The sequence below is a fragment of the Adiantum capillus-veneris genome, chromosome 27, assembly GCF_014529385.1.
Source record: "Adiantum capillus-veneris isolate H3 chromosome 27, ASM1452938v2, whole genome shotgun sequence".
Taxonomy (NCBI): Eukaryota; Viridiplantae; Streptophyta; class Polypodiopsida; order Polypodiales; family Pteridaceae; genus Adiantum; species Adiantum capillus-veneris.
Genome location: NC_140957.1, coordinates 54,189,197 through 54,317,921, shown reverse-complemented (window position 1 = coordinate 54,317,921; position 128,725 = coordinate 54,189,197). Strand labels below are relative to the sequence as shown.

At 44.1% G+C, this 128,725-nt stretch overlaps 1 protein-coding gene and 1 pseudogene across 5 annotated transcripts; both read right to left on the bottom strand.

Moving 5' to 3' along the window:
- Positions 1 to 21,558: 21,558 nt before the first annotated feature.
- Positions 21,559 to 116,451, bottom strand: LOC147421998 (uncharacterized). 5 transcript variants are annotated; one of them, XR_015186717.1, is made up of 3 exons: positions 116,295 to 116,424; positions 95,118 to 95,236; positions 21,559 to 21,911 (listed from the first exon to the last, which is right to left on the bottom strand). XR_015186717.1 is itself a non-coding variant. In XM_086502374.1 (2 exons), the coding sequence occupies exons 1-2, from the start codon at positions 114,340 to 114,342 to the stop codon at positions 21,908 to 21,910; spliced, it is 285 nt and encodes a 94-aa protein (XP_086358500.1). In that variant the 5' UTR covers positions 114,343 to 116,405; the 3' UTR covers positions 21,559 to 21,907. The 5 variants fall into 5 exon arrangements, 2 of the variants coding, with proteins under 2 accessions (XP_086358500.1, XP_086358499.1); XR_015186718.1 differs by lacking the exon at positions 116,295 to 116,424 and adding an exon at positions 114,062 to 114,196; XR_015186716.1 differs by lacking the exon at positions 95,118 to 95,236 and having other exon boundaries at positions 116,295 to 116,451.
- On the bottom strand, positions 34,885 to 35,853 carry LOC147421999 (uncharacterized; annotated as a pseudogene).
- Positions 116,452 to 128,725: the final 12,274 nt, after the last annotated feature.

Sequence of the window (128,725 nt, the reverse complement as noted above, 5' to 3'; positions counted from 1 at the left end):
TTCAACATATCGAAGTTCTTCACAAGCGCTTGCAATAGAGATATTTAGCGAGTTCAACTGCATATGCAAAAATGAGCTCTATCAGATAGTCATTCTATCAGCACACCTTGAATGTAGCAAGAAGAAATATATTATTTTTAGATTGCACGCTAAAGTTTCTAGGATCGTCAGCTGCAATGCTTCCATCCAATTCTCTATTCATTAGTGTTATTGTGACTCGCTCAACCTTAGTCTCCTTCACAAGCTCACATTCATCTAGTCTAATCACAAACTTAAGAACACCATTGCATTCTTGGGGAGTAACTTCAAACAATTGTACAATGTATGTTTCCAGAGCGATCAAATCATAAAAAATATTTTATTTTATTTTGGCACATTAGAGGGCCCACATGGAGAGGTGCTTATCCCTTCAAATATTAGACATGTTACATGGTCAGGCAAGAGCATGCATAGGCATCATCATGGCCACCTAATTGATGCACCATGTACTGGGAACAATGGAGAGAACTCGTAGCAACTTCTAGGAACCTCCTCCTCTGGTGACCCCACCCCAGGAAGAGGATGCACTCGTGTCCAAGGGCAAGAGCCCTAACAACGTGAACATCAAGTGAGCACAAGGTGTCCCTCTAGAGTCTGACCCAACGGGGGATTTGAACCCACTACCCATAGGTTGAGAGGCCAAAGCCTTACCGTTGGACCAACTCTTTGGGGACAATAAAAAGTATTGTTGTACTTGTCATAAACCACATCCTCCGCTAATGGCGATCTATACGTTGATTGAATGTGGAAAGGCTCCCGAGCGTTTACAGTACCTCCTCGTTGACCTGCTATCTTGTCTTCTGAATGGAGAAAGGGTTTGGCAGCAGCGTGTGCTTCAAGTGAAACTTCTTAATTTGTTTTTACATGGACCTGTAAAGGTTAGAGTTCAGTAAGTCGATCCCCCTTATAGTGTGAGAGAGATGCGCATAACATTACATACCTAGAAATTGCAGAATATCCATTATTTAAAATACCAGCTTCATCCAAAATAGATTGAATATCTCGTGCAGGAAGCTGATTCTCTTTCAAAAAATTGTCAAGTTGTTTGGCGACAATCTTTCCATAGCCCTTATCATCCAACAACCCAATAACATTTTTTCAATTCAATATGAGGTTGTATGGAGTAGATGAAGTGGGTGTGTTATGCTCGACATCTTGATCGGGATGAATCAACGATCTAGGAAAGCAAGTCAAGAGTAAGATACAAGACAAAAAGCATATGGAATTAAATGAACTTACTTGATAGCCTAGACTCTTTTCTTAATTCCCCGAAAGCCAACCTTAAACCTTTAGTCGCTTGATGTCTCATAGTCTTCTTTCTCTTTGTCATGGACCCAATGCAGTTTCTTTTTCTTTAAGCTATTGCGTAAGCTTCGTGATGATGTCGTTGTTGCCTTTGAGTTGTTGAGCACAATTCTCTACAATTTCGTTGAAGCGCAAATTTTCTCTATATGCAATGTCTCTCTCAAGATGCAAAATATTATTCCGTGCAGCCAAGTGCCTGGTATAGCCGTACTACAGACCATTATGGCCATCTCCATATAGTTAACCAATAAAGTTATGTCCATGAAAGGTGGAGTTGATTTTCTGATGGGATGCTTAGGATACATTCTACCATTGATCCAAAAATCCACACTTTTCTTGCCTTGTGTCCTAAAATGCTCCTTTGAAGCTTCAGAAATGGTGTGTTGCTTGTTTTACTTGTTGAGGGGCTCATCTTCTCGTGGGAGCTATATATGCAAATGATACACGTCTCTCCAATTCCTGGTAGAACTTCTATGAGGAGACTCTAGCAGCATCAAAATGACTCGCAGAATGAGGAGAGGCCAAAGTAGGCAAGAGCGCGAATGAGGGAAACATGAAAGGGGTGGAGAAAAGGCATTCGATGTAGAACAATTAGTGGCAGGTATTATTTTTGAAAAAAAAAGCAAAAGATCAAGATATTCAGCCTTCAATTTTGAGCCGTCGTAGGTTATCATTGCCTAAACACCTTTTTCTCTCCATGCTTATATGGCATTTCTTACAAGGCCCAAAATTGAGTCCAAACATTTCCTAATGATCACCATGCATGAAGCTTGGTATGGCACTGAGTCCTTCTATTGTTCACTTTGGTTGTTTAGTCTATGCTTCAATGCTAGAGCAAAAATTTGAATGATAAGCTGTGAAATGAAATTTTTTTGGCTATAGTTTAGAGAGCAAAGGTTATAAGTTGTATCATCCACAATTAAAGCGTATTTTGATCAATCAAGATATAGCTTTTGTGAAAGATTTTCTGTAACCCTTTTTGTCATGTTGATGTGTATGATATATTGTTTCCTCTTTCAACAAGTGAGGATGAACAATCACAAATATAGGGTTTTGTGGTAAAAGTTTAGCTTATACAAGTTTCAAATGGTTTCATGAATCAAACTATTACTAATGCGGATATACATAAAGTACGTGGAAAAAAATAAGCATGCTAGATGTATGCCATAGATGCCATAACAACTAGTGAAAACTTTACATGATGGAAAATTGGAACCACCTATTTCTTGCTGCGCTCATTGGTGTTCTTATCATGCCTCTTTCGCACTTGATTTACTTTGGCTATTTCAAGTGTGTGTGATGAGAAGGACCTTGTTTCGTTGGATGATAAATAAATTTCCAAAATTTGGTTGATTGTATGCAAATTGATTATTATGCTATTATGAAGAGTGACATGTTTTTTTTTTTTTGGTTATTTGGCTTTTTGAAAATTGTCATCGTTACTGTGGGTTTTCAAGCTAGAATACAATAAGGACAGATGGTAGTGTTGATGACTAGAATACTAGACTTGTGTGGTAAAAGGTTATGCTCACAATACACACACGTGCATGCACATGCACGTGCACACACACACACACACACACACACACACACACACACACACACACACACACACACACACACACACACACACATGTATGTTTATGACTATGTTGTTATTTATCAGTAAATACAAATAACACAAAAAAACACCAAATAGTACTAATAGACCAATGAACAAAGAAAATGATAGTTAGTTACAAAACCGTTCAATAATATAAAGTCTTCTACAAATATAGGGTAGGAATGAAATCTCATTTAAAATAGAGGGAGTGAATTTGTATTTGTCTACCGGAAGAATTTGTGAGGAAACTACTCTTAGGTAAAAAAGAAGGCAGGATCCTCACTTGCACCCATACAATCAAACAAAACATTCTAGTAGGTTTGGAAGTGTATGATAGGTGTTAACCGAGCCCTCTCGTTGTTGTCAATATACCCCTCTAATTGTTATCAATATCACCTTTTGAATTGTGAGAGGAGAAGATGGATGTTAATTGATATAGTATGAAACGCATGCCAACCCACAAGCTCCTAGAGTAATTAGTTTTGCAGAGTAAGTTTGTCATAGACTAATGCAATCTTGTATTTTAAGAGTTATAGCAATGTCAATATGACATTATTAGAGGAGTAACTAATAAGTGAATCGGTACTTTGTGAAAATAGTATATACCCTAGTATTATAACTTTCCAAGGAAAGCCATTTACAAGCCACTAGAAGGGAAAGGTAGAAGATGATGAAAAAATGAGGAGACAAAAAATTAACCATCATAACATTGATTTTTATAATTATCCAGATATTATAGTCTACACAAGTAACCATCTTGGCAGACGGGGGGGGGGGGGGTACAATAATAAAATGCATGCCACATGGGTTCAACAGTAAGAATTATTTTATCCTATATTTTCTTACATGTTCACATGCAGAAGGGTGCTGAAAAGATGATGTTGAAAAAAAAAGTACAAATTGAATAGGAAAAGGGGCCCCTTTATTGATGAAAATTTTACAACTAAAGGGTTTATAAATAGTCCTTACATGCATGCAATAAAAAGGTTTTACAAATAGTGCTCCCTAGATGTAACAATCAACTAGCCATCTTGAATTATTCAAGAAGAAAAACTAGACCAGCTATTGTTGTTTCAACTAGGTAGAACCAATAACCCAGATTCTTAGTCACGTGTCTCTAACTCAATATTCAACTTTCTCAAGGTCAATAATACATGCAGCTTAAAACCACAAGTAGAACTAGTCGAGAATAGGGGTATTCATTATCCACCACCAATGGCTATACGTGTCATCCAAAGTGTTGTTTGATTGTTCTAGTCTGGTCCTCACCCCAAATTTTTCAGTAGTAGTGGCTTTCGTCTTCACACTTAGTTTGATGTACAAATGTAGTGTAAGCCTCAATTTTGTGTTATGCCTAAAGAGCCGTAATTCATGACAATCTTGGATCATCAACTTAAAGCAATACCATCTTTAATTTGTCTTACATTAGTGAAAATCATTTAATTCTATATGTAGAGAGCTATGTTATGTCTTCTTTTCTAGTTGATCTGGAAGGATCATGCATAAGCGATTAAGGAGGATATGACCAAGCTTCCAGTTCAAGAGAAAAAACTTGGAAGCACTACCGTAAATATAGCATGGAAGATATGTCATCTCAACAAGGAGACAACACTATGAAGATATTCTTTGAGTGCCAAAAGGGAGAAGTGCATGCAACAAGAAGATCATCACAGAACATGCACAAGCAAGAAAGGAGCCTCTCACAATGAATGCATTTTCTTGTTACTAGATGGTCCCAAAAGATTGCACGTTTATTATGTATTATAGAGGGCCTTAAGTTTGAGAAAGTTGTGTGTGTGTGTGTGTGTGTGTGTGTGTGTGTGTGTGTGTGTGTGTGTGTGTGTGTGTGTGTGTGTGTGTGTGTGTGTGTGTGTGAGTGAGAGAGAGAGAGAGAGAGAGAGAGAGAGAGCAAGCACTTGTCTCTTTGTTATTGAAAATTTAAATAAGAGGATCGTTCTTATAAAGACACTTAACATAGCCATAGGCATGCACACAATCAACGTCTTCCTCTTTCACAACTCTTTTTCCCTCTTGCTACCTCTTTAATAGTTGTTTTCATATAGGCTTCTAGGAACCTAAGAAAGTGAATTCTTCCATAGTCATACATGAAAGATTATCCACTATGCGTCCATATGGCACTCTTGTGTTTTTATGGTCTTGAGTCCTTTGAGAGAGCTACTATGGAGCATAGGTTTTTTTGGCCTTCACAATGCACACACTTCATGAAAGAGCTCCAAGAGATGTATGATTTTCATTTTGATATTACTAGTTTAATGAATTTGAAGGAGATGCCACATGAAAGATCATCCTCAATAGCTTGTCACTCTCTAAGTCTTATATGTTCTTTACTATGAACTTGGCTAGTTGCTATCATGGTTAACATGTATAATAAGCCATAATATTCAACCCTAGGGTAATCACCAAGGGCTACCATATAGTATCATTTGAGTGTACACTAGGGGGTTTTGTTAGGAAAAAAAATGAAGATTTTTACAAAAAAGAATAAGGTAGTTTTGGTGCACACAGGTGGCATCTCCCTAGTACTATTAGCGAATCCTCCGAGGAATTAGGAACTTATTACAAATGGTCCTTCAAAAATCTGATAGTTGTGACCTACTTCCTTCTCCTTTGCCTTTGCAACTCTCTCCTCTCCTGTATGGAAAAGGCTATAGCAAGTTGCTACACACATTCTTGGTTTCAAAAAGAGCTCTACTTAGGTATGCTTGCACTTTCAAAGAAAGAGAAGGAGATTAAGTGGTGTGTTGAGTCTAGCTAGTCAATCTTTTTGCAATATCTTTGTTCTCACCACGCTTTGTATGATCAAGGGCTTTTTGGAGAGGCTTGACCATAAAAAGCTACTCTAGTTATGTCTAAAGATAATATAATGAGGGTGGAGTTCCATGGTTGTTCAGTAACACACTGCTTAGCCTTACTTTAATTTGGAAGAGACCTCTTCAATATTAAATAGACAATATCATCTTTACCCTCTGTCACAAGCCTAAAGGTGGAGGCAAAACTTTGATAAGAATTTGGCAAAGCCTCAAGAATAGTATGCACAAGTGAGAAGAGTATTGTCAAGAATAATATCACTAATGGAAATTAATTTCTCATTGAGATCTTTGATCTCCTAAAGGAATGCATCCATATCATCCTTCTTGTACCTTAGACTCTAGCTCTTCATGTAGGCAACCAACCCATGGCAAATTTGTACCCACATACAAAGAAGTTAGCCTAACCCATGCATGTTTTGTTGTTTGTAAGGGATCAATGGAACACATAAACGTAAATCTCAATCAATGCATGAGCCTGCATATCTTTATCACCTCAACATGTGTGCTTAGCAGTAGGAAACAAAACTCTAGTAGAAGAACTACTCAAATCTACACCATCATCCACAAAACCTGGTCTTGCATCATAACACTACACAATGTTTTAAATGATCTTTGCAACAAGGACATGTTGCATAATGTATGTCCAAATTGGGTGATTGTCCCAATGTAGCCAGTCCTCAGTAGACAACAAGTAGAAAACATCATTGTTGTCAACCATGGCTAGTGACTACACCTGATGCAAGTTCAGGGGGACCACTATGTTGCTTCCTTATCTGTGCTCAAGAGATGAGAGTTATGTAGCTCCCTAGGGTGAAGCCTTTTGAAGCTACTCTTGCTTTGTTTGGTGGATTTCACCCCACCCCTTTGAGTATGTAAGAGATCAATCACGTGGTACCTCAATTTTTAAGAGATCAATCTCCACGCCTCTCTCACTCTTCAACTTAGCTTTGATATTTTTGGAAGGCCATTCGCCTTTCCGATGATGACGACAACGACCCCCTGACCTTCCCCACCCAACCCCCACCCCCAACCCCAACCCACCCAACTATATAGCCTTGGCCTAGGGAAGGCCCCTGTGCGGTCGTCTTGAACCATGCCCATTGGTCGATGACCCTTGTCTTGACATGAACATTTGCAGTGATACTTATACATGATCCTCATAGCATGCAAGCCACGATGACAGTGTACATAGGTGCACAAGGATAGGTCCTCTTCTTCACTAGTAAGATTTCGTGAAGCCAATGGAGAGGAAGTAAACTAGATGTTTGAAATCATGTGTGAGTAGTTACCCACTTTATGTTCAACATCACTTCCTTCACCAATCCTTAATCGAGGAGGAGGCTTACTCACTAGTCCCTCACTAGTTTAATTCCCTATACGACGTCTATACTATGTTGCATAACAATTTCAAAGGGTATTTTTGGCAAAGTGATCTTGATGCTTTGAATCAAAGAAACACCCAAGAATGCACATTCTCCATTGCTCGCCCAATGTACATCAAATGGGTCTACATTTCCATTTTCATGATAAAAGGCAATAAGTACAATTAGGGGTCCCCCAATCTTGCAAAATAAAAATCCTTTCAAAACATCTTAAATGCATAAGTGAAGGGTGAGTTTAGGAAATGAAAAGACACATGAAGGTGGAAAGTCAAAAGACTTTTTGAGTTCATATAAAGTGGTGGTAGAGTGCCCATTGGTACACTTGTGTTTCTCTTCTCTTTTATTTTCTCTACATTGTTTTCTTCTCTTTAGAGTGTCGGTGCATATATTTGTTTTGAATCTATTAGAAATACCTAGAAATGATTAGATTCAAAGAAATCTTCTCTTTAGAGTGTCCTTGCACTATGTAGGTAGTTTTTTTTTTTTTTTTTTAATCCATTAGAAGTACCTAAAAATGATTGGATTCAAAGAAATTTATTGAAGATAAGATCAAAGAGATAAGTCAATTTGGCAAAGTACGTGCATGAGAGCTCATCAATGGCATCATGTTCTTGTGGGAAATTTCAGTTGGCAAACATGAAGGCCAATTTTTATGCCATGCAATGTAGCTATAACATGAACAAAGTGCAACCCATAATTTTGCCACTTTGACTTGCATTCTTGTTGCCCTTTGCTCTAACATCAAGGAAAATATTTGAGACCTTGTTGCTTCTCTACAAAGCACTCTTAGCACTTGATTATTATGCCCAAGAATTTCTCTTGCCCCCTTTGCAAGGACTGGTTGCTTTTGTGAAACTCACAAGAGACCTAGCTATGGGTTTGGGTTTGAAAGATTTGGTAATTCAATGGCTTGGAAAAGGGGAGTGGTGCAAAAAAAACTTACTCAATATCTTGAGGAGGGATTACAAGAAATAACATATTGAATAATCCCCTTCCTTGCACAGATTCCATGAGTGAAGTGTGATTGGAAGTATGTGTAGGATCTTAGTCTCTACCTATATCTATATCTATATCGATGGCTTGTGCCACATGGCACAAGGAGAGGGAATAGAGTTGGTAGTGGAGGCCCAGGCAATGAAATGATGGGGAGGAGGGGGTAGTTAATGCCTTTACCTCTCTCTCTCTCTCTCTCTCTCTCTCTCTCTCTCTCTCTCTCTCTCTCTCTCTCTCTCTCTCTCTCTCCATCATCCTCTCTCCCCCTTTCTCTGTTGCCACCCACCATTGTTGACTTTCTCCCTCTCTTTGCATAGATCTCTCTAGACCCTCACTCCAAGTTCATCACCTGATCTCTCACCTGTGCTCACCCCTCACTCCTTTGCACGTGGTTTTGCTATTGTTGGTCAACAACCTAGTGCAATTGCCTGCTCATAGCATGGTCCACCTCCTTGGCACCTAGTGCTATTGATGTTGGTTGCCCACCTGTTGTTTAAGCCTCTGCTAAATCAAGACTTTGAAACGAAAAATAATGGATGTTGGCGTTGCCTTGTTTGTACCAAGGGAGAATGATGCATTGCAAGTCGCTATAGAGGGACACATGCAAGATTGTCATTAACAATGCCATGCTTGGCAATGCTTTGAGTTTGTTGTGTATAAGTTTGATGTGTAAATGATTGTTTACAAAATAGACCGTTGCCTGAAGGTAGGAAATTGAATATTTTGTATATAACTAGGGAGGGGAAAAACCTCTCATGCAAAGAGATTGTTAGTAGGGGCTCTTGGAAAGTTGTGCTGACCACCGTGCTCTATGAACAAAAGAAAAGCACGAAAAGTACTTGGCACAATTTTGATTGTTGTCTCTTGGAATGTATCAATTGTAGGATATGTCGTGCTTAGAGAATGTAATCTTGGACTATAATGGTAAGTGTGGGGTTGCTTATAGCCCCAACTACCAACTATACACTTCCATATGAATAAAAGAAGGTATAAGATTTGGACTTAACGAGATGTACATTCCTTAATAGAGTTGAAAATTACAATCCTTGAGCTCAAATAATGGTAGCTTTGTTAGGTAGGTGCTAACATTCTCCCCTCCTAGCTTAAGTCATCCGTGACACAACTATTTGATGGTGAGATAATGTTTGGGTTTTCTTGCTTTGAGCTATTTTTGTAGAGCTTTGAGTGCCTCTTGATACTTTATCCGCAACTTCTTTTCCCCTTCTATAAGAAACTGGTCATCGATATTATTCTTGAGCTCTATTGCTGAAAAACCAACATAGCCGACTCGTAGATTAGCTATCATGGGGCCAAATACCTTAGATCTAAATGTAAAGAATCATGTGTAGAGTTTTCTTTGAAAGTCTGCATATACTATGATGGTAGAAACATTAGTCGAGCATACAGGCCATAAAGGACTTTATCTGTAGGCTGGCTTGAGAGGTCATATAAGAGCCCTTGACTGCTTTTGAGGAAGGACATCCATGGGACATCCATTTGTTCAGCTTGGTGGAAAGTATGCATACATGTTAGAATCATCTTTGCAATTTTTATAAACATGATGCAAGCTTGAAATGGAATACTTTTGAAGAGACCAATTGCTTCTATCATCGTCTTGATTACGTAATCTTCTATTGGCTTCCCTGATGGTGGAGATAGTCCGAGATAGTTGAGCCATGTGGAGTGTTTCTTGAGGACTAACTTGTGGCTACCCTAACTTATGAATCGTGGCAAAGGGTAGAGAGTAAGATCCTTTCTGATTTTTGGTAGGGATTATGTATAGAGGATCACATACCTTGGATGTCTCCCCAAGTAAATTTTCCTCCACACTCGATCTGGCTCTACTCTGCTAGTTACTTGATCTTTTAGGATTCATTCTTTGACCTTTCATACTTTATGAGAGGATATGGCAATGATTGATGATGCCAATATCAATAATCTGCTTTGATGTGAGTTGAGCCACATTAACTGAATGCAGGATGTGGTCTTCCCACATCATAGCTTCCTTCTAGGTATCTTTGGTCTCCTATAAGATATTTGGTTGAAAGCATGGTGGTACAAAATTGGTTCTCCTTGACAATATCTTTGACAAATCTTTGCAATGCAATATATCAAAGTCCCAAAAGAAATCACTTATCATATTGTATATCATTGGATACATCTTGGAAAGAAGATGCAAATTTTGACACAAACTACAAAAAATTTACCGGTCCCCACTTTTTCATTAGTACCAATAAGGTGGATGAAAAATTGGTCCTTTTTTTGTACCACTAAACCCTGCTTTTAGCCATTTACCTATAAGGCTTTCTCCACTTCAACTGTGAGGCTGTCGAGCGGCCTTGTTGTATCCTCTCCATGCTCACTGGGAGCAATCTCTGGGAGGGAGGTAGTCCCCTGTGTTTCTTCAAGTCAATGTAGAATTTGCAATTCTTCATCGTCTTTTCGGCTCTGATCAAAGATTTCCTCTTCAATTTCTATTTGCTTGCCTTTGGTCAGATCTTGGAACCCGTTTTTCTTTCTTTCTCTATATCACAAGGTCCTTGGGCACCTTTAGCTGTGTCTTTTGTGTTAGGGTTTAGGCCAACTGGCGGGACACCCATCACATTGACAATACTAACCTTATCTATTCTTTTGATCATATAGAACAATAAGGAGTAGTGAGGCAATTCTGAATCCTCATTGAGAGATCCACCAACATGCTATGTTTGCTCTTCTTCTCGCTTGCACTCTGCACACACCATGCACTGGTATTAGAGCCAAAGGTTGCAGTGCTACTTCTATCCTGGTGTTTCCCTCTTCTCGGTGAGCTTCACATCTGCAAACAGATCAAAACTCAGAGCTTCCATGTCTATGGAGGCATTGCGAACTTGACACATAGAGTTCACACATCAAGGTGGCAAGGGTTTGAACTCCACAGGCCATAAGAGATGAGACATTGAGCTTTTTGTGAGCTCAAAGAGAGAGAAGCATGTTGCTCAGTTTAGGACATATTGACAGAGGTCACTATTTTTCTCATAACTTGAGCTACAAAACTTGTCAACTGGTTCCGAGTGCGAGCATGCCACAAATAAAAAACACAGAAGTAGTTTTCTCACAACAGGTTTTTCATTCGAGTTGATTAATACAGGAGAGAGAATGTAGAGAGAGAGAGAGAGAGAGAGACATAGCTTCATTTCAACTTCAACATTGAAGGCCTTAAATACTTACTCTCAACAAAGAAGAGAAGGGGATTTGATAGAAAGAGAGAGGGATTATGTGCATAGTACGACATACACTCCAATACTCGGCATCAACAACCCATTTTCTTGGCTTGCGGCATCGACAACTTCTCCTACGACATCGACATGCACGGGTGAGGTGTCTCTTCCATAGAGGTGTGTCACCCTTCCTAGCATGAGGAGTGACACTTTGCATTGGCATCGACTTTGGCAACATTGACTACAAGTTTTCACATGCTCTCTAGCACTGTAGAGAGCGCCACACAGACAATTTATCGACAGTGAGTGAGAAGCAGGTTAAAGATTGTTGTTATTGCCGTTAACATCAATTTTATGCATCTTTTGAGAGCAGATTTGGATTCCTATATGCATTTTTTGCATTGATGTATATTCTATGTGGTATTGCTTATACATAGCGTTGACAGCTTCTCAGAGATAACTCTTGAATACAGTTTTACACACACAAGGATAGTCACAGGTTCTATTGACACAGCAGATCTGCGAGTATCTTTGGTAGTGATAGACATTACCGTTTGAGTAGGAGTTTTGGATGCATATAGTTTATGTGTGACTAGCACTTGAGAGTGATTGTGATTGTGCTCTGTTGAGAGTGTTTTACTCTACACAGGGAGCTGGTTTTATGATTTTGCTTGCATACTCATAGGTGCTTGTTTGAGCACATGTCTTGAGGTTTTACAATGACAATCTCACGTTTTGGATATACACTATGTTACAAATACTACCATTGTACGACATTGTGGAGCCAATGTTGCCTGGTTTTGGTAGTCTTGACCATTTCCGAGCCTCCATCCGCAAGAGCCCTTTCTGAGATTGTGGCTACTCGTGTTTGCATAGCCTTTTGTGAGGGTCGTTGCATGAGGTCTTTTGAAGCTAAGCATTCGGGTCCAAGTTACCCAGTGTGAGGTGGATTAGGTTGCTGGAGATTCCTACTCATGGCCTCACCATGAGATATGTATAGACGGGTATACGTGCTTTGACACCAAGTTGGCAATCGTTCAATAGTTTCATTGGGTAGTTTATGCGATTTGATGCCCTGTCAACACCTATTTGTTGGTTTATGCATTGTTTTTTGCTCAAGTTTGCTTGAGATTTTGGTCTCAACACAGAGGAGACTATGTCAGATATTTCTTGTGAGTCCTCTAGGTTGCTTATAGCACTCTTTCGCATTGATCTTACAGTGATTTTGTTAAGTTTCTTGTTAAGATTTCAATCTCAAGATAGAGAGACTATGTCGAAAATCTTCTAAAAATTTCACCATAACTTTTTAGTCTCTCTCTTGCATTTACTATTGTCAGACATGGCTGGAACTTTTGAGAAAGAAGAGTATTATATCAAGAAATTTGACGACACAAACTTCACAATAATATAGAAGCAATGTATGCTCTATGTCTTGGTCAATCAGGGCCTTGCAATGCGTAAAGAGAGTGCTTACACTGATGATGAGTGGGAGGAGCTTGATGCTCATGATATGGCGACCATGCACATATACCTTGGTGAGTCCATTTTCTTTACAATTGTGGACAAGACTATTGCAAAGGAATTATGGAAGTCTTTATGCTTAGCTCGGGATGGTAAGAGTGCATCAAGCAAAGTGTTTTTTATGAAGAAGCGTATGTGCTTGAATATGAGAGGTTAATATTGCCAGTTTCATTTGAACAAGCTCGATAGTGTTTTCACACAGTTAACTTTTAAAGCCCTAAATTTCAATAATGAAATGAAAGACATTTTGTTGCTATTCTCTTTGTCTCCATCATGGGATGCATTTAACATTTCCATTAGTAACTCTGCCTCTCAAGACAAGCTTGTTTTCAGTGATGTTACTAGCACTTTGTTGACCAAAGAGATTTGACGTGAGTGGGCATGGGTATGTACATATGGAAAGTGTAAGTCACGAGAAATACAATCAAAGGTAGAGAGGTCGTAGGCACAGTCACGATCGTTCTCAAGATCGCACAAATGCACGTGGCAAGATTTATGGATGTGACACAAAGAACATTGAATGTTACCATTGTCGTACGAAAGGACACATGAAGAAGGACTTTCATTTATTGCAAAGAGAAAGGGTAAATCCAATTTCATAAGTCCTACACCTCCTAAGACCAGTGGAAAGATAGAGGAGCTCAATCTTGTCGAGTCTCCACATGTTGATGTTGATTTTGATGTGCCCTAGTCGTCTGATGTACTAGTCTTCACTTTTGATTTGAGTTCAAAGGCATCATTACCTCTTGAAGAATGCCATGCACATAATTGGATCATTGACTCAGGTGCTAGTTTTCATGTTACTCCTCACAAGGAGTGGTTCTCCAGTTATGCTTCTACACATGGTTCACTTAAGTTGGGTGATTCTCATCAGCTTGATATATGTGGCATCGAAGATTTAAAGTTGTGTATACGTAATGCTGTAGTAGGATCTAAAAATTCCATGATAAATGGTGTGGTTTCAGAGTAACTCTAAAAATATATTGTGGCTCTTTGCTGTAATTCAAGATGTTTTGATCTCTTAATTGGTCTATCAAAGGAACAATAGTCCTTGCATAGTTCTATGAGAGAGTATAATGTAATTCATCAAATGCCCAAATAGGGTTTACTACTCAAGTTTGGAAAGGTCACTTGAGACTAACTTTTACTAGTAGTGGATTGCATGGATATTTCATTTTAGGAAATAATATATCCAAGGTAATGTATTTCAATCTCAATGAAATCTCACTCATGCTCCTTAATACAAAGCTTATGCTTATGTAATCAAACAAGTTGTTTGGTAAGTGCTCGTTGCATAGGAGTCCAGAATTTTATTCATACCAAACTTGCCTTATGCATGGCTTCAAGACACGACTTATGATTTTCCTAAAGATAGTGAATACAAATAGTATCACCAAGAGTGCCCAAATCATGTTCAAAAAGGAAATCTCACACAAATTAATTCGTGAGCTAATCGAATAGCTCCATCTACCCTTTTCCTTCATTTTTGCACTAATGCAAGAACTCTGTGAGCTTGACTAGCACACATTCTTTCAATGTGTTTATAGGAGAGAAAAGAGTACAATGTTGATGAAAGTGCATTGTAAATAGAAATTTCACTATGCATGTTGTAATCATCATCCCATGATGCTCCACTTCATGAAACATAGTAAGATTTTTTGTGCTTTATAGTTGATTAAAATAGATGAAGATCTTTTGCGTAGTGCCTTGCTCTAGTCAATACTCTGATAGCCTTGCTCATGGTATGTTCTTATATCTCAAGGGGCCCAAGTAAACTAACAAAAAATAAGTATGAGCCATATACCAAGCAATAGGTGTGTATATGTATTAGAAAAGGTTGGTGTTGACTAAATGTAATTTTAAATAGACATAAAAGGGGTGGAGTCCAAAATAAGCAATTCCATGGATAGATTTGATGTCGCCAATGTTTGGTTGAATGAAGGACATGAATCAGGATCCCATTCCAGTGGTGGGTGACCAAGTAAAAGATTTTACCGAGTCCCCTTCAAACTTCCTTGTACATTCAATCCATGGGATGAAACCCATGACCCAGTCTCTGGACCCAACCTTGCATGCTTCTCACCATTTCTTTAGCTTTTCTTGGGAGAGCTATGACCTTACAATATTAGATCTTCAAGGGATTTGTAAGCCAACATTGGGTATGCTACACAATGTGGGCATGCATGATGTAAAACGGTGAACAGATGAAGGACGATCTTGTGATCTAAGGATCTCCACGGCATGGATCAATTAGGATTTTCTTAAAGGGTCTCCCTCCGACAACCATTGCACCAAAGGAGGAGTGGACAACCATTACAAACCGATGTCATGTTGACCAGCTAGGGGCCCACTTGGGCATGTTGGAAACTATGAATGTGGTAAAATATGCATGATGCTTGGATATCAAAAGGCATGACATACCTCCTTCATTCATTAGAGATGCGATTAGAAATTGTCAAGTATGTAAGGAGGATCACGTCCTCCAATCTTCTAAAACATAAGCGATTCAGATTGGAGGGAAGGGCAATGTCGATGAAAAAACTCCAAGTGAAAAAATTATTACAGTTAAGTTCCATGTGTGTGATGTGCTGGAGAGTATTATGATAAACCATAAAATCAAGCTTGTCAAGATAAGATCAGTCAAGGTAAGCGAAGGTAAGGTAGAGGAATATTATGTTTGCCATTGTGGTGGTTCACGAAGGAATCATTGAGAAAACAAGCACAAAGAAAGGAAAACAAAGAAGTGCGGTCGTCCTTTCAAGGCACATGTGAAATTCAACGAGGGAGTTCATGAGGTCACCATTTTGCTTTGTGCTACACATGAGGGCCATGTTCCTAGCTCTCAAGTTGACTTATATCATTTACCTGTTCATACAAGGGTGCTTTAGTGTTGCATGGAGGATTATTTTGACGTTATAACATTTTTCCATATTGCCAAAATGTCAGTTTCAAAAGAAAACTCACATGCAACGAGCATCCCTGTTAGGTCGCACAAATTTTTTATTCTCCATGATGTCAAAGGAGATCCAACAATTGGCATACAATCTACGGCATGTAGGTAGTAAGGTAATTTTTCTTTTCCTATCACCCCTTTAATTTCTTAACCATTTTGTTTTCCACTAGGACGTGCATCTGGGAATGATTGATCTGCAATGTACATGGAGGCTCTGAAGTTACAAGTTGGAAGGAAGGTAGTTTGGAGTGCCATACCTTCATTTTTGTGCTTTTAGATGCTTGTTGCTCTTGAAAAGTCACATATGTGCAACCATACAGTCCAAATACTTTGCAAGACATCGACAAGCCATTTGTGATTCAAGATGATTAGATGCTTGATATGTATATTCAATTTTCACAACATAATGTCGGGGCCATGGACATCACATTCAAGACAAACGTTTATGGACTGCCATTGTATGCAATTGTTTTGCCAAATAAAAATGGAATCGGGATTGCCCTGTGGTTGATGATGTGCCAAAGTGACACTGGGACATATCAGGAGAGCATTGCCCTTGAATTGACCATCCGGATGATATTCTCAAGAATGGGTAGCATTCAACCGAATGCAATTGCGATAGACAAATGCCCCCAAGGAATTGAATGCCATCTTGAGAACCATCAAAGATGATCCTCCATGTTGAGCTCAACACAATGAAGGACAACGAGTCCAAGTAGCATGGCACATCCTCCTTTGTTGGTTTCAACCAAAAACGCTTCGGTGGAGAGCCTTTTGCCGCAAGTGCCAAGACACATGCAAGATCATGTTTATTCTTCAATGTGTAACTTGATGCACTCCAGTTCCGAGGATGACTTTGAAGCTCGCTTTCGATACCTCTTCCTGGACTACTCCAATCATGCAAATATTCAGCGTCATGTTTCCAATGGGTGGTGCTCGAAAACATGTGTATGGCGTGAACGCTAGCCAAAGTTTGGACATCTTTTTTCCCATGGCAAAGTGGACCCAACAAATTTGGTGGAGAGATTATGGCGATATGTCAAGTATACTCTATTGAATGCAAGGATAAATAGGTCAACCTTGGATCTATTGCATGGACTCGTTGGCGATGCAAGGAGTGGAAGTTAGATGGCAGGAACTCTCTTGGAGTTCTTCAAGCAAAAGCAAGAACTGGGTGAGCTCTTGTCCCACTCCTTGGACTTTCTCGCTGATCTCTCTCTTAGTAAACAAGTTCATGGCATTTATATTGACAACAGATTCTGGACAATTTTTTGTGTATGGTTCAAGCAAGAGTGCAACAAAGGCACTAGCTGCTAGGGAGAAGCTATGTCAATGATACAAGACTAATCCTGATACTCTTCAGGTGGCGAACAAATCTACATTACTCTTCAAGATTCAAAGCATGACATCGGACTCTTGGTACCATGTGAGCATGCAATCCTCGTATTGTGATTTGCCCAAATTAGTCCTCCCAATGCAAGTATCTTCATGGGCTTCGATTAATACTTCAAAGCTAATTTCCAATGCTTCATGCAATTTTACCTATTGTGGATAGCATGCAATGGTTGACCTTGCAATAAGTGATGGAATGCAATGATGTGCCCAAGGCTTGCAAACAAGAAGAGGATGTGATGACCGAGCATTGTTTTCTAGTATGAATTGCATTGGGCTAGACATGCATCGAATTGACATGGAGATAGCCACTTGTTTTGACAAATATAGAGAGTTGTTGCTACAAGTGGCTGATGTATTACAATTTCCCACAGTGGACATTGCAAAAAATGGAGGTTGCTCTTAAGCAATTAAAGATCTCTATGGAAAACTTGTAGAATCTCCATGAGCCGGAGGATGAGCTTGCCAAGACAGGGTAGCATCAAACCAATCCAGGTAAGAGTCATACAAACGCAGCTTGGGTATGGCAAACTATCATGTATCATTGATCGCATAGGTGAGTGCTTGAAGGTTGCCCCGAACCAAGGAAAAAAACAAGAAACACACGTTCCTTGAAACGTAAGCACCATGAGGGCGAAATTGAGTGCGCTTTCGAAAATGACAACGTGTTAATTGTCGACATTGTTGTAGTAAACCCCTTCTTGTTGATGACTCAAATTTATTGTGTTGCCATATATGCCATGCTTTGCTCTCTCCTATCTCAGAAGGACTTGTTTGCAAATTCAACTTCCCATATCATGAACCACTGGTACAGTTATGGGATGGTGAGAACCCAGCCAATTGTTCTACCAGAGCATGTGACCACGAGGTGTCACATAATGATTGTGAACGGCATCTCACTGTGAAGCTTGATGATGAGAAGATCTATGAGAAGATCCATGCAGCATAGATGCAAATTTCTTTTATGTGACATGCGTGTGGTTTATGATCATCCTCATATGTCATGCCTCATTGGAACTTGACAAGCTATGTATGTTTTGTGAACATCACTCAGACGATTGCAACAAATGTGTTTTTGCAACAATAAGATTGATATGATGTGTTCTTCATATAGCAGCTAGCTAAACTTGTTTTTAGCTATCCTAAAGCTCAATTGGGTTGTCTTAATTTGGTTGTTTGTTCTTAGCACGAATTGTGCTTCGCCTCAAAGAAACAAAATCTCACTGTTGCATGGAGTTTTTTGAGGGCTTGTATTGAGGAGATATAACTTGGAACATTGATGTTCAAAACCTGGTGCAACACTCCATACACATACCATCACAAACCTGGACAAGCATGACTTAGATGGCCTATGTGCAACCATGTATTTGAAGAGTGTTGTAGATTACCTAGATTACCTCTCTTGCAGGCCATCTGGCTTGCAAGTATACCTAATGCAAGATTTAGATAGCCTATTTGCAATCATGTACTTACACATCTTGTTTGTAATATTACGACATTGGCGATATGGTGTCTTTGATGTAAGTGCACATCAATCATGTGGGATTTTTGTATGCCCCCCATTGAGGAGAGATGGCTTATGCATAGATCTATGCATATATGCGTGGCTGGCGAGGGTGTTTCTACCAAGCGGGCTTACATACGTGAGAAATACACCCAAGCTGATTAGGAAGCCACATGATGCTCTTTTTGAGGCATAGGCAAATGAGGTCCATGCTCGCTTTATGCAAGGGGATACCTTTTGCAAGTTAGCTAGTTCTACTCGCAATGTGCCAATTATATGGGATTTTGCCAAGTGGTTGAGAGCGAGCTCATGGGCCACCTTGAGATATATATATGCATCACTTATGGACTAATCTTGACGGCAATTTTGGTAGGTATAGGATGCGTGGAGATCAACCAAGTACATATACTTTTACCGTGGAGATCAACCAAGTACATATACTTTACCAACTCTGGAATGCTTTAATGTTGGTTCCCATAGGCCTCTCTCTCTCTCTCCATCTCCTGGCTGATCTAGAAGATGCAAGACCTCGCAAAAGCGAGAGTAAAACCAGAATCCAGAATTGATAAAAGCATATGTACTTGGCTGATCTGCATGCATCCAAAACCTACTGAATTCACCATCAAGATCAGCCCATAAGTGATGCATATATATATCTCAAGTTGGCTTGGATGCGAGCCCATGGAACACAATTGAAACAAATGCATGACTGACCCTTTCAGGCTCAACTTGCAACCATAAATACGTGTTGTAAGGACCATTTTGTGGCTGATTTGGAAGATGCAATAGCTAGAGAAAAATCAGCCCATGAGCTTGCTCTCAACCACCTGGAAAAACCCTTATGTTGATGCGTTATGGTTCCTTTTTGCCTTATGAGATCAGAGAGACAACACTTCATTGTGAAGGCTTAACAGTGATAAAAGAGAGATGTAGAGGGCCAGAATGGTCCTTACAATTGTCATACACAATGGGACCTTGCCTTAATCTCGGACATGACCATAAACTTGCCAAAAGCTTCGCATAAACCGGACCTCGCTATAAGCGTCACGACCAACATGACCGTAAAGTTAACTTCACCATAAACACACACCCAACATGACACTAAAGATCAACCTCCCTATAGCACCATAAACTTGGAGTCGCCATAAACACAACCGGACCTTGCCATAAATTCAAAAATGACAACAAACTATGCAAAAGCCAACTTCTTGACCTTGCTATAAACGTCACGACCAACCTAACCATAAAGTTGATTTCACCATAAACACACACCCAACATAACAATAAAAATCAACCTCGCCATGACACCATAAACCTGGAGTCGCCATAAGCACAACCGGACCTTGCCATAAACCCAAAGTGAACATAAATTGGGCCTCGCCCATAAACTCCGCAAAAGCCAACAACTTGACCTCACTATAAACGTACGACCAACTTGACCATAAAGTTGAGTTTGCCATAAACACACACCAAGCATGACAATAAAAATCAACTTGGAGTCGCCATAAACACAAGCAGACCTTGCCATAAACCCGAAAATGACTATACAAGACCTACCATAAACTCAACAGAAAGCAATAATCGGACCTTGCTATAAACATCGCAAGCAACATGACCAAAAAAAATGATCTCACCATAAACACAACCAACATGACGATAAAAAATAAATTTCACCATAAAAATCATAAATACAGACTACCATAAACCTGGACACACACGCATCAACCATGGGAGCACATATAGCCATGAGACCTCTTTTTGTGAGCTAACCATTTGTGTGACATGATTAGCTATAGGAGACACAAAATGATGAGGAACCTTATTAAACCTGGACCCAAACTCGAAACCAAAAGAGTAAACCTAGACTGCCAGCAAATAGCCATAAACTCGGTGATACTTTGACATAAACAAACATGGCCACTAACCATACATCTAACTAAACCTGGACATAGCCATGAACCTGCAAACAACCATAAACTCGGCAATACTGTCATAAATAAACATGGCCACAAACCATACATCCAACTAAATCCGGACATATGTCATAGCCATAAACCTGCAAACAGCCATAAACTCGGCGCCACTGATCATACATCTAACTAAACCCGGACATAGCGATAAACCTGCAAATATTCATAAACTCGGTGATACTGTCATAATTAAACATGGCCACTGACAATACATCTAACTAAACTCGGACATAGCCATAAAGCCAAGAACCTGATACCTTGTCATAAATAAATATGGCCACTGACCATACATCTAACTAAACCCAGACACGCCCATAAATTTGCAAACGTGGCCGTATACTACCCAAACTCGGACATAGCCATAAACCCGAACGAAACATGATCACTGACCATACATCTACGTGAACCCGGACACAGCCATAAACCTGCAAACTCGGGCCATGTATATCAACCTAAACCCGGACATACCCCATAAACTCGAACAATGAATGGTCACTGACTATGCATACATCTAAGTGAACCCGGTCAGACATAGCCAAACACCCGAAATAGGGTGACTAACCATACATAAGTAGACCCGGGCATAGCCCTAAATTTGTAAGTAGCCATAACCCCGAACCTTGTACAAGCTACCTAAATCTGGACGTAGCCATAAACTTGGAAATGGCCCTAGATCCCTATACTCGGACACAACCATAACCATGGACATAGACATAAGCGTGTAACATTGCGCCAAAAACTTGCCATAAATACTTTAGCCAACACAAACCTGAGGACAAAGACCATAAACGTGGAACATTGCACCGAAAACTTGCCATAAATACTTCAGCCAACACAGAACCGGACATTGCACCAAAAACTGGGAACATTGCACTAAATACTTGTCAAACTACTTTAGCCAAAATCATCCCATTGTACGTGGGGCCAAAACCATAACTTGAGCAGTAACACCATAACCTGACCATAATCTAGTCACAAACCTGATAAAAAACCTCGCCATAAACCCGGTCACACATAAAAGGTTGTTACAAAACTGGGCCATAGAGTTGGCTCCCTGTAAGGTAAAATGCAATGCATAAAACGAGTAAAATGCCAATGCATAAAACAACACCAAAAAAAACATCCATCATCTCATTCCTCCCCCACTACATCTAAGCACCAGCTATGGAGGCTTTGCTTCAATGCCAACACATCATCGTGTATGAACCATGTCTTCTTCACCTGCACAACATCGACAAACACAAGAGGATTGAAGCAAGTTAGAAAGGAGATGACTATCTAGATGCAGATGGTGCTAAGCCAGCATGAGAAACACACTAGCATACCCAACTTTTGCTCTTCTCTTGCAAGCAAGATCGGATTATGTAGCGAAAGACAGCCATGACATAAAACCCACAGTCAATCACATTTGGTTGAATTGGGCATGTGGCATCAAACTAATAACATGACTATGTAACAAACTTGGACACCTCAAGTCAAGATTCTACCGCGACACAACAGAGATTCACTTTAAAACAGTTCACAAAAGACGACATGACCCGGTGTAGTTCTGTGCCAAGCGGTATTGGCCCCAAAGACTGGCGCCCCTTTCAGTATTTCTTTTTATATTAATCTGTGTGCAAAGTACAAGAGAGTCCGCGGAAAATCACACTCAGACTCTGCATCCAGATGCTCTGAGTAATGAGGCCCAAAACACTTATTTATTCTTACAAGGGATGCCCAAAAGCAAAGCCCCAAAAGTTTAAACTCAAAAGCTGCCAAATCAGCCAACGTAATTTCCGAAAATCCATACGCACTGTCACGTCAGCAAGTCAACAGAATTTCCGAGGGTCGTATAGTTTGCAACGTCAACCTGTCGGTGCATTTCACAAGCTACTGCCACATCGGCAAAGTGTGTGTGTCCGGGGACCTGCTATGTCACCAATTATGTGACATACCCCCTCTTGAAAGAATTGTAATCGCCCTCGATTACGCCTGCAAAACAGACAAAGGCCATAAATTGTCTTAGTAGACACTGACTGTTAGTACCGATGCACTAGACACGACACATCTAGCACTTGTACAAGACGATAATCACATCACCGCACATCACTTGACATCACACGACATCACATGACAAATCACAGACAAATTCATTCCAAATCTCAGACCATGATCAATCGGCAACGTATTTAGTAATCACATCTAGATCCAGTCGGGACCTCCCGGATGCCTGATTAACTAATCCTTATTGCAATCATGTCTATAAAGATTTATGAGACCAAAATGTTGCAGTCATTTCGTCTTTCAGTTCTTGCACTCAAACAAGTCAAAGTAAAGTCGATTGACGCGCGCTCGCTGCTGCTGCCCGCCCCCCCCCCCCCCCCCCCCCCCAACCCACCCCTCTCAATGCCCTCGCGCTGCTCTTCCCCCTGCGCGCAGCCCTCCCTGCCCGCAGCCCTTTGCGCATCCCCCACCCGCCTGCCCACTGCACACACCCCACCCCCCCCCCCCCCCCCCGCCCGCTGCACTCCTTCCCGCTGCCCACTACACCCCCGCCCCATTACATTTCCCCCGCCTGCTGCCCACTGCACATTCCGCCCATTGCCCTCCCATTGCCCGCCCGCTTCCTGCCCGGTGCCCGGCCATCTCCCGCCGCTTCCCTGTCGGCCCGCCAACCTAGCCTCTTCTGCTTGATAGGCCTCGCCAGCACCTTCGACGTGCTTGGTCCAGCGGGAGTTTCCCCCCTCGTCGACGCTTCTCCGTCTCTCTTACACAGCAGTAGACACAGATGGAGGCTCAAGCTCCGCCACAGAGGAACTCCAATGAAGTCCCCTCGCCCGACCCCGTTGAGCCCACCATTCGACTTGCTCTTTCACCGACAGAGCAAGCGAGCCTAGCCGCAGAGGTGGAACGCCTGTAAGGCGACCTCCGTCATCTGCAAGATTCTCGGCACCAAACCCAGCAAAGGAGAGCTGCGTGATCTCCTCCAGGCCCACCTTCTCGCAGAGGTGGGCAAGATCTTGGACGTTCAGTTCCTCGGACGCGGCTACTACCAGATAGAGTTTGAGACCTCCGAGATGGCGTCCAAGGTCATCGCGATGAGCCCTTTGACCATTCGAGCAGTTCGAGCCCACTTTCGACAGTGGAGGCATGGCTTTGCCCTAGCTTCAGATGTTCTAGTAGAGGAGGCAGACCTCCCCATCTCCGTCTGCTTTCCTGGTTTGAGGAGGGAGTACTTACCACTTTTGTCCAAGATAGGCTCAACGATTGGGATTGTCTTGGAGACACCTCGCACGACAGCCTTAGTAGCTGCCAAGGCAGACGGCATTCCCTCAGTTCGCGTTCTGGTTAGGGACACTCACACTCTTTCGAAGGTCATCCTACTTCCTCGGGTGAGTGGGGTTGGTTTAGACAGAGCGTGGAGTATTTGGGCCTCCCGAATCAGTGCTTCATTTGTCGACAATTGGGCCATCTTGCGAAGGCCTGTCTATGGAGGAGGCCCTGACCTACACCACAGGCCCAGCCCCAGCCTTCAAGGGTTGGCCAGCAACCACAGGCAGAGACACAGAAGAGCACACAGGCAGAGCCACCCTCCGAGTCTGGGGCTCCAGCGGAGGAGGGATGGCAGCGGGTTCGTGGTCGATGACGGCAGGATCCACAGCGACAACCTGGCACTCAGAGTGGTCCTAGGGTGCCTGCCTAGCAGGACAAGGTCCCTCCTCCAGCCTCCACCTCAACTTCACCCTCGACAGCCCCCCCTCCCCCCGAGTTCCCCCCCTCATCCTCAGCCCCCCCCCCCCCCCCCCCGCCTCCTGCTCCCACCATCTCTCCTCCTTGCCCCTCTATCTTTGCCGATCCCCCTCGCTCTTCTTCTCCCCCACCTCCCCTTGCTCCTACACCCCTTTCCCTCCCGCTCCAGTCCCACAATCGACCTAGGGGGCAGGGCCATCCCCAGCTACTAGGAGATCTCTTGGCAGCGCCTTTGCCACGAGTCGCTTGGCGAGAGAGGGACAGCCTTTCTTGCGACCCCCTCTTCTGGTAAAGACGTCTCAATTTGCAACAGTCCCTCGTGGTTTGACGAGCTTCGACATTCGGCGCCGATGTGACTTCTTTGCCTACGACTTTACACGTTTTCCCAGCGACTCCTCATCAGACCTTGAGGCAACCTGCTTCAGAGTTCATGTTCTGTTCCTTGCAGCTATGGGGATAGAGGCCTTGGACTCAACGGTTGCCTTCTCTTTTCTCCTTTGCAGCAGGGACCAGACTGAGTGGACTCTCCACTCAGTGTTGGAGTGGCTACAGACACGGGCCCTAGAGTTCTCTCACCACATGGGAGACCTAGGAGTTGCAGACATGCTTCAGACTCTCTGGCTATTGGCAAAGTTTGTTGTGACCCCTCCAGATGCAGCAGGATGTAGACACATTGTGGTTCACTTCTTTGCTGACACACAGTGCCAGCGATGCTATGTACACATTCATGAGGACTACTGGACAAAGGAGGTTGCTTTTGATCTACTTGGACTTGGGCCAGGCACTCTTAGCAGTCACGCCTATCTAGAGGACACTCGAATGCGAATTACTCCCCATCCAAGCCAGCCTCGAAGATAGCACATTTAGCTACTGCGGTAGCATGTGTTCTCTCTTGCTCCCCATGAGGATTGTCTCATGGAACGTGCAGGTATTAGGTGGGCCCCAGTTTCAACGTCAGAGGGGCCGTCTGCGTCAGGAGCTTCAACGATGCCTTGTGGGAGGAGAGATTGACCTCCTTATGCTACAGGAGCATCATCTGTGTGAGAGCCGCATTAGACAATGTGGTCAGCTTTTGCGTGAACGATATGATACTTTTTGGTCAGCTGCTTTTGGACTTGGAGGCATCCAGGGCAGGGTATGTATGACTATTGCGAATTCTTTGCAGCAGGCCATTGTGGACAGAGGGATTATTGTGCCAGCCAGGGCTCAGTGGATCACTATGCAGGTTCAAGGTTGCCTTGTGGACTTCCTGAACATCTATGCGCCCAATGTGGCGAGTGCACGAGCAGAGTTTTGGTCACAGATTGTTGAGTCTCTGCCGCAGGCAGAGCAATGGTGAATAGGGGGTGATTTCAACATGTTGGAGGACCCCTCTGACAGAATTGGTGGTAGCCATGCTACTGTGCATGGAGTTGAGCTGCAGCTTGGGAGAGGTTTTGTATGACTCTTGAGGGTTTCGGATGTGTGGCAGTACTCTAGCTTTGTGAGGCCCCCAGACAGCCTGGCCTTCTCTCATTCGGGCCGCAGAGTGGGAGGAGTGAATCTATCGCGGATAGATCGCTTCTACACTAGTGAGTCGTGACCATTTCTGTGACTTCGGTGGGATAGTTGGCATTCTGGCAGTGACTTCCTTCTCGGACCATGCACCAGTGATCCTCACAGTGGAAGATAGACAGAGGAGGGGGAGCACGATGCTTCGCATCCCTGAGAGGGTCTTGCTGGACTCTACACTCAGAGAGCGAGTGGAGGCTCTTTGGACAGAAAGCTTAGACATGCAGGATTCTCCTGCTGATAGAGTGGCCTCAGGACTAGCTCAGCTTAGTCGTTCCTTTCTCCAGGAGTCCTTGGCTCGCCTGGCTGCAGCGAGAGAGGAGCAGCAGCCTGCAGCGTCTCCAATGGGGCGTTGCTTCCTTGCAGAGGATGCAGGAGCAACATCCAGACAGTCCATGGTTGGAGGAGCAGTTACAACACGCTCGCCAGGAGCTTGTTAGCACAGAGGAGCGGTGCCATGAGTTTGCTTTCCATCGACAGGCATCTCAATGGACGCAGGTGGGTGACAGAGTGACTGGTGCTTTCTTTGAGGTAGTGGGACCTCGACATACGCATGCCAACGTCAGTCGGTTGAGGAGGCCCGACGGGTCGGTTGCTTCTGAGGCTGAGGACATGCGTGCAGTTGCTACTGTCTTTTACCGTGAGTTACTGTTTGCAACGCCTCAGTCAGAGCGTCAGGATGCATGCAGGGAGCAGATGTGGGCACAGATGCCTTGTCTTGTGACTGAGAAGATGCGTCAGAGGCTTGAGCTGCCACTTCAGCTTCAGGAGTTGCACACGGCTCTTAGTGCACTCCCCCGTGGTAGCTGTCCAGGTGAGGATGGCTTGACTCCCAGTTTTTTCTTGGAGTACTGGAACTTGCTTGGCCCAAATCTCTGTAGTGCTTTTCAATACATCTTGCACACAGGAGAGATGCCTGACAGCATGAGTGAGGGCCTGATCTACCTCATTCCCAAGCAGGGTGGCTCCTTGGATGAGATTCGATAGTGGCGCCCCATCACCATCCTCAACTCAACCTACTAAATTCTTGCCAAGGGTGTGAGTTTGAGGATTCAGCCACTTCTAAAGAGCCTTATACACGAGACTAAGACGCGTTTTGTCAAGGAGCGTAGTATCCTTAACAACATCTTTACTTTTTGGGAGGCTTTTGCCCTAGCGCGACTCCGTGGTGAGAATCTCGTGATACTTCTTCTCGATTTTGAGAAGGCCTACGACAAAGTTGACTGGGACTTTCTGGAGGGCACTCTACGTAGGATGGGCTTCTCAGATGCTTGGATCATAAGGGTGTTAGCTTTGTACAAACGCCGGACGGGCACACAGTCGGGTACTTTTGTCAGGAGGTAGAGGTGATCGTTTCATGCTCACACGTTCGGTTAGACAGGGCTGTCCTCTTGCCCCCTTCCTCTTTCTGTCCCATGCTGAGGCGATGAGCAGGTTTTTGGTGTCACAGCAGGTTGGTTTACGAGGCTTAGCACTTCCTATTCTGGGAGATAAGCAATAGACGCTCAGTTTGTAGACGACTCAACCTTGTGCTTGGATGGCCAGGAGGCCAACCTTCACAGGTGTGAGCAGGCTCTAGAGACCTTCTGTTGTGCATCTCGCGCACTGATCAACTGGAGAAATACAGTGGCTTTCTCGGTTGGTAGTGCTCCTATGCCGGATTGGATGCCAGGTGAGGGTTTCACGTGGATTCCCCCACGGACTACAGTTCGGTACTTGGGTTGTCAAGTTGGACTGGACTTGTCTCCCGAGCAGCAGATTGCTCCCCTCCTTCTGTCCATCAGGAGGAAGTTGTTGCATTGGAGCTCCGAACAACTTTCTCTGGCAAACAGAGTTGTAGTGGCCAACCAGGTGTTGTTGGCTACTATGTGGTACATCACTTCTTGTTGGATCTTCTCGAGTTCTTGTATCAACCAGGTAGAGAGGTTGATCAAGAACTTCCTTTGGTCAGGGCGTGACACTCAAATAGCCCGGGCCAAAGTGGCATGGCAGGTCATCACTCTTCCTTGTTCTCAAGGAGGGCTTGGGATCATAGACCCAGCACAGCAGAGCAGAGCCCTTCTTGGGAAGTTCATCGTCAGAGGACTTCTTCCAGGTGAGAAGCCCTGGAAGGAGTTCCTGTTACAGCGGCTTCGTGCTAGGGTGCCTCAGGCTGGAGGCCCCTGGCGACCTTCGACTAGATGGATCTTCACAGAGATGCGCAGAGTTGGCTTGAGCAGGAGACTGGTGGACCACTTCGCTGTGAGTCTGCTTCGATCTTGGGAGCATTTGCGGCAAGGCCTGGAGCAGCGTCAGCCTACTTGCACGGAGGAGCGCCTAAGACAGCCCCTTGTTTGGAACCCCATGGTTAGCACTCAGAGAGGCCACTTGGTCGGTACTCGGCCTCATGTTTCCTGGGGTCCCATGGCAGCGGGTCCAACACGCTCTTTAGGTGGCTGATTACAGTTTTCAAGATTGTCAGAGGAGTTGCAGGGTTTTCAGCTCTACAGGGCATGAGAGGGGTGCAAAGCATGTGCCAAGACATTTCAGAGGTAGAACCAACTGAGTGGCTTACACCTCTCGAGCCAGCAGCGCCCAGATGGATGGGAGCCTTCATGCGACTGGAGGTTCTCATCTCAGTTCGGGCTTGCTCAGAGACTGTACCTCCCTGTTTTTCGAGTTACAGGGTGTGGGACGCTTACGGCGAGTTGCAGTAGAGGCCCCGTAGGTGGCAGTGTTGTTTTCAGAGGATCCGAGTGGTGGGCATCTGTGGGAGGACTTGTGTCATTGATCCTGACCCAGCAGCTCTTGAGACTGGTCACTGGAGACTGTGGGCTTGGAAGAGTTGTCCCCTGACACGAGTACAGTGGGATCTTGGAGAGTGGCTTTGGAGGGACCCTTTCTCTTCTACAGATCACCCAGGTGTCCCTTTCTTTCACTGCACTGTTCGACTGGGACGTCACATACTAGCAGCACAGAGAGAGGCTCGCCCTGCTACATCACCTCATTGGCAAAAGGAGGGTCTCACAGTTGAGTTCTTGGCAGCTTTTTGGGAGAGGTTGTGGGACTCCAGACAGCCAAGGCGAGTCACTTTGTTTCAGTGGCTGGTCCCACACAAAGCTACAGCAGTTCGGAGCTGGCTTGTACATAGTGGTCTCTCCGCCGCATGTGCAGCTTGCGACCATCTTGTGGAGAGCCGGCGTCACTGTCTTTGGGACTGTCCTTTGGCACGGCAGGTGTGGCTTCGTGATCTTCGGTTGATGCCTACTCTTTCCACGGCTCGGCAGTACACTTGGGGGGCAGCTGCTTGGTCCACTCTCACCGGCCCGGCACTTCAGTTTGAGCTATCTTCCACCAGCAGAATGATAGTGATGCAGGGGGGGCGACCTACACTCCAGCCTGCTCTAGAGCTTACTCCACAGGAGTGGTGCACAGAGAGAGAGAGGAGTGCTGGGAGCTCATCAGTGGCCTGACACTCTGGTTCATCTGGCAGGCCTGCTGCTTCCGCATCTTTGAGGCTCGCCCTGTAGCACCAGCAGAGACTGTTCGCGATCTGTGGCTAGAGCTGATCCATACTCTCAGAGGACAGCTCGAGAGACTCCAGGGCAGCTCTGACCGCATGTGGGAGCGCCAAGAGGCTTTCCTTTAACTCTGGCGTCCTGGGCCTTTTTTCACCATGGTCCAGGGTGTACTCAGATGGCACTACCGTCCATCCGCGTGGCTTTTCCCTCCTCCCATTTCTTGATTTAGCCTCATTGTACATATGGTGTTTTTTCGTTGGGAGAGTCTCCCCATCATGGTTGTTGTAGCCCTCTCTTAAAGAGGTGGTTATAGCCCTATGGGCAATTTCATTAACTAATAGAAGAATCTTTTTCTCGGAAAAAAAAAAGTCAAGTACAAATCAATCATTTTCATTTTCGGGAATTCTTGTCATAAAGTCATTCAACAGAATACTGGTCAACCCATTAGTATCCCTGAAACCCAAAGAGTACATCAGTGACTTTATTCAAAATCGGGGTAATCCGTTGACAAAGGAGCAGAGTGACTCCCCTCTTGTGCAAACCCGCTACACTAAATTCATTCCTTTTCTTCCGCACTCGGTTGCTGTTCTGTAACACTCTGGCCTGTCTTCAATAATCTGTTCTTGCTATGCCTTTTTGGGGAACATGGGCACATCAATTTACGGTGTAGTAAATTGCCACCAAATCCATTGTTTACTACAAAAATTCTTGAACTCTGTGGAGACATACTCTCCATCATTGTCCATACAAAAACATTTTAGCCTTCTACCAGATTGATTCTCAAACATGGCTCAGAAATTCTAGAATGTGGCAAAAACACTTTGTCTTTCCCCTTCAAGAGGTAGACCCACACCTTCCGAGTAGAGTCATCTATAAACGTCAAGAAAAATAATGCCCCCCCTTGAGATTTTTGTGGCATAGGCCCACATAAATTGCTATAAACCAAATCTAGAGGATTTTCCAACTTTCGGTGTAATGGTGCGGAAGTTTGCCTAGTTTACTTGTCATAGATACAATGCTCAGATAAATTGAAATCAAAATAGTTTAGCACAGGTAAGTAGCCCAAACTTTGCAGGATTTTCATTCCTTTTTGGCTCACAAGGCCTAGTCGGCTATGCCACAACTCAATAGAAGGTTGCTCCGCTACATGAATAGAGCTCTCTTTGACTGAAGAGACATATAAAGAGTACAATGATCTGGATTTATGACCCCTTATAAACACAAAATCTGCCTGGCGTACCATCCAAGCACCATTGCCAAAAAAAGTAGTATATCCTAGAGCATCAAGCTGACCAACTAGCACCAAACTCTTAGTCAATTTAGGAACATTTCCGACTCCATGAAGCATAAATTCAGCGCCATTCATTATGCATAACTTGACATCTCCCATACCGCATATCCAAGCTGATAGGAATCTTGAAGCTTGACATAATAATGCATAGCATTTGTTGGGGGCCGGGGGGGGGGGGGTAGGCCTAGCATAGCAGAGACACCAACATAATGTCAATCCGAGGAGTATGATCCGGCTAGGGCATGGAAACACACAAAGAGCTTGTGCATGCCACGTAGAGGATTAGAAGGTGAAACCTACACATAAAGTGAGCTATGGAGAAGGAATGATGATGCTACGAGGAGTAAGCAAACTACCACTCTAACATTCAGCCTAATCTCTCACACACAAGCCTAATCATGCTCATTGGCCACTAATCAATCACTAATCCTACTCTTAATCAAGCACACAAGGAACATAGATTAGCATAGAGTGACCACACACACAAGCCTAATCATGCTCATTGGCCACTAATCAATCACTAATCCTACTCTTAATCAAGCACACAAGGAACATAGATTAGCATAGAGTGACCACACACACTCTGGCTTGTCTTCGGTCTGTTCTTGATGTGCCCATGTTCCCTACAACCAAAACACTTTCCCTCTTTTATGTAATTGGCCCTCTCTCGAAGAGCGAGTCGGGGTCGTGTATCCTTATCTTTCTTTTCTTGGGAACTCTTTCTCTTTCTACTTTCATTAAAGGGGGTCTGTCGAGTTCTCTAAGCCAAGATCTCATCAGTGGAGTAAGTCAAATTTCCCGAATGTATCGAGAAACCCCGTTTCACATGACCCATCAACTCTTGAATAGAATTTGACTTTTGTTCCAGGACGTAGTCTCAGATCTCTGTAAAGAGTCCGTAGCAAAACCGCTCGATCTGTTCCTTAAAAGAGACCTTCTTAAATGAAGAGTTTGGTAGATAAGAGTCCCAAAATATTTCGTAATAAGCGTTCAAAGAATCTCCCTTGGTCATCCGAAGATAGTTCCAAGCGGTTCGTATATCTCGTTCGTACTCCCGAGTCAGCCAAGAAGAAGTAAAGAGTCTTTTGAATTTCAACCACTTGAATGGAGCTTCCTTCCTCAAAAGAGGAGTGGACCACCATATTCGAGCATTGCCTTTTAGAAAAGATGCAGCCTTCCTAATCTTGGAGTGCTCAGAGTAGTGCCCTCCAGAGAAGGCTATGTATAACTGTTGAATGAAGGCCAAAGCCCTTGGAGCATCTCGGAATCCAGAAAAGGATTCAAATTGTATCCACTGTCCACCTTCTTCAAATTCTTTTGTTTTCTTCCTCTTGTCTTCAAAGAAGTCATATTGGTTGGCTCTATAGAAGTGCTTTTCAAGAGTTCTTGTCCATCTCTTTTTGCAAGTACAGGTTCCGCTTTTCTGCACTCATTTGTCTTTTCGGCTTTCCTCCCTACCTGAGAGAAGAAGCAATGGCCACATGCCATCTCGAGTAAATCTTATCAATCGGGTAATTCTTCAGGTGTTTCGCCATTCTCGGGTCCTTAGAGTACTTAATTAATCTGTTCATACATATGCCAATCTGCAGTTGACGTTTGTGCTCCGTTCTGGCAAACTTGCTCATCGAAAAAAAATTGCCCAAATCTTCATTCTTTTCTTCAATTCCCGCGCCGGATTTTCAACTTTTCTTTGCCTTCCGATTGAGAGGTGTCATCTCTGTCATATTCTCCACGAGAACCCATGTGTAATCTGGGATTCTTTATGGCTTTATGCCCTGTAAGACAGAGCGATGAAGACAGAAGCGCACCCGATGCAGCGCGATATATGAAGGGTGGGAGTGGCAAATAAGTCGGGGTCGGGACAAGAATATTCTTTCACCAAAGTCTCTGTGTGTTGCAAAAAGGATCGGATCCTCCGTAGAAGAGGAATCTTTCTGCGCTCTGATACCTCTATAACAAACTTGGACACCCCAGGTCAAGATTCTACCGCGACACAGCAGAGATTCACTTTAAAACAGTTTACAAAAGACGAAACGGCCCGACGTAGTTCCATGCCAAGAGGTATTGGCCCCAAAGACTGGCGCCTCTTTCGGTATTTCTTTTTATATTAATTTGTGTGCAAAGTACAAGAGAGTCTGCGGTAACTCACACTCAAAATCTACGTCCAGACGCTTTGAGTAATGAGGCCCAAAAGATTTATTTATTCTTACAAGGGATGCCCAAAGGCAAAGCCCCAAAAGTTCAAACTCAAAAGCAGCTGTAACTCAAAAGCTACCAAATCAGCCAGTATAATTTCCAAAAATCCGTACGCACTGCCACGTCAGCAAGTTAGCGGAGGGTCCGTACAGTTTGCCACATCAGCCTGTCGGCGCATTTCACGGGCTGCTGCCACGTCAGCAGGTTGTGTGTGTGTGTGTCTCCGGGGGCCTGCCACCTCACTAGTTTGTGACAAACTAACATGCCCTAAATTTTCCAAGCACGAGAGAGCACACAAGGAGACCTACTTTCAGTACTTTTTACTCAGATTCGGCGGTAGGCTCGAGCAATGCATGTTGGACATCATGAGCTTTTATCCCTTGGGCCATCGCCTCCATAGCACTACATTCATAACAAGAAAGCTAAAAAGCCATTGATAGCCATATCAGCTTGTTCCATATACTGACCTCCCCAAGCCATGATGAACAAATTCAACCCATGTACCTATGCAAAACAGGTACAATATCCATCATGGTCGTGCACCCAAGTGGATCATAGTAGAAAAGCTAGTCCTTTTTGTAGCAGGCTATAGTGTCACTTTCACAAGACACACTGTTAGTACAGTTGGTCTTTGGTCTGGTCTGGTTCACACTGGATGGACTCGTTGGGCAGTGACACGTGGCAGGATACGGACGATGGTCTAGTGGACATCGTGGCCAGGTCACCACCACCACTCAGTTTGGAGATAGACTTAGATGGCTGACATTTATGAGCCGTTGGTGGCTCTTTATGGTTGTACATATGACTAGTAGCGGTTGGTCATCATTTATCTTCCTCATATATGGTCCAGCGTCGTCTAGAGTAGCGAGTCTATACACACAGCACGTCTAAACCATCCTTGCACATCTGAGCCTCTACACTCTATTGTACTCGTGAGTTCTGGCACACATTCACCAAAGTCCCTCTCTCCAGAGAAGTTATGCAAGACCCGCATGGCATCTCCCTTGCCCATAGTGGCATCCACAACAGAAAACCACATGGAGTTCACAAGCATCACTTGCACGAGGACACTTGAGGCTAGTATGTACTCCATCCACCTGTAAAAGTGTGTATGTTAAGCATATTGCTGCTCACCGCAATGCATACCAACACATAAACAAAAACATGAAGGTGATTACATTGCAAATAGATTCATCATGGCTTCACTAGATACGATGCAACATAAAGCCTGATCATCAATGTCCATAGGCCAAACTGAAGAGAGTTGAGCGACATAAGCACATGGTAAGAGAATCTACATACAATATGCCGCAATCACGAACATAGTGAGCATCAGACAATTAGAGAACTATGAACATAGGGATGGTTGACAAAAGCCACTTGTACAAGGCGTGATTACTACGTGTCAGAGTGGTGGGGCTGATTTCACAACCTATTTTTTCAACTGTCAACTGATTATTACCGACATAAACCAAGAGAGCCGACAAAGAAATATCCTCGAGGGAGCTTATATCAATAGGTTGCTCTGGTATCTCCCCTCTTCGAATTCGAAGCTTTTTCTTTATTGAGTAGCAAGCAATGTAGGCTAGAAAGGAATATACATTTATTAAAATACATGAGCATGCTGGAGAATTTTTTGGCACCGTTCTCAACACCTAAGCAAAATTACTTATGCACAATAAAGCAAAAGTTACAAATTCTAAACGCATACATCATCGAGCTTGAGATTGCTTAATGTCTCTACAAGTCTTGGGCCCTCTTAAGTGTTGTCTTCATAATTCTCACTGCCGTCCTCTTCTTCGGGAGCATACTGGAAAGAGTCCTCATTCTCAGTGTCCTCCAAGGCTGTCTCAAGCCAAGGAGGAACATCGCGCATCCTTTTCTGAGAATTCTCATAGCACGGTAGTTAGAGAATTAGTGGAAATGGATTAATCAAACATGGTGTGTAAACATAATATTAACATTGATGGAAAAAAAAAACGACTCAGAAAGATCGGAAACTTACGTGTACGTTGTAGCTTTCATCAATGCGCTTTTGAATTTTTGCTAGCCGGAAAGCGTTGGCTCTCATGTAGTCTCGCATCTTCCTAGCTACAAATTCCTCAACAAATTTGACATGTGCTTGTACTGATTTTCCAGGTCCTTCCATACCTATTAGCTCATATGTGCATGATGTGTTGATACCTCTTACAATTCTGCATGAACTTCCTATCCTTGTTGCCAAATCGTTTCAGGGCTGCTTTATGCCAAGCTTTCGCTTTAGGATTGGGCATGAGGTTTGCTCTTCTCTCAGCTTCTTTGTGGAGGGGTCGACCTCCGGGCACTTTTTGATCTCTACGGTGATTTCATGGCAAGTCTTGATGTGAGAAATCATCCGCAATCTTTTGAAGATGAAGGCCGAACGCTTTGGATAATCTGCACTTGCGCGGCACTAGCGTGCTAGCCGTCTAGATATACTTTTGGATCTTGGATGTTGGCTGCCTCTTCTTGCTTTGCAAGACCCTCAAATGCCTCTTGTGCTTTTCCCTTTGCCACATTCTTTGCCACTTGCTTGGCCTCAACTCCACATTTCCTTGTGCCCACCAACTTCTTTCCTAGAAGGATATTTACGCTCGAGGGTGTGTTCATCAAGGGTAGGGTGTGCTTGCATGGACTTCTCCTTGGTTGAGGAGTAGCCCATTCTCCATGAGGAGATGTGAGAGGAGTGGTGAAACTCTCCTCATGACACAAGGGTCCCTCTTCTTGCTCTTGGGCTATGTCCACCTTCTCCAACTTCTTCGCATGTTGGACCTCCTCCCCACTCTTTGCGTTTGGTGAAACATTCGCTTTTCCTACTTCCAATTCTCGTGGATAGGTATACACATGATAGCGACTGCAGTAGCTGCTTCAACATATATCAAAATATGTACATGATTGCTTTTACATGCATCAAAAGGTGTCAAAATTGAGGTGAATGCTTTTAATTCACACCCTATGTACATGCCATGGCACGACAACGTGTCAAAACTGGTGCTATAGGAATATTCAAAGGGACTTTATCCATTTGTAGAGTTACTTGTAGCACCATATGTTAGCACATGGTGCTATTGGAGGCTTCATAAGAGCTAGTTTAAGCCCTTTATGGACCTCCTTGTAGCACCACATGTTGGCATGTGGTTCTATAGTAAGAATTAAAGAGGCTAATTTAAGAGCCTTGTGGAGCTTCGTATAGTCCACGGGATTGGAAGTAGGAAAAGCGAATGTTTCACCAAACGCAAAGAGAGGGGAGGAGGTCCAGCATGCGAAGAAGTTGGAAGGTGGACATAGCCCAAGAGCAAGAAGAGGGACCCTTGTGTCATGAGGAGAGTTTCACCACTCCTCCCACATTTCTTCATGGTGGAGGGGCTACTCCTCAACCAAGGAGAAGTCCACGATAGCACACCCTACCCTTGATGAACACACCCTCGAGCCTCAACATCTGTCCACGAAAGAAGTTGGTGAGATCAAGGAAATGTGGAGTTGAGGCCAGCAAGTGGCAAAGAGAAAAGCACAAGAGGCATCTAAGGGTCTTGCAAAGCAAGAAGACGGAGCCAGCATCCAAGATTCAAAAGTCTATCTGGAGATTGAGCTCCCTGTGATGGACGGTTAGCACACCAATGGCACGCAAGTGCAGATTGCCCAAAGCGTTCGGCCTTCATCTTCAAAAGATTGCGGATGATGTCTCACCTCAAGACATGCCATGGAAACACCGTAGACGGAACGGGGAACCCGGGGACGTGGCCCTTTTTGGTTGGGACGGAACGGCGGGACACGGGACCAGACGGGGGGACGCGATACAGAGGGGTCCCTCACATGGGACGCAACGGGGACGCGTCCCGAAACGCGGGTCCCCGGTGACACATGCAAGGGGGACGCGAGCAGGAGACCCCACACCATTTTTATAGGGCTTTGAGAGTCTTGAGCTATATGTCAATGTTGCCGACTAGACTCTACTAATCCACTCTTCACTTGTACATCACTAATTTCTTCCCTCTAAGTATGATAATTGATCATCACGTCAACATGTGCGGCGCATGCTCGCCGCGTTCTTACCGCATGTCAATTTTGATATTTATGAGTGCAAAATCCACTTTTTCTTTGCAATCTTGTGCTCTTAGTGTTGTCTAGTATAGAACAGGTTTTTTTAAACATGTGCCCCCTGGCCCGTCCCCCCTCCCCTGCTTTGCCACGTCTCCGTCCCCAGGACCCGTCACATCCCCGAGACCTGTCCCCATCCCCATGTGACTATGCAAAGAGCGTCTCGGAGGTGGACCCCTCCACAAAGAAGCTAAGAGAACGGCAAACCTCATGCCCAATCTTGAAGTGAAAGCTTGGCATAAAGCAACCATGAAAAGATTTGGTGACAAGGATAGGAAGTTCAGCCAAAATTGTAAGAGGTATCACCACATCATGCGCATACCAGCTCACCAGGTATGCAAGGAGTATCACCACATGTCAGAGACTGCTCTAGTTGAGGAATTTGTGATGTGAGACTACATGGCAGCCAAGGCTTTCCGGCTGGCGAAAATTCAAAAGCGCATTGATGAAAGCTACAACGTACACGTAAGTTTCCAGTCTTTCTGAATCGTTTTTTTTTCCCATCAATGTTAATAGAAAAGAGTGCGCGATGTTCCTCCTTGGCTTGAGACAGCCTTGGAGGACACTGAGAATGAGGACCCTTTCCAGTATGCTTCCGAAGAAGAGGACGGCAATGAGAATTATGAAGACAACACAGAAGAGGGCCCAGGACTTGCAGAGACATTAAGCAATCTCAAGCTCGATGATGTATGCGTCTAGATTTTGTAACTTTTGCTTTATTGCGCATAAGTAATTTTGCTTAGGTGTTGAGAAGGGTGCCAAAAAATTCTCCAACATGCTTATGTGTTCTAATAAATGTGCATTCCTTTCTATCCATTCTAGCCTACATCGCTTGCTATTCCAATAAAGAAAAAGCTTAAAATTCAAAGAGGGAAGGAAGACACCAAAGCAATCTATTGATACAAGCTCCCCCGAGGATATCTCTCTTTGTCGGATCTCCTGTTTTATGTGGGTAATAACCAGCTGATAATTGAAAAAATAGGCCGTGAAATCAGCCCCGCCACTCCGACACGTAGTAATTAGGCCTTGTACATGTGGCTTTTGTCAACCATCCCTATAGTCATAGTGCTTTAATTGTCTAATGCTCACTATGTTCGTGATTGCGGAATGCTGGAAGTAGATTCTCTTCACATGTGCCTATGTCGCTCAACTCTCTTCGCTTTGGCCTACGAGTGGACATTGATGATCAAGCTTTACCCTTCATCTTACCCAGTGAAGCATCCACACACACGATGAATCTATTTGCAATGTAATCACCTTCATGTTTTTGTTATTGAGTTGGTATGCATTGTGATGAGTAGCAATGTGCTTGATATACACACTTTTGCAGGTGGATGGAGTACACAATAGCCTCAGATGTCCTCGTGCAAGTGATGCTTGTGGACTCCATGGGGTTTTCTGTTGTGGATGCTACTATGGGCAAGGGAGATACCCTGCGGATCTTGCATAACTACAAAAAGAGGCCCCGTGGCTATATGTGCTCCCATGGCTGATGCATACGTGTCCAGGTTTATGGCAGTCCGTATTTATGATTTTTATGGTGAGATCGATTTTTATCGTCGTGTTGGTTTTCTTTATGGTGAGATCAATTTTTTCCGTCATGTTGGTTGCGATGTCTATAGCAAGGTCCGATTATTGCTTTCTATTGAGTTTATGTTAGGTCTTGTATAGTCATTTTTGGGTTTATGGAAAGGTCCACTTGTGTTTATGGCGACTCCAGGTTTATGGTGTTATGGCAAGGTTGATTTTTATTGTCATGCTGGTGTGTGTTTATGGGAGTCAACTTTACGATCATGTTGGTCATGATGCTTATAGCGAGGTCCAGTTTATGCAAAGCCTTTTGCGAGTTTATGGTCATGCCAGAGATTATAGCTAGGTCCCATTCTGTATGGCACTTGTAAGGACCGTTCTGGAGCTGATCTGAAAGATGCAAGACCTGGCAAAAGCGAGAGCAAAATCAGAATCCCAAAAATGGTAAAAGCATATGCACATGGTTGATCTGCACGCATCCAAAACGTAGCCAAATCGCCATAAAGATCAATCCATAAGTGATGCATATATGTGTCTCAAGCTGGCTTGGATGCGCGCTGTCGGCAATTAACACATCGCCATTTCTCAAAGCGCACCCGATTTCGCCCTCGCTGGTGCTTATGTTTTAAGAAACCTGTGTTTTGATGAGGGCGTGGCGGTGTGTGCAAGTGAAAGAGGACGCGAAGAACTGCAGGGTGTGTGCAGAGAGGGGTGGCGTTAGCTTGCAGGAGATTGGGCGCTAGCAGAACGATAGGAGAGAGAGAGAGAGAGAGAGAGAGAGAGAGAGAGAGAGAGAGAGAGAGCGCTCGTTAGCTGCAACGGAATAAGTGAGTGAGTTATTAAAACTCACATTCCCTTTATTATTTGTATAGGACCAATTTATAAGTTAGTGGCCAAGTTCAATGTGAACTTGGCCAAAGGTTAGTAACCTTTAAAATATACATTAAACGGGGCCATTTGGGCCTTTAACCCAACAACCTCCCACTTAAAGGCATAAATGGCGCCTTTAAGCTACGTGACTCCCACCAGCTCTATGCATAGATGATGTTGTGCTTTGGGTAAGCACTTAGTGAGAGCATCTGCTCGATTTTGTGATGTATGGACCTTAACCAATGTAATAAGGCCAAGCATAGGTGCCTTGGCAGGCAAACCAAACTCACTGCATAGGCGTGCTAACCAAATAGCTTCTTTGGAAGCCTCAGTGACTGAAATATATTCAGCCTTTGTCGTAGACAATGCAACAATCTTTTGCAATCTAGAACACCATGAAACAGCACCTCCCGCAAGAGTAAATACATAGCCACTTGTGGATTTCCGTGTATCCACATCACTAGCCATGTCAGAGTCACAAAATCCCTTCAACTCCATTGGTCCTTTACCATAGCAGAGGCATTTTTAGTCCCTTTCAAGTACCTCGTAATGGACTTCACTGCATCCCGATGCAACCTGCCTGGATTAGCCATAAATCGGCTCACAACTCCCACTGCATGAGCTATGTCAAGCCTAGTAGAAACCATAGCATACATAAGTGAACCATAAGCTAAAGCATAAGGCACACTTTGCATGTCATTGGCTTCTTCCTTTCACTTGGGACAATCATCCTTGGAGATTTATGACATATGGCTGTAATGGCACACCAAGAGGCTTCGCTTCAGCCATGTTAAATTTGTCCAACACCTTTTCAATGTACTTTTCTTGCCACAAATACAATAGGCGCTTGTCTCTTTGCCGTGTAACACGCACTCCAAGTATATGTTCAGCTGCCCCGAGGCCTTTCATTGAAAACGCAAATTTCAACTGCCCTTGAAGAGCATCTATAGTGCTTCTTTTCTTTGCAGCTATCAACATATCGTCTACATAGAGCACAAGAATGATAGGGCTGCCATCCTCATCACGTTTGGTATACAAACAATGGTCTGCATCGCTTCTTTTGTAACCATGTTTAAGCATGAAGCGATCAAACTTCTTGTACCATTGTCTACATGATTGTTCCAACCCACACAAGCTTCTATTGAGCATACATACCATATGTTCCTTGCCAGGAATAACAAAACCCTCGGGTTGCTTCATGTAAAGCTCTTTTTCCACATCACCATGCAAGAAAGCGGTATGTACATCCATTTGGTCCATTTCCAAATAAAGATGAACGCAGTGGTCATCTCCACAACAGGAGAGAACACTTCTGAAAGTCTATGCCGTTGGTTTGAACATATCCCTTTGCAACTAGCCTTGCCTTATACTTATCAACTGTCTTGATTTTATACACCCATTTGTTAGGAATAGTCTTCCTTCCTTTGGGCAATTCAACCAAATCCCAAGTATGATTAGCATGCAAAGCTTTCATCTCTTCCTGCATAGCAAGCTCCCACTTGTCGCTACGCTCACGTCTTTGCCTCTTTATACGTAAGAGGCTCTCCCTCATCTGTCAAGATAATGTAATGCAAAGAGGGATCATATCTGCTCTGGGGCCGTCTTTGACGAGTAGACTGCCTCACCCAATGATCCACATTATCCCGCAATGGGTTTACATCAGGTGGCATGATAAAATCATCAACAATGGGCTGTTGTACATCATTTTCAGCATTGTTTCTTGGCTGCAAATGCCCTTCAGGAGCCTCAATTTGTTGTCCAACATCATCTGCCTCCAACACCACTGGATCATCTACATTTTCAGCCATACGTGGTGCATCCTGAGGGTCAAAAATAGGCCTAACATGTGGCTGGTCATGCTGAAATTTCACCCTTTTATGGTCATGCTTTGAGGCACAAATGTTTTGAAGCAGCCTTGCCTCATTAAAAACAACATCCCAACTGCGTACAACCCTTTTGAGCTGAGGTAACCAAATCCTGTAACCCATTTCGCCTTCTTCACCATATCCCATGAAGAGGCCTTTAATGGATTTCGCATCTAGTTTACTCCTCAACTCAGATCTAACATGCACAAAGGCTTCGCAACCAAAAATGCGTAAGTGATCATATGAAGCAGGATTGCCAGACCAAACCTCTTCAAGGATGTCACCTTTCAAAGATATGTAAGGGGATCGATTACATATATGCACTGCAGTTTTCAAAGCTTCTCCCCAAAATCTATGAGAGAGATTAGCTGTGGACAGCATGCATCTCACCCTCTCACAAAGTGTCCTATTGAATCTTTCAGCCACACCATTAGAAGAGGGGTTGTATGGCACAGTAAGCTCCCTCTTAATGCCCAAATTTTCACAAAACTTGTTAAATTCGGCACTTGTGTACTCCCCCCATTGTCTGTACGCAAGAATTTTAGCTTTCTACCTGTTTGGGAGGTCACAAATGCATGAAATCTCTTAAAGGCAGCAAAGGCTTCATCCTTAAACTTAAGCAAATAAACCCAAATTTTCCTAGAATGATCATCAACAAAGGAGACAAAATAACATGCACCTCCCTTAGACTTAGTAGGCATGTTACATACATCAGAATGTTCAAGATCAAGCACACAAGATTTACGAGAGACACCAGAGTAATAAGAACGCTTTACTTGCTTGCTATATTGACATTCATTACAAAAGTCAAGCTTTGTGCCTCTAGCATCAAACTTGTTCAAAGTACAAAGCTTAGAAAGGCTTTTTGGCTCATATGGCCAAGCCTCTTGTGCCACAACTCCATGTGAGACTTAATTTCAATCAATGCAATAAACTTGTCCAACACGGCCTTTCCATGCATGCAATAAAGTGTCCCTTTCTTTGTGCCCTTTACAATCAGCCTTGAGCCTTTAGTCATTTTCCATGATCCTCTCTCAAACAAGATGCTGTAACCATGCATATCCATCTGACCAACAGAAAGCAGACTCTCTTTGATTCCCGGCACATATCTAACATCCTGCAAGACAAGCTCATTTGTGCCATCTATGGAGAGATGCACAGTGCCAATACCCTCAATGGAACATGCATGATTGTTTCCAAGGTATACATGGCCACGCTTGCCTGCATCAAAAGTAGAGAAACACTCCTTGATAGGAGTCACATGAAATGAAGCACCGGAATCAACAATCCAAGTCTGGGATAATGCATCATTGACAATCAACAAAGCATCAATAAGGTCACTCTTGGTGATCTGCATGTCCTGTGAATGAACATTAAGAGAGGCATCATAGTCATAAGCATCATCATCTGACAAAGTGACACAGAAGATGTCCTCTACACTGACAGCTCCTCAATCACAACACTAGAAGCCACATTCGCCTTCTCTTTGTCCTTTGAGCTATCCTGTGCATCTGTCTCGACTTCCTTCTTCTCTTTGTTTTTGTCTCCGCCATTCTTTTTCCGTTCTAACTCAGCTTTATAGTACCTGCAATCAGGTTTCTTGTGACCTTTCCTGCCACACTGATAGCAAGTCACATCACCCTTGCCTTTGCTGGCATTTCCCCTTTCCTTATTCTTACTCTTACTCCTTTGTGCATAAGCATTCTTCTTTTCTGTCCTGCCTCTAACCATGTTGGCAGAGTTGCCTCTCTCTCCACTTGCTTTCCTCCTGATTTCTTCATTCAAGATAGAACCCCTAACACCATCAAAGGTCAAATTGGGGTTATTGGACAATGAAACCACCAAAGTTTCCCATGACTCAGGTAAGGTCAGAAGCAAGAAGATAGCTTTCAGCTTATCATCAAAAGGGGGCAAGCTTGAGTACTGTAACTGTGAAAGTACCTGCGAATAACGACAAGTGCTCTGCAGCACTTTTGGACTCATCTAGTTGCATGCCAACAAGTTTTCGTATCAAATGCACTTGGTTGACAGACGTTGTATTTTCATACATTCCCTTTAACTTCTTCCACACATCAAAAGCAGTTGTGAGACCTTTCACATCAATGATTGTCTCATCGATCATGGCCATTTTAATGTATGTAACAGCCTTCCTGTTCAGGCTAACCCATGCTTCATCCGTCATATTATGTGGCTTTACCTGTTCAAGTGCCCCTTCATAATCCTTAAGAAATAGGATTCCCTGTATCCTGTCTTTCGAAAGATCGAAGCCTGTTCCATCGAACCTCCTAATCTCGAAGAGATTCTTCACATCCGAAGAAGATGAGGCCATAGTTGCACGAATAAGAGGGCTAAAACGCTGAATTTTTGGGCAAAATGTGCAAACACCAGAGTATAGCCTCACAGAGGTATGCACTACAGCTCCAAATGGTCACAGGAGCAATTTGGAGCAAAATAGGTCGATTTGGGCACAAAAATCAATTTCTGAAATTTATGCGCAGGAAATTTCAGCGAGCGAATTTGTGCTCGAAAACAACAAAATTTAGTTGTTTTTAGCCTCACAGAAGATACATAAGGCTAATACACAGCCTTTAGAAGCATGTAAGAGCAAAAGCCCCAATTTGTAGCATCAAATTGCATGAAATTGAGCTACAAATGGTCATACATAGCCAAAATTTGTCAAACGTGCGTAGATTACATCAATTTGCACTTTCCCTAATGTAGTCGCATCATAAAAACACTTGCAAAAACCTGCGTAAATCTGAAATTTGCTGAAAACACCTATTTGAGGACCTGTTTTTCGGCAATTTCAATGTTTTTGGATAGCGGGGACTTAGCAAAAGTGTTCCCACACCTTAATACATCATTTGCAAAACCTGTATTTTGCTGTCATAACCTGTAATTTGCTGATTTTGACCTAATTTCGGCCTGTTTTAGGTCAATTTTACTTGCCAGGAGCTTTCTAGTGTCCGGGGACGAGTCCTTTGGCGATAAAATTACAAAATCTCGCGTGAAAGTTGACCTCCTTGGCTGAAAATCAACGTTTGCAAGTTTGGGAGCAAACCCTAATTGGGCTCTGATACCAGTTGATGAGCGCGCGGCGGTGTGTGCAAGTGAAAGAGGACACGAAGAAGTGCAGGGTGTGTGCAGAGAGGGGTGGCGTTAGCCTGCAGAAGATTGGACGCTAGTAGCAGAACGATAGGAGAGAGAGAGAGAGAGAGAGAGAGAGAGAGAGAGAGAGAGAGCTCGTTAGCTGCAAGGGAGTAAGTGAGTGAGTTATTAAAACCCACATTCCCTTTATTATTTGTATAGGACCAATTTATAAGTTAGTGGCCAAGTTCAACATGAACTTGGCCAAAGGTTAGTAACCTTTAAATATACATTAAAGGGGGCCATTTGGGCCTTTAACCCAACATGTTTCTTGTTTTTTTTGTTGGTTGGGGCAGCCTTCAAGCACCTCACCTATGCAATCAATGATACCTGACATTCTACCATGCCCAAGCTGCGTTTGTATGATACTTTCTTGGATTTGTTTGATGCGTCCAAACTTTGGCCAACGTTCACGCCATACACATGACTTCGAGCACCATCCATTGGAGACATAACACTGAATATTTGCATGATTGGAGTAGTCCAACAAGAGGCGCTAAAAGCGAGCTTCAAAGTCACCTCGGAACTGGAATGCATCAAGTTACACATTGAAGAAAATACATGGTCTTGCATGTGTCTTGTCACTTGCGACAAAAGGTTCTCCACCCAAGCCTTTTTGGCGTGAAACCACAAAGCAGGACGTGACATGCTACTTGGACTCGTCCTCCTTCATTGTGGTGAGCCCAACAAGCAGGATCATCTTCGATGGCTCTCAAGATGGCATTCAATTTCTGGGGGCATTTGTCTATCACAATTGCATTTTGTTGAATGCTGCCCATCCTTGAGAATATCATCCGGATGGTCAATTCAAGGGCAATGCTCTTCTAATATGTCCCAGGGTCACTTGGCACATCATCAACCATAGGGGAATCCCAATTCCATTTTAATTTGGCAAAACAACTGCATACAATGGCAGTCCGTAAACATTTGTCTTGAATGTGATGTCCACGGCCCCGACATTATGTTGTGAGAACCGAATACACATATAAAGCATTTAATCATCTTGAATGATGACAAAAAATGGCTAGTCGATGTCTTGAAAAGAATTTGGACTGTATGGTTGTACATATGTGACCTTTCAAAAGCAACAAGCATCTAAATAAGGACACAAGGAAAAGGGAAACAAAAAAATGAAGGTAAGGCACTCCAAAGAACCTTCCCTCCGGCTTGTAACTCTAGAGCCTCCATCTACATCGCAAACCAATCATTCCCAAATGCACGTCCTAGAGGAAAATAAAATGGTTAAGAGGAAAAGAAAATTATCTAACTACCTTCATGCCGTAGGCTATATGCCAACTGTTGGAGATCATGAAGAGTCGAAAAGTTGTGCGAAATACCCACCCTCGAAATACCCAAGATGTACCGGTGGAAAAACCTGACGCATAGCCTGAAAATTGGTTCCGTCTCCATTTAAACCAGCATTTGAGCTGCTCTTGATTGCCTTCATACGCAAATTCCTCACCATCTCATCCTCGATTTCATCTACAAAACAGCAAAATTTCAAGGAGATGGCTCACCTCCTTGCAAAAGAGTGGATGTTCAGCTCCATGCTTCCCAATACATACGATACGAGTTCCTCCCTCCTATTTCCGGTTATCTATACACAAACAACCACATTGTTAGCACATCAAGATCCCTTTCAATGTCCTTTTCACTATATGGTTCATCTTCTGGTAAGAGCTCTGTCCAGCTCTTCCTGCGAGTAAAGCTTCCGCTAATCTGTACTCGTCTGTCCTTTCAATTTTCCTCCCGTCCTCAAAGGAGAATCAATGGCCTCACGCCATCTCCAGAATCTCATCAATCAGTTATTCTTCAGGTGTTTCGTAAATCTCGGGTCTCTGGAGTACTTGATCAATCTTTTCACACACGTGTCAACATGCAGTTGACACTTGTACTTCACTCTGGCAAACCTCTCCGCCAAAAATTTGCCCAAGTCTTCATTCCTTTCTTCAGCTTCGACGCCAGATTTCAACTTTTCTTTGCCTTCCCACTGAGAGGTGTTATCTCTGTCAGATTCTCCAGAAGAACCCATGTGTAATTTGGGATTCTTTATGGTTTATGCCCTTTAAGACAGAGCGATGAAGACGGGAGCACGCCCCATGCGCGTACGAAGAGTGAGAGTCGCTAATAAGTCCGGAGTCGGGACACAAAGATTCTTTAAGAACCAATTTCCAAAGTGTCTGTTATGGATAAGGGAATTTAGGATTTGTACCCTATGTACCTTGTAGACTAAGGTTGTGTAGTAGGCATTGATCTGGCACCGTTAGATGGTAGAACTAGATCCTAGGGCTCACAACGAACGTAGCTAGCAGGTGGCAAAACCTAAGGCTAGGCAAAGATATGACATTTTATGTACAGTTATTACTCAAGTGCTCATTACGAGCTATGGCCATTTATTTCCGACAAGCCAATGTGTGTTCATTTTTTAGCATTGAAGAATCTATAAATAAATACGTGCAAGAGGAAATTGCTCTCTCTTACGGGGGGATATTGCACCCAGTGTCTGTGTTATTCTTCTCTCCTCTCTTCTCTTCTCTCTCGTCGTGCCGCTATATCACTCCGCTCTAGGAGCTGCACCTGCACGTGCTCGCTTACTCTCTCTCTCGCTCTAGGTCTCTCTCTCTCTCTCTTATCGCGTATAGCATGGACTATGCCTTGTGTGATTCGTCAAGTATGCAAATCGATTCGTAAGGTATGCAAATCCGTTGTTTTATGGCTTGTAGCACACTGTTTTCGGTATTTTGCATGCCTGCTACGCTCCCGTTTGTAGCAGTGGTATCAAATCATAGGCTATGCTCCAAGATTAAATATTTTTCACAAGTAGCAGCTAAGTAATTTGTTTTCTTATGCTTGTAGATTTTGTTAATTGCTTCAATTTATAACAATTAGTGTCAATTGCATGAAATAGTTAGTAGTCTTCGAAAATTGAAGTGAATCCTTTTGTTGATTAAACGAATTAATAGAATAGATTAAACTTAATATTATGACGATAGTCGAGAATGAGAAAGGAATAGTATGTGGCCTAAGATAGGATGTCACGAAAATAGAATCTTCTTCGTGACATGAAGGCTTGGCCACGACTTATATCATAGGATGAACGGTGAGAGAAGTGGGATCTTAATTAGAGAAGTTTGATACAATATTGTTAGATTTCAATTACATGTTAGCTGAACAGTAATCCAGAAGATAATTGAGCAAAGGGGAGTAAGAAGAAGAAGGCGTGACCGAACAAAAAAAAAAAGTTACGAGTTGAGTTATCGGAAGGATGGCTAGAAGGAGAATCAAAGAAAATTTAACATTATAAACATAAATCCAGAGAGCCATCAAAGATCTAGTCGACCAGGCTTCATCTTAAAGCATTAATACTCAAAGGGGAACTGAGATAACCAGTCCGAGTGCCCTGAGACTATATCCTCGAATCTCACTCTACGATACTTGGGTTGGCAGTGCTTCTACACCTGATTGGTCCCCAAGTGAGGGCTTTAGGTAGATCCTCCCACGAACTCTAGTATAATATCTCGTTGTCAAGTTGGCTTGGACTTGTCCTTGAGCAGCAGACTGCTCCCCTCCTCCTGTCCTTTAGGAGGAAACTGCTTTACTGGAGCTCAGCATGGCTCTCTTTGATAGGCAGAGTTGTAGTGACCCACCAGGTGTTGTTGGCTACTTTGTGGTACATCACGTCTTGCTGGATCTTCTCGAGCTCCCATGTCGACCAGCTAGAGAGGCTGATCAGGAACTTTCTGTGGTCAAGGCGCGACACCCAATTAGCCTGGGCCAAAGTGGCCCGACAGGTCATCACCTTGACATGTTCTCAGGGGGAGTGGATAGGTTGCAATCCAAAAGTCAGAACTTACATAGCAATGTCTCTATGTAACTTGTCTGACACAAGGCAATACCACCATCACACTGCTTAAATTGTATGCCCAAGTAATGATGCAGCAACCCCAAATCTTTCATCTTGAAAGTACATTCAAATCAGCCTTAAATTCAACAATGTGTGCCTCATTCGAATCAATGATAAGCAAATCATCCACATATAGAACAACAATGAGAAGTAAAATTGCCCTCATGCTTTACATACAATGTGCTTTCTGTTAAACGTTACGAAAGCCTCATTTGACCAAATGAGTGTCAACCTTCTCATACCAAGCACGAGGAGCCCATACAAAGCTTTCTTACATTTGTACACTTTATCTTCTTGCCCTTAATGACAAACCACAAGGCTGTGTAACATAAACTTCCTCAAATATGTCACCATTCAAGAACGTAGTAACAATATCTGATTGATGTATATCCCAACCAAAATGATATGCCAATGCGCACAGAAAATGCACAGTAGTCATGCTCCCGTCATAGGACAAGTGGGAGCAAAAGTCTCTTCATAATCTATGCCTTTTTGTTGTCCATAACCGCAACAAGTCGAGCCTTATAGCGATCAATCTCACTATCTGGCTTGCATTTCAACTTGTAAACCCACTTCGTACCAATGGCCTTTTGCCAAGAGGCAAATCACATAAAGTCCATGTGTCATTTTCTATAAGTGCATCACATGGCAACCATCCAATTTTTTGAATTTTGTGCCTCATCAGAAGCATCTTTTGGAAATTTTGAACACTGCATCTTACCAAAATACAGCCTTCACAAACATGTTTTATAGGTGCTCCAAGAGGCGGCAAAGAAGCAACCATATCGGATTTCTGCAAATGCAACAAACTGACCAAATTCAGATGCCCAAAACATGCATCGCAAAGTTCTATATCCGAAACAACCTTTGAATCCACAACTGCATTTGCAAAATTTTGCCGACACTTGTCATATAAAGTAAGCTTATACAGCCCACGACATAAAATGCCAAATGCAACAATTTTATCACCAAAACTGAGATCATGAATTGTACATCTGTCATCCACAAATTTGACAACAAGACCAAGTCTAGCAAGTACAAATACAGACAAAAGGTTCTTTTTTATCCCAAGTAAGTAAAGTGCATCAACAAGTGTGAAAGAACTACCATTTGCAACAGTGAGCACAATCTTTTCAACTCTATTAACCGAATAAGAGGCATTGTTTGCACAAGTGACTGTATTCCCATGAGGATATCATCGAGAGAGGTGAACAAGTCACGATGAGCAGTAATGTGCTTTGTAGCACCACTGTCAAAGTACCACACATGACAATCTGCAACAACTGACATACATGCATCATAGACAGAAGGATCATAAGCGCACTCTGTACCTACAGCCCATTCTGCATCTAGATCAGCATCACAATATCCGTTCACAAAAGATTCTACAATTGCTACACTCGTAGTGTAACCAGCCTCTTTTTTCTTAGCCTCTTTTGCCTTCAATTTTCGACACTGCTTGATCAAGTGATCATTAGCTTTATAATAATGGCAATGCATCTTCTTTTTGCCTTTGTCACCATAATATTAAAACGTAGTGCTGCTAGTAGAAGCATTAGGAACAAGTGATTTACCACTCGCAGAAGAACCATGAGACACGGCTACATTGTTGTTACCACTTTTTCTTTGAGCAGCAATAAAGACATATTCAACTGCATGCTATTTTCTTGCAACAGCAATGTGCATAATGCATCAAACTTGACAGCTTCAGGATTTCCTTGGGTCATGAGTCTCCAAGTACTAGCAAAAGTCTCGTAAGAATTGGGCAAAGCATTTAAAGCAATCTGCATAAGGGAACTGTCAAAAATGACTTTACCTGCAAAAATAAGTTGCTCATTAATATCCTTGATACTGGCAAGGAAAGTGTTCATTTCATCTTCCTCATGCATAATCTTTGATTCCAGCTCCTTATGTAGCAATGCAATTCTAGCCTCATTGTGACTTGCATACAGACCAGCCAGAATATCCCAAGCTTGTTTTGCAGATTTAGCTGAACGAATTGGAGGAGTAATAGTGCGCTTCACAAATAATGCAATCAATGCATGAGGCTGCGCATCTCTTACATCCCAACGAGCCTACTCAATCGTAGGCAAAACAGCTCTAGCAGCAGCAATGCTACCACCAAAACCTGCAACGTCCTCAACATCGCCTCTATCCATAGAACTAGGACGTATATCAATGCCCTGCACAAATTCCATATAGCCTTTGACACAAGAACATGTTGCATCATGTAAGGCCACATTGGGTAATTATCCCCATCCAATCTATCCTCAATAGCAAACATCTTGAACACATCTATGTTGTTGTCAGCCATGGCAAATGTTTGTATTTGATGTGAAAACTGACCGAAAAGAGAAGAAATGAAGCAAGACTAACGCATGCTATGTAGCACAATTCAAAGAAGACTGCAAGAGACCTGTTTTGCAGAAAACGGCACTGATAGAAATTATGCACAAAATGACGAAATTGCCTGCGCAATACTACCTGTAGTGGAAACGCAGGCCGAAATGAGGCCAAATGAAAAATATGAGCAGACCTACTGACGCTCACCAAAGCTCACCCAAATCGGAGAAAGTGAGCAAATGTGTGCTCGCAATGCTGGTAACTAAGCCCAGGAGGATGCAACTTGCTCTGATACCAATTGTTGAAAATAGGGTTGCAGAGAAATGCCCACGGCTTCGAGAAGAAGAAGGAAGCTCAAGGCACACAACAGAGAGTAGTATTACTTACGGTGCAATGGAAAGATAAGTTAGCCCTAGAGTGATGGGCGTATATACAATGGACGGGAGAAAAAACCTCCTAGTGAGGGAAAAAGTGCCCCCAACGGTCCTAAGTGTGTTCACACACATCACTACCACATGTATATTGTAACAAGCTATGTGGCAAGCTGAAGTGTAGATCGACCCCCCTAGATCACTATCATCCTGCTGTTGGAAGCTAGCTCTAAATGGAGCGTGGGGTCCGTGAGAGTGGACCAGGCTGCAGCACCCCAAGTATATTGTCGAGCTATGGAAAGAGCCGGCATCAGCCGAAGAACCCGAAGCCAAACCTGTTTGCCATGGGGAAGTCCCACCGACATTGTCGCTAACTCTCCAAAGGATGGCCACAAGATGTACAGGCTGCCGAAAAGCCACTGTGTACTAGCTAGCTTCCAACTGTTGTCGCTCTGTGTGTAACTAGCCATTGGAACAAAGTGACTCTCCTCGGCTGTCTGGAGTTCTCTGAGGGCCTCATGGAGCTCCTCTACTTAGAGAGGAAGCTCTAGTCTCTGACCCATCTCCTCAGTAACAAGGCTAGGCATCTGCCCCCAAACCTGCTCTCTTCATGCATCCTAACGCTCTAACTGAGGTTCAATTGATAGGAGATCACGATAGAAGCCAGTAGCAATTAAACGCATATCCTCACGCTCTGAAGCAACTGACCCGTCAAGTCTCCTCAAATGGCTGACATTGGTGTGCGCATGGCGGAGACCCACCGTCTCAAAGAACTCCCCAGTAACTCTGTCAACCACATGGGTCCATTGAGATGTCTATCGATGGAAGGAAAACTCATGGCACTGCTCCTTAATGCTAGTCAGCTCCTGTCGAGCCTGCTGCATCTGCTCCTCCAACATAGGATTGTCTAGGTGGTGCTCCTGCATCCTCTGCAAGGAAACAACACCCGGTCGGAGATGCTTCTGCTCCTCCCTGGCTGCAGCCAAGCGAGCTACAAACTCTTGTAGGAAGAAGCGACTAACCTCAGCAAGTCCAGAGGCCACTCTACCAGCAGGGGTGTCCTGCAGTATTCGGGCCTCTTGAATTAGTGTTTCATTTGTCGAGAGATGGGCCATCTAGCGAAGGCCTGTCCACGGAGGAGACCCACACCACAGGCCCAGGCCCAACCCTCAAGGGCTGGCCAGTAGCAACACACAGAGTCACAAAGTACGCAGGCAGATCCACCCTCCGAGCCTGGGGCTGAAGCGGAGGAGGGCTAGCGACAGGTTCGTTGTTGACGTCGGCAGTGGCCACTTCGCCAACCTAGCACTCAGAGTGGTCCTCAGGCCCCTGCCTAGTAGCAGTGGGTTCCCACAGGGAACCGATTCGACCCTCTTCAGCAAAACGAGGTCCCTGCTCCAGCCTCCACCTCAGCCTCACCCTCGACAGCCCCTCCTCCTCCTGAGTTCCCCCCCTCTTCCACTCCCTCCCCCGGGCCCCTCATCCTTCTCCCTCTACCTCTCCATCTCGCCCTCCTACCTTTGTCGATCCCCCTCGTCCCCCCTCCCTCCCTTCTCCCCCTGCTCCCTCACCCCCACCCGCTCCAGTCCCGGAACCGTCCCAAGGCCTTCCTTGGCTGCTAGGAGATTTCTTGGCAGCGCCTTTTCCACGAGTTGCTTAGCGAGAGAGGGACAGCCTTTCTTGCGACCCCCTCTTCTGCTGTAGACGTCTCCCTTTGCAACAGTTCCTCGTGGTCTGACGAGCTTCGACATTTGTCCCCGTTGAGATTCCTTTGCCTACGACTTTACACGGTTTCTCGATGACCCCTCACCAGACCTTGAGACAGCCTGCTTCAGAGTTCACGTATTGTTCCTTGCAGCTAGGGGGATAGAGGCCTTGGACTCAACGGTTCGCTTCTCTTTTCCCCTATGCGGTAGGGACCGGGTTGAGTGGACTAGAGACTCAGTGTTGAGTGGCTGCAGACACAGGCCTTAGAGTTCTCTCATCACATGGGAGACCTAGGGGTTACAGACTTGCTTCAGACTCTTTGGCCATTGGCCAAGTTTATTGTGACACCTCCAAACGCAACAGGATGTAGACACACTGTGGTTCACTTTTTTGCTGACACGCAAAGCCCGCCATGCTATGTACACATACATGAGGACTCCTGGACAGAGGAGGTTGCTTTATGCACGGCTCGTTCTACTTGGGCTTGGACTAGACACTCTTTGCAGTCACGACTATCTCGAGGACGCTCAGATGCGGATTACTCCCCATCCAAGCCAGCCTCGAAGATAGCACGGTTAGCTGCTGTGGCAGCATTAGTTCTCTCTCACTCCCCATGAGGATTGTCTCATGGAACGTACAGGGATTAGGTGGGCCCCAGTTTCAGCGTCAAAGGAGCCGACTGCGTCAGTAGCTTCAAAGATGCCTTGTGGGAGGAGAGATTGGCCTTCTTATGCTATAGGAGCATCATCTGTGTAAGCCGCATTAGACGTTGGGGTCAGCTTTTGTGTGGACGATATGAGACTTTTTGGTCAGTTGCATTTGGACCAGGAGGCATCCATGGGACGGGGTGTGTATGACTATTGCGGATTCTTTGCAGCAGGCCATTGTGGGCAGAGGGATTATTGTGCTAGGCAGAGCTCAGTGGATCACTATGCAGGTTCAGGGTTGTCTCGTGGGCTTCCTGAACATCTATGCGCCCAATGTGGCAAGTGCACGTGCAGAGTTTTGGTCTCAAATTGTTGAGTCTCTGCCGCAGGCAGAGCAATGGTGCATAGGGGGTGACTTCAACATGTTGGAGAAACCCTCTGACAGTATTGGTGGTAGCCATACTATTGTGCATAGAGTTGAGCTGGCAGCTTGGGAGAGGTTATGTATGACTCTGCGAATATCAGATGTGTGGCAGCATTCCAGCTTTGTGAGGCCCCCAGACAGCTTGGCCTTCTCTCGTTCGGGGAACGCAAAATGGGAGGCGTGAATCGATCTCGGATAGAACGCTTCTACACTAGTGACCACTTCTGTGACTTGGGTGGGACAGTGGGCATTCTAGCAGGACTTCCTTTTCGGACCATGCTCCAATGATCCTTACAGTGACTGATAGGCGGAGGAGGTTGAGCACGATGCTTCGCATCCCAGAGAGGGTCTTATTGGACTCAGCGCTTCAAGAGCGAGTGGAGGCTCTTTGGACAGAGAGCTTAGACATGCAGGATTCTCCTGTTGACAGAGTGGCCTGAGGACTTGCTCAGCTTAGTCGACTCTTTCTTTAGGAGTCTTCGGCTCGCCTGAATACAGCGAGAGAGGAGGAGAAATGTCTCCGACAGGGCGTTGCTTCCTTGCAAAGGATGCAGGAGCAACATCTGGAACCGGCCCGTGGGGCGGTAGGCTTTGGCTTTCACCCGAAATTCTTTACTTTAGACACACACAAAGAGAACGTGCAAAGGAAACCTGCGACGGGAATTAACACTTGAGCACACACACGGCTCGAAAGCTAAAATGCTGCGAGCAAACACAGACAACCTATAGTCCCCAAAATTGGCGCCCCTTTCGATCTTTCTTTATTCTTTAGGAGGGTAAATTACAAAGAAGAGTCCTGGGAATCCTTTATCAGTATCGAGCTAGATACCACCTGTTTTGGCCAAATTTTGGTAGCATAACAGCCCCAAAACTTGCGCGAAACCAATTCCCTTGCAGCAACTCTCTTCCACTAGCATAAACCCTCTGATTCCTGCCCAAAAACAGTAAATTCAGCGCGCTGTATTTACTGGTTTTTGCCCTGTTTTCAGCCCCAAATAGTCCCCTAGTTGTCCTCTACCAGTGGGACACGATTCCCAAGGGTTCTGGCGCCCGTATGGCTGAAAAACAGTCAATTTACAGCGCATACACAGTGCTGAATTCGCACATGTACGGTGAGGTTATGACCCTCACCTGTGCCTGCTTTGGAGTACCAGCTAGCTACCCCTGTTCCTACTCAAGGAGGCTCTTGCCTCAGCACAACAGCATGAAACCACACAGTTGTACATCAGTCAAATGAAGAGCCCTCTTGTGGGGCATCACATAACTGCACGTAGGGGAGAGAGAGAGAGAGAGAGAGAGAGCAGTGTGTAGCGTGCAGGGCATCCCTCCTAGCACCACACTGTACATGAGAGGGAAAGAAAACACTCCATAGCTCTTAACTTGTGACAATTTGCAAATGAGGCCTCTCCCTGCATGAAATTCAGCGCCCTTTTTCCTTTGTGAGGCAAGTGCATGAAAAAGTGTCACTTGGCGCGACTACAAGCCATTTCCCGTTTCGGGGTTGCTGCCTAAAAATCTCCCGATTGGTTGCCCAGTTGACTTCGCGGCAGAGTTGTTAAATGTTCCCTTGGTCATACCGAAGGTAATGACGAGAACACCTTTCATCGCCCAAAATAGCAGTTTCCTAATTTTTAGGAGATGCTTCCGTTGGGCTCCCACTGGTCATATGACCAATTATCCTCACTGGACTGCATCCAAAAGTGCAATGTGGCCCACCTGTCGGATACTTTCTGTTGGTAGTCCCACCTTGACTTTACGCCTTTATTGAGTTCACTTCCTAGTATCCACCAACTTGCTAAGTGCGACGGGGGGACCTACATGACCTTGCACTAAGCCTAGACATCCTTTTACTATACGAATTCCAATGCCGACCAACTTCCCATCTGCGGGTGAAACTACATTTCACATTGGCAATACAATGTCCGACCATTTGCAACTTCAAAAAGAGGGTCTCAAACATAAAACAAAAATCATTGGAAAGAAACCAACAACTAAGGTAGTAGTTGCCACGTCCTCGTGACATAGTTAACAGCTACCACGTCCTCGTGACATACCCCCCTCTTGAAATCGCAAACGTCCTCGATTGCGTACCATAAATACACGCCACTGATGATTTTGTGTTGTTAGCACTCTTTTATCATCGCATGTATCCGCAAGAAAGGTCGTAACACATAGGTACAAATGACTTAATGAGGCCTTCATACTTTTGTCATTTCCATCTATTACACTGAATTCATATGTACATTGATGTGCTAGCTCTATCATTACCCCTCCTTTGTACACGTTGGGTTGGGGCATAAGTAGGTTGTAACCCAAAGCCTTCAAGGTAAAGCTTTTTTGTTTTGTTTTGTTTTTGGAGTCGGGTAGGGCACGCCCAGCCGCTCTCCTCATACACCAGAAAAGTGCACAAGAAGAACAACCAAGACTATGCACCCAGAAACCGAAGGCAGACGCTTTTGTCACTAGTTTCCTCTGGACTACGAGAGCCCAGAATTATCTACACTCTTAGGGCCATGACTATTCCCTTGAGAGACCCATTTCGCCAACTTGATTTGGGCGTGACAGCGACCAAGTACCTCTGTTCACAAGCCCAGGTACTGCGGGACTTGCTTCGGTCTTCCCTTTGGAGTTGCCTCCTCCATGTAACTTATCGCTCACCTCACTAAATTGCCTTTGTAACACGACGGTTTTCCCCTAGGAAATGCCATACCCGCTTGGAAGGGCGTCGGCTCACAGGTGGCGTCCGCTGAGGTTGGTGGTGTCTCCCTTTTGCACCTCCCAACCCCTTTTAGGTGAAGTTGAACCCCCGCCCCGGGGGGGGAATGGCACTTGGGCGCTCTTGTAGCTCATTTGGCTTCGCTTGGGGAGAATTACGTCATTTCCCCCAGAAGGGATCGGATTCAAAATAACAGCATAGGAAGGGGAGCATTATCTCCCCATCCGCCTATGCAGAGCACCCAAGTACCGTGGTACAACTTCACCGAGGAACTTCGCCACAGGCATGTGCCCTGCAGTTCCATCCCTCGAGTGCGGATCACGGCGTACCCAGAAAGGCATCCGCTTCCCGCGAGCCTCCCCACCAAGGAGGATAACGGCCCTTTCTTCAGGGTCCAACGAAGGGTCGATTGCGTTGAAGGTGGAGTTGAATCGGTAAAGCTGCAATACATTTGGTGACTCTGATAGTTCATGCTCTTCCATCCACTTTGCATCCATAGGCGGATAGTTCTTGAACTTCACCAAATAGCATCTTGCAACCTGTCCTTTAACTTTTCTAAGCACATCACCCACGAAGGGTCTTAGAAGACTCACATGAAATGCATTATGAATCTTCCATGCATCAGGGTATTTCAGCCTGTAACCCACATCACTGATCTTGTCAAGCACTTGAAAAGGCCCATAGTAACACATATTGAGCTTAAGAAACAACCGTTTGTCACCAGCGTGTGACTACTATCTATCCTTTTTGTTGATTTCTTTCTTATTATCTATTTACTTTCACTTTTTGGAAACACCCCTCGGGAAATCTAACTGCCCTGCATTGCATAGCTAGTGTGGAACTGTCCAGAGGGAGTCCAGGCCTGAGGGCAAGAGAGCACTAAGGTTGGACAAGGACTATGGTTAGCCAAGTGGGGTCATTGACTAGCCAAAGTGGAATCCTTTGCTACAGAGGCTACATTTCAGTTTTGGATGTGGCCACAGTGTACAAAGAGGGTCGGATGACCTAGAAAGATATAATGGCAGCATCTCCTAAAATTTAGGGAACTGCTATTTTGGGACCTGAAAATGTCTTCGCGTCATTACGTGCAGTTTGACATGGGGATCATTTTGTTACTCTGTGGCCAAGTCAACAGAGGCTGCAGGTGAGATATTTTTAGACCCGAGGGTCTAAAGCGGGAAAATGCACAAATGAGTGACACTTGGCACTCTGAGGCCAGTTTACTACTTATAGAGAAGGCAAAAACGTGATTTATAGCTGGGAGGCTCATTTTGCAAGTCTCTGTCACAGGTTAAGAGCTATGGAGTGCTTGCTTTCCCTCTTATGCACAGTGCGGTGCCAGGAGTGATGCCCTGCACGCTACGCACTGCCCTCTCTCTCCCCTTTGGCAGTATGTTATGCCCCTCTAGTGGGCTTTTCATTTGACCAATGTACAGTTGTGTGGGTTCATGCGCGATTGCCGAGGCAAGAGCCTCTTGCACAGGTACTGGATTAGCTAGCGGCTAATCCCCCCGCAGGTACAGGTGAATTCGGAGAGGTTTCACGCCAGAAATCTCGTCCGATTCAAAGGGCAAGTAGCCCTACAGGTGCGGGAGCTCGAGGACTTGCTAGGGATGCGACCGGCACGCAGAACGGAGCCCGAAACAGTGAATTACAGCCTGCTGTGTATTTTTGCAGGTTTAGGGTTTTGGCCCTAAACGGACCCTAATACCCCCAGGAGGTTCGGGGACGCAAGGGGACCGCTGTACAGGTGATCTGGCGCATTTTCAGGGCTGAAAACAGAGAATTCAGCGTGCTGCAGATTCTCGCCAGGTTTTGCAAAGTGCCCGTAGGCGTCGGGAAAGTCAGTCAATGCGTGGGAATACTGACCGTGAAGGGTTCTAGTACAGTTATGCTGCCGAAATCGGGCTGGAACAGTGGAAATTCAGCCGAGTTTGTGCGGGGCAGCTTGTAGGAACCACAGCGTTTATTCCCTCTTTTGAACAATAAAGAAATACCGAAAGGGGCGCCTAAGTTAGGGGCCAATCTGGTGTCTGTCCACTCATACAGGTGCAATCTAGCAGCCTGTATCCCTCTCCCCTTTGTTGTGTCTTGAAAGTACAGGTAAAATAGACGACTAATAATGGGTGAAAGCTAAATCAAGGTTTAAAGTAAAGTCTACCGCCCTTTTTGGATTGAACAGGCCGGTTTCATGGTTCCATCGACGGGATTAAATCACTTTTTCCCATAGAAGTGAGCCTTGGTCAGTTTTGGGCTTGAAGACACAGGGGATCATAGACGAGACACAGGGAATTGTAATTATGGCTGACAGACCAGATGATGTGACTGAAGAGGTTTCCTCTTCACAGGGTCAACAGACACATGAAGTGGGTGAGTCCTCAAGACCACCACAGACTGATGATGATATATTCAGGACCCAGTTGGCTACTGCTGTGGCTAGGTTCACACAAGTAATGCAGAACCCAAGGTTTTTAGCCTTTCTGCAACCTCCTGTTCCGTCTCAGCAAGTTGGGTCACTGGATCATATTCAAAAGCCTGTTAAGGCTCGAGCACAGGTGATTCATACCGCACAGTCAATGGAAACACCTGTACACTTGACGGAGAACATGCAGTCTCCACAACCTATCCCTAAGGTGCAAGAACAGGTGGCTGAGATGCCAGTTTTTCAAGCTGTACCAATTCAGCCCGCCACCTTTCAGCAGCCTATAGCTGGTTCTAATGGGCAGGGAAGCAACTTACAGGCTATGCAACAGGTCTTCCCACCACCTTCAGTACACCCTGGCTATTTTGGAGGTGGATCGGTATTTCAGAGCATGGCTGGTCATGCACCTGGAAATCAGTTTTACATGCCAGGAACAGTGTTTGCGGGTGCTCAAACGATGATGCCTAACCCCATGTACAGTGTCATGGGTATGCAACCAGGGTTTCAAAGCACTCAGGGACAATTTGGGATGCCACAAGCAAATTTTGGTATGGCTGGAATTACAAATCAGCAGCCAAATATGGCATTTCCAGGTCAAGTTAATAGCGGCCAAGGAACACAGATGAACCCTATTAGTGTTCCCATGTTTCAGTCACTTCCATATGACAATTTAACGCCGCTGGAGAGGCCAACTCCGTACAAAGAAGGTGGCAAAGGAGTGTCATTCACGACCTTTACAGGGTTTGATGACAGGAAGAAGGCTCTTTCATTCCTCCAGCAGTTTGACAAGGCCTATGCAGGGGGAAACTTTACAGAGGCTTCAAAGGTCCGCAAGGCAGCCACTTTCTTGACAGGGAATGCGGGACAATGGTGGACAACTTTATTGCTTCAAGGGCAAGCTCCGTCCACATGGATTTACTTCAAGCAGATTTTTGCAGCAGCATGGTTATCTGATGATTTCGAAGCAGATGTGATGACAGAATGGCACCAGCTAAATGCTGCCACTTGCAGAAATCTGGATGATTATAATCGGAAGTTTTGGAAAGCTCTACTTCCAGTAACTTCCTATAGGTTTGTGCCATTGACAGAACAGATAGAAAAATACTGTTGTGGCCTACCCAAAGGATTGAGAAAATACTGCACAAAGACCAAAGTCACTACTTTGACGCAGCTCATCGAGGTAGCAAACACTGGCAATGGTTTGCTCAAGGGAGAAGATTGTGAATTTAACACTGGCGTCAAGGCAGGATCAGGCAAGAAAAATTCAGCCAAGAAGCACGTTCCCAATGAGGCTCCTAAAGGGACTCAGGAGTCGGCCAACGCAGGGAAAGACAAAGCTACGGCTGAATCAGAAAAAGGACCAGCAAAGAAATGGAAAAGACGTTTTCCTCGCAAGTCAGAAGAGCAAAAGAAGGTCCTGAGGACAGAGAACAAATGCTTTATATGTGAGCAGCCTGGCCACATTGCTTACAACTGTCCTACAAAGAAAAGGCCAGCTGATTCTGAAGACAAGGAGGACAGGAAGGGAAAGAAGCCCATGGCTGGTCTAGTGCCAGATATGGTGGGCGACAAGCCAAATTCAGATGCAAGTGAGCTTTGCAGAGCATGGGGAAAGGTTAGGGATCAAACAGTGCTTATCTTCTTTGATCCAGGTGCCAAAGCCAACTTCATTTCCCCAGAATTGGCTTCAAAGTTGGGAATCAGACCTGAAGAGATGGGGTATACAGCAGAGGCAGGTTTGGCATGTCCTGGCCATACAGAGGCTGTGACACCCATCATTGGAAAGTTGCGTCTACATATCCAGTCCTATGTAGATGCTGAAGAATTTTACATCATGCCACTGGACGGATGTGATGTGTTGTTAGGTATTCCTTGGTTATTTCGTGTACAGGGAATCATGGATGCCTACAACAAAAAGATCACTGTACAGAGCAGGGGAAAGACTCACATTCTGGATGTAAAGCTTAAAGGGGAGTCTATTCCTACTGTATCAGCTTCTGCTATTACTTCTGTAATGAAAAAGCATCTTTCTGCGTACTTGGTTTTTGCACGTGAAGTGTCAGATTGTGATGAATCAAATTTATCTGTGCTAGATAAAGAAAGGTCAATGTTTTTACAACAGTATAGTGACTGTTTTTCCGATTCATTACCGTCTCAATTACCGCCAGAGAGACCCGAGGACCATGCGATAGATTTGGTGCCAGGCAGTAGCCCACCAAATAAGCCTCCGTACAGGGTTAGTGCGGCTCAGCAGAAAGAGATAATGGGCCAAGTACAGGAGCTGTTAGAAAAGGGGCTGATTCAGCCCAGTTCATCTCCATTCTGTTCTCCAGTGTTGTTGGTGCAGAAAAAGGATGGCTCATGGCGTATGTGCATCGACTACCGTGCACTGAACAAGAATACCATCAAGAATAGGTTTCCTATACCTAGAATTGATGATATTATGGACAAATTAGAAGGAGCAGCTATGTTTAGCAGGATAGATCTAAAGAGTGGGTACCATCAGATCCGCATTAGATCAGAGGATGTGCACAAGACTGCTTTTAGAACAACGTTTGGCCTTTACGAATTTTTAGTGATGCCCTTTGGTCTCACAAATGCTCCTGCTACGTTTAATAGGATGATCGACAGAATTTTCCGTCCACACCAGCAGTTTGTTGGTACATTCTTTGATGACATGATAGTCTACTCAAAGAATGAAGAGGAGCATAGGCATCACTTGGCCATTGTGTTCAAAGAGCTACGCAGTCATAGGTTGCTCATCAATGCAAAGAAAAGTGAGTTTTTTCTGGAAGAGATTCACTTTCTGGGACACATTGTCTCAAAGGATGGTGTCAGAATGGATCCTGCAAAAGTTGAAGCGATCAAGTCATGGCCAAATTTGAAGACGGTGCATGATGTCCGAAGCTTCTTGGGACTATGCTCCTATTACAGAAGGTTTATCCGAAATTTCGCTGAGATTGCTTCACCTTTACATGCTCTTCAAAAGAAGGCAGTCACCTTTAGATGGACACAAAAAGAGATTTCAGCTTTTAATCTCTTAAAGGAAAAGATGACTTCGGATCCAGTCATTGTGTTGCCAGATCTTAGGAAGTCATTTGTGGTCCAGTGTGATGCCTGCGGTAGTAGCATTGGTGCTGTGCTAATGCAAGATGGCAGGGTAGTAGCCTATGAGAGCAGAATTTTGCAAGGGCCAGAGATGACCATGCAGGTCTATGAGAAAGAGTTACTGGCTGTGATTCATGCGCTCTTAAGTTGGAAACACTACCTGCTAGGTGCAGACTTTGTTGTCCAAACGGACCATCAGACCTTGCGATACTTCTTGACACAGACAAAGTTATCTGAAAAGCATATGCGATGGGCAAATATCTTGTCCATGTTCCATTTTCAGATTGTGCATGTGGAAGGCAAGAAGAACGTTGTGGCCGATGCCTTGTCAAGGAAGCCACAAATTTCAGCTGTGTCAATTCCTTATCATCATGAACTTGATGATATGAGAGAACAGTATGCAAATGATGAAGATTTTGCAAGGGTCTTCGAGCAACTAATGGATGGACAACGTCATGAACACTATCTTCTTAAAGACGGGTTCATGATGATGCATGGCAGATTGTGTGTCACAAAGCCATTGCGACGCAAAGTTATGGAAGAGAGTCATGTCCCACCGTATGCAGGGCATCGTGGTATCGATGCTACAGTGAAAGCGGTTGAAACATTCTTCTATTGGCCTACATTGAGAAGGGATGTGGATGCCTTTGTGCGAGAATGCCTAATATGCCAAAAGGTCAAGTTTGACAGGCAAAAGGCACCAGGGTTATTGCAACCACTACCTATTCCAGATAAACCATGGGAAAGTATTGCTATGGATTTTATCTTTGATCTTCCAAGAACGCAGACAGGAAATGATGGTATTTGGACCATTATTTGCAGATTCAGCAAACAGGCTCATTTTATTCCTGTCAGGAAGAAGATAAAGCCAGATCAGATGGCACGCTTGTTTATGAGCAATATTTTCAAGTATCATGGCATGCCACAGTCGATTATTAGCGACCGTGATCCACGCATGACTAGTTTGTTTTGGAAAGGCTTGTTTGAGAATATGGGTACCACGCTCAAATTCTCTTCGTCATTTCATCCTCAAACAGATGGGCAGTCAGAAGAGGCAAATTCTACTGTCCTAGATCTGCTGAAGTGCTATGTGTCAGAGCATAAAGGAAAGTGGGAGCAGTATTTGCCATTGGTGGAGTATGCATACAATAATACAGTGCATTCATCAATTGGCAAGGCACCCTTTGAGATAGTTGAAGGTGGCAAGAAAGTTCCTCCCATACTGCATACAAAGGACAAGATATTTGAAGCAGATAAGTATGTTCAGGACATGGATGAAATGTACAAGAAGGTCAAAGTGGCCTTAGAAAGGACTCAGGCAAAGCAAAAGAAAGCAGCTGATCGTCACCGTTGTGAAGTGGTATATTCACTTGGTGATTGGGTGCTTCTACGGTTTGAAAAGGCAAGGTTAAAGAAGATGAAGGGCAAGGAAAGACTCTTTCCAAAGCTCAGCATGCGTTACTATGGGCCTTTTCAAGTGTGCGACATAATCAGTGATGTTGCATATAGGCTGAAATTGCCTGACAGTTGGAAGATTCACAATGCGTTTCATGTGAGTCTTCTCAGACCCTATGTGGGTGATGTGCCAGAAGATATACCAGCTGAAGATCAGCCGGAAGTCGAGGAACTTGACGAAATCTTGGTCCCTGAACAGATTTTGGCACACAAAGAAAGGAAAGTGAAAGGCAAGGTTGCTAGGCGTTACTTGGTAAAGTTCAGAAACTATCCACCAATGGATGCTAAGTGGATGGAAGAAGGTGAACTTGCAGAGTCACCAACTGTGTTATCACTTTACCTGGAAGCCTTCGATTTGCAACCTACCTTGACCCCTTGAGTTTCAAAGCTACATGGATTGTCAGTGTGACAATGGCTTCTGAAACAAATGATGTACATGGTATTTAAAGTGAGCTCAAATCAAATACCTGTTACATGAATGTTAGAGCTGTACAGATTGTCAGTTTGGCAATTGCTCTTATGGAATGTCCAAAAGTTTGGTTAGTGCTATAGAAGTGAGTATTTCTTGTCAGTCTGTCAAGGATACAGTGATTGCTTCTATTAAAGAGTACATGTGTAACTGCATTCTTAAACTGTCGGTTTGGGTATGCTCGCAAGTGTTACGGGATCCAACGTGTACTATAAGACAGTGGCAAAATGTGCAGCTACCATTTTGTCATTGGAAAGTTCGTGACTCAAAGCAATGGCAGAGTGCGAAGCTACCACTATGTCATTGGGACAGGGTTCACACGCAGGCAATACATGAGTCGACGAGGTGTTGAATACACCAGGGTTGACAATGAGCATGTATGTGTCGTATATGTGTCGACAGGTGTTGAATACATCAGTGTTGACAGTAAGCATGGACGACATACATGCAAACGAGGACGTTTGAGATTTCAAGAGGGGGGTATGTCACCAGCGTGTGACTACTATCTATCCTTTTTGTTGATTTCTTTCTTATTATCTATTTACTTTCACTTTTTGGAAACACCCCTCGGGAAATCTAACTGCCCTGCATTGCATAGCTAGTGTGGAACTGTCCAGAGGGAGTCCAGGCCTGAGGGCAAGAGAGCACTAAGGTTGGACAAGGACTATGGTTAGCCAAGTGGGGTCATTGACTAGCCAAAGTGGAATCCTTTGCTACAGAGGCTACATTTCAGTTTTGGATGTGGCCACAGTGTACAAAGAGGGTCGGATGACCTAGAAAGATATAATGGCAGCATCTCCTAAAATTTAGGGAACTGCTATTTTGGGACCTGAAAATGTCTTCGCGTCATTACGTGCAGTTTGACATGGGGATCATTTTGTTACTCTGTGGCCAAGTCAACAGAGGCTGCAGGTGAGATATTTTTAGACCCGAGGGTCTAAAGCGGGAAAATGCACAAATGAGTGACACTTGGCACTCTGAGGCCAGTTTACTACTTATAGAGAAGGCAAAAACGTGATTTATAGCTGGGAGGCTCATTTTGCAAGTCTCTGTCACAGGTTAAGAGCTATGGAGTGCTTGCTTTCCCTCTTATGCACAGTGCGGTGCCAGGAGTGATGCCCTGCACGCTACGCACTGCCCTCTCTCTCCCCTTTGGCAGTATGTTATGCCCCTCTAGTGGGCTTTTCATTTGACCAATGTACAGTTGTGTGGGTTCATGCGCGATTGCCGAGGCAAGAGCCTCTTGCACAGGTACTGGATTAGCTAGCGGCTAATCCCCCCGCAGGTACAGGTGAATTCGGAGAGGTTTCACGCCAGAAATCTCGTCCGATTCAAAGGGCAAGTAGCCCTACAGGTGCGGGAGCTCGAGGACTTGCTAGGGATGCGACCGGCACGCAGAACGGAGCCCGAAACAGTGAATTACAGCCTGCTGTGTATTTTTGCAGGTTTAGGGTTTTGGCCCTAAACGGACCCTAATACCCCCAGGAGGTTCGGGGACGCAAGGGGACCGCTGTACAGGTGATCTGGCGCATTTTCAGGGCTGAAAACAGAGAATTCAGCGTGCTGCAGATTCTCGCCAGGTTTTGCAAAGTGCCCGTAGGCGTCGGGAAAGTCAGTCAATGCGTGGGAATACTGACCGTGAAGGGTTCTAGTACAGTTATGCTGCCGAAATCGGGCTGGAACAGTGGAAATTCAGCCGAGTTTGTGCGGGGCAGCTTGTAGGAACCACAGCGTTTATTCCCTCTTTTGAACAATAAAGAAATACCGAAAGGGGCGCCTAAGTTAGGGGCCAATCTGGTGTCTGTCCACTCATACAGGTGCAATCTAGCAGCCTGTATCCCTCTCCCCTTTGTTGTGTCTTGAAAGTACAGGTAAAATAGACGACTAATAATGGGTGAAAGCTAAATCAAGGTTTAAAGTAAAGTCTACCGCCCTTTTTGGATTGAACAGGCCGGTTTCACCGTTCCTTGCCCTTCATCTTCTTTAACCTTGCCTTTCGAACCTTAACAGAACCCAATCACCAGGTGATAACAGCAATTCACGACGGTGACAATCAGCAGCCTTTTTCTATTTTGCCTGAGTCTTCTCCAAGGCAACTTTAATTTTCTTATACATTTCATCCATGTTCTCAACATATCGATCTGCCTCAAAGATTTTGTCCTTTGTATGCAAAATGGGAGGAACCTTTTTGCCGCCTTCAACAATCTCAAAAGGTGCTTTGACAGTAGCCGATTGACAGTAGCCGAATGCACCGTATTATTGTATGCATATTCAAGCATAGGCAAATATTGTTCCCACTTGCTCTTATTATCTGACATATAGCATTTCAGTAGATCTAAGACAGTAGAATTAGCCTCTTCTGACTGTCCATCAGTTTGTGGACGAAACGAAGACGAGAACTTGAGCGTAGTGCCCATGTTCTCAAACACACCACCTAAGAGGTAGTGCTTCCAGCTAGAAAGCGCATGAATCATGGCCGAAGCTCTTTCTCATAGACTTGCATAGTCCTCTATGGCCCTTGCAAAATTCGAATTTCATAAGCTACTACCCGTCCATCTTGCATTAGCACTGCTCCAATGCCACTGCCACACGCGTCACACTGGACCACAAATGACTTCCTGAGATCTAGCAAAACAATTACTGGATCTGAAGTCAACTTTTCCTTTAGGAGACTAAAAGCTGAAATCTCTTTTTGGGTCCATCTGAAAGTGACCTCTTTCTTTTGCAATGCTTGAAGAGGTGATGCTATCTCTGCAAATTCTTGATAAACCTTCTATAGTAGGAACACAATCCCAGGAAGCTTCTGACATCGTCCACAGTCTTCAAGTATGGCCATGTCTTAATAGGTTCTACCTTTGCGGGATCCATTCTGACACCATCCTTTGAAACTATGTGGCCAAGAAAGTGGATCTTTTCCAAGAAGAATTCACTTTTCTTAGGATTGACAAGTAACCTATGACTGCGCAACTCTTCGAACACAAGGGTCAAGTGACGCCTATGCTCCTCTTCATTCTTCGAATACACTATCATGTCATCGAAGAACGTCCCAACAAACTGTTGATGCGAGCAGAAAATCCGGTCCATCATTCTGTTGAACGTGGCAGGAGCATTTGTTAGCCCAAACGGCATCACTAGAAACTCATGAAGACCAAATGTCCTTCTAAACGCAGTCTTGTGTATATCCTCTGGCCTTATATGAATCTGATGGTACCCACTCTTAAGGTCTATCGTGCTGAAAATTGCAGCACCCTCTAAACGATCGAGAATATCATCAATTCGAGGAATAGGAAACCTATTCTTGATGGTATTCTTATTCAACACACGGTAATCAATACACATGCGCCATGAGCCATCCTTCTTCTGCACTAGGAGCACTGCAGAGCAGAAGGGTGAAGAACTAGGCTGAATCAGCCCCTTCTCTAATAACTCCTCAACCTGGCCCATAATCTCTTTCTGTTGCGCCGCACTAACCATGTAGGGAGGTCTATTTGGTGGGCTACACCCTGGCACCAAATCTATCCGATGGTCCTCAGGTCTCTTTAACCGCAATTGCGGCGGTAATGAATCAAAAAAACAATCACTAAACTTTTGCAAAATGCTGACCTTTCTTTATCTAACAGAAATAAATTTGATTGATTATTAGCTGAGACATCACCTACAAAAATCAAGTACACAGAAAGATGATTCTTTATTACAGAAGTGATAGCAGAAGCAAATATAATAGGGATAGACTCCCCTTTGAGCTTTGCATCCAAAACATGAGTTTTGCCCCTATGCTGAAGGGTGATCGTCTTGCCGAAGACATCAAGCACGCCATGTACTCTGAACATCCAGGGAATCCCAAGTAGCGCATCACACCCTTCCAATGACATGATATAGAACTCTTCTGTGTCCACATATGACTGAATATGCAGACACAGCTTTCCAATAATGTGAGTAACACACTCTGAGTGGCCACGACATGCCAACCCTACCTCTGATGTGTACCCCATCTCTTCAGCTCTGATGCCCAGCTTCATAGCTAACTCTGGTGAGATAAAGTTGGCTTTGGCACCTGGATCAAAGAAGATGAGTGTTGTCTGATCTCTAACTTTACCCCATGCCCTGCATAACTCACTGACATTTGTACTCGGCCTATCACCCACCATATCTGGCACCAAACCTGCCGTGGGTTTAGGCTTCTTGCCTTTCTGGTCCTCTTTATCATCTGAGTCAGCTGGTCTTTTCCTTTGTGGACAATTGGTAGCAAAGTGACCAAGCTGCTCGCGTATAAAGCATTTGTTTTCAGCCCCATTAGGACCTTCGTTTCCTCGAGCGACTTGCGCACAAAAGGCTTCCTTTTCTATTTCTTTGTCTGCGCTCCAGAAGTTCCGGCTGAATCCTCGTCTTTGGTGGCATTTTCTGACCCCTATGGCGCTTCAATAGCCGTTTTAACAAAGGGCTTCTTCACTGAATTTTTCTTTTGCTGCCCTCCTTTCTCATTGCAAGGAAACCCACTGTCCTCTCCTTTCAACAAGGCAAGACCAATGTTCGCAACTTCCATAAGCTAAGTGAGGGTAGCCACTCTATTCTTGGTACAGTAATCACGAAGCCCTTTAGGCAGCCCACAACAGTACTTCTCTATCTGCTATGTCAATGGCACAAATCTGTAGGAGGTCACTAAGAGTAACGATTTATAAAACCTCCGATTATACTCCAGCAAGCTCTTCCATGTAGCCAAAGGAAGCTGGTGCCAATCTATCATGACGTCGGCTTCAAATTCATTTGACAGCCAAGCAGATGCAAACATTTGCTTGAAGTAGACCCAAGTGGCGGGTGCCTGTCCTTGCATTAACAATGTCGTCCACCATGTAAGCGCATTGTCCTTTAAGAAAGTGACAGCTTTCATGACTTTCGAGGCCTCTGTAAAATTCCCTCCTGCATAAGCTGTATCAAACTGCTGGAGGAAAGTGAGAGCCTTTGCTTTATCCTCGAAGCCACAGAAAGTACTCAACTTTACAATTGCACCACCTTCTTTGTAAGCTTTCGGCTTCTCCAGTGCCCTCAAGTTGTCATAAGGAATGGTCTGCAACATGGGCACTGTAGTAGGCATGATCGGCACATCTTGGCCATTCACATTTTGCGTCAGAGGTGCGATATCTGGCTGTTGTCCAGAAAAACCAGCCATGCCAAAATGACCCTGTGGCATCCCAAACTGGCCATGATTGCACTGAAAACCCTACTGCATGCCGATACTGAAACCGGCCCGTAGGGCGGTAGGCGTTGGCTTTCACCCGAAATTCTTTACTTTATGCACACACACAGAGCACTTTGCAAAGAGAACCTGCGACGGGAGTTAAACACTTAAACACACACACAGCTCGGAAGCTAGAATGCTCCGAGCAGACGCCGACAACATGTAGGCCCCAAAATTGGCGCCCCTTTCGGTATTTCTTTATTCTTTAGGAGGGTAAATTACAAGGTAAGGTCCTGGGAATCTTTCACGTGTATCCACCTAGATACCATTTGATTTGGCCAAATTTCGGCAGCATAACAACCCCAAAACTTGCGCGAAACCCATTCCCCTGTTGGAACTCGCTTGCACTGACGTATACCCTCTGATTCCTGTCCAAAAACAGTAAATTCAGCACGCTGTATTTACTGGTTTTTGCCCTGTTTTCAGCCCCAAACAGTCCCCTAACTGTCCTTTGCCAGTGGGGCACGATTCCCAATGATCCTGGCGTCCGTATGGCTGAAAAACAGTCAAATTACAGCGCATACACAGCGCTGATTTTGCACCTGTACGGTGAGGTTATGACCCTCACCAGTGCCTGCTTTGGAGCAGCAGTTAGCTACCCCTGTTCCTGCTCAAGGAGGCTCTTGCCTCAGCACAAAAGCATGAACCCACACAACTGTACATCAGTCAAATGAGTAGCCCTCTTGTGGGGCTTCACATAACTGCACGTAGGGGAGAAAGAGAGCAGTATGTAGCGTGCGGGGCATCACTCCCGTCACCATACTGTGCATAGAGGGCAAGGTAAGCATTCCATCGCTTCTGTACCTGTTGCAATCCGCCTGTGGCTGAAAATGGCGCCCCCTTTGATGATATGCAGCTCGTTTTTGCCTCCCAGAGTGGTAGAATCGCTCACAAGCTGACACGTCGCCCAGTTTCCGAGTTTGGGCTTTCCCTGCTAAAAATATCTCAATTGGTGCGTCAGTTGACTTCGCGGCAGAGTTGTAAAGTGTTCCCCTAGTCATACCGAAGGTAATGACGCGAACACATTTCGTGGCCCAAAATAGCAGTTCCCTAAATTTTAGGAGATGCTTCCGTTGGGCTCCCACTGGTCTTCTGACCATCTATCCTCATTGGGACCGCATCCAAAAATGCAATGTGGCCCAACTGTCGGATACTTTTTGTTGGAAGTCTCACCTTGACTTTACGCCTTAATTGAGTTCACTTCCTAGTATCCACCAACTTGCTAAGTGCGACGGGGGGGACCTATATGATCTTGCTCTGAGCCTAGACATCTTCTTACCATACGAATTCCAGTGCCGACCACTTCCCGTCTGCGGGTGAATCTACCGTTCACATTGGCCATACAATGTCCGGCCGTTTGCTACTTCAAGAAGAGGGTCTTAAACAAATAAAATAAACCCCATTGGAAAGAAACCAACAACCAGGGTTAGCAGTTGCCACATCTCTGTGACATGGTTAATAACTGCCACGTCCTCGTGACATACCCCCCTCTTGAAATCGCAAACGTCCTCGATTGCATACCATAAATACACGCCACTGATGATCTTGTGCTATTAACACTCTTTTATCATCGCATGTATCCGCAAGAAAGGTCGTAACATACATAGATACAAATGACTTAATGAGGCCTTCATACTTTTGCCATTTCCATCTATGGCACTGAATTCATATGTACATTTGATGTACTAGCTCTATCATTACCCCTCCTTTGCACACGTTGGGTTAGGGCATAAGTAGGCTGTAACCCAAAGGCTTCAAGGTAAAGCTGCAATACATTTGGTGACTCTGACAGTTCATGCTCTTCCATCCACTTTGCATCCATAGGCGGATAGTTCTTGAACTTCACCAAATAGCGTCTTGCAACTTGTCCTTTAACTTTTCTGTCCTTATGTGCCAAAACTTGCTCAGGTACCAGGATCTCATCAAGTTCCTCAACTTCTGGCTGATCCTCAACTGGCATATCTTCTGGCACATCACCCACGAAGGGTCTTAGAAGACTCACGTGAAACGCATTATGAATCTTCCACGCATCAGGCAATTTCAGCCTGTAAGCCACATCGCTGATCTTGTCAAGCACTTGAAAAGGCCCATAGTAACGCATGCTGAGCTTAGGAAACAGCCGTTCCTTGCCCTTCATCTTCTTTAATCTTGCCTTTTCGAACCTTAAGAGAACCCAATCACCAGGTGATAGTAGCAATTCACGACGGTGACGATCAGCAGCCTTTTTCTGTTTTGCCTGAGTCTTCTCCAAGGCAACTTTAATCTTCTTATACATCTCATCCATGTTCTCAACATATCGATCTGCCTCAAAGATCTTGTCCTTTGTGTGCAAAATGGGAGGAACCTTTTTGCCGCCTTCAACAATTTCAAAAGGTGCTTTGCCAGTAGACGAATGCACCGTATTATTGTACGCATACTCAAGCATAGGCAAATACTGTTCCCACTTGCCCTTATTATCTAACACATAGCATTTCAGCAGATCTAAGACAGTAGAATTGGCCTCTTCTGACTGTCCATCAGTGTGTGGATGAAACGAAGACGAGAACTTGAGCGTAGTACCCATGTTCTCAAACAATCCTCTCCAGAACAAACTGGTCATGCGAGGATCACGATCACTGATAATCGATTGTGGCATACCATGGTACTTAAACACATTGTACATGAACAAGCGTGCCATCTGATCAGACTTTATCTTCTTCCTGACAGGGATAAAATGGGCCTGCTTGCTGAACCTGCAGATAATGGTCCATATACCATCATTCCCTGTTGGCGTCCTTGGAAGATCAAAGATAAAGTCCATAGCAATGCTTTCCCATGGCTTATCCGGAATCGGCAGTGGTTGTAACAACCCTGGTGCCTTTTGCCTGTCAAACTTGACCTTTTGGCAAACTATGCATGCTCGCACAAAGGCATCCACATCTCTCCTCAAGGTAGGCCAATAGAAGAACGTCTCTACCGTTGTAACTGTTGCATCAATGCCACGATGCCCTGCATACGGTGGGACATGACTCTCTTCCATGACCTTATGTCGCAGTGGCATAGTGACACAAAGTCTGCCATGCATCATCATAAAACCATCTCTGAGGAGGTAGTGCTCGTGATGTTGCCCCTCTTGTAACTGTTCAAAGATCCTTGCAAAATCTTCATCAGCAATATACTGTTCCTTCATGTCATCTAACTCATGATCATAAGGAATTGACACAGCTGAAATTTGTGGCTTTCTTGATAACGCATCAGTCACAACATTCTTCTTGCCTTCCACATGCATAATCTGGAAGTGGAACATGGAAAGAATGTTTGCCCATCGCATATGCTTTTCGGATAACTTTGACTGTGTCAAGAAGTATCGCAAGGTCTGATGATCTGTTTGGACAACAAAATCAGCACCTAAGAGGTAGTGCTTCCACCTAGAAAGCGCATGAATCACGGCCAAGAGCTCTTTCTCATAGACTTGCATAGTCCTCTCTGGCCCTTGCAAAATTCGGCTTTCATAGGCTACTACCCGTCCATCTTGCATTAGCACTGCTCCGATGCTACTGCCACACGCGTCACATTGGACCACAAATGACTTCCTGAGATCTGGCAAAACAATAACTGGATCTGAAGTCAACTTTTCCTTTAAGAGACTAAAAGCTGAAATCTCTTTTTGGGTCCATCTGAAAGTGACCTCTTTCTTTTGCAATGCGTGAAGAGGCGATGCTATCTCTGCAAAATTTCTGATAAACCTTCTATAGTAGGAACACAATCCCAAGAAGCTTCTGACATCGTGCACAGTCTTCAAGTCAGGCCATGTCTTGATAGCTTCGACCTTTGCGGGATCCATTCTTACACCATCCTTTGAGACTATGTGGCCCAGAAAGTGGATCTCTTCAAGGAAGAATTCACTTTTCTTAGGATTGACAAGCAACCTGTGACTGCGCAGCTCTTCGAACACAATGGTCAAGTGACGCCTATGCTCCTCTTCATTCTTCGAATACACAATCATGTCATCAAAGAATGTTCCAACAAACTGTTGATGCGAGCGGAAAATCCGGTCCATCATTCTGTTGAACGTGGCTGGAGCATTTGTTAGCCCAAATGGCATCACTAGAAACTCATAAAGACCAAATGTCGTTCTAAACGCAGTCTTGTGCACATCCTCTGGGCTTATACGAATCTGATGGTACCCACTCTTCAGGTCTATCCTGCTGAAAATTGCAGCACCCTCTAAACGATCGAGAATATCATCAATGCGAGGAATAGGAAACCTATTCTTGATGGTATTCTTATTCAACGCATGGTAATCAATACACATGCGCCATGAGCCGTCCTTCTTCTGCACTAGGAGCACTGGGGAGCAAAAGGGTGAAGAACTAGGCTGAATCAGCCCCTTCTCTAATAACTCCTCAACCTGGCCCATAATCTCTTTATGCTGCGCCGCACTAACCCTGTAGGGAGGTCTATTTGGTGGGCTACACCCTGGCACCAAATCTATCCGATGGTCCTCAGGTCTCTCTGGCGGTAATTGCGACGGTAATGAATCAGAAAAACAGTCACTAAACTTTTGCAAAAATGCTGACCTTTCTTTATCTAACACAGATAAATTGGACTGATCCCTATCTGAGACATCACGTGCAAAAATCAAGTACACAGAAAGATGATTCTTTATTACAGAAGTGATAGCAGAAGCAGATACAATAGGGACTGACTCTCCTTTAAGCTTTACATCCAAGATGTGAGTTTTGCCCCTATGCTGTACAGTGATCTTTTTGTTGTAGGCATCCAAGACTCCATGCACTCGGAACATCCACGGGATCCCCAACAAGGCGTCACAACCTTCGAGCGGCATGATGTAAAACTCTTCAGTGTCCACATACGACTGAATATGCAGACGCAGTTTTCCAATGATGGGAGTAACACACTCTGAGTGGCCAGGACATGCCAGCCCTGCTTCTGCTGTGTACCCCATCTCTTCAGCTTTGATGCCGAGCTTCATAGCTAACTCTGGTGAGATAAAGTTGGCTTTGGCACCTGGATCAAAGAAGATGAGTGCCGTCTGATACCTAACTTTACCCCATGCCCTGCATAACTCACTGGCATCTGTGCTGGGCCTGTCACCCACCATGTCTGGCACTAAACCTGCCGTGGGTTTAGGCTTCTTGCCTTTCTGGTCTTCTTTATCCTCTGAGTCAGCTGGCCTTTTCCTTTGTGGACAATTGATAGAAAAGTGACCAGGCTGCTCGCATATAAAGCATTTGTTCTCAGCCATTAGGACCTTCTTTTCCTCGAGCGACTTGCGCACAAAAGGCTTCCTTTTCTGTTTCTTTGCCTGCGCTCCAGAAGTCCCAGCTGAATCCTTGTCTTTGGTGGCCTGTTCAGACCCCTGTGACCCATCAGGAGCCGTTTTCACAAAGGGCTTCTTCGCTGAATTTTTCTTCTGCTGCCCTCCTTTATCACTGCTCGGAAATCCACTGTCCTCTCCTTTCAACAGGGCAAGACCAGTGTTCGCAACTTCCATAAGCTGAGTAAGGGTAGCCACTCTGTTCTTTGTACAGTAATCGCGAAGCCCTTTAGGCAGCCCACAACAATACTTCTCTATCTGCTCTGTCAATGGCACAAATCTGTAGGAGGTCACTGAGAGTAATGCTTTACAAAACCTCCTATTGTACTCCAGCAAGCTCTTGCACGAAGCTGCCGTAAGCTGGTGCCAATCTGTCAAGACATCGGCTTCAAATTCATTTGATAGCCAAGCAGATGCAAACATTTGCTTGAAGTAAACCCAAGTGGCGGGTGCCTGTCCTTGCATTAACAATGTCGTCCACCATGTAAGCGCATTGTCCTTTAAGAAAGTGGCAGCTTTCCTGACCTTCGAGACCTCTGTAAAATTCCCTCCCGCATAAGCTGTATCAAACTGCTGGAGGAAAGTGAGTGCCTTTGTCTTGTCCTCGAAACCACTGAAGGTACTGAACTTTACTGCTGCACCACCTTCTTTGTAAGCCTTCGGCTTCTCTAGTGCCCCCAAATTGTCATACGGAATGGTCTGCAACATGGGCACTGTAGTAGGCATGATCGGCACGTGTTGGCCATTCACATTTTGCGTCAGAGGTGCGATATCTGGCTGCTGTCCAGAAAAACCAGCCATGCCAAAATGACCCTGTAGCACCCCAAACTGGCCCTGGTTGCCGTGGAAACCTTGCTGCATGCCGATAGTACCATACATGGGGTTTGGTATGATGCCTTGCATACCCCCGAACACTGTTCCTGGCAGGTACGGCTGACTTCCAGACGCATAACCAGCCATACTTTGGAACACTGATCCACCCCCGAAATACCCAGGATGTACCGTGGGTGGTGGAAAAACTGAGTGCATAGCCTGGTATCCAGCTCCCTGTCCATTCAAAACAGCATGCTGGCTCTGAAAGGTGGCGGGCTGAACTGGCATAACCTGTGGAATAGGCGTTCTAGCCACCTGTTCAAGCACGGGAGGAACCTGCTTTGGAGCCCCCGACTCCGCAACATGCGAGTGTTCCCTTTCCTCCTGCGCCTCATGAAGTACCTGGGCTTGAGCTTCAACAAGCTCCGTACGCGGCGTAGGTTGCCTATTTTGCTGTTGCACTGATGGCGCTTGCAAGAATTCCATAAACCTCGGATTCTGCACCAGTTGCGAAAAGACATTCACCGCGGCAACTAGCTGAGTCTTAAACGCATCATCCTCAAGTTGCCCTGTCATAAAGCCCTGTACTACTGGAGGGACATTCACGTTGACAGTAGGTACAGACTGACGTGGCCGTGAGCTCTCGCCAATCTCAAAAACCATAGGAATCTCCTGCCTGTCCTTTGGAGAGGAACCCTCTTCGATAATTCCCTTCCCCTTGTCGGCCATAGTGTAATCCCCGTGTTCTTGCACTATGTGTCTTTACCCTGAACAATCCAGGCTCACTCTTTGAGGAAAAAGTGATTGATGTCCTGGCAACGGAACCATGAAACCGGCCCGTAGGGCGGTAGGCGTTGGCTTTCACCCGAAATTCTTTACTTTATGCACACACACAGAGCACTTTGCAAAGAGAACCTGCGACGGGAGTTAACACTTAAACACACACACAGCTCGGAAGCTAGAATGCTCCGAGCAGACGCAGACAACCTGTAGGCCCCAAAATTGGCGCCCCTTTCGGTATTTCTTTATTCTTTAGGAGGGTAAATTACAAGGTAAGGTCCTGGGAATCTTTCACGTGTATCCACCTAGATACCATTTGATTTGGCCAAATTTCGGCAGCATAACAACCCCAAAACTTGCGCGAAACCCATTCCCCCATTGGAACTCGCTTGCACTGACGTATACCCTCTGATTCCTGTCCAAAAACAGTAAATTCAGCACGCTGTATTTACTGGTTTTTGCCCTGTTTTCAGCCCCAAACAGTCCCCTAACTGTCCTTTGCCAGTGGGGCACGATTCCCAATGATCCTGGCGTCCGTATGGCTGAAAAACAGTCAAATTACAGCGCATACACAGCGCTGATTTTGCACCTGTACGGTGAGGTTATGACCCTCACCAGTGCCTGCTTTGGAGCAGCAGTTAGCTACCCCTGTTCCTGCTCAAGGAGGCTCTTGCCTCAGCACAAAAGCATGAACCCACACAACTGTACATCAGTCAAATGAGTAGCCCTCTTGTGGGGCTTCACATAACTGCACGTAGGGGAGAAAGAGAGCAGTATGTAGCGTGCGGGGCATCACTCCCGTCACCATACTGTGCATAGAGGGCAAGGTAAGCATTCCATAGCTTCTGTACCTGTTGCAATCCGCCTGTGGCTGAAAATGGCGCCCCCTTTGATGATATGCAGCTCGTTTTTGCCTCCCAGAGTGGCAGAATCGCTCACAAGCTGACACGTCGCCCAGTTTCCGAGGTTGGGCTTTCCCTGCTAAAAATATCTCAACTAGTGCGTCAGTTGACTTCGCGGCAGAGTTGTAAAGTGTTCCCCTAGTCATACCGAAGGTAATGACGCGAATACATTTCGTGGCCCAAAATAGCAGTTCCCTAAATTTTAGGAGATGCTTTCGTTGGGCTCCCACTTGTCTTCTGACCATCTATCCTCATTGGGACCGCATCCAAAAATGCAATGTGGCCCAACTGTCGGATACTTTTTGTTGGAAGTCTCACCTTGACTTTACGCCTTAATTGAGTTCACTTCCTAGTATCCACCAACTTGCTAAGTGCGACGGGGGGACCTATATGATCTTGCTCTGAGCCTAGACATCTTCTTACCATACGAATTCCAGTGCCGACCACTTCCCGTCTGCGGGTGAATCTACCGATCACATTGGCCATACAATGTCCGACCGTTTGCTACTTCAAGAAGAGGGTCTTAAACAAATAAAATAAACCCCATTGGAAAGAAACCAACAACCAAGGTTAGCAGTTGCCACATCTCTGTGACATGGTTAATAACTGCCACGTCCTCGTGACAGATACTACCATACATGGGGTTTGGCATCATGCCTTGCATACCCCCAAACACTGTTCCTGGCATGTACGGCTGACTTCCAAGCGCATAACCAGCCATACTTTGGAACACTGATCCACCCCCGAAATACCCAGGATGTACCGTGGGTGGTGGAAAAACTGGGTGCATAGCCTGGTATCAAGTTCCCTGTCAATTCAAGACAGCATGCGAGCTCTGAAAGGTGACGGGTTGAACTGGCATAATCTGTGGAATAGGCGTTCTAGCCACCTATTCAAGCACGGGAGGAACCTGTTTTGGAGCCCTTGACTCCGCAACATGCAAGTGTTGCCTATCCTGCTAAGTCGCATTAAGTACTTGGGCTTGAGCCTCAACAAGCTCCGTACGCGGTGTAGGTTGCCTATTTTACTGTAGTACTGGTGGCACTTGCAAGAACTCCATAAACTTTGGATTCTGCACCAGTTGCGAAAAGACATTCACCACGGCAACTAACTGAGTCCTGAACGCATCATCCTCAAGTTGCCCTGTCATAAAGCCTTGTACTACTGGAGGGACATTCACATTAACAGGAGGTACAGTCTGACGTAGCCGTGAGCTCTCGCCAATCTCGAAGACCATAGGAACTTCCTGTTTGTCCTTCGAAGAGGAACCCTCTTCCATAACGCCCTTCCCTTTGTCGGCCATAGTGTAATCCCGCGTTCCTGTACTCTGTGTCTTTACCCAAAACAACCGAGGCTCACTCTTTGAGGAAAAAGTGATTGATGTCCCGGCAACGGAACCTTGGAACCGGTCCGTGGGGCGGTAGGCTTTGGCTTTCACCCGAAATTCTTTACTTTAGACACACACACAGAGAACGTGCAAACGGGAATTAACACTTAAGCAAACACACGGCTCGGAAGCTAAAATGCTCCGAGCAGACGCCGACAACCTGTAAGCCCCAAAACTGGCGCCCCTTTCGGTATTTCTTTTTTCTTTAGGAGGGCAAATTACAAAGACGAGTCCTGGGAATCCTTTATCTATATCGAGCTAGATACCACCTGTTTAGCATAACAGCCCCAAAACTTGTGCAAAACCAATTCCCCTGCTGGAAATCTCTTCCACTGGCATAAACCCTCTGATTCCTGCCCAAAAACAGTAAATTCAGCACGCTGTAATTACTGGTTTTTTCCCTGTTTTCAGCCTCAAACAGTCCCCTAGCTGTCCTCTGCCAGTGGGGCACGATTCCCAAGGGTTCTAGTGTCCGTATGGCTGAAAAACAGTCAATTCACAGCGCATACACAGCGCTGAATTCGCACCTGTACGGTGAGGTTATGACCCTCACCAGTGCCTGCTTTGGAGTAGCAGTTAGCTACCCCTGTTCCTGCTCAAGGAGGCTCTTGCCTCAACACAAACGCATGAAACCACACAGCTATACATCAGTCAAATCAAGAGCCCTCTTGTGGGGCATCACATAACTGCACGTAGGGGGGAGAGAGAGCAGTGTGTAGCGTGCAGGGCATCACTCCTAGCACCACACTGTACATGAGAGGGAAAGAAAGCACTCCATAGCTCTTAACCTGTGACAATTTGCAAATGAGGCCTCTCCCACCATGAAATTCAGCATCCTTTTTCCTATAGTGCATGAAAAAGTGCCACTTGGCGCAATTACAAGCCATTTCTCGTTTCGGGGTTGCCGCCTACAAATCTCCCGACTGGTTGCCCAGTTGACCTCACGACAAGAGTTGTTAAATGTTCCCCTGGTCATACCGAAGGTAATGACGAGAACAACTTTCATGGCCCAAAATAGCAATTCCCTAATTTTTAGGAGATGCTTCCATTGGGCTCCCACTAGTTATATGACCATCTATCCTCATTGAGACTGCATCCAAAAGTGCAATGTGGCCCAACTGTCGGATACTTTCTATTGGTAGTCCCACCTTGACTTTATGCCTTTATTGAGTTCACTTCCTAGTATGCACCAACTTACTAAGTGCGACGGGGGGACCTACATAATCTTGCACTGAGCCTAGACATCCTCTTACTATACGAATTCCAGTGCCAACCAACTTCCCGTCTGCGGGTGAAACTACCGTTCACATTGGCCATACAATGTCCGACCATTTGCAACTTCAAAAAGAGGGTCTCAAAAATAAAATAAAAATCATTAGAAAGACAAACAACAAGGTTAGCACTTGCCATGTCCTCGTGACATAGTTAACAGTTTCCACGTCCTCATGGCAGCATCCAGACAGTCCTTGGTTGGAGGAGCGGTTATTACAGCAGGCCCGCCAGGAGCTCGTCAGCACAGAGGAGAGGCGCCATGAGTTTGCTTTTTATCGACAGGCATCTCAGTGGACCCATGTGGGTGACAGAGTGACAAGCGCTTTCTTTGAGGCAATGGGACCTCGGCATACGCAACCAAGGTCAATCAGTTGAGAAGGCCCGACGGGTCAGTTGCTTCAGAGCCAGAGGACATGCGTGCAGTTACTACTGGATTCTACCGTGATTTACTGTCTGCAGAGCCTCAGTCAGAGCGTCACGATGCATGCAGAGAGCATGTGTGGGCACAGATGCCTTGTCTTGTGACTGAGGAGATGCGCCAGAGGCTTGAGCTACCTCTTCAACTTGAGGAGCTACACACGACTCTTAGAGCACTCCCCCATGGTAGCTGTCCATGTGAGGATGGCTTGACTCCTAGCTTTTTCTTGGAGTACTGGGACTTGCTTGGCTCAGATATCTGTAGTGCTTTTCAGTACATCCTGCACAGGAAAGATGCCTGACAGCACGAGTGAGGGCCTGATTTACCTCATTCCCAAGGGGGGTGGCTCCTTGGATGAGATTCGACAGTGGCACCTCATCACCATCCTCAACTCAGCCTACAAGGCTCTGAGTTTGAGGATTCAGCCACTTCTAGAGAGCATTATACATGGGACACAGACAGGTTTTGTCAAGGAGCATAGTATCCTTGACAACATCTTTACTTTTTGGAAGGCTTCTGCCCTCGCGCGGCTCCATGGTGAGGATCTGGTGATTCTTCTTCTCGATTTTGAGAAGGCCTACGACAGAGTTGACTAGGACTTTTTGGAGGGCACTCTACGCATGATGGGCTTCTGAGATGCTTGAATCAGAGGGATATCAACTTTGTACAGACAGGCACACAGTCAGGTATTTTTGTCAGGAGGTAGAGGTAATCATTTCATGCTCACACGTTCGGTCAGACAGGCTTGTCCCCTTCCTCTTTCTATTCTATGCTGAGGCGATGAGCAGGTTTTTGGTTTCACTGCAGGTTGGTTTACGTGGCTTAGCGCTCCCTATTCGGGGAGACGAGCTACTAGACGTTGAGTTTGCAGATGACTCAGTCTTGTACTTGGATGCCAGGAGGCCAACCTTCACAGGTGTGAGCAGGCTCTTGAGACCTTTTGTTGTGCATCTGGGGCATTGATCAACTAGAGAAAGACAGTGGCTTTCTCGGTTGGTAGTGCCCTACGCCTGAATCAGAGGGATATCAACTTTGTACAGACAGGCACACAGTCAGGTATTTTTGTCAGGAGGTAGAGGTAACCATTTCATGCTCACACGTTCGGTCAGACAGGCTTGTCCCCTTCCTCTTTCTGTTCTATGCTGAGGCGATGAGCAGGTTTTTGGTTTCACTGCAGGTTGGTTTACGTGGCTTAGCGCTCCCTATTCGGGGAGACGAGCTACTAGACGTTGAGTTTGCAGATGACTCGGTCTTGTACTTGGATGCCAGGAGGCCAACCTTCACAGGTGTGAGCAGGCTCTTGAGACCTTTTGTTGTGCATCTGGGGCATTGATCAACTAGAGAAAGACAGTGGCTTTCTCGGTTGGTAGTGCCCTACGCCTGATTTTGGATGCTAGGTGAGGGTTTCAGGTGGATCCCCCAGGGACTGCAGTTCGGTACTTGGGCTATCAGGTAGGTTTGGACTTGTCTCCCGAGCAGCAGATTGTTCCCCTCCTTCCGTCTATCACGAGGAAGTTGTTACATTGGAGCTCTGCACGGCTTTCTCTGGCGGACAGAGTTGTAGTGGCCAACCAAGTGTTGTTGGCTACTATGTGGTACATCACTTCTTGTTGGATCTTCTCGAGTTCTCGTATCAGCCAGGTAGAGAGGCTGATCAGGAACTTCTTTTGGTCAGAGCGTGACACTCAGATAGCGTGGGCCAAAGTGGTATGGCATGTCATCACTCTTCCTTATTCTCAGGGAGAGTTGGGGATCATAGACCCAGCACACCAGAGCAGAGCCCTTCTGGGGAAGTTTATCGTCAGAGGACTTCTTCCAGATGAGGAGCCTTGGAAGGAGTCCTTGCTTCAGTGGCTTAGTGCTAGGGTGCCTCAGGCTGGAGGCACTTTGGCAACCCTCGACTAGATGGATTTTCATAGAGATGCGTAGAGTTGGCTTGAGCAGGAGACTGGAGGACCACTTCACTGTGAGTCTACTCTGATCCTGGGAGCAACTGCGGAGAGGCCTAAGCAGTGTCAGCCTACTTGCACGAAGGAGCACCTGAGACAGCCCCTTGTTTGGAACCCCATGGTTAGCACTCAGAGAGGCCACTTGGTTGGTAGTCGGCCTCATGTTTCGTGGGGTCCCATGGCAGAGGGTCCAGCATGCTCTTTAGGTGACTAATTACAGTTTTCAGGCTTGTCAGAGGAGCTTCAGGGCATTCAACTACAGGGCATGAGAGGGGTGCAGAGCATGTGTCAGGACATCTCACAGGCAGTACCAGCTGAGTGGCTCACACCTCTCGAGTCACCAGCGCCCAGATGGATAGGAGCCTTTGCGACCGGAGGTTCTCATTTCAATTCGGGCTTGCTCAGAGACTATACCCTCCCTGTTTTTCGAGCTACGGGGTGAGGGACGTCTACACAGAGTCGCAGTAGAGGCTCCACAGGTTAGGGTGAGGGACGTCTACACAGAGTTGCAGTAGAGGCTCCACAAGTGGCAGAGTGCTGTTGGGACGTCACATACTGGCAGCGCAAAGAGAGGCTCGTCCTGCTACACCACCTCATTGGTAGGAGGAGGGTCTCACACATGAGTTCCTTGCTGCTTTTTGGGAGAGGTTGTGGGACTCCAGACAGCCGAGGCGAGTCACTTTGTTCCAGTGGCTTGTTGCACACCGAGCTACAGCAGTTGGGAGCTGGCTTGTACATAGTGGGCTCTCGGCCACATGTGCAGCTTGTGACCATCTTGTGGAGAGTCAGCGTCACTGTCTTTGGGGCTGTCCTTTGGCACAGCAAGTGTGGCTTCGTGTTCTTTGACTAATGCCCGCTCTTTTCACAGCTCGGCAGTAAACATGGGGAGCAGCTGCATGGTCTAGTCTCACGGGCCCGGCACTTCAGTTTGAGCTATCCTCCACCAGCAGGATAATAGTGATGCAGGGGGGTCGACCTACACTCCAGCCTGCTATACAGAGCTTACTCCACAGGAGTGGTGCAGTGAGAGAGAGGAGTGTTGGGAGCTTATTAGTGGCCTAACACTCTGGTTCATCTGGCGGGCCCGCTGCTTCCGCATCTTCAAGGCTCGCCCTGTACCACCAGCAGAGACTGTTCGGGATCTTTGGCTAGAGTTGATCCATACTCTCAGAGGACAATTCGAAAGACTCCAGGGCAGCTCTGACCGCATGCGGGAGTGCAGAGAGGCTTTCCTTCGACTCTGGCGTCCTGGGCCTTTCTTCACCATGATCCAAGGTGTGCTGAGATGGCACTACCGTCCACCTGTGTGGCTCTTCCCTCCTCCCATCTATTGATTTAGCCTCAATGTACATATGCTATTTTTTCATTGGGAGAGTCTCCCCATCATGATTGTTGTAGCCCTCTCTTGCAGAGGTGGTTGTAGCCCTATGGGCAGTTTTCATTAACTAATAGAAAAATCTTTTTCTCAGAAAAAAAAAACTGTCGTGCGAGGTGTCTCAAGCATTGTCCCAATATCTGAACCAATCCTGGAAAAGAGCGGGAGGTACTCTCTCCTCAATCTTGGGAAGCAGACTGAGATGGGAAGATCTGCCTCCTCAACGAGAACATCGATAGCCGGATCAAATCCATGGCGCCACTGCCGAAACTGAGCTCTAGTTGCTCGAATGGCGAAGGGGGCTCATCACAATGACCTTGGACGCCATCTCGAAAGACTCAAACTCTATCTGATTGCGCTCGAGAAGCTGTACGTTGATAATCTTGCCCACCTCTGCTAAAAGGTTAGCCTCGAGGAGATCTCGCACCTCCCCTCTGCTAGGTCTGGTGTCGATAATGTTGCAAATAACAGAGGTGGCTTGAAGGCGCGCAACCTCTACCTCTAAGCTCGCTTGTTCTATCCACGTAAGAGCAAGTCGGACGGTGGGTTCCGTGGGGTCGGGCGAGGAGGCTTCCGTCGAGTCCTTCTGTGGCGGAGTAGAATCCTCCATCTGTGTCTGCTACTACGACGACGAGTTGGAGAAGAGCGAATGCAGGAGAGACCTTCTCCAACTTTCAGGGGATGGGTTTGTGACTCGTCCGAACTACATGGACACTCATTTATCTCATGGTCTGCGATGTGCTATTGGTCAAATTCGCACATCCTCACACCAGCTGGAGATTGAGACGGGTAGATTCAGAGGTATACCACCAGAGTCTAGGATATGTCAACTATGCGGCAGAGAGCCAGAGACAGAGCTACACTACATATGCCACTGCACTGTGTATTATGAGATACGAGGGCGCTTCCATTGCTTATTGAGGGAGGGTTTTGGACCCCTAGATAGAGTCATGAGGTATCAAGACCAGAGATGCCTTGGCTTATATCTACTTGAGCTACACCGACATAGAGACAGTCTGTTGGGGAGACATGGAGTACGACAGTCGCAGAGACAGATCATAGATTTCTTTGGATCGAGGGAGCCAAGAGACCAACCACCAGCACAGGGTTGTACCCGCATTCATACCAGAGGCACCCTCATTGACAAGGCGATTGAGCTCGGGAGATCGAGACAACCACGACCGAGACACAGGGGCACACTACATCAATGGAGACTCCAGCAGAGGATCAGAGGCATTCTAGCACGACACCCAGATTGTCATTGAGGGCCTATTCTACATTTTCACATTTCACATTTCACACTTCATTTCAGTTTTCATTTTTACTTTCAGTACTTTTTGTACTTGTACTTCAGACATTGTATTAGATTCACCACTTTGTATCTGATGGTCTCATAGGTCATTTTGGCCTTTTGAAGACGTTAATATATCATTTCATTTCTCTCTCTCTCTCTCTCTCTCTCTCTCTCTCTCTCTCTCTCTCTCTCTCTCTCTCTCTCTCTCTCTCTCTCTCTCTCTCTCTCTCTCTCTCTCTCTCTCTCTCTCTCTCTTCATCACGGTATCACTCTCTCTTCTCTTGCACATCTCTCATGAAGTAAAAGGAACTATCTTATTCTGTAACAAACTTGGACACCCCAAGTCTAGATTCTACCGCGACACAGTAGAGATTCACTTTAAAACAGTTCACAAAAAAAGACACGGCCCGGCGTAGTTCCGTGCCAAGAGGTATTGGCCCCAAAGACTGACGCCTCTTTCGGTATTCCTTTTTATATTGATCTATGTGCAAAGTACAATGAGCCCGCGGGTGCTCACTCACAGACTCTGCGTCCAGATGCTCTGAGGAGTGAGTCCCAAAGGACTTATTTATTCATACAAGGGATGCCCAAAAGCAGAGCCCCAAAATCTTTTAAAAATAAACGCAAACTTCTCCAAAAGCTGCCAGCCCTAAATCAGCCAGCAAAAAGCATTCAGCATGATTTCTGGAAATTCCGTACGGCCTGTCAACGCAAAAAGCAAAGCGTCCGTACTGCAATTCATACGGCCTACCACGTCAGCATGTCAACGCGTTTTGCGGAGATCTGCCACGTCAGCCTATCGGCGCATTTTACGGGAATCTGCCACGTCAGCAAGGAAGGTGTGCGTGTGTATGTCCAAGGGCCTGCCACGTCACCAGTTTGTGACATACCCCCCTCTTGAAAGAATTGTAATCGCCCTCGATTACACCTGCAAAACAGTCAGAGGCCATAAACTGTCTTAGGAGACACTGATTGTTAGTACCGACGCACTAGACACGACACATCTAGCACTTGTACAAGACGATAGTCACATCACCGGACATCACTTGACATCACAGGACATCACATGACAAATCACATACAAATTCATTCCAAATCTCAGACCATGACCAATCGGCAACGTATTTAGTATTCGCATCTAGATCCATTCTGGACCTTACGGATGCCCGATTAACTAATCCTTATTGCAATCATGTCTATAGAGATTGATGAGACCAAAACGCTGCAGTCATTTTGTCTTTCAGTTCCTGCACTCAAACAAGTCAAGTACAAATCAATCACTTTCATTTTCGGGAAGTCGTTCAGCAGAATACTAGTCAGCCCATAGTATCCCTGAAACCCAAAGGGGACATCAGTGACTTTATTCAAAATCGAGGTAATCCGTTGACAAAGGAGCGGAGTGACTCCCCTCTTGTGCAAACCCGCTGCACTAGATTCACCCTCGCTGAATTCGGGGTTCTTTCGGAGTAGACTATGCTAAACCGAATGCTTCAAGGTAAAGTTTCAAAATCTGAGTATCTGCTAGGTCCTCCTCCTCCATCCACTTCGTATCCAATGTAGGATAGTTCTTGGATTTAACCAAGAACCCCTAATCGCTTTACCTTTTATCTTTCTATCCTTGTGTGCCAAAATTTGTTCCTAAAACGAGTATCTCCTCGCTTTCCTCCACTTCGGGTTGCTCATCTGGCTCCCCATCATCGGGCACACTCGCCTTTGAAAGGCTTCAATAGACTCACATGAAGTGCATTGTGAATCTTCCGAGTATCGGGCAGCTTCGGTCTAAAGGAGACATCATTTATCTTTTCTTTTATCTGGAAAGGGCCATAATATCTCATGCTAAGCTTTGGAAAAAGCCGCTCCTTTCTCTTTTTCTTTCTTAGACGTGCCTTCTCAAAACGTAAGAGCACCCAATCATCTTCCTCTAATTTCAAATCGTGATTGTGTCGATCTGCTGCCTTCTTATGTTGTTCCTGAAATTTCACTAAAGCCTCCCGGACCTTGGCAAAAGCAGTGTCCAAGTCCCTCGTGTAGTCGGCTTCAAAAATCTTATCTTTCGTGCTAAGGACCTGTGGAACCTTCGGAGCACCTTCAATGATCTCAAATGGCGCCTTCCTCGTCAAAGAGTGGATTGTGTTGTTGTAGGCAAATTCCACCAAGGGCAAAAAAAATTCCCATCGAGTCTTTAGATCAAAAATGTAAGATTTCAATAAATCCAGTACAACTGAATTTGCAATCTCAAATTGCCCATCTATCTGCGGGTGGAAAGATGACAAGAATTGCAACCATGTGCCAATGTCCTCCCAAAAAGCCTTCCAAAACAAACTCGTGAATCGAGGATCTCTGTCGGAGACTATTGTCTCAGGCATGCCATGTAGACTGAACATCTATGCAATGAACAGTCTCGCTAAATGATCCGGCTTGACTGTTTTCTTCACTGGAATGAAGTGAGTTTGCTTGCTAAATCTGTCGATGAAAGTCAAAATGCCATCATGCCCACTCTGAGTCTTCGGGAGATCAAAAATGAAAGCTATAGCAATACTTTCCCAGGGACGGGTGGAAATGGGTAAAGGCTATAACAATCCCTATGCCTTATGCCTGTCAAACTTGACCTTCTGGCATACTAAACAACTGCGTACAAAAATGTCCACATCTTCCTTGAGTCTCGGCCAAAAGAAGTACCGCTCCACACCTTTCAAGGTGGTCTCAATGCCGCGGTGACCCGTAAAAGGTGGACAATGGCACTCTGTCAAAACCTTTTCCCTCAACGGCTATGTAGCGCACAACATCGTTTTCTTCATCAAGTAGCCATCCCGAATGGAATATCCGGCTAATACCTCCCCATTCTGTATTCGAGTGAATATATCCAAAAAATCCGGATTTGTGGCGTACTGATCAACCATGTTCTCGAAGCTTCTATGATGAATCACGGAAATAGCCAAGACTAGTGGCTTCCGAGACAAACCATCTGCCACCAAGTTCTTCTGTCCCTGAACATGGACAATCTGGAAGTGAAACTATGACAAGATGTTAGCCCACCGCATCTGCTTTTCCGAAAGCTGCTTCTGTGTAGCGTGAATTGTGATGATCAGTGAAGACTGTAAAATTTGCTCCAAGTAGGTAGTGTCGCCACTAAGTAAGAGCATGGATCACTGCCAAAAGCTCTTTCTCATAAATCTGTGCTGTCAATTTTGGCCTTGAAAACAATCGACTTTCATAGGCAATCACATGGCCTTCTTGCATCAAGACCGGTGCCAGACTACGACCACAAGCATCACAATATACTTGAAATGACTTTTGCAAATCCGGCAAAGTCAATACCGGTCCAATAGTCAATTTCTCTTTCAGTGTTTGAAAGGCAATCACCTCTGTGGGTCCCGATGAGAATGTGCAAAGGAAAAGCTACCTCTGCAAACTTTCGAATGAACCGTCGGTAGCAAGAACACAAACCCAAGAAGCTTCTAACTTCATGAACATTCTTCAATCGGGGCAATCACGTATAGTCTCAATCTTGACCGGGTCCATCTGTACTCCTGCTGGTGAGACGATGTGTCCCAAAAAGTGTATCTCCGCCAAGAAAAACTCGCTCTTTTTCCAATTTATAAGCAATTGATGCTTCCTCAGTGTCTAGAAAACCCACAAATGATCGGTATTCTCTGAAAATCCAAAAAGTCGTCGTAAAAGCTGTCTTGTAGACGTCTCCTGGAGCAATACAGATCTAATGATAATCACTTTTCATATCAATTCGGCAAGTAGAATTCTCAAGTCTGTCAAGTATATCATCGATCCTCGTAATGTGGAAATCTGTTCTCGTTCATTGTTTCTTTATCTTGGCCTCGGCTTAACTCTGTAAGGTGGCCGGTTCGGTGGTGTGCTACCACGAATCAATCATGTGATCTCACGATGTAAAGGAGATAACTCGCTTTATACGCCTTCAGAGAAACAGTCAGCTCCTAATGCAAAAAATCTTGTCGTTCTTTTTCGGGGTCAAATATATTTGACCTTCAATCATCATTCAGTTCTCTCGAAAATCGAGTAAAGAAACTGAATCTTATCAAGTATATTCTCTTTTGCCCTTCATGTGTCAAAAGTCGCTTTCTTAGCCCGATAGTCAACCACTGCGTTGTTCTTGTGGTACAAGGGATTCCTCAAAGGACATCACACCCTTCTAAAGGCATGATATAACAGTCTTGCCCTAAACACTCCTGACATTGCAAACGAAGTGTTGGGTGCAGCGGAATGAATGTTGTGTTTTCTCAAGATTAGTGATCTTTATTGCTCAAGGTTCCTTTTAGTTCTTAGGGAAAGAGAGAGCTTTCCGTCTTGTGGAGAGTGCTATGATCACGAACAAAGTGAGTGGATATTGTGCGTGCAAGTGAATGAGACTGAGAGAAGGAGAGAGAAAATTACGACACCCGAGAGGTTGTAAACCCCTCCTCCGAAGGCCCCACTCTCGTCGGCGAGAGTGGTCTATTCTTTGATTGCACAAAGGTGTACAATGCGTATGCAATGGACTATGCAACTTGGTCTATGCCGATGACGACGACGGTGACGACGACGACGACGATGGCTGAAATCTGAGATCTTCTAATTGCTGAATTTCAGGACTGTTTCAGTGGCTGAAAATGACTGTTTTGGCTGCGTTTTCTTGGCTGAAAAATGAGGTTTTTTAGGGCTGAAAACTGATGGTCTTTACGGGCTGAATCTGCTACACTTTGGGTGAATAATGCCGGTCTTACTTTGCTGCTGAAATCCAAAAACGCCAAGGACTGAAATTGGTCCTTCTGTCGCCGGGGTTCTACAAATGCAAAAAACGCTAGGCTGATCTGCTGTGTCGTGATGACGCCGGGCCTGATCTGCTGTGCACAAATCGCCAAGGCTGATCTGATGCAAAAACGCTAGGTCTTCTGTGGAGAAAACGCCAGAGTAGTCGCAGGGGTTGGTCTTGCTGAGAAGTTGCCTGTTGAGCAAGGTGCTCCTGCTGCCTCTTCTGCCAGAAAGTGCTAACTTGGGTTTGCTTATATATTAACTTAGCAAAATTGCCCTACCTACTTTTGTTGGAAAGTCACTTAAAAATAATAAGTGAAAATCCCAATAAATAGGAAAATAGGCTAAATGCACTGGAAAATTCCCCTAACTGATGCTAATGGATTCTGATGGGAATTCAGATGATCATGCTGTGTGCAACCGGAGGATATGCATCTATGCTAAGTGATTGGGCATGCATGGTCTACGAATAGACTCACAAAAGTGCCAGATCACTGCTATTCTAAACTGATCAGACTGACTGAACCCTGTTGTGGTGTAGCTTGTCCACGGACACATAGGGTTGGGATGTGTCACATGACATGAAGTTTGCCAATGATCGGTGTAATGGCAACATCCCGTCCAGGTGACACGGCCAGGCGTAGTTCCGTGCCAACAGGTATTGGCCCCAAAGACTGGCGCCCCTTTTGCTATTTCTTTTTATATTAATCTGTGTGCAAAGTACAATGAGCCCGCGGGTGCTCACTCTCAGACTTTGCGTCCAGATGCTCTGAGGAGTGAGTCCCAAAGGACTTATTTATTCTTACAAGGGATGCCCAAAAGCAGAGCCCCAAAATCTTTTAAAAATAAAAGAAAACTTCTCCAAAAGCTGCCAGCGCTAAATCAGCCAGCAAAAAGCATTCAGCGTAATTTCCGAAAATTCCGTACGGCCTGTCGGCACAAAAAGCGGGGCGTCCGTACTGTTGTCCGTAAGGCCTGCCATGTCAGCATGTCAGGGCGTTTTGCGGAGATCTACCACGTCAGCCAAGAACCTTTCTGGGTGTAGATGCATTTGAGCTTGAACAGGGGATATGGAAGAGTTGGCATGTGGTAGTTGCTTACTGTGGACTCTGATGTAAGCATAGTCCTCGCAGAATTTAAGACATCCCACTCATACATCCTCTGGATGGCATCCCGTTGGACTATGATGGCCATTGATAGCTTTGCAATCATAGTCTCCAGCCTTATCTTTGGGCCATATTCAGAGGGTCTCCTTCTAGATGCCAATTCCTTGGACAAGGGATTCTGATGCATCGGCTCTTCTTCAACTGGCATCTCAATAGGCTCTTCTACCCCTTGTGTTGGTGGTTCCACCGTGGTCCAATCTATTGTAGGTATGGATATGGGTTGGACGATGGCTGGAACATCGCACTCTGGAAGTTTGGCTTTACCTTTTTTCTAGGACAATTCATCCTTCAGCTTCTCATTCTCTATCCTTAAGGCTGCTTCCCTCTTCTCTATACCTTCCAGCAGCACTTCTTGACTGAGCTTTTCTTGTTGCAACTTCCTTTCAAGCTCCCTAGTCTTGTCACCCACGTACCTTGGTTGAGGTGTTTAAGTTTGGACATGAGCCATGAGCGGTTGCACAGGTGGTGGCTTCATGAAGGTACTAAGACTTACTTGAGGCTGAGCAATGAAGTCATTGAGACTGATTATCATTACTTCTTTGACGTTAAATCTTCATATTTTCCTACCAATCGGGCATGTAGTTCCAGCACTTTTGCCTTTAATACTTGTGAGCATCTCTTCCATCTCTTGGATCGGCAAAGCTTCCAAAGCATGGATTTGGTGCCTTTGTTCATCCGCTCTATCTGCCAAGGTCATGGCTTGATCCATCCTATGGAGTGTTAGATGCCTTTGTTATATGGAGTGCCTTTGTTCATCCACTCTATCCGCCAAGGTCATGTCTTCGTATATGACTGGGTTTGGTCCTCCGGAATCATCTCCCTTGAAGCTCCTCCTTCACATGGGTGAGATAAACTGTTGTGGGCTTGGTAACTCCGGAAGCTCCCCCACTACTATGGCCTCATCTTTGTTTGCCCCTGACGTGCACCATAGCCTTGTATCATGCCTCTTTGTCCACCAGTACTTTGTCAATCCCTTCCAATTTATCTTCTTCTTCACCCTCAAGGGCATGTGTCCTCAAAGTCTCACATGGATTTAATATCTCCAACACGGGGTCTTGTTCTATCACTATCTCAACCATTTTCTCAAGCCCCTGCTCTTCATTTGCCTCTTCTTCTTTACTCTTCCTCTCTGCCTCAACCTGTTGGAGCTTGATCAGCTGTTGCATCTTCACATCGGCTCTTGAATCAAGCCTTACTCTATTGGGATCCTCTTCCTATTCATCCGTCTATTCAGAGACCATGCTTGTATCTTGTTCAGCATCTCCCATTTCCACATTAGCTGGAGTTTGTGTAGCATCTCCTCTCTCTTGTTCTCTCATTGCATTGGGTTCTTTCCACCTTAGATACAGTAAAGTCTCACCCTCCTGTGGAAGGACGTCATTCGAATTGTACTCACTTATCGCAGTGTTGGAGAATGTGGGTTTTGGAATTCTTATGGGGATTGAACTTTGAAGTTACAACCTCTTCTCGAAAGCAGACCCTCTCTAATGCAGAAAAATGTGTACTTGCATGTGGTTTAACGATGATTTTTGGACTGCCCTCAGTGTCTTTGGCCCATAGCTGATCTCTTATGGTGGTTGGGTGGTACTAATGGCCTCTCTTGGGGCCAAGCTCTCACTCACATGACTAGATGTCATTCCCCTCTCCACATGTAGCCTCATGCTTTGTCACGTGCACATCTAGCCCTATGTGCATGTGGACAAGCTAACTCCTATTCTAGGGTTTAGGACAGCTTGAGAAGTGTTCTAGCACCCTTGTGAGCTTGTATAAGTGACATTTTTAGAAATCATGGAATTTTTATTGGCATTGCCCGACCAAGCTTTCATCACATAGGGGTCACTTCTCAACCATAAGTCAGAACCCTCAGTATGAACACCAAGTACCCGTAGTACCTCAACACCTTTAGCATTTTTACACCAAATCACCCTACAGGGCCCAGGCACCAGCGTTTTCAGATTTTAGCCATAACCTTGCCATACCGTCGCACATCCAGCCATTAATACCACCGTTTTCAATTTTCAGCCCAAGTCAGCAGATCAGCAAGTGTTTTCAGATTCAGCCCTCAAATCAGCCAGCGTTTTTCAGTTTTCGGCCCATCCTCAACGTCGTCCATAGCAAATCAGCCCATAGCCTCGTCGAGATTGCAGATCCAAGTCAAAATCCTTAGCGTTTTGCATTTTCAGCCCTTAGCCTCTCAAATCCAAGCATCGGTAGCAAGATCCCATCAACATCTCAGCATCTAGGACCATTGTAACAGCATTTGTGCAATCTAAAGCAAATACCTCTCTAGTGATAGAGAGGGGGGCCCTTGGAGGGGAGTTTGGTACCCCATTTGGTGTTAGTCTCCTTTCTCTGTCTCTTTTGACTCACAAAACCTTCATTCACAGTATCATTCTCTCTTCTCTTTCTAGTCTTTGCAAATCTCTCATGAAGTAAAAGGAACTTTGAGTATGCACTAAGCACTCATCCTGAGCATTCACCATCAATTACTTCCGTTGTACATTACATTGGTATATGAGATCTTTGGCAGTGCTCGGTAGCATCACTCAAGAAAAGACCCTAAAGAATTGCTCTCAAATTTATCTTGTCAAAGAATCCTCGTGTCTGTGCTAGCCACTCGCGCCCTTAGTCCATCGCACATCGGGTGTGCTCCCGTCTTCATCGCTTCGTCTTAAGGACCATCAAGCCACAAAAGAACTTTTCGTTTGCTTGTTTGAGGTTGCACGTAATCCAAGACTACTTGGACCTGTCGATCTCTCTAATCCATGTTTTTAAAGAATGACAAATAATCCAGAAAAGAAGCGCTTGTCAAGCCTTCCTTCATTCCTCTTTCCACTCATTGAGAGCAAACCTTGCACATTGCAACAAACCAATCGATGTGAGGTGGGAAAAAGCAACTTTGGTTTGATCGCAAGGCCGCCAATGGGTGCACCCGCAAGGAGGAGTTGAGCTTGGGTAAGAAAAAGCTTTCTTCAACACAGATTGCAAGGAGTACCAAGTACCAAGAACTCCAAGTATCAAGCACCAAGTGTAATGTGCAATGGAAGTGATTGATGGTGAATGCTCAGGATGAGTACTCAGAGCATACTCAAGGTTTTTTTTACTGAATGTGTCACAAACTGGTGACGTGGCAGACTCCCAGACACACACACACACCCTGCTGACGTGGCAGATTCCCGAAAGATATGCCATTGAGTGAGCTAGGCGGATACAAAGATGTGAAGCTAGCAAAATGGGAGGTGTTGGAGATCAAGCAGAACCAGCTAGAATGGAAAATAAGATCCTCTAATTGTGCCAAGTGCAGAATATGTTCACTATTCACTCAACTCAAATGACATATAAGATATACCATAATGCCGCATGCTCTTGGCCATCATTAATACTTTCAATGAAACCGAAACAATTGGTGAGTGCTCTCCTTTCCAGAGGGTGTCCAAGGCTTGGCATGGGATTTACAACATACCCCACCAGTACATGTGTTTAATGGACTGTATGTCAGGGTAGTCTTCTCCTTGCACACTATGTGATCACCTAGGAAGAGGAATTCTATACATGCTTCTTCAAGCTCCGAAGCAAATTTGTGAGCTTTAGAGCTACTGAACGTGCCACCCCAATCAACCACTTGATAACTAAAGTTGAGGAGTATGCATGCAAGAAACAGTTGGAGGACGCCTCCAAGGTACTTGCACAATAAATGTGCTGCCTTTGACATATGCTCCTAAGGATACGGAAGAGCAGGTGGGGGGGGGAATGTTAGACTAAATGAATAAAAAGAATCCACCTGATGGCTATGAAAAGAAAAGGACAAAAATTTTGAAGATGTGCTAGGATAAATGGCCATAAAGCCAGGGATTTTAATTACGTGTTTAACTGATAAGTATCATTTATTTATGTTATGAACACCTGATCTTTGTTATTAACATATATTTTAAGATAACCTAAAGAAACCATGCTTGTCATCATTAGGTTATGTTCACAATAGAAAATCGAAAAAAAACTATGTAGAGAAGTCTTGATATTCAAAATCCTGAATGTAACAAGAAATGACCACTTCTAGCACTCGACAAAAGTCACAAACGTAGAGCCATGGCTCCTCAAGGCTCGCTCAAGTTCACCCCAAAAATAACAAAATCACACATACATATTTTTTCTTGTCAAGGACACAAGTATTAGTCACATGGACATCCCTACCAGATACAACCATAACCCTCTGTTCAATGTCGTTCGAACGAGGCTAACTAAGCCTTATGGCGTTAGCAAACATGAAAGACAACCAACTGTGCCATAGCCATAGCAAGATAGGCTACTTGCAACAACATTTGACAAGCAATTTTAAACTTTGAAGTTGACCAATTAACCTTTCAAGAGTCCAGGCATATAATACTACCTATCAGTGGAATGATAGATTGAAGCAAAAAGAGAGGCCCCCTCCAAAGTTCATGGTGATAAACAAAGCAAATGCAAACCATTAGAGTCCTGTAAGCATCCATAATTCTCTCCTTTTACCTACGAAGAGTTGAAACCAATACTTGTTTCAAGAAAAACAATGATAGGCCCGTCCACATCTTAAACAAAGAAGCTACATAAAAGAAACTTATATTATTGAAGATTTCAACTAAAATTAAAAACACAAGCATTATTACTTCAAGAACCGCATAATCAAAGATGGAGCATCACTTGGAACTCCAAGAATACTTTCTAGCTTTTCAAGCATTGCAAGTGCTTTGAGTCCCTTTTCTAAGCTTAGCGCTGCACGTCCAAGATATTCTTTGCTTGCCACATTGCCTCTAGAAGTAGCAATAAGGAAGAATGTGAGACAACACCCTTCTTAGTATTCTAAAGAACTAAGGGTTCATTATTAGAAGGTGTCCCCAAAGAGTGGGTCTACCGGTAACACTTTGGTCTCTCAACCTACAAGTTGTGGGTTCAAATCCCCAATTGGACCACCTCTAGAGGGACACCTTGTGCTCACCTCGTTGCTAGGGCTCTTGCCCTTGACACTCGAGTGCATCCTCACAAGTTCTCTCCATCGTTGGCCCAAAGAGGAGGTTCCTAGCTGGTTGCTACGAGTTCTCTCCGTCGTTCCCAACACACTACGAGTTCTCTTCGTCGTTTCCAACAGGTGGTGCATCAATTAGGTGGCCATGGTGATGTCTATGCATGGCTCTTGCCCGACCATGTTTCATGGTTAATACTTGGAAGGGATAAGTACCCCCCCAATGGGCCCTCTGGAGTGTCGAAAAAAAAAATTATTAGTAGTTATGCGCAACTAACATAAGACAACAAACTAGATTGTCTTGCTTCTATGGAGGTTCGCTAGTACATCAAATGTTAGCCTTTAAGACATAGGGAACATATCTATTTCTCCATTTTAGACTACATACATCAATTAGACTATTTAACTACCAATACACATTGTTTCTTTTAATTTCTAAAATTAGCTACGAAGCATGACATGTAAAAGCTCATTCACGTGAGTCATTCCATTTGCAAAAGCTAAATTTTGAATCATAAGCTATATTTTTACATCATACATCGCATGTGCCTTACAAGCACAAACCAACTCAACCATTGAGATGAATAGGTTACCTCCATGTACTTCTTCCATCTCAACTTATGTCACATCTAAATCTTTGCGTAGCTCATTCAAAGCAATCTTGCCAGATTGTAAGTGAACAATATTGATAGCTCCAAATCGCGTGCACCATGGGGAACATGCATCCAAGTGAATTGAAGAAACTGAGGAGTAAGGACGGACCACTTGACTTGTAACTTTTCTTGTAATAGCTGTAGAAGCTAAACGAGTCCATTCCTCATTAATGACTTTCCATGTTAAGCCTTGCGGTTGCCATGGAACTCTAATACGCTAGAAGTCCTCTGCAGCCTTGCAAATAGCGCAACAATATGTATATGACAATGAAAAAAAAATTAAAAAAATAAAGGGATATGTAAGACAACATAAATAAAAACCAAAGTAAAATTAGAACAAAATAAAATGTTTCAAAGCGACGGGTCTCTCTAGGCAACCTCTAATTCCCTTGGATATTGCTAATGTGTTGCACCTATTCAACTCGTATATCCAAGCGACCTCCACTGTTGCAAAGATTCTCTCACATCCTCCAATTCACGATACAAAATCACGTACACTTCCATGTATCTAATCAATTGGAGAAGGAAGCTTTGTGTCCTTCTATGAAGGAGAGAGTAAGCTTTGGGTGTTTGAGCCATAATAAATGGGAAGGGTCATTGGTAGCTTAAATTCGAATAGGAGACAGGTAGAGTACCTGTCCAAAGTTTCACTACAATGCAATCATAAACAAATAAAATCGACTTGCGCCATTGAATGTAAGTGTGAGACAAATGAAAAGCCTGTCCGCCCATAATCACATTGCAAGAAAGTCTGATTTTGGTTATCCCTTTTTCAACTTAGCCAAAGCCTTGAGCGAGGCGTTTGATTTTTGTCGACATAGGTTAGGTTCCATAAAAAGCATCCAATCTAAACCGATCCCCGAGAAGACTTGATTGACAAATTCTGCCACCACTGCACAAAAATAAGAAACGAGGACTTTCTTAAACTGTATCACTCTTGTGACCAATTGGTAAGTGTGATCGAGTAAAGGAGTATATACGGCAATGAACTCTATCTTTTGTGTACACACATATATTTCCTCCCATGGATCTGCAAGGCTCACACAAACTTCCAATGGAAAAGGTTACTAGGAGGAGGGGTGAATTTAGGACAACCCAAATAGATAGACCACGGGGCCAACAGAATGTGAAGAACACCGGTAGTTGTGTGCAACCTAGCAAAGCAAAAACGGGAGAGGGGAGCCATGGTGGAGAGCAAGAACAGACAGAGAATAGAGAGTAGAAGTAGAGAAAGAGATTGTTAAAAAACTACAGATAGTAGAACAAAGAAAGGAGAATCGAAAACTCGTAACCTTTCTCAACATCTTCTCTTACGATGGTCTTCTATATCTAAAGTACGACTTGACAAGAATTATTATTATCTTGCCCTATAAACCCAACCACGATGGAAAACCTTGGAGATAAGACCTCTCTCGTTTCTACTCTGCTAGGCTACACACAATTGCCGGTGAACTTTATGTTTCGTTGATCCCGTGGTCTATCTATTCAGGTTCTCCTAGATTTACCCCTCTTCCTAATTCACACCTTTTCCATTAGAAGTTGTGAGCCTTGCGGATCCATGGACGGAAATAGAGAGGTATACACAAAAGATAGATTCCATCGTTGTATCTACTCCTATACTCGATCACAATTACCAAGTGGTCACAAGAGTAATGCACTCTAAGAGGCCCTCGTTTCTCATTTTTGTGCCACGGTTGCAGAACCTGTCAATCAAGTCTTATCAGAGACCGGTTTAGATTGGATGCTCTTTATGGAACCTAACCTATGTGAATAAAGTCAAAACGCATTGCTCAAGACTTTGGCTAAATATGAAAAGAGACATTTTTCACTAAAACCTGACTTTCTTGCAATACGATTGTCAAACAGGTTTTTAACTTATTTCACACTTACATTCAATGGTTTAACCATTCCATTCGTTTAGGATTATCTTCTGATGAAACTCTGGACACGTACTCTACCTATCTCCCATTCAAATTTAAGTTATCAATAGCTCTTCTCATTTCTTATGGCTCGAAGTCAGTTTCTCATATTGATGAAAACGGTTTTTTTCCATCTTTATCAACTTTCTTTTGTTAGCATCTGAGAATATCAAAAATCCCAACAACACCCCAAGCCAAAGTCACTATTTCATAGAAGTACACATAGATTCCTTCTCCAGTTGATTAGATATATGGAAGTGTATGTGCTATTGTATCCAGAATTGGAGGTTGTGAGAGGGATACTTACAACGATGGAGGTATGCGAGTTGAATAGATCCGGCACATTAGTAATATCCAAAGGGATTAGAGGTTGACAAGAGAGACTCATCACTTTGAAACATATTATTTTGTTCTCATTTTACTTTGGTTTTTGTTTATGTTGTCTTTTTTGTTCTCATACTTTGGTTTTGTTTATATTATCTTATATATTTCTTTTTCTTTATTCTATTTTTCATTGTCATATACGTTTTGGGTGCGCAGGTTGAGTATTGGGTTCTTCATAAGGATGCAAAAGACTTTCAGTGTATTAAAGTTCCATGGCGACCCCAAGTCTTAAATATGCGAAGTCATCAATGAGAAATGGATTCATTCAGCTATTGTTGCTATTACAAGAAAAGTTACAAGTTAAGTGGTCCATCCTTACTCTCAGATTCTTCAATTCATTTAGAAGCATGTTTCCCATATGATGCACGCACGCAAATGGAAAAAATTAAGCGTTTGTTTGGAGCTATCAATGTTGGTCACTTCCAATCTGGCAAGATTACTTTGAATTAGCTACACAAAGATTTAGATATATGTGTGGGTATGTATACATACATACACACACACATATCTAAATCTTTGTGTGGGTGTGGGTGTGGGTGGGTGTAGATTTAGATGCTAAATCTTTTTGTATATGTGTGTGTATAGATTTAGATGTGTGTGTGTGTATACATACACACGCACATATCTAAATCTTTGTGTAGCTCATTCAAAGTAATCTTGCCAGCTTATACGTGACCAACATCAATAGCTCCAAACAAACGCTTGATTTTTTCCAATTACTTGTGTGCAACATATGGGGAGCATGCACTAAATGACTTAAAGAATCTGAGTAAGGATGGACACCTTAACTTGTAACTTTTCTTATAACAACAACAGAAGCTGAATGAGTCCATTTCTCATTGATGACTTCGCATGTTAAGACATGCGATCGCCATGGAACTTCAATACATTAGAAGTCTTCTGCAGCCTTGCGAACAACCCAATACTCAACTTGTGCACCCAAATGTATATGATAATGAAAAATAAAATAAAGTAAAGGAAATATATATGTGTGTATGTATATGCATCTCTCTCTCTCTCTCTCTCTCTCTCTCTCTCTCTCTCTATATATATATATATATATATATATATATATATATATTATACATACATATAAACATATATATACATACATACATATATATATATATATATATACAAATACATTCTCTCTCTCTCTCTCTCTCTCTCTCTCTCTCTCCTTCGTTCTCCTTCCTCCTCTCTCTAGAGTGGAAAAACACCACGTTTGATGCAGCTCACATTTTCTTCTTTTTCACTCCCATCCTCGTATCCACCATTTGATGCATGTTGCATGAACTGTGGGATGTCTCCACTCCAAAAGATCTCTCGATCTCTTCCTTCTTCTCTATTTCTCCCTTCTTCTCCCTCTTTATATCTCTCTCCCTCATTCTCTCCTCTCTCTCTCTCTCTCTTCCCTATATCTCTCTCCCTCATGGAGGTAAGTGCTCTTTCATTTTAATATAATTTAGTGATTATTTGTTTTAGTGTGTGTTTTATATTGACAAAGGGGCTTACCCTCCCGCAAAGGGGGTTTAGGTTAATCGCAAAGGAGGTTGTTGCCGCAACACCACAAAGGGGGTTGTGAATAGACTTGTTGGAGAGTGAAGCCTAGATTACGGTCACAAGTGACGAATATCTTGTAGAAAATGGGATTAAAAGATGGTGGAGCTACCCTTGCAGAAGAGGTAGATGATCACGATCGTTCGACGAAAATGTGCCAATCAATTCCCATAAACAAAGTTGGTGAACACTATGAAGGAGAAGATGGTAACACCACCCTTCCTATCGAGTACAATGATGTTAAAATCTTAGCCGTACTTGATAGTGGGACTAGAGTTTCCATCGTGACTAAAAACATATGGGAAAAATGGGGTAAACCAACCTCAAGGAAGACTCATATGAGATTGCAACTTGCCGATAGATTTATAGAACGACCCCTAGGGTTTCTAGAAAATGCAACAGTCACCACATGTGGCATTGAGTTTGAGTATACCTTTGTTCTGGTAGGTTTTGGCACAAGGCCAAACTATGATATCATATTGGGTCGGCCATTCATAAGTTAGCTCAAAATGATTCAAGATTGGGGATATGACTACATCTACGTACGTGATAAAGCTACTACTACATGCATTAGTTTGCAAAATCATAGCTACAAAGATCTAGTTAAGACCCTGTAGACCATTTTGACTCATCCACAGAGCCAAACTATGACATTCCAAGAAAATCCAATGCTAACACACCTCTTTGGATGTGTGGAGCCTTGGACATTAGTAGTCTGCAAAAGCAAGACTATAACTTGGTTTTGCCAAGTAAGATCCTGATTAAATTTCATAACCTTTCCCTAATAGGACTTTTAACCTTTGGAATGGTGTCAGTTCTTAGCAACTCTAGATGTGTGTACCATCAAGGAAACCCCTACCCAATTGTGTGACGATCAAGGCTATGATTTAGTATCTATAGTGGCGATCCAACCTATCACCGAACCCACTCACTTGCTCACTACTAACCATCTTGGTCGAGAATGTGCACATCAATAATTACAAGTGAAAGAACCAAAGCACCAAAGAGCCATAAAGTACAAAGTTCTCACTATTGAACAGGAGAACAAGAATTAGATAACGGATAATAATCCAGATAAAGTAGATTTGGAATTAGACATCCTGGTGGAATTATGAGCAAATAGGTTTGAGCAATTTGCATTGGTCGACTCAGGAGCTCAACACAATTCCATTAGCTATGCCACTTTTAGATGTTTAGAAGAGGTAAAGCTAATAGAGGATTCAACACAACTAATTGGATTTGCCAATGACTGTGTTACAACTATCATGATAGAGCAAACGTACCACCGTTTATCAATGGCTTGCAATGTAATCATAGGTTCAACATTCTACCCCGACAAAAATATGCTTCATAGGTTAAGCTTGTAAAGCAACAATAATACAAAACCTACCCTTGATTGGGAGAACAACAACAGGGTGTATTTTGGCAACAAGAATGCCAGATCTTATGTTTCATTTGTTGACGTCGATAACTATGTGTAGATATCTGAAGAAGACAACAATGGAAATGCTTAATCTTCCTGTGGAATTGACTCCATCCACATCTTCCCAAGTAGCTCAGTTGTCATTGTCACATCCTTTCTCCTAGGACAGGTTAACCGCACACACAAAGTGGTAGAAAGAAATGATTCCTCTACTCACACCACTTTTAAATGCGTTCTAGTATTTGAAGTTCCTAAGTTCAAACCTCATCTCCACAAAAAGTGAAGAAGAAGTACAAAAAAAACAAATAGGTAACCAAATAGGTTTGGATATTAAAAGCTCACAAACCCAAAAAGATTTGGATACCCACATCATCTCCACCAGGGATTTCATTAACGTGATCGCAAACACATGAGCACGTTAATAACGTTATAGAGTGATTACACATCAAAAACATGTAATCAATATCAATGTAACCCTCCTGGCAACACATATAAAAACCACCTTAGCCGGTAAGCCCACCAGAATTTTTTATTTTCTTGGGGGGCTCGCTGAGCTAGTCCGACAGTCTACCATCCGTCGGGAAATAAAAAAGCTCGACAGGGCATTAAGTAAAAATTAAAACCTCTTGCCATTTTTAGCCTTTTGACAAGGAAAATCCGTGGGGAATGTATACTTACGTTGGATACAATTATTTCTCCTTGTGAGGCGACCTAAGCTAACAGAGTCACGAGTCTTATTTTTGGACCGAACGTGATTCTTTATATGGTAACCGTATCTTAAAAGATTTAAATTCGTGACCTAAGACAAAGGTATGATGCTAAACAAATTAGATCTCTTCAGGGTTATGCTCATTTCGACAAATCCATTGGTCAGTAAAGGGACTGAAGTTGGTACTAGAAGATGAGCATATATTAAAAACAAGTCGTTAGAGATGTCCTGTACTAGTGTACCCGGTATATAAAGAGCTATATATACTTAGATGAGATAAGCCCAAATCCTTAAAGTCTTGCATTTCACACCATCATAGGTTTTGTTTGATATATATTCTTTGTCACTACACAATATGAGAGCTACAATCCTTACTTGGGTGAAAATAACTCTTATAAAGATCCTTGAGGTATAGCATTTCGCACCATTATAGGTTTTGTTTGATATATATTGTTTGTCACTACATAATATGAGAGCTACAATCCTTACTTGGGTGAAAATAGCTCTTATAAAGATCCTTGAATTATTGTATTTCACACCATCATAGGTTTTGTTTGATATATATTGTTTGTCACTACACAATATGAGAGCTACAATCCTTACTTGGGTGAAAATAACTCTTGTATATTTAATCGAATGTATAAGTGGGCTACAATCCTTGATTGAATCAAGGTAGTCCTCAAGTGTGTAAATGTATTGAAGATTTCATAGTAAGCATTAACAGCTACTTGGTGTTGATCTGCTGACACCGCTTGTGCGTCACATGTCTCCTTGCTCAGCCATGGTTTTAGGGATTGCAATTGCCAAATAGACAAATATTACATATCTTGGACAAATCTTTTTCTCTCGAACAACTACTCTGCAACTCTTCAGTTCAAAGTGTTTATCAACCATGACAAGACCACATCAAACCAAAGATATCAGAATGCTGAAATAGAGCTCAATTATAGATAGTTAGCCCACTTAACACAATTGTAAAAAGTTGATCCACTCAGCCCAATTATACATAATTGGTGCAAACAATTTAGTGTACAGTAAATAACTCAATCGACTATAGATTTGATAATTGGTGCAAACACTTCAATTCTACAGTAAACAACTCAATTGACTATAGATAATTGATCCAAATGAAAAACTATTAATGTGAACAGTAAGATCGTGATTAATTATAGACGAATGGTACTAATAAAAAGTCCAGATGACAAATCGTTTTCAACAAGCGATAGTAATTTTCAAATGTTTAAGACGGATAAAAAGACGACGTAAGTTCAATGAACGGCCGTTGAATAGGATTAAGATCGGTCTTTAAATGCTCTATGAAGAATAGGAAAATGTTGGAAGTATTTCTTCTGGCTTCACGCTCTCTTAACTTCATCCATGTGTCCACCTTTTACTGAATAGCTTTGAGAGTCTCATGGCCAGGGTGACAAAACACTTCATCTCGGAAGGAAATATACTCTCGTAGCTACACTCCAAAAATCTATCAACATCTCGTACAAAAAACCTAATGCATATATATTGTTGGCCTTTGTGTATGCATCCGAACACATTGGATCATAGATCTCTGAAGCAATCCATGGCCGCTTTGACAACTCATGTTCTCCTGCTTTCTTTGCCTCCAAAATTGCAAATGAATATTAAGCTGCATTATGTACATGATTATTGGACACTCGTTTGGCTGAGGTTCCGAGCATCATGCCCCAATCAATAATACCAATATGAGGCTTATTTGAGCTAGTAAAATCTAACATTACATTATAGAGAAATGTACTACGCTAGCAGAGTGAGCGACTACAATGCTATCAATCAAATCACTGCTTTGAGACGTGCATGCTCTATCTCTGATAGTTGTTGATTTGCAGACGACAATTTCTTCCAGCCATACTGGAGCCTATGCATGCAACACCGAAATGCGTCTTGCGAGAAGGGTACTAGGCACATTAGGTCTCCTAATGAGCCCCCATTATAATATGGAAAGAGAGTGATCTAGAGGACCTCCGTACTGAAGCCGATGCATTTGATAATAGAGAGATGCAATGTTTGCATGTCTTGCTCTGTTTGGACGCTATCAAACTTTGCTTATGTCCCTCCCTTATAGCATTTTCTTACGTAAGTGATATGCTCTAAAAAAAAGAATATGTTTTTAATAGTATATAAGCTGCAAACACCAAACGAACTTGATTCAATCATGACAGCTTCTACCGGGGCTTCGTAGGGAATGCCTATCAAATACGCGCACTTAGCATTTAATGTTGTGCGCATGAATGTGTGGATACCATTAGCATATGTTGCTAAATTGGCTTTATCTTACAGAAAAAAAATTCTAAATGAATTATTGGATTTATAAGTGAGAGGGTTTTCTCGCTTGGAACACCAACGAAAAATTAATTCTAAATGAATTATTGGAATTTTAAGTGAGAGGGTTTTTCTCACTGGAGACATCCGAGTACAAAGTATTCCTAGTGCGTCATTTAAAGTAATGACGGGAACACTGAGAACGGGAATATCTGTAAGGCCACCAGGAACGGGTACTTCTGATGCATCACATCGGATGGGTGACAGGGAGCATCGGAAAGAAGTATCCGACCATCCGGGAACGGACATCTCTGATGCGTCATAGGATGGGTGACATAGAGCATCGTGAAGGAGATTGTACCGTAAGTTTGGTAGGAAAGGACTAGGTGATGGGTATTCCTGATGCGTCACAAGGTGGGTGACGGGTGCATCGGAAAGGGAATATCCATAGTCGGGAGGAAATTCCGAACTGTGTTAGAATTGTGCACAAGGAAAAGCAAGCACTTGAATGAAGATGGGTTCATAGGAAACTTTGAGGAAAAACAGATGCTTTCTGAGAAAGCGGGATTGCTTTTCGGGAAAGCACATGCTTTCCCGCGAGGAAGTCTATGTCTGCATTGCAACTGTGCATGTGATTGCATCCAGGGACGCCTGGGAAGTGCTGTGAAAGCATTGTTTTTAACTTATAAGGTTTTATTGAGTTTTTGGGCAGGTTCAGATTATTTTTAAAATACGCCGACCGTCCACTTAATAAGTGGGCAGCCATCTGATAAATAAGGCAACAGATCAGCCAGCGTTTTCTCTCTCTCTTTTTCTGGCAGAACAGAAAAAAAAAAAAAAACGGCTGCGATCTCTACGCGAGCAGCTATTCATGTCCGTGGCTAGGAGCTATAAAAGCATCACATGCCCTCACTCAGAGAGGAGGACCAATCTTTGCAAGGAGGAGATGCTACTGCAGATTTCAGCCATAAAGAAGACGTTGCCAGTGATGCCCATGGCTGCCCCAAGTGTACAAGATGTCGCCAAGACCCAGTGCGCGAGTTCCCTCGCGAAGAAGTGCCTACGAAGCGTGTTTCCATCGCGACAAGTTGCTGTTTTTCTCTGTTTTCAGCCCATAAACGTCGTAGACGGGGCTGATTTACGAGAAGGAACCCGAGAACACACCTCTTTTGTGTGTAGGATTGGAAGAGAGGATTTTTCTATGTAAAGATCTCTTCCGGGGAATTGCTTTTCGAGAACGGAGTTGCGTTTCGAGCGTCGAGACTTTGAAGGTAACGTTTTTCATGTTATGATCTTTGAGTATTTGATTGCAGGTGTACTTCCTCTTCGTGAGGGAGTAGGAGCAGAGGAAGGCATGAGCCTCTGCAAGAGAAAAGCGCTCTGAGGAACTAGAGCCAGATCAGCCCAAGGGTTTCGTACCCGAGTTTGGGAAGAAGATCCACGGATCGGAGAGAGGTAGTCTCTCAAGTTGCGATCCGGAAGTTGGGATTCCCAAGTAAGGACTTCGTGTCCGGGAAAGCAGAGTTGTTCTGCGGGAAGAGGACTCTGGAAAGAGAGTTAGAAAGAGTTGCAGGGATGTCATGCCCTGAGTCTGGAAGGTGAGATCCAGAGGCGAGAACCTTGGTTCTCAAGGATTTGGAATAAGGAACGGAAGTTCCTTGGAATAGGGTTTTGCCCTAGGAATCGGAAGCTGAGGCTTCCGGGAACCATCAAGTCTTATTCTAGAACAAACGTGGTAATACGTTCGGTTCAAGTGCTTGTATAGACTTCTCCTCAGTAATAAAGATACTATTACGGGGGGGGACCAGCCCATCTGATGGTCCCCAGTACTGTGTCGATCTTCTCACTCTCTATCTCTCTCTCTATTTATTTCTCTCTATATCCTCTGGCTTCAGTAATAAGTGATAAATCCTATTTATCCGAATGTATTTTATATTGTTATGCGCTCCCGTTTGTGACAGTGGTATCAGAGCATGGTCTCCTCTCTTTCTCTGTAAAGGAGGATGACTCTGGGAAGATACGGGAAGAAGCCATGACAAGCCAAGAGAGAAGTAAGCAGGCGGAACCCTAAAACCTGCAAGGAAAAGCTCGCAGAGTTGGAAATTTTTTTCTCTCTGCAAGAAGTCGACACAAGGCTTGGGATTCTCTGAGAAGGCGACGAGCATGATGCTCAAGAACCTAGAGAATCCAAGGAGCGGAATGCTCGAGATTCTTCAGAATCCAGAAAATATCCATGAACCTCATTCCAGAACTATAGCCATGAAATCCCGTCATTCTGGGAAGGATATGAAGAAGGTCTCTAGACCTAGGAACACTTCCAGTCAAGTTTGATACTCTTGACAGAAGGGAAGATGCCCCGAAAGCTACCCCTTACAGTCGACAGTTTGAAGTTGCCTTTGCATACGGCAATTCTGAGAAGCGTCGAAGATGAGGCATGTGATTAAACACCTCAAGGGGATTGCAAGTACTTGGTGGTATACCAAAGCTCTGCAAGGAACTTATAACAAGACTTCAATTCAATTCAAGGCTAAATTTTCCGACAAATTTTTTTCCTCTACGCTTTGAGGAAGGCATTCAAGAAGATTGGGATTGGTTTGCCCAATAGGAACACGAGCGAGTCAAAGCAAGTAGTGGTTCACTCTTGCCAAGGTAGGTCCATTCTTGATCTTCTCTGAGGAAGGAAAGATGAACAAATTTAACGAAGGACTTTTGCCCGAATTTTGTAAACCCATCTGCAAGATACTTTGTAGCAGATGGTGGAGTCAGCAATAAAAGCTGAAAGTGTACACCTTAGTGTACATAGAATCCAATCCCCGTAGTGGGACGGGAATCATTGAACACAGAAAGTTTGGAGTAAGGGAATTCAATCTAACTCTTGAGTTCTTGAATAGAAGACCCTCGAACTTTAAGTGAGAGGGCAGGTTTTCAATCAAAGTTACATCTTTGAGGAAATCATAAAGTGCATTGTGCTTGTTTGCTCTTTTGCACAAGATATGGTTATGTCTAACCTGGACTACCACTCTCGAGTGTTTATGAGAGCAGGATCAAACTGAACCATTGTTTTGTCTTCTGAGATGAATTGGTTTGCTTAACTAGCCGGAAGGTCAACTATTGATCTGGTATCCGGTAATTCTCGAACAGATTACCTGCTACTGCGGGTAGGAAATTATGAAGGAACCATTCTGAGCTTCCAAGCAAAGAAAAGCTTTCATGAAGCTTGAGTACTCTTTAAGCCAACACCCCCTACACGGTAAGGGAAGATATGGTAGTGCTTTTTGCACAAGTGAATGAACACTCTCTTTAGGAGGGAAGGAACAAGCGACGACTACGGCCTGTGCTAGAGGAATCCAAGGATTAAAATCCTAGATTATTTGATGAGCGGGTTTGGCTCTAAGATCGAGCCAAGTGATCGTCAAGTTGAGCGTCTTCGCTCTAAGGATTTTACGAAGGGAAGGTAATTTCCCAGGTTCACCGAAACTCTAACACAGCTTAAGAATTATGTACACTTTTGAGTACATGGATAACACACGAAGATGCAGACCTATGCCAAGGAACTCGACGAGAGTTTGTTATACTCTCTTGAGCGCCTTTTTGCGCGCAAGAATATTTCAACACGAGAATCTCTATTTGAGATGTGTTTGGTAGAAGGAATTTGAGTTTCTCTATGGAGAAGAGGTTTTCCGATGGTCGTTGATCATTGAGTACGCTATGTGCCTTTACCATTACAGTAGCAACTTTTGGTTGCGGTATATGTTTCTCCATGAGAAGGTCAAGTAGCATTTACACGCTGCTGGAATAAATTCGAACTATTATGTTCGTAAGAATATAGCTCGCCAACCGTTTCAAAATGGTAAGAATTACATATCGGAGAAGATCCCTGAGAATCAAAGAAGGTTCGCTCTATTGTGAACCGGGTTTGAACGTACGTTCAGAAAATGCTATGGCTAGAATCCTATCTGCTTGAGATTTTGCAAATCGTCATTGATGCTCGCAAGGTGAATCATTTTTATGATTTTGTAAGGAAGAGACGCTAATGGGCGTCGGGAAATCACTGCTGGTGGTAATAACTCGCAGGAGGAAAAGATTGGAAGGAAGTGCCGCCCAGCACAAAGAATCTTCGGATTGGAACCGTCCGCCTACGTTGAGTGACGACCCGAAACAAGAACCTTCTTTAAGGTGATCGCAAACTTTGTTTGTGAAAGAAAGACATCGAGCTTAATGCTCTATGACTTTGGCATTCCCTATGTGGGAGGACACAAGAGGTTTAATACCCTCTAGACTAACAACGCAGGATTATGCGCAAGGACAGATACCTAGATTGATTTCTAGGTGGATTATTCTTTTCGGATTGAGAAGGTGGAATTGAGTTAACACACTCTGGAATGAGGAAACTTTCGATCTGTTGGAAAGACGCGAATGACGAGTTCTTCCACGGCTCGTAAGTTTGATGATTGGTGAAGGATATCCTCAAGAGGAAGGACATGAATCGGTAAGCTAAGTATTGAATTATTAAATTTTCGAATTTTTGTTTACTTTAATTTTTAAGTTCTCTTTTGAGAAGGACTAGCTCAACTCACCATTGAGCAAGATTTGGAATATTTTCGGTTTCTCCCCGGCAGTTCAGTTGGACCTCTACAGTTGAGGACAACTGTTTATAAGTGAGAGGGATGTTGCTAAATTGGCTTTATCTTACAAAAAAATAATTCTAAATGAATTATTGGATTTATAAGTGAGAGGGTTTTCTCGCTTGGAACACCAAGGAAAAAATAATTCTAAATGAATTATTGGAATTTTAAGTGAGAGGGTTTTTCTCACTGGAGACATCCGAGTACAAAGTATTCCTAGTGCGTCATTTAAAGTAATGACGGGAACACTGAGAACGGGAATATCTGTAAGGCCACCAGGAACGGGTACTTCTGATGCATCACATCGGATGGGTGACAGGGAGCATTGGAAAGAAGTATCCGACCATCCGAGAACGGACATCTCTGATGCGTCATAGGATGGGTGACATAGAGCATCGTGAAGGAGATTGTACCGTAAGTTCGGTAGGAAAGGACTAGGTGATGGGTATTCCTGATGCGTCACAAGGTGGGTGATGGGTGCATCGGAAAGGGAATATCCATACTCGGGAGGAAATTTCGAACTGTGTTAGAATTGTGCACAAGGAAAAGCAAGCACTTGAATGAAGATGGGTTCATAGGAAACTTTGAGGAAAAACAGATGCTTTCTGAGAAAGCGGGATTGCTTTTCGGGAAAGCAGATGCTTTCCCGCGAGGAAGTCTATGTCTGCATTGCAACTGTGCATGTGATTGCAGCATCCAGGGACGCCTGGGAAGTGCTGTGAAAGCATTGTTTTTAACTTATAAGGTTTTATTGAGTTTCTGGGCAGGTTCAGATTATTTTTAAAATACGCCGGCCGTCCACTTAATAAGTGGACAGCCATCTGATAAATAAGGCAACAGATCAGCCAGCGTTTTCTCTCTCTCTTTTTCTGGCAGAACAGAAAAAAAAAAAAAAAAAAAACGGCCGCGATCTCTACGCGAGCAGCTATTCGTGTCCGTGGCTAGGAGCTATAAAAGCATCACATGCCCTCACTCAGAGAGGAGGACCAATCTTTGCAAGGAGGAGATGCTACTGCAGATTTCAGCCATAAAGAAGACGTTGCCAGTGATGCCCATGGCTGCCCCAAGTGTACCAGATGTCGCCAAGACCCAGTGCACGAGTTCCCTCGCGAAGAAGTGCCTACGAAGCGTGTTTCCATCGCGACAAGTTGCTGTTTTTCTCTGTTTTCAGCCCATAAACGTCGTAGACGAGGCTGATTTACGAGAAGGAACCCGAGAACACACCTCTTTTGTGTGTAGGATTGGAAGAGAGGATTTTTCTATGTAAAGATCTCTTCCGGGGAATTGCTTTTCGAGAACGGAGTTGCGTTTCGAGCGTCGAGACTTTGAAGGTAACGTTTTTCATGTTATGATCTTTAAGTATTTGATTGCAGGTGTACTTCCTCTTCGTGAGGGAGTAGGAGCAGAGGAAGGCATGAACCTCTGCAAGAGAAAAGCGCTCTGAGGAACTAGAGCCAGATCAGCCCAAGGGTTTCGTACCCGAGTTTGGGAAGAAGATCCACGGATCGGAGAGAGGTAGTCTCTCAAGTTGCGATCCGGAAGTTGGGATTCCCAAGTAAGGACTTCGTGTCCGGGAAAGCAGAGTTGTTCTGCGGGAAGAGGACTCTGGAAAGAGAGTTAGAAAGAGTTGCAGGGATGTCATGCCCTGAGTCTGGAAGGTGAGATCCAGAGGCGAGAACCTTGGTTCTCAAGGATTTGGAATAAGGAACGGAAGTTCCTTGGAATAGGGTTTTGCCCTAGGAATCGGAAGCTGAGGCTTCCGGGAACCATCAAGTCTTATTCTAGAACGAACGTGGTAATACGTTCGGTTCAAGTGCTTGTATAGACTTCTCCTCAGTAATAAAGATACTATTACGGGGGGGGACCAGCCCATCTTCTGGTCCCCAGTACTGTGTCGATCTTCTCACTCTCTATCTCTCTCTCTATTTATTTCTCTCTATATCCTCTGGCTTCAGTAATAAGTGATAAATCCTATTTATCCGAATGTATTTTATATTGTTATGCGCTCCCGTTTGTGACAGCATCCGATCAGCCATCGATGGCTCCATGTCCATCTTGCGTCATCTTGATTCACTTGGACAAAGTGGATTGATCTTGAACTTTCACCCTCTTCGTCTTTACCGTTTGCTCCTCCCACGGTTTGTTCCATAGCTCTACTTTGGCCATATTGTAAGTGGAAGGAAGGTCTTCTTTCAGGTCTCTGCAACATATCTTTATACTATCAAGCATCGTTCTGATTTTATGATACGGGTCGAATTCACTGAATCTTGTTGGCACCAATAACTCGTAGTGGCCTTCTCCACGCAGTCATTTTTGCACTAATCAATTTTTTATTTCAGGCGTCATTTTTGCATTGGTCAATTAAAAAAACGACTTAAATACAACTGCATAGCGCACTAACAATTTCACACATGTTAGACTATCAAAATATTAGGTTAAAAACATGCAACACTTCAAAAACCATCTCAAATCATAAGGCATTGATTCACACTACTTAGCACAAACCATAACGATAAAATAAATGAAATACATTGACTCAATGAGTTAATCATTTGGACAATACAGATTAAAATTCCTGAACACTTCAAAAAACTATGTTGGACCATAAGACATAAGTTCACATTTTAATTGTTACCACTTTAAAAAACTAGATTACAATAAAAGACATGTGGATCATATTTTCAATTATGAGATGAAAAACATGGCAAAATTTTTAATTTTCCAAAATTAGGATTATGGTAATAAGTTTTAAGGTAGAAAAGTCATAAAATTTTAGTGCAGTTTTAACAAAACGTTCATAAATTAAATATAATTTCTTATCCAAACAAGATTTTTGCATAGATATCAAGGCAAAACTTAAGGTTTATAATACATCTATACGTCAACACCCGTCAAACAGGCATGTTTCAAGCTTTCAAACTCACAAGCATCTTGTAAACCAGTTCATTTAAAAAATTTCATAGTGCATAATTTCTTGCACAAAAAACATTGCTATTAAAAACTAATGAAAGTGTGTATATGAATTTCTTAATTGTATACACATAGGTGAGATGAATGAAAACATTCAAAAGTGGACTTTATTTTAAAACTAATTTTCGATAAATAAAAAATAAAAAATACAACATGCGCATTTCGTGGGATATGACATAAATCAATAAATGTGGCTTACATAACTATCAAATAGTATCATCTTATGTAATGGACTTGTAGATGCAATACATATGCGACATAAGACATTGCAAATTTAGATGAATTAAATGTTTCATGTGGTCATTGATTGAAGGAATGCAAAACAAATATATAAGTACTTACTATTGAGATTGTATACAAAAGTGACGTGTTTTAATTTTTATGGATATTTTGGATAACATTTTATAAGTTTGCAAAAGCACTTCTTCAGATGTTTTTTTAGATTCTATGTACCATTTTACTTAAATTCGTGAAAAGAAAACACTAAAATGTTTTTTTGGTACCAAACTAGTGTTAATATAATAAAGATGGTTGACAAAAAAATTCAATAAATAGTTGTTACATGATTATAATTTTCTTTTGTTTTTTATAGATGTGTTATGATTTGATACGATATGCTTTGACAAAAACCTCAACATAAACATTTATAGACATTATGAACGTTAGTATACAAAATACTCTTCGCGGTTCGCGTTATCGGCTAAGTATTTCGTGTACATAATACTCAAACAAACACTATATATACGCATATAGTTCATACGACGACCTGAACGCCGCATTTATGCATAAACACATGCTTCTAACAAACGACACACATTAGCCGCGTTACCGACTAAGTGCTGCTGGAATCTAAAGAGTGAAAATAGTTTAAATACGAACATCATATGCCCATATGTTTCTTTTGCACGGGGAAGGGAAGTTGAGCCGCGTTACCGAAGTAGCACCCATACGATGAGTCAATACGTACCATAAGGACATCATATTCCCCGCGTAACCGAAGTGATGCCCCCATGGTAAGCACCATTCCATAGAAAGGCTAACGCACACACCCATGTTGTGTAGTAAGGTACCATGTTATTGTCGTACAATACAACACAAGGCACGCTACCACACAACACAAACACACGAGTCGTGTGATCAGGTACTCTATCACTGCCGTGCATTGCGAAATTCCCAACAAAAGGCCAGAGTATATGCAATCCCCTCTCAAAAGCTGATGATGGCATCCAAGAAATGGAGATTTTTATATGCCATAGTCTATTAGCCAACAAATGACCGTATGGGAATACATAGGCCTCAATTTGGCTAGAAGATTTTGTATCCACTCTTTTCTAGCTGGTCTAGCTGGTAATGATCCCTTCATTTAGAGGCAAAGAGAGAGGACATCATACGTAAATAACTCCTTCCAAAAAGACATGATAGAATGAGTAAGGACCTCTATAAACTTTTTGTCCTTACTTAGCTCAACCATTCCACCATGGAGACCGACACTTGATAAAATAGCCTTAAGTTCCCTTATACTTAGGCCTTTCTTGAGATCATCAATTTTAGTATCTCTCAAACACAGGAAGCCTAGCAATTTTAGCTCTAGATAGTCTTGTCATTAGAAGACAAAGAAGAAGTGCCAAAGATACAAAAATGTAGCTATAGAATAAATATTCGAGGGCAAGGGATAGTTTTAAAAAAAGTAGCACTGAATATAATCCATAAACTTGGCCACCATTATCTAGGAACTTGTGGACTTCTTATATGATCTATTTCTGTGCCCACCTTCGCAATGAGAGAGAGAGAGAGTACCTTGGCAGTGTATGACAACAGCTCAACAGCTCCGTAGCCACATACAAGAACCTTAAGTGGACCTTACTCCCATGCCACAGTAGTAATGCTGCCATTATTAAGCGAGCAAGTAGCCCCTCAATAAGTATGACCAGCGGCAAGCCTTCAAAGCCCTTTGTGCAGTTTCTTAAAGCTCTAATAAACTGGTTCTTGCTCCGGATGTGCATGGAGTCCAATAGATCGGTGAAGCTGAATATTGTGGTTTGTCTGATATGCACAAAGTCTAGAAGTAGACAACCCATGACGGCGGCACAACAAAACCAAGCTCTGATGCTTGTGGGTGCGGCCAAGTATGTCGAAGACCAATGCCCCGCCCATTTATTAGAGGCAGTAGACAAACACCACAACACAGTGCTCCATGAAGTGAATAGGACATCAAACTGAAGTACATGAGGTGGGCAGCTTAAGGAAATTCATAAAACATCCCTCTCTGAAAAGAGCTTCACATGTACTTGAACCAGATTTTGACACAATTACTTTCTTTACTCTATACCCAATGTGGGATGCATTCCCAATTGCATCTGTTACATAGACTCTGACAGGCATCCTTCAGACCAGGGATGCTGAGAAACCATCAACCCAGAACCACACACTCAACACCATAGTTAGAACAGCTTCTAGCACCCTGGGGACTGTGCTGTCTATGATCCCAAATTCTTTTATCTGTGGTCCTATTCGATGCTTCGTTTCCTATAAGGTACTCCTGCAGCATAGTTGTGATCTCGCAAACAGCACCCCATCCTTGTCATCCTTGGTTTGCACCTTCCTTATCACTGACCTCGTCCATTTGTCAGAGCTGGGTGATTGGAGAGGCAAACAGACACATGCCTTGCCTTGTAAAAAAGAGGGCATGGTATCTTCGTCAAAAAAGATCGACATGGCAGGAAGAAGATCTGAAGCGCGCTCACCTGTCTCTAGGGTTCGGTTTTGGAAGTACAGACCTGCCCATTGCTGGACATGGCAACATTTATCCTCGAAGCACTGTGCACAAGGAAGGACGAAGATGTCGTTTATGTGCGTCTTGAGAACGGCACCAGGAAAGAGGCTAACGAGGCAGGTTAAAGCATTTAAGCTGCAATCCAGACCGCGACACAAGCAATCATCGTCTCAAGGACACCTCAATGTATCATGTTCATGGTGATAATTTGTCCGTGGAGTACAAAGAAGTAAAACAGCCTCCACACCATAGACATCCTGGCAATGGAGGACAAATTGGAGGGTCTCATGATGTCGATTTTTTCTGGTAAATGCAAGCACAGGCTTGGCTCTCTGGCTTGTCACGAACCGAGTCCAGAAAGCTGATCGTGCCATTTACCACCCTGGAGATCTCCTGAGCCTGTACGCCTCGAATCTTGCAAGCCACTAAATGAGCGTATGTGAAGATGATTGCCATATTCAAGCAGTTGCCGAATCTATAAACTGGTTTTCCTGTGTGTGTGTGTGTGTGTGTGTGTGTGTGTGTGTGTGTGTGTGTGTGTGCGCCCGCGCATATTTGCCTACTGGTTCCTCAGAGTTGCCTCTCTTACCCTTATTTTTGAGCTATGCACGGAAACAGCTTCTTCTTTGCGACTCCATCATTAGAGGTGAAACAATGACAACCTGTGGTACGTCTTTTATTGACCATTTCTGTATTACACAGCTTGGAAACAGGTGAATCTCATATCTTACCCACCACTCCCGTGTTACATGGCTCAGGAACAGCTGAATCTTCTTCTTCTGTGCATCATTGCCATGTCAGCTCTAAGGATGACTTGCTAGACTCTATCTGTTGGCCATCTCTAACCCACCATTTCTCTGTCACAGTAACTTGGAAACAGCAGTATCTCCATTCTTCTGTTCTTCTTTGCTACTAAAGTTCTAAGTATCAATTGCTGCTGCCCACCCCATTTCTGTGTTACATAGCTCAGATTAGCTGAATTTCCTCCTTTGCATCTCCACCATTACAGCTCTAAAAACTTGCTAGGCTATATGATCCTCATCTTTTACTCCAATTTGCGTGCTGCCCACCTCATAGCCCCCATTTCTGTGTTACATACCTCGGAAATAGCTGAGTTTCCTTCATCTCCCCCCTTAGAGCTCAAAGGACTTGCCAGACTATCTGCTGTTCATTTCTTAAACTCACTTCTTCGTTGCGGATCCGAAGAAACTTCAAATGAGCACGGCTCTACTCACAGGGTCGGGATCCGATTCTTACCTTTTTCCGTCCGCCACCCATGCTCCTACGCAGTGCAAGCGCTCAGCCTTCTCCCACCATTAGAGCGCTAGATTGTATATACTAGGGTAAAGGTAAAGAGGCCAATTAAAAGCCGCCCCCCTTTAGAAGGACGTGACCACCCCCAAAATAAAACTCAATTTTATCGAGCGGTGGGACATCGAGCGATGGATGATGAGCTGGTTACGTAAGCTTTGCATTGAATCTGGGCCGCACGATCTGCGCTCGATCCTTGTTGGCAGCATTGGCACATAATACCCCACAAGGCTGATTTTGTTACACAAAAAATCTTCGTCGCTGTTGTGTGTCGTCTTCAGATCTTCGACAACGCTGATCCTTTTATTGCACGTGCACCTTGCAAAGAGCTTCCGATTGCATTCCTCCAGGCCGTAAACAGTGCAACACAAATACGACACCTCCTCACAGTGCTTAAGTGGCCTTAACTTGGCCCTTTTACCCTACTCACAGGGTCGGGATCCGATTCTTACCTTTTTCCGTCCGGCACCCATGCTCCTACGCAGTGCAAGCGCTCAGCCTTCTCCCACCATTAGAGCGCTAGATTGTATATACTAAGGTAAAGGGGCCAATTAAAAGCCGCCCCCCTTTACAAGGACGTGACCACCCCCAAAATAAAACTCAATTTTATCCAGTTGTGGGACATCGAGCGATGGATAATGAGCTGGTTACGTGAGCTTTGCATTGAAACTGGGCCGCATGATCTGCGCTCGATCCTTGCTGGTAGCATTGGCACATAATACCCCACTGATATGGCTTGCCTCACAAGGCCGATTTTGTTACACAAAAAATCTTCGTCACTGTTGTGTGTCGCCTTCAGATCTCCGACAACGCTGATCCTTTTACTGCATGTGCGCCTTGCAAAGAGCTTCCGATTGCATTCCTCCAAGCCGTAAACAGTGCAACACAAATGGGACACCTCCTCGCAGCACTTAAGTGGCCTTAACTTGGCCCTTTTACCTATATTGCCCATGTGCTAATTGGTACGGTATCTAAACTATCTAAACTGTAACATAATATGGCGAAATGGAGATCCCTTTACACTTGTCAAAATCTGCGACATGAAAGCTAAACTCCAAAACTGAAAGAAGCTCCTGTGCACGCAATAAAGAGGGAGAGAGGAAGAGAGAGAGGCCACCCAAGACAGCCGACCGTACTATATGGCGGAAGGGAGATCCCTTTACACTTGTCAAAATCTGCGACATGAAAGCTAAACTCCAAAACTGAAAGAAGCTCCTGTGCACGCAATAAAGAGGGAGAGAGGAAGAGAGAGAGGCCACCCAAGGTGGCCGACCGTACTATTTCAAATTATTTCCTTATCCGTTTTGGCCTACCCTCGTCACTATATGGCACAGCTCTGACTCGGAGGGGATCTAGGGCCCAAATTTGGGGACACAAAGCGGCTTTAATTTCAGCCATCGGACCATGCAGTGAACTAGGGGTGGATGAACTAAAGGTGAACTAGGGGTGGGTGAACTAAGGGTGAACTAGGGGCGAGTAAACTAGGGTGTGATCATGTGCCATGCGAACATGGACAGCGACGCGCGTTAGCGTAGTGGTAGGGCATTTGTGTGGCAATCGACACCCCGCGAGATGAGTGAACTAAGGGTGAACTAGGAGTGAACTCTGTCGCCATTTTTGCCCCGAATTCACCCCTAATTCATCGAGTCGACGGACGATTGAGATTGCATTGCGATTTTCGCTTCTCTTTCCCACCATAAATCCCCCCTAGCCAGAGCCGTGCCATATAGTGACGAGGTTGACCTACCCCGAGTAGGTTTTGGCCTTCAAACGCATTGGAATGTGGAGACATTACCCCCCCCCCCCCCCCCCCCCCCCCCCCCCCCCCCCCTGAAAAAGATTGGCCATGGAAGTGCCAACTTAGCCAAAAATAGATGACTAAGTAGCTTCGTCCTCTCTCTCTCTCTCTCTCTCTCTCTCTCTCTCTCTCTCTCTCTCTCTCTCTCTCTCTCTCTCTCTCTCTCTTTTCTCCTCACCTCATGGACATCAACAATTACCATGCCTTGCTTTGGAGTGAAACCTACCTTAGGGTGGGTGGGTTCAGACGATGTAGCGGCGGGGGGGGGGGGGGGGGGGGGGGGAGGGGTTGGCTTTCTTGTTCCCTGTCGAATTCACACGAGACAGAGGCGACAGCAACCCTCTGTGATGGAGAGCGTAGTGTTTTTGATTGGTCTGATGAAAGAGCCTTGGGAACTTTCTTGAGAATCCTCCTCCCTACCGTCCTATTTATAGGTCCTTGGCCTTCTAGGATTTTATGTCCAGCTTAGCAGTCGACCCTTGGCATGGGTGGTCTATGGCACCCGCACCCCAGGGCTGCCCTTAGCCTGGAGGCTGGCATTACTCCCCCCTTGGAGAAGTGTTTTCGTCCTCGAAAACTAAAGTGGAAAACTTCCTTTTAAGAACACTAATGTTTTTTCAAGTGGCACCTTCTTCAAGTCGATCTTTCCACTTGACTAAAAGGTGTCAATGTACATGATGACGCATACATAAATCATGGTAGTCTAAGATTCACTCAGGTTCATGTGGTTGGATAGGAGGTTCAATAAAATCAATCAGAATCTGTTGGTCAATGACATCGTCATCTCATGCAAGCGTTTTACAGAAACGACTTACATGAAATATCGATGAATACAAGAGTGTGCGGGTAACGAGAGTTTGTAGGCTCGATCACCAACTTGCTTGAGTATCTTGAAAGGCCCACAGTATCTCGGAGATAATTTAGGTGTTGGTTCAATCTTCACACTTTCTGAATGCTCTAGAACATGTAAAAATATCTCTTCCCCTTCCATGAAGGTAACTTGCCGACGTTTCTCATTAGCATACTTCTTATATTGATCCTGTTCTTGTCGAACATTTTGATGAGACGGTTTCAACATATCCATATGGTCTCGGATAAAATCCTTGACCTATTGGAGCTTTTCAGTTGCCAACCCAACCGTAATTGGTGACCTATTGTGAAAACCGTACATTAGCATAAAAGGACTAAATCCAATTGTTGCATGCTTAGTACTGTTGTAAGCAAACTCAAGAATAGGTAGATAATCTTCCCAATTTGATTGATTCTTGCTAACGTATGCTTGTGGCATATCCCCTGGCACTTGATTGACTCTTTCGGTCTGACCATCCATTTCAAGATGATCTATTGTATAGGTTGAGTTGTGTACCCAAACATTTACACATAGCCCTCTAGAAATGACTGTCAAACTTGGGATCACGATCACTCACAAATATTACTTGGAAATCTATACAACCTATACAGATTATCCACAAATAACTTAGCTAACTCTGGTGTAATAGGACTAGTCTTTGAAGTTCTTAAAGTCGAAAAGAATGTAGCAGGGCATATCTTTCGTTAGCACGATTTGAAAGATTGTTGAATAGTTTATTAAATAGAGGTTATACGAATGAATTGAGATATTAAGAGAGAACATATATTCTTTTTTTTAAATAATACACTAAAGACGGATTTGATAAAGATTAATGAATAACACATAGTCTGTCTATGAATAGTAAAATTGAGATTTTTTATTAATATCAATGGTTTATATTTATGTGTTTTAGCTTAAAATGCATGGGTAGGCTTAAAATAAGTTGTAAAAGTAGTGGAGACCCAAAAATAGAGGTTTTATGAGTCGCGACCTAAAAGTTGCGTTTTCAACCAAACAGAGACGTTTTTCGCAATTCTGTCTACGAAGTTTTGTAGACCAGACGTATTCCCGTCGTTTTGAGTACCTGGATTGCTCTGTTCTGAGTTCGTTTGTAGAAGTTATGATGAAAACAAATAAAAGGCAGCAGCAGTGTAGTATACACAAGGACAGGCAGACATACAACATCATACAGCTCTCCCAGCTATCAAGGATTGTTTCTTCATGGTAGAGTATTACAATTGAGATTATCAAGGTACATAATTATGTTTGTTTACTTTGATTATCATGTTGAATTGGTTGCACGAGTATGTTCTTTTGGCTATTTTGTAGGCGATGCAGAAATCAATGTGTGAAACAGGATCTGTGCAAAGTGTCATGATAAAAATCTAACCTTCACGGATCGCTGAGCGATCACGTTCTTATATTATTCTCGCAGGTATACTTGGTGTGAAAATCGTGCAGGCTTTTCGAGGAAAAGAAGGATAAAAGCACGACGGGTGGTGCGTTCGGGGATCATTCACAGATCTCCTCTTTTGCGAGTGCGAGTGCGAGTGAGAGTGCGAGTGTGAGTGCGAGTGCGAGTGAGAGTGAGACGCTGCATGCAAGCGGACTGAAGCTCGGGGGTGGTCGGGAGGTTCGAGCTCCGTACAACGGAGTGCGCCCATATTCAATTGCTCCTCTGTTGTATCAAAACTCTACAAAATTTCATCAATACAAAGATCTCTTTTTTTGTCGATCTCTATTATTCCGTTCCTGTGACATCTGGAGTCTTGATTGTTTATTTGGTTGGAATAAACTTGCATAGTTTAGTCAATCAGTCTACGACCACTCATACTGAGTCATTACCTCGTACGGTGGTTGGTAAGCCGGCAATGAAATCCATAGAGATACTTTCTCATTTACCATTAGGAATCTCTAATGTTGACTCTTTCAGTTTGACCATCCGTTTTGAGATGATCTATTGTACTTAAGTTAAGTTGTGTACCCAATCATTTAAACACAACCCTCCAAGAATGACTGTTAAACTTGGGATCACGATCACTCACAATGTTACTTGGGCAATCGATACAACATGTATAGATTATCCACAAATAACTTAGCTAACTTTGGAGTCTTGATTGTTGCTTTGGTTGGAATAAAATTGCATAGTTTAATCAATCGGTTTATGATCACCTATACCAAGTCATTACCTTGTACAGTGGTTGGTAAACCACAATGAAATCCATAGAGATACTTGCTCTTTTACCATTAAGTAATCTTTAATGCAAGAGACCTCCTGCCTTCAGGCGCTCTCCTTTATTAACTTGACATTTCTGGCAATGCAACACATAGTTTTGAACATAGCCATGTAAACCTCGCTAGTAAAATTGTTGTCTTATGAGAGCATAAGTCTTCTTATTGGTTAGGTGCCCTGCACTTGGACTATCGTGACATTTATAAAGTATTTGGTGTTGAAAGTTCACGTCCGTCGATACACAAACTCTCCCTTTGTAGAGTACGTACCCATTATTGATGAAACTTTTTTTTCATCTCTACAGTTCATTACTCGATAGAGGAGAACTGAGTGTGGAGGTTAAATACACACTACCAACATTGAAGTGAGAAAGATCCCTCATTTTCACATGGCTCCACACTTTGGAGTATGCATCGTCATGCTCATAGTTTCCCTTAAGAGAATCCAAAAATCCACTTCTAATTTCCGTGAAATGAAGAGAGTTGATTTTCACATGGCTCCACACTTTGGAGTATGCATCGTCATGCTCATATTTTCCCTTAAGAGAATCCAAAAATCCACTTCTAATTTCCGTGAAATGAAGAGAGTTGATCTCAAGCATACAACTAAGAGCATCAGATATCATGGTGCACCGTCATTTACGATACCGAAGCTTTGCGTCATACTCTTGAAGAATTTCAGCCCACTTGGTCTTTCGACCCTTTAAATCAGTTTTTTTCGTATACCTCGGACACAATCTCAAACTAAGCTCCATACAAATAATATCACCATGTCTTTAAATCAAACATTATTACATAGAGTTCTCGTTCATAAGCAGAGTAATTCTACTGTGTTGAATCAGGCTTCTTGCTTTCAAATGCAATTGGTCTTCCCTCCTGCAGAAGGACAATTCCAATAACACGATTACTGACATCCGTTTCTAAAATGAATGGCTTCAAAGGATCCACAATAGCTAGAATATGAGTTGTAACTAATACGTCCTTGAGAGCACCAAAACTTTTTTGTTAAGCAGCACCCCACTAAAAGGGTTTTTCCCTTGGCTTTCAGTCGGTTTGTCATCAGCATAGCAATGTGAGCATAGTTTTTAACGAACCTTTAATAAAAACATGTGAATTCCAAGAAAATATGTAACTATTCCAGATTTCTAGGAGAATTCCACCTCCGAATGGCATCCACTTTGGATTGATAGTGTGCAACTTATCAGCTGAGATGACATGTCCTAGGTAGTGAATTTCCTCCTTGAGAAAAGCACACTTTGACTCTTTGGCATAAAACTTATTTTCTCTTAGCAATTCAAACACCTACTTTAGATGTTGCAAGTGCTCTTCTTTAGAGGCACTATACATGAGAATGTCATCGAGAAAGACGATAACAAACTTGCCCAAATACGATCTTAGGACACTATCCATGAGCGTCATGAAAGTTGCGGATGCATCGGTTAACCCAAAGGGCATAACCAGAAACTTGTAATGTCCAAACCTTGTTTGGAATGCAGTTTTGGGTATATCAACAACTCGAAGGTGTATTTGGTGATATCCCGCCCACAAGTCGATCTTTGTAAATGTAAGGTATAGGCTTTGTCCTAGAGTCACTAGAGTGTGAGTGAATGAGAGAAGAGGAGGAATTATCCCACGTGTAAAGGTCTAAGCTTGTAGAGCTACTTAAAGCTCCTTTCATGACTAAAAAATCATTCCAAGTTTGCATTACATGTCTCTTGTCTTGGTGAGCTTATGATGGGTTAGAAAACTACTCAAGGTCATGTTTATGAATCCAAGTTAATCTATCTTGGAACTTAATTCGCTTGAGTAACAATCTAGCCTACACACATACTCACACGTATACACAATGTTTGTCTATCACCCACCTTAGCTAGCACGATCCCATTCCCATCAAGTGGCGTCTGAGTCATGGTGTGCTAGCTACATTTATTGCTATGCATTTTTGTGTCAGTGTGGTTAGCATTCTTCAATTAGCATTTGTTAGACTTACACCACTGTGTTGCTTCACAGGTCTAGGGCATGCATGTACGGCTAGTGTGCCTCCGAATTGGCCACCCTTTGCATAAGCATTTTCTCTACATTGTCCAGCCGATCGTCCACCTTGTTCGGGCGCCCTCATATATAATTCATTTATTCCTTGTTGGGTCGTGGGAGATTTTATTTGGCATTGCCCGACCTCCCCTTGGGCACCTATTCATGGGGCCAGAGGGGGTACCCACTTCCATCATCTAGTCATTGTGTATTGGGTCTTCTACTCATGGTAGTCATGGGGGGCTGATCATTCCCTCTTCCCCACACCAACGTTTTGTGTTCTCTCTCTCTCTCTCTCTCTCTCTCTCTCTCACACACACACACACACACACACACACACACACACACACACACACACACACACACATGGTATCAGAGCTCAGGGTTTTCATGTCCAAGGTGTATCTTTCCGCATGAGGTTCTCCCTCTGAAGAAAAAGCTGGCAGATCTGCAGAAAACACTGGTTGATCTAATCTTCTTCTTGGGAGGGAGGACCTCATGTAGAAAGATGCACCTTGGACATGAAAACCCTGAGCTCTAATACCATGTGAGAGTGAACGTGTGTGAAAGTATGTGTGTGCGTGTGTGTGTGTGTGTGTGTGTGTGTGTGTGTGTGTGAGAGAGAGAGAGAGAGAGGTAGGGTCAGGACACCATAAGGTGGTGGTCCAGCGGTCTCTTAGTGACTGCTGCAGTACACGGTATCTCTGATATTGGCTTGATCATCTACGGGCGTACGATCCTTGGGAGATCCATTCATTTTGGCAATTGTGCACTCCAAAGGGGTTGGTGACTTGTGTTTTATGATGGACACACCTATGCACTCATTAGAGGAGTTCACACGATATATGGCCATGCTCATGGCATATGGGATTTTGACATTCCCAGAGAAGACACAACCATCTTGGGTGGACAGACACTTACCACTTGACCTCGACATTCAGATCACTTGCTTACACAGAAGCATCTACATGGACTTAGGGAGATGATCTTGGATCTCTTCTTAGACAGGTTCATTGCTTAGATCTACAGACCAGAGTGGGACTTTAGTGCTTTGGACTCTCTTGGAGATTTTACCCGCGAGATGCGGGAGATCAGGCATCTCGTGACTACATCCAGAGTCACCCGGAGCTTGGCTTGGATGGTAATGCATCTGCTCTTCTACACTCTTGATCATTTGGATTGCTAGAGAGCCACACTAAGTTGCGGTTTGGTGGTGTTGTTGGCGTGGATTTTGTTTTGGTTGACATCGGAGGATTGGAGGCAATAGATACACGCAAGATGGCGCAAACAGATTGGTCTAGCCTTTCCTCTTCTAAGAGGATCTTCAAAATGTAGATTGCTCAGTCTGGCTTCCCTTCATACAGGATGATCATGGTGCATACAACTTCGTCTGACCACACCTCTTCTTAGAGGCCCTTCACAACATAGACTGTTGAGTCTGTCTTTCCCCTCATCTTGGATTACCCTACCTACTAATAGGACATCATCCGGTGGTGGTCCATGTGGTCTATCGGTGACTGCTGCAGCTTACTGTAGCTTCTACAATGCAGATTGCTTAGTCTGGCTGTCCTTGTTTTGGAGGACGTTTTTGGCACAAATTGCTACATCTGGCCTTCCTATAGTTTTACACAGCTTAGCCACCTGGCCAAACTGGGTTATAGGTTCATGAATTGACAGGCTTCCGATCATTCTCTGATGGTTCTTGAGCTTCCCCGCTTTCTCTAGACGATTGACTACAGACACCACAAATCCTATTGGGCAGGGCACTTGCAGGTCTATTCGTGTCAGGCCAAGGGCTAGAAGGCAGGGGCCGACCTAGGGGAGTCAAGGACTTAGGCCAAGGGCTGGACTGAAGGTGTGGACAGGGGATCCATTTAGGGCAAATGGCCATGGGCTCTCCTATAATAGGTTGGTTGGGAGGAGGATCCAATATTCAGTCTCCTCTGGGTTTTACATTGGTATCAGAGCAAGGTTGAGAGGAAGGAGAAGGGGCGTGGAGTCTCAAGGACTGCATGCTCTTGGTCTCTCTCTCTCTCTCTCTCTCTCTCTCTCTCTCTCTCTCTCTCTCTCTCTCTCTCTCTCTCTCTCTCTCTCTCTCTCGTTCGTGTATATTCCCATGGTTGAGCATGGCCCTTCCCAGGAGGATGGAGGAAGGAGATGGGCGCCATGCATGAAGCATGCAAGAGGAGGGCCGTGGAAGCGGCAGCTTGCACAAGCCGAGGAGAGGACAACATAAATTTTCGTGGGCAGCGACCCTTGTCTGCAGAAGTGAGGAGCATGGTTTGCATGTTTTGAAGCGGGATTGACTCCAAATGGGATCGCCCCAGCATCTACATCACGTTTCGTTTCTGCGAGCAGGGCCGAAAAGCTCCGCATGGAGCACTTCTTCTCCATCTGCGCCGTCTGCAACAAACCGCCATAGCTTCTTTCTTTTGTTTCACATTAAAATACCCAAAGGTTGGACATCCCCAATTTTCTAAAAACCAAGAGCTTGTGTCCATGCTTGGCCTTGTTGACTTGAGCAACGATTGTGAGTGCAGCATTGTGAAGGTTTTTCCGTTTATGACGATATGCAAGAGATCTATCAGCAATGTAATGTTCTCGCGACTACCCTCAGCAAGGCCGGTTGTGTGGAATTTCTACATTTTACATGGGTAACAAATTACAAGTTGAACAATGGTTTCTAGAGGAGTGCCAATGAGCAGTTCTTGTCTTGTGAAGCCGACCATGAGTATGGCCATGACGAGTATTTTCAAAAATATTATGCAAGGCCAATCTCAGCATGGCCGACTTCTTGTCACTCCTTCCAGAAGCCGGCAAACATGCTAGCCACACAAGCAGGCCACTCCCATCAAGCCCACGTTCGACAGAGGGAGGAAAGTCCTTAGCACCACCAGCAAGGGCTGAGACATGCAGGGCATAGAAAGTACAAGAATGACATTGGAAAGCATCCAATTTATAGCATGTGAAGAACTACGGATACGAACCTTCAACAATATCCAAATGCCATAGTGCACTGCAAATCAAAGACTAAATCGACAAGTAGCATGTTCTCAAGATGCTCCAAGGGAGCTTTAATCCAAGGGATGTGCTCATGGATTGACTTGAACAAGGTTCCAATGGAGCACCAGGACCGAGACTGTTGATCAACAGGCAGCGGTGGCAACGAACGTTGATATACCGTAGTTTGCTAGGACATGGCTCTTAGGCGGGTTGTCTATCATTCATGAAATCAGGCAACAAAACGGGACCCATCCATTGTCGGCAAGCGTGCAGCCAATTAGGTACAAGGTACATATTTTGCACGACCTTTTTTTTAAATACATACTACTATTTGACATGGTCGATTATTTGTGAATGCTCGACAAGGTCGACTTTGTTTTGCAATGCCCTTGTCAAGAGTATCTGTTTGCTATGCACACCAATACTACATGAGTACTTATGTGAAGCAAGGCTTCCCTTTTGGTATTTAGCATCGTGCTTCCACAGTTTGGAATATGCTCTTAGCATACAAACTGGAGAGAACTTGCCACAAAGTTGCAGGTTTTTACATCCCATATGGGTGTATATGCTACATATGCTCACTTACTCCCGTAGTACATATGGCTATGAGCCAGATTCGAGCGAACTACCAGAAACCTTGCCACACGTAGGCGACAAGGTTAGTCCTTTTCAAGTTATGTTGGTTTTGTATATGTTTTACTTTTCCTTTTGGACAATATTTCTTCTACTATGCCATGCAAAGTGCTTGGATTGACTCCATCAGAGGCCGATGTGCAAAGCAACGTGCTTTGCGCGATTTCATGTGGCATATGGATTCTCTTATGTGCACAAGTCTTACTGTTTGATTCAAGATCAACGATAATGGCACACATCTTTAGCACTATGTGGATATAAGCTCTCTCTATGAGGGCATGGTACAATTACACTACTGTACGCTTCTAGGATAAGCTATGACACAGACATAGTCTGCACGGGATCAAATGCAAGGGACATACAAAACATTAGAATAAGGGGATTTGCTCAGCCCAATGTTCTCTCTCTCTCTCTCCCTCCAACTTCTATGTGGGAAAGGTGAAACTAGACATGATTTTATTGCAATCTTTCTATGCTAATACGGTAATAGGAAGGGCTATGAGCTACCAGGAAGGGCTCAGAGCCATCTATTACCACTTATTTGGGCATGGCTAAGAGCCATCTGCTTGTAAATGGACAAGCAAGAGTCTTGCCACCATTAGTGATTTTGAGCGTCTTAAACTCATCCGGGCTTATCTCTACCAAGGTGTAAGGGTGAAGCCAGCATTTTAGACCGTACAACTGCTCACAAAAACCCCACATTATGGATTTTTGGGTGTGACAATGTACATATGATTCCAATTTCAGTGGAGCTCCTATTAGCACTAAGAGTGCTTATATGAGTACAATTTGGGGTAAGACCCAACACGTGATTACTAAATCACTTAGTAAGGGTTGATGGTCCATTCTTGGAACCTTCACACTTGCAGTTTTAAGGAACGAAGTCCACAAACTGCCAAGGGGTAATGGAAATATTTCAACTTCAAAAGTAATAACCTGCCAAGGGCAACAACCCAACGGGGGTCACGGACAATGGCCAAGGGCCAGCTGCTCGTTGAGCAGTTTTCATGCAACGTTTAACCAAGGGGTTTGACAATGTTGCTTCAACCAAGGGGTCTGGATTGCAAAGGCAACACCCAAGGTTACATGTGAAATCATGTGTATTACTACTTGCATATTACTAATTTTCAATTAATGTTCCTAGGCCTTTGCAGGTGGGAAATTTGGATAGATGCCTACAAATAAGTGAACGCTATGTTCACCCTCCAGGTACCCATTTGATTTGGTTTTATGTTTTTTGGTTTGCTTTTGCTACGTAGGATGCATAAACTATGTTGTCATCCATTTTTTCTCTTCAGAGAGATGACAAGGTCATGTAAGAGCCAAGCCTTTGGGGCCGTAGTGTCCAACATAAGTTTTTGCATTATGCAGTTATAGACCCATTTGTAGGGTTTATTTGGCACATGTTGCCACATGGGATACAACATGGTCTAGGGACTCGAGGAATTTGGTTTAGCCAATGTGGAGCAAGGCTAATGAGGGTCCCTCTCACTCATGTCTTAGAGTGTTTGCAATTACCTCCACGCACAAGTACATCTTGTACTTGAAGGATATACTTTTTTCAGACATTCTTACATGAGACATCTTGTACTTGAAGGATATACTTTTTTCAGACATTCTTACATGAGACATCTTGTACTTGAAGGATATACTTTTTTCAGACATTCTTACATGAGACATATTCCACATGTGGAGAATAAGAGTCTCTAAGACTGGCACTAGCCCCCCCTATTTCAAGTATGTGTCATGAAAAATTCCCTAGGTGCTCGTCAAATCTGTTTTCTAGACCATTTTCACCACGACATGTCAGAAACAATTTCGGCGGCCAAA

What these genes read in the sequence shown, in the direction of transcription:
- LOC147421998 (XM_086502373.1), bottom strand. Translation starts at nt 114,342, where the DNA reads ATGGGTTGTCTACTTCTAGACTTTGTGCATATCAGACAAACCACAATA. An exon ending in TGTTGTCATACACTGCCAAG is followed by an intron (nt 22,665 to 114,061) that starts GTACTCTCTCTC and finishes TCTGTTTTGCAG; the next exon opens with GCGTAATCGAGGGCGATTAC.